Raw genomic sequence first — 144,179 nt, 5'->3', positions numbered from 1 at the left:
CTTCAGATATCTTTGGGGCAAAATGGTGGTTTTATTAAAGCACAGGGACAGGACCTGTAGGAGCAGAAAGAGGTGCTGCCCAGGGGATTGTGAGGAGCAACTGATTATATACTTAACACATATATAATTAAAGATAAGGGAAGTTTCAAAAGGTTCTTCATATGCTAAAAAAGACTCAAAGGACACCAGAGGCCTTGCTATTGTGAAACCAAGGTTGTTTGTTTTTCCCTCTAGCAGGACATTAACATTAAGACAGGAACTTCCTGGAGGAACATTATATTCTGCTGGCCTCAAGTAGTTTTCAATGTGTTGCAGGTTATAAGGACATTTCATTTTATCTACATTTTCTTCAGCCTTTGTTTCCCACATCACACAGCTTCGTGGATTCTTCGTGGAAAGACTTTACCTTCTTTCCTTTGACGGTCCTAAAACAAAATCTATAAATCAAAATTGAAAGCAAAGATATTATTGACAACGTTGCTATGTATCATTCTGTCTGCTTGAGAATGTTTCTGAGTTCTTGTTGATGTTTGGCAGTCTTGCCAGCACATCCTAAATTAAATAAAATAGCTACTTTTTCTAGCACGGCATTGGAATGACTCCAGCAAAGAATTGATCTAGTAACAAACAACTTAATTTATGATGGTTTAAAAAGCCTCTGCCCCAGAATATAATGAGGAAGAACCTGACTGAGATTGAAGTGTGCTAAAAGGAACATTCTCCTCTTCGTTCTTTGCACTATGCACACACATGCACATCCACCTCTTATTTTCATAGATTCTCACAGAATACTCAGTAAGAAATTATTTGGTCTATCATGTGGGCTTTTAGGCTTTTTGAATAAATAAAATACCTGAAACTGTGATAATGTTAAGGAATGAAGATGCCCTCACAGCCATTCAAAGTGTAGAGGAGATCAAGAAAAGAGAAAATAGAATCCTTTATAAAGACTTTCATGGTACTGTTTGCAAAGACAGCTAGGAAATGTCATCTTTATTCTGGTTGACCATGAGGTTAGCTAAAGTCTGGGATTCTATTACTAAGGAATAACTGGAGAATAGATAATAGGAGGACAAATCACTATTTTGAGCCCATCTCTTCATAGGCAACCATTGTTACTGGTTTCTTGTTACTCTACCTTTAAGAGATATTCTATATAATATATAAGCATATGTGCATGTATATATATACACATTCCTGCTTTAAAAAAAAAAACAAAACTAGAAGCCTGCAAATTGTACTTCGTTGTTTCTGGTTTGTTTGTTTTATCTTTTTTTTGTTTGTTTGTTTCTGTATAAAATAGTTTTAGGAGATTGTTCCATATCGGTCATTATAGGTTTGTTTTATCCCTTTTATTTTATTTTATTTTTTTAAAGATTATTTATTTATGAGAGAGAGAGAGAGAGAAAGGCAGAGACACAGGCAGAGGGAGAAGCAGGCTCCATGCAGGGAGCCTGATGTGGAACTTGACCTTGGGTCTCCAGAATCAGGCCCTGAGCTGGAGGTGGCACTAAACCACTGAGCCACCTGGGCTGCCCATATTTTATTCCTTTTAAATGGCTGGAGAGTTTCCCATGCAAGTGATACACTGAGTAAAATCCTACTAGTGGCACTTAATTATGTTTTGGCCTGTTTCTACTATAAATATGCTGCAATGGCTATCGTTCTAAGTTTGTGTAAACAAACCTGTAGGATATATTCCTAGAACTGCTGGGTCTAAATTTGAATAGTTATTATCAAATTCCCTCACATTTCTCCAGAAAAATGTATGATAATGTTGCAGGATTTCTCTGCCTTTAGTGCCTGTCTGTGGTTCTTGGTCACACCACTTTGAAGGATGAAGAGGTAGACCAGATGAAGAGTGGTGGGCAGCAGAGCAAAGTTTATTGAGCAAAAGTGTAAAGCTCCAGGAGGGGGATAGGGTCCCCAAGAGGGTTGCCCTCAGAGTTTCTAAGTTGAGGGGTTTCTATGAGCTCTTTCACAGAACTATCCTATCTTAAGCAACCAGGGTGGGATGAGTCATGCCAATCAGGGCTTTGGTCACATATCTGTCTTCCTATTAGGTTAATGTCAATGTGCTGATGGTCTTTTTTTTTTTTTTTTTTTTTTTTAACTGACATCTGGGGGCTTACATCTGAACTGCCCCTTGCTTATGATAGGGACAAATGTTTTATGGTTAATTGTCTTATTTTAGGATGTTTTGCAGAAGTTACTTCTGTGAAGGCTGCAAAGCAGAATGCTAGTGTGATCCTGTCTGAGCTTCAAAACTGCTATTATATTCTAGCTGTCCTCACCCCACATATTCTTGTTGGAGATCTTGGCCCTGACTCTCTAACTGCCCAACACACTCCTAACACTTCTACACATAAGTTTTCTCTTTTTTCCCAAGTTTTTATCTAAATTACAGTTAGTTAATATACAGTGTAATATTAGTTTCGGGTGTAGAATTTAGTGCTCCATCACTTATATACAATACTACGTGTTCATCACAAGTATAAAGCTCTTAAATTCTTGATCTGATATGATGCTTTTGTGCTTAAGGCTGGATCCCTAAGGACTCTGCCCTAACTCATATCAATATTCTAGGTATCAACATTCTCACCTCCATACTTCTACCAAGCCTACAGTTTTTTCTCTTGTCTATATTGACACCTGTATTATGCCCTCCTGGCTTCACTTCCTTTCCCATTTAGTAAGATTCCATGGGACTTTGTGTTACAACCATAATGTTTTGCCATCTTTTTTATTCCCTTGTTTCTATATTCCATTCATCCTCCAATTTCTAAACTGGATTAGTCTGAACATTTGCCTCCAGGATACTGAGGACTGCTGGAGAAATGATTCAATTTTCTTAATGATGTAGGAATGGAGCTGCTGCTGGTTATGGCATCCAGTCTCAGCAGACTCTCACCACTATTTAACAATGCTATACTGCCTTGACCTATGTTTATTTCCCATTCCCATCACTGTCCCCAACACTCATACCCACATTTTCACCAGATTTCTTTGATCAAAGTTTCACAAAGAAGATGGAAATTATTACATGTTAAATCAGTTTTTTTAAATTTAAAACATTTAATTTTTTAAATTTAAAATAAACTATATCTGAACATGTCTTTAAAGAGCTAAAATGTACAATGTGCTTGCCCAGTGCCAGGAACTGCAGTAAATAGCATGGTAGCTAACATTTTCTGAGCATTTATTATGATTATGTATCATGGTAACTGGCATCTACTAGGCACTCAGTAAATATTGGCTATGGAATGATAGGCCCAAGTGCCGATGTTTCTAGATACGGTGTCAGAAAGTAAAGTGACCAGTCTAACTCTGGAACACATACACTTAATCTCTCTACTTCTCCCCTGGTGTCCTTTTTCTTTTTTCTTTTAAGATCTTATTTATTCATGAGACACAGAGAGAGAGAGAGAGAGGCAGAGACACAGGTAGAGGGAGAAGCAGGCTCCATGCAGAGAGCCCGATGTAGAACTCGATCCCGGAACTAGATCCCGGGACTCCAGGATCATGCCCTAGGCAGGCGCTAAACCACTGAGCGACCCAGGGATCCCCTCCTCTTCTGTACTTTTAATGAGCATTTTGGCCTAGAATACTTACAACATCACCATAAACTTCTTTTTTTTTGGAACTATATAAGCAGATTCCAGATTTTTTCCCCCCCAGGGGAAAGGAGGGAATAAGCAGGTAAAATAGCTAGGAAAATTCTGAAAAAAAAAATGATAAAGGCAAATAAATTAATGCTTATATTGTATATGAAAAAAATAGTATAAATCTACAAGTACTTGCAACAGGTTGATAACAGTGCCTGAATCCATCAACAGAACAGAATGAAGAACCCAGAAATAGGCTGAGATACATATAGAAATTTAGAATAGGATAAAGGTGGCTTTTAAATTCAGTGCATAAATAAATAAATAAATAAATAAATAAATAAATAAATAAATTCAGTGCAGAAGGGACACCTGGGTGGCTCAGTGGTTAAATGTCTGCCTTCGGCTCGGGGTGTGACCCTGGAGTCCTGGGATCGAGTCCCACATTGGGCTCCCTGTATGCAGCCTGGTTTTCCTTCCTTTGCCTATGTCTCTGCCTCTCTCTGTGTCTCTTGTGAATAAATAAACAAAATCTTTTTTTTATTTAATTTTTAATTTTTATTTATTTATGATAGTCACAGAGAGAGAAAGAAAGAGAGGCAGAGACATAGGCAGAGGGAGAAGCAGGCTCCATGCACCGGAAGCCCGACGTGGGATTCGATCCCGGGTCTCCAGGATCGCGCCCTGGGCCAAAGGCAGGCGCTAAACCGCTATGCCACCCAGGGATCCCAAATAAACAAAATCTTTAAAAAAAATTCAGTACAGAAAAGATGGGTTATTCAATAAATAACAATAGTACAATACAACTCATTAACCATATGGGAAAAGTAAAATTGGATTCATTCCTCATTTCTTAAAAGGAAATAAATTCCAGACAGAAAAGAATTAAGCCTTAAAAAATGAAATTGTAAATGCACTAGAAGAAAATGTGAGAGAATGTTTTTATAAGAATAGAATAGGTGCAAACTTACTAAGCAAGAAACAAAATCCAGGAGATACTTAAAAGCCTACTGATATATTTAAAACATAAAAAAATACCATAAAGGAAGTTGAAAGTAACAAACTAGGGAAAATATTTCTGGCATATTAGATAGGAAAGAGGCTAATTTCCTAATACCTAAACAGATCAAATCAATAAGAGAAAAATTCACATTCTGATAGAAAAATGATCAGATAACAGGAAGACAGTTCACAGAACAAAAAACACAAATGGCTTTTAAAACTAATAAAAAGATGAAAATAATGCATAAAATGACATGGCAACATGTTTCACTTATGGGAGGAGGGGCAGATTTAGTACACTGTACATGAAAATGTTAGGGAATAGGCATTATTGTTAGGAATGAGTTGGACAGTTAGAGAGTCAGGGCCAAGATCTCCAACAAGAATATGTGGGGTGAGGACAGCTAGAATTTAATAGCACTAATACCCAGTTTTGAAGCTCAGACAGGATCACACTAGCATTCTGCTTTGCAGCCTTCACAGAAGTAACTTCTGCAAAACATCCTAAAATAAGACAATTAACCATAAAACATTTGTCCCTATCACAAGCAAGGGGCAGTTCAGATGTAAGCCCCCAGATGTCAGTTAAAAAAAAAAAAAAAAAGACCATCAGCACATTGACATTAACCTAATAGGAAGACAGATATGTGACCAAAGCCCTGATTGACATGACTCATCCCACCCTGGTTGCTTAAGATAGGATAGTTCTGTGAAAGAGCTCATAGAAACCCCTCAACTTAGAAACTCTGAGGGCAACCCTCTTGGGGACCCTATCCCCCTCCTGGAGCTTTACACTTTTGCTCAATAAACTTTGCTCTGCTGCCCACCACTCTTCATCTGGTCTACCTCTTCATCCTTCAAAGTGGTGTGACCAAGAACCACAGACAGGCACTAAAGGCAGAGAAATCCTACAACAGGAGCATAAAAAAAAAAAAAAAGAGCTTTAAGAAATTAATCTTTAAAACTCTGTCACTTGCTCTACAGGCACAAAGCCATAATAATGATCAGTCTGGTTTGTTTTGTTCTGGAGGAGTCACTTATATGTTTTAGAAGAAGAGAACAATTCTGTACTCTGAATTCTTAATTATGATATTAAACACACAAAAAGATAAAAGTAACACAGGCACAAAAATATAAAAAATGAATGTCTCCCCTTCTCTACTCCTAATTCCTAGGTGTAACCACTCTTAGAGAAGGTATTGTCCTAGTTTGGATTCCCCCAAAAGCAGAGCCTAAGACAAGGACTTGCTAGACTTTGGTTCAGGCATTCCACATGTGTGGAGAGCAAAACAGAGTTCTCATGTCAAACAGAAGCCTATGTCAAGCCATGATGCAAGCAGTTAAAGGTACTGTAACTAGGAGATATAGCTGGGACCAATGTCAGCTGACACCCCAGAACTGATAATGAGCAGAACCAGAGGAAGTCTACAGGGACCTGAAACCGATGAAATCCCATTAAAAAGGGAACAATTTTGACAGCAAACTGTCAGTCTCTTCAGACATGACCTCTCTGTGTTTGATCACTTAAAAAAGGCAACTGCCCCCCCAAAACTCTGCCCAACTGATCTGTGAACAGAGCTGAGATCCTTAACATAAGAAGCAGTAAGTGCCAAGAGCTGACCTAGACAAGACCGAGGCCTTATCTCCACTGCGTGCCCACAGACTGACTTGGTGTTTGGTTTGTTGGCTTCCTACACCCTTCTGTTATTTTGTTTGTGGTGTGGTTTATGCCCTGCTTTGTGTGCTGTGTAAGAAGCTAAGTTGAATCACATGGTGAATTGTCATCAGGTTTGGAATCCTGAACCTGCTTTGTAATTGTGATTTGACTTTGCTTTATGATTAACTAAAGCTGACATTGTGGAAAGATACAACTCGTGTGTGTGCCTTCATAGCATGCTCATGACAACATGAAGCTCATGGGGAGCAGGAGAGAGAGGCAGGAAAGAAGGAGCAGCCAGTTATCATGACCTAAAAGAAGTATACAATTTAGAGGCCCCTCAAAAAGTTAAACTTAGAATTACTGTATGACCAGCATTTCACTCATAGGTATGTATCCAAAAGAATTAAAAGCAGGGACTCAGATACTTGTACACCATGTTCATAGCAGCATTATTTGCAATAGCTACAAAGTGGAAATAGCATAAATGTCTGTCAATAGGTGAATGGATAGATGAAGTGAGGCTTAGACATAGAATATAATGTTTCAAAGTTGTTAGAGACTAGATCTTCAATGTTCTCACCACGAAAAAGAGATAACAATTATGTGATGTAATGGGGAGGCTTGCTAATGCTGTGGTAGTAATCATACTGCAAAATATAAATGCATCAATCCAACACATTGTGCACCTTAATCTTATGCAAAATTATATGTTAATTATATCTGAAAAAAAAGGCAAAAAGTATTCATTCAAAATTAAGAAAAAAGAAATGAAATTCTTCTATGATGTGGAGGACCTTTGAAAAGATTATGTTAGGTGAATTAAGCCGACAGAAAAGAACAAATATTACAAGTCCACTTATACAAGGTACCTAGAGTGTCTAATTCATCGAGAGGAAAAAATAGAGTTTTCCAGGGACTGAGAGGAGGGGCAAATGGGATTTGGAGGGTTGTGAGTACAAAGTTTAGGGATGATGAAAATGTTCTGGAAATGGTTAAGAGTGACGGTTGTGTGACAGGCTGAAGGTACCTAATGCCACTGAATTGTACACTGAAAAACAGTTAAAATGGTAAATTTATATTATGCGTGTTTTATCCCCACCTCCCCACAAAATACACAGAGTAACTCCCAAACTTGTCCATTCAGAGGCTGTAGTGGGTAGGCCGGAGCATTTATCCATTACCTTTTATTCCCTGTTGATTCAGTATTGCTCCTAGGGGTGTTCACACTTGTCCCTCTGGGTGAGTCTTGTTTGCAAGGCTCGGTGGGCTCCTTTGAGAAGTCTCCAAGGCAAAGTATGAAAAGATCGCAGCCATGCTCTTCTGGTGGGGCCATTATCAGCATGTAGCTGAGCTTGTGTGGAATCATCTACCACAGCTGGGGCTGAAGTCAGGTCTCTGGCACAGGGATGTGCCACTTCACACAATTCTCTCATGCATTTATGAATATACAAATAAGGCCATCCATATCTATACCTACATACAGTTCTATCCACTGATATTATTACTATCACAAATATTAAATCATACTGTTCTTATTGTTTGGTGACTTGCTTTTCTCATCGACGTGCTGCTAACTTAGCACCTTGACCCGTGTAACCATCGTGGAGCAGTCTGTTGGATGGAGGTGCCATCACCGTTTCAATCCACTGCAGCTGTGTTCACACATTCATCAATAACAAAATGACTCTTGTCAAGACCACCAGGATCTTAAATAAGATACTTTTAAATCCAATTTCAAAATCTGGTTTTAGTTCTCTTCACTTTCTGTCATTTTCTTTGATGTGTTTTCTTTGATGTTTGTATTATGATGAGTGTATTTTGTGCTTGAGTCATACCGATATAAGACATGAATTCAAAAGGATTAGCAAATGTGATGATAGATTCAAAGTCAAATCGTGATAGGAGAGAGAATGGAGTTTGTTTTTCTTGCCCCCCCCCCCTTTTTAAACAAAAATGTTTTTCTAAGCTGTTTGCTCCTGATTTTTCTGGAAGCAAGAAAAAACTCTCAAAAATGTTTGACTTGATGTTTGAAGAAGATATCTGCTAATTATAGTTTGCAGGCATGTACAGCAAAATAACACACATGTGGATTACAGCATTTTGTATTCTTTGCTGACACTGAGTGAAATAGGCTATTATTAGTTGAGAATTATGTGGGCAGGATATAGATTGGGGGATTTTAGCAATTAAGTGAAAAGACATTTTCTTTTCTTTTTTCGATGCCAGTACATTTTATTGTCTTTCAAAGCCAGTCTTATTCCATTGAAATTGTTTCAGGAGATTTAGGAGTGCTAACGTTGCATTTTTATTAACTCATTTGCTTTGGGGTTGACACTTGGGACTAAGATTATAAAGAATAATGTTCGTACTAGTTGGAATGCAAAGAGTGTAGAGGTGAAAAGCATGAGCTCATGGGTGTCTTAGTCAGTTCAGGCTGCTATAACAAAATACCATACCCTGGGTGGCTTTCAACAACAAACATTTATTTCTTATAGTTCTGGAGGCCAGGAAGTCTAAGATCAGGGTGCCAGAGTGGTTGAGTTTGGGTGAGGGCCCTCTTTCTTGCTACATGCTTCCTCAGCTCTGGTGTGTCCTCCTCCTCTTACAAGGGCACTAATCCCATCATGGGGGTTATACCCTCATGACTTCATCCAAACCTAACTGCCCCAGAGGCCCACTTCCTAATACCATCACACTGGGAATTAAGACCTCATTATATGAATTTGGGGGGGACACAGATGTGTAGATCATAAAGCTGGGATATTTATGTGTTTTGCCACTTATTACCTGTGTGACCTTGGTCATGACACTTAACTTTAGTTTTCTTATCTGTAAAATAGGAGTAATCATTCATAATCTCATTCTTCTGTAAAGATGGAAAGGGATGATATTCTAAAATGTTTGATGAAGTGCCTTTAATTTAGGTAGTTGTTATTAGGACTCTTTTATAAGTACAAAGTATCAGTCTTTATAACCCTTCAGTACAGTGGAATTCAGTTGTGTTGGAAGAGGAGACTTTTAGTTGGACACAGTGCAGCATGAAATTATTACCTGTGTCAGGAAGAACATCCCTTGGAAAGATGATTCATCAACACTGAATGAATCATCTACACTTGATGGATTTTGATAAGGTCCAGGGATGCACTGGGGATTCCCAGAATTCTAACTGACTTGCAGGTAGACCAAACTCATGGACTTTGTTTCAGCAACACTACCCTCTAACCCCCATAGGGAACTACAGAAGTGCTAGAAGCTGAGATCTGATGCAAGCTTTTAACTTAGGATCCGATGGCATCCAAGATTGGAGGGAATGGACAGGCTTCAGATGTACTTGTATCAATGGGCTTTGTCTGCAGAGAAGCCGAGAGTGTCCTCAGATTCTCAGAAAGATCTCCGATTCAACAAATCATAAGTCTGACCAAAAAGAAACTGTGTTTCACAGCATCTTCCTTAACTAAATTTGCTGTGTCCTATATTTTCAAATGAAAAACTTTTTTTTCCCTCTCCCTAAGAAAAGATTAATTTCTACTGAGATTCTCAAGATCTAAAATTTGATAAATTAATATATGCTTTGGGGGGCAGAAAGGGAGTTTTAAAATAAGGAACAGAAAAAAGCTATCTGTAAATTAAAAAATAATGAAGGAATGAGAAGCTGCATTTTGTTTTTTAATTCTAATATTGCAATGTAACCTGAATGTTTCCAGCTCTCCAATCAGTGGGCATGGATGAAGAACATTAATAAGACCTGAATTTAGCTTCCTCACAGTCTTTTCTGCCATCTGTCAGGACCTCAATTCATCTCCAGTTTTTTGGGGCAATTTTATAAGATTCTTACTTGTACTCAGGAAGAAGGCCACATGTCCTTATTTTGTATCATTACTCGAGTCCATTGCTACTAGCCACCAAATTGCAATTCTTCAGCATAGCCTCTGGGGCCAGGCTTATGGGAATGTTGCTTCCTGGCATTTCTATTCTACAGCTACTTTGAGATTCCTGCCACATGTCACCTTGTGCTGTGCAGAAATTGGGGACCTGCTTTTCTCCTAAGTAGCTGTTTGGCACCTAGTGCTAATGTGTATGCAGTGTGTTTTAGAGTCTTTCGACATAATGCTTTAGCTTTCATTCATAACCTCTGCTTCTCTATAGGGAACCCCTGACAGTTGGGGTGAGTAGCAGGTGCTTTTTATCTTTCTCTTTCGTATCACTTTTTTTCTCTATTTTAGATGAACATAAAAACCCTCCCTGCCTTCTTTTTGTGTGTGTGTTTGAGGGTGGGGTAGGGGTTAAGTCCTGCATACTGAGTGACACATGCAAATAAATCTGTAGGGTTGAGGATTTGAGGGAAGTTATACTCAGCTTAGATATTTCATTCATTTTCACAAATTTGTTTATTTATCCACTTATTTATTTATATAAGTGGACTCTGCACCCAACATGAGGTTTGAACTCATAACCCTGAGGATAAGAGTTGCTTGCTCTACCAACTGAGCTAGGTGTCCCTACTTTTTAAAAAAGATTTATTTTAGACAGAAAGAGAGAGACTGCATGAGTGAGGAGAAGGGCAGAGGGAGAGAAACAGACTCTTTGCTGAGCATGGAGTCTGACTCCGGACTTGATTCCATGACCCTGAGATCATGACCCAAGCTGAAATCAAGAATTGGACCCCAATCAACTGAGCCACCCAGGGGCCCCATCCCCCATTTTTAATATTAGTAATAATAAACCTTCTAGATCACTTAGAATACTTTGGGTTGCAAGTAACAGAAAATTTAATTTACAGTATCTTAAACAATAGTGATACTAATATCTTCTGCTTCATAATATGCTCTGGATGAATATCCAATGTAAGGCTGTCTGTTTTATTTATTAGCATATTCCCAAAGCTTAGAACACCCATCATAGCAAGAGCTCAGTAAATATTCATTGAATGAACAAATGAATGTCTGTGAAGTTCTCCTGTTTTTTCCTCTCACAAGCAAGCACAAGATGGCTGCAGCTGCTCTAAGTATCACGTTGTCACATAGCAATGACCAAAAACAAGAATAAAGGGTGTCAAAAGATGAAAGACTCTATCCACATGTACTTTTCCTAACATCTCCAAGAAAACCTGAGCTGACTTCATATGCTTCAATGCCTAGAAATAGAGTACAAGCACACCCCTGGACCGATTGCTGTAAGAGATATGGGATTGTCATAGTTGACTTAAGCCAGTCTTGATTCATCTGATGAGGCTGAGCACTTTGCAACCTAAGCAGAAAGGACAACCAGAAAGGAGATGATGTCTGTTGGGATGTTAACCAACAGTGTCTGCCACACTCTTCCAATATTCCTAACTCCAGTTTTTGCATTTGTTCCATTTCCTCATTTGCAGCACATGTTTGTCACTGGAATAAAGTGTCAATCATGTCCTCATTTTTAAGCCTTCCATTGGGTAGAAGTGGGTAGAATATCTGGTCTCTGTTTTATTTAAATGGAGAAAAAGCCCAGCAGTCCAGATCCTTATTATCCTTAGAACTAGAATTTGGCAGGCATCTCTAGGTTGGCCTCCATGCCTCCATGCCTCCAGCCTCTTCCTGCTTTAATCCATCTGAGTGATAATAAGCAACTGAGTGATAATTCACATTCCAGAAATGATAGTTTAATTTCTCTGCCTAAAGAATTTCTGCTAGTTCCCATCACGTCTCATACGTCAACTTGTAGTATCACAAACAATGCTCTTCACAGTCTTGACTCATCCTGTCTCTCCAGCATTATTCTCGGGTCCTGTTTCTTATGCACCCCAGCTTCAGTTTGCTGTGACCGGCATTCTCACGCACTTGTGGCTTTACAAGGCCATTCTCTCTCTCTGGAGCATCTTCCCCACTTTGCCTGCCTAGCTGTCTCCATTTTATGAGCTTTCCTTGATGGCTCCAGGAGTCACAGGTGCAGGTATCTGTGGTTGTCAAGTGAATGAATGAGGTAGGGCAGGTATAAGGGGGGAAAAGTGCTATTGATGATTGACCTTAGTATCTTGGAGAGAATAGGAAGCTGTGTAGACTGGTAAATTGGAGAACATGTGCTAAAGGAGAGCATTCACTACTCAGCTTCAGCAAATTATTGCCATGATGGAACATGAGCCCTTCATTGCCAAATATTCTGACTATTCCAGAGAAGCTAGGAATCAGTATTTTATGGGAAATCTCCCAATTTTATGTATTTAGAGTTTTGATATTTCAAAATATTGTAGACTCAAACTAAAAACAAGAAACCCAGATAGATTGGGCAACCAGTTTTTCATTTCTGCCTTTACACGCCCATCTATGAACAACCATAGTATTAGATTTTGAACCACAGGAAGCTGCTGAATGGCAATTTCATAGGTTTCAGTTTGATACTTTGATCCTCCTGTCAGTACAACACCATTTATGTTAGATTCAAATTTCACTTCTTGCTAATAAGTTTCCCTTTTCCACTATACTTTCATTCATGTTAAGCAATGTACTCTTTCAATTATCCATTTTCTAAAGATTATATTTATTTATTCATGAAAGACACGGAGAGAGAGAGAGAGAGAGAGAGAGAGAGAGAGAGGCAGAGACATAGGTAGAGGGAGAAGCAGGTTCCACGCAGGGAGCCCGATGCGGGACTCGATCGCAGAACTCCAGGATCACGCCCTGAGCCAAAGGCAGACGCTCAACCACTGAGCCATTCAGGTGTCCCATATTATTAGTTTTATAGGTGGAATTTAGTGGTCAGTTACATATAACACCCAGTGCTCAATACATCAAGTGCCCTCTTTAATGCCCATTACGCAGTTACCCCATCCCCCCCCTTACTTTCCCTCCTATAAAGTTTGTTACCTATAGTGTAGAGTCTCTTATGATTTGTCTCCCAGTTCTGTGCATTCTAATAGCTCTGAAAACCCTTTTCTAAAGGAAAGTGCTCCCCTGCTATCTTTTAGTGACCTTTTTCTGGAACGAGGCCTTTTACTGACGCCAGTGGTTTTTCATTGTGAGCTCCTGAGACGACTAAGCCTCAGGACACTTAGGACACTCATGACGTCCATGAGAAAGTACATGTGATTATTCCTCTCTCTGAGAAAAAGTGCCTTGTGTCCCTAGAATGCAAAGCTGAATGTTCCAGATGGACAAGAGCCCCTAAGGTCCCACTCTAGGGGACAGTTTGTTCCTTTCTTTTGCACTTCATTTTCAATGCCTCCTGATGTCTCTGAGTCTACAGAACCCCCTTTAAAGGATTGCTTGTTCCAGCTAAGACAACTCTATCTAAAAGTCTCTGATTAGTTTCAGTCCAATAATGGCAGGATTTATTGTCCATAGAACCCAGATTAAGAGGGAATGAGTTGGGGCACCTGGGTGGCTCAGTTGGTCAAGTGTCTGTCTTCAGCTCTGGTCATTACCCCAGAGTCCTGGGATCAAGCCCTGAATTGGGCTCCATGCTACGTGGGGAGCCTGCTTCTGCCTCTCCTTCTGCCGCTTCCCCTGCTTGTGCTCGCTCTCTCTCTCAAATAAATAAATAAAAACTCTTTTAAAAAGAGAAGGAATGATTTGACACTTACTGATGTATTTTTTTTAAAGAGGGAATGATTTGACACATTGCTGATGTATTTTTTTTTTAAAAGAGGGAATGATTTGACACATTACTGATGTATTTTTTTTAAGATTTTATTTATTTATTCATGAGAGACACAGAAAGAGAGGCAGAGACAAACAGAGAGAGAAGTAGACTCCCTGCAGGGAGCATGATGTGGGACTCAATCTCAGGATCCTAGGATCACAACCTGAGCCAAAGGCAGACGCTCAACTGTTGAACCACCTGGGTCCCCGAGGCAATAATTATTATCTTAACTTTTCAGTTGAGTTATAGTGTCTGAGGAGATTAAACAACTGGCCCAGCACAGCTAGTAAGTAACAGAACTTGGACTCAAGCTGAGAAAGGCTAAGTTGCAGACTTACTGTCCAGTTTATACTGAGAGAATTTTTTTTAAATTTTTATTTATTTGTGATAGTCACACACAGAGAGAGAGAGAGAGAGAGGCAAAGACATAGGCAGAGGGAGAAACAGGCTCCATGCACCAGGAGCCCGATGTGGGATTCGATCCTGGGTCTCCAGGATCGCGCCCTGGGCCAAGGGCAGGCGCCAAACCGCTGCGCCACCCAGGGATCCCTATACTGAGAGAATTAAGGGTTGATCTATTCCAATGTTTCTCAAACTTGAGTGATGAAGCTGTCTCTCTGAAGGAAAAAACAACTCACATGGATTCACAATGTTGGCATAAATCATTTGTATTTTACGGATCTTAAATAGACCCAAAATGTTCCTTTTATGACCATATTTGTTATATAAGCATATAGTCAAAATATATTACAAATTAAATAACCAAGCAAATTAAAAAGCCAATCAAGGGAATCCCTGGGTGGCACAGCGGTTTAGTGCCGCCTGCAGCCCGGGGTTTGATCCTGGGGACCTGGGATCGAGTCCCACGTCGGGCTCCCTGCATGGAGCCTGCTTCTCCCTCTGCCTGTGCCTCTGCCTCTCTCTCTGTCTCTCTGTCGCTATGAATAAATAAATAAAATCTTAAAAAAAAAAACCTAAAAAACCCAAAAAATATCAACTAGCAACTACTATAGTTAATCAGTGTGTAGCAAGGGGGTGTTCATATAAACATAATGTTCAGAATATTATAAATAATTTCAAGGCTGTGAGAAATGTCCAGATTCCAATTTTAATGGAGTCGTTTATGACTCTATAAACTGTTTTATTTACTTGAAGATAAGATTAGTAGTCTGCCTCTTTGGAAATCTACATTAAACAGTACCTGTCGAATTATCATTGGAATGTGAAACTAAAATTTTCTCATTATATTAATTGCTTTACAAACCTATACCCCACAAAGCAGATTTCACTGGGCTTCAGCAAGTCTAAACTATTGCTATGTTAAGTAATGGTTCAATTCTCCATCTACTTTTTTCTTTTTCAAAGTTTTGTTAAGGATAGTTTTGCTCCTAGAGCGCATAAGCCTCATTGTGTTTTCAGTGGCTGAACCCAATAAAATTCACTTCTCGCTCATGTCAAAGTCTGATCAGACAGTGTCCACATTTCAGGATTCCTTCCATTTTGTGACTCAACCTACCTGTAGTCCTTAACGGCCTTTCTGTTCAGCTGACAGTTGGGGAAAGACAGCAAAGATTGCATGTGCTGGAGGGGAAGCGGTAGGTTCTTATATGGGCCTCACATGGAAATTGCACACATAACTTCTGCCTACCTTCTAGTGGCCAGAATAGTCCCCTGGCCGCACCCAAATGCAAGAGAGGCTACTAAGTGTAATCTAACTGTGTGTTAAAAAGGAAAAGGAAACAATAAATATATAGGAGAATAGTCCTCATTATGAAAAAAAGTCATCTTTTCAGATGAACCAGAAGTTCTTAATTGAACCAGATCATAAATATAAATACAAAAATTGGTCCTGTAATGATGTAGCAGTGACTAGATTTAAGTGGCCATCCTGATGATCTACATATACTTAATATTTTAGAATATCCCTGAAATGAAAACATTAAATATAAAAATTGTCTTTGAAAACTCAAAGACCTCTGAGAAGACATACACACCCTGAAGGTCCATAAATCCTAATTTTAGGATCCATCACCCTGAAATTTCCATCAGGGGTGTCTGGGTGGCTCAGTAAAGTGCCTGCTGGGGTGAAGTCCTGCATTGGGCTCACTGCAGGGAGCCTGCTTCTCCCTCTGTCTATGTCTCTGCCTCTCTCTATGTGTCTCTCATGAATAAATAAATAAAATCTTAAAAAATAAAGTAATTTCCATCCTAGTTAGGCTGGAGTGCTCCCCCATGCCTATTCATTCACCATAATTATTCCTGGCTTTTTGTTTATGCAGCTTACTGCCTAGAATGCTCTACTCCTTTCTTTTCAGAAATTCATCTAACTTCTACTGACCACATGGCTAATGGCCTCACACTTCTATTAACGAAATCCCCCAGGCTTCCTGTCTTCCAAAATTTCTGATTTTTTAGAACTCTTATCTTATTTTTTTAAAGATTTTATTTATTTATTCATGAGACACACACACACACACACACACACACACACACACACACACACAGAGAGAGAGAGAGAGAGAGAGAGTCAGAGACACCGGCAGAGGGAGAAACAGGCTCCATGCAGGGAGCCTGAGGTGGGACTCGGTCCCAGGTCTCCAAGATCACACCCTGGGCCAAAGGCAGGCGCTAAACCACTGCGCCACCCAGGGATCCCTCAAAGGAAATGTCTTAAACAGTGAAGACAGCCCAGGTGGCTCAGCGGTTTAGCGCTGCCTTCAGCCCAGGGCTGATCCTGGAGACCTGTGATCGAGTCTCATTTCGGGCTCCCTGTGTGGAGCCTGCCTCTCTCTCCCTCTCTCTCTCTGTCTCTCATGAACAAATAAATAAAATCTTTAAAAAAAAAACAACACAGTGAAGACATATATTAAGAAGTTTTGAAGCAAGGCTCCCATGCAGGGTTGAATTTATTCATTGGCTCAACGATGTCATCCAGGACCCAGATTCTTTCTGTGTTCCTGCTGAGCCATTCTCATTTGGGTAACTTTGGTTACTAGGTGGCAGTCATGGTCATAAGCAGACATGACAGTGACAATATGAGAAGAGACGGCTCTCTGTGTTAATCTTTTGTAAAGGTGAGCGGAGGTTATCAGCAGATTTTTCTTCAACTCATTGGCTAAAAACCTATCACCTGCTGAGACCCAAAGCAATCACTGCAACAAATGGGATGGGGTAATCATGATTGGTTAGGATGTATGACTGAGGTGGGTTAAGGTTACCTTCCTCCAGGAGTAGAAAGCAGAACAGAATTGTGTCTAGCAAACACAGAAGAAGGGGGAGGAGGTGATGGTTGTCAATAAACAATCATTGCAGTCCACTATGCCAGACTGCTTTTAGGGGTCTTCCTACTGAACAAAATACTGGTTGAATAAATAGAAGTAAAAATATACTTGTGGGGGAAGGATATTATGAATGTGAATTCAGGCATCGAAATGGAAATTGATTCCTCATTCTTTTCTTTAGAACCATCAAATACTTTTATAATTTATGATAATGTGCACTTGTATGTGCAATATAAAAATTCCTCCTTCATTCTTACTTATGGTGTTATAAAGACAAATGAGCTCTATAAAGTCATGTACCATAAATATACGTTTTTATGTGATTATTTCCAACTCTATTTCTAAAGAGCTGTATAAATTTTATAAAACGAAAAATAAGACTTTAGGAGCTGCAATAGGAAAGACAAACAATTTCGCAGATTTTTAAGGCAGCATTTTCCCCCCAAAATGTCAGAGCAGTATAAATATGTTAAAAAATATTCAGCTTCACTAGTAATCAAAGAAATGCAAATTAGCATGAGAAACATTTTCACTCATCAAAATGACACTTCTTCTTTCCTTAGACTTAGTATTAAAAGTTGGTGCATATGTAAGGAAATAGGTGTTCTTGTATACTGATGGTGGGATTGTAACTTGCTGCTTTTTTTTCTGTTTGCCGTTTTAACAACATGTGACAAAGGATTATTTATTTTCTGCCTTGGTAGACTTTAAGAAAATTGAGTACAGAAACTATATTTACTCTACTGAATATTCCTGTGGTCTAGACTACTACCTAATAATGCAAAAAATATGTATCTAGTATTTATTGGTGGTCGTAAACATCTGTTGCATTAATAAACAGATGTTTTAAAGAGTAAGCTTAGGATTCTTTAAAAGATTATTTATTTGTTCATGAGAGACACAGAGAGAGGGGCAGAGACATAGGCAGAAGGAGAAGCAGGCTCCCGGAGGGGAGCCCAATGCGGGACTCAATCCCAGGACCCTGGGATCACTCCCTGAGCCAAAGGCAGATGCTCAACAACTGAGCCACCCAGGTGCCCCGTGAGCTTAGTTTTTTTTTTTTTTTTTAAGATTTATTTATTTATTTATTCAGAGAGAGCAAGAGAGAGGCAGAGACACAGGCAGAGGGAGAAGCAGGCTCCATGCAGGAAGCCTGACGTGGGACTTGATTCCGGGTCTCCAGGATCACACCCCGGGCTGCAGGCGGCGCTAAACTGCTGCCCTACCGAGGCTGCCCCTTAAGTTTTAACCTGGCATTGAAGTCTCTAGGGATATACTTGAAAGAAATAACAGTTATATAACAAGAATTACCCATAAAGATATTTGCTATAAACTACAATTACTTTATTGTAGTTTATAGCATCAACAAGAAAGAAATGTCAGTAGAGAAATAATGTTCAACAATAAGGGGTTAGCATTCTAAATGTTAGCACGTTCAGATGACAACAGCTAATAAAACAATTGGTGGGGGTGCTTGTGTGGCTCAATTGGTTAAGCATCTGCCTTCAGCTCAGGTCATGATCCCAGGGTCCTGGGATGGAGCCCTGTGTTGTTGGGCTCTCAGCTCAGCAAGGTGTCTGCTCCTCCCTCTCCCTCTACCCACCCTCCCTGCCCCACCCCCCCTCATGCATGCTCTCTCTCTCTCCCTCTCTCAAATAAATTAAACACTTTAAAAAAAATTGCTGGAGATTATTTAAGAACATTGAATATGTTCATAAATGTATATTATCAAACCAAACAAAATTTCAAAATAGCATGATCTCTTTTGTTAAAAACAGATATGTGCAAATGCTTAGAAAAAATGCTGGAAATACATTCAAGAAAATGTGAACAGTGATTATTTCATTATGATGGGAATACAGCTGATTCTTTTTAATGTTTTTTTTTTATACTTAACATGTATTGTTTTGTCATAAGAAAGAGAAGAATAAAGGTTCTTTTGTTCAAGTGAGTGACTTGAAAAAACCATCTCCATTCGATTACTCCCAATCAAATGTCATTATTTTATTTTGGTGATGGTGGCTTGGTAAATATATACATACACTTAATCAGCCAAACGAAGCACAAAGAACAAATTACTAGTATTTTTGTGACAGACTGTGGGATGTTTTCCCACTGTGATTCCTCTAGCAAAGGTATATGTTTTTAAATAATTTAAAGATTACCAAAAAAAGTCACAAATTTCTGTATAAATTGTGGAATCACATCCTTTTGTTCTGACCCTCAAAATTTAATCTATTATCTTTGAAGTGAAGATTCAACCTCTTATATTTCATATGCAAGAACAGCAACTTAATGTTTTAAAAAGCTGTTCGCCTGCTTCTCTCTCTTTGCCAGTACCATTTAAAGAGCAGTACAAGCATACTTATCAATAGGATGGATGAGTCACATCAATAATTACAAGCAACAGCAATACTTTTCTCAAAGATGTGCAGTGTTTTTTTTTAAACTCTAAGCAAAATGGCATCTTTATGCAACTGAATGATATTAGGAGCTCTTTAGAAGTGATAGGGTCTTTTCTTGTTTTCCGTCAGTCTGTATCATTGCTAGTGAGAAATCAAATGACTCAGAGAACCTCAAAAGTGGCATTTTTAACACAACACATTTGACGCACAGAATATTGGGCATAAACTCATTGTTCCTAAGACATGACTCAACTTCCCTAGCAGGTTTTATAAGGTCCACCGTATTTATCCAACAATCTTTGGGTAGCTTCCTGGGTTCTCATGGTGGCTATTTAAGTTTTTTTCTGCTTTTATCAAGTATATGCTTCTACCATCTGCCCCTTCATCCATGATCTCAACATTTCCATCATTCAGAAAAATAGAAAGCACAGACAGAAAATGTCTCTACTTGGCACAAGTAGCATCCTACAAACTTACCTACTGAGCACCTGCCAATCCACTCTCCTTTCTCTGGTTAATTCCTCTACCTGTGTTTTGGATCTCATCTTCCCTGACCTTCCCATAAATTGTACTCTATAAATTAGATCCCTTTTCTATGTCTTCAGCTTCCACAGGCATTTTAATATCCTCTTGAATGGTGTATGAAGAAATTAATAAAATGGCACTTCCCATCTACTAAGCATTTAGTCTGTACGGAGCTCAGAGCTAAAGGCTGTTACATCTATTAACTTCTTTCGACCTCTTTTTAAGGTCAGCATTGTTTTCCATATTATGCAGATGAGGGAACTGAATCTCAGGAAGGTTAGGCACCAGCTAAACTTATGCAACAAGTCTGTGGCAGAGTAGGGGTTCAAACCAATTTCAATCTGATTACAAGATTGTATCTTAACCATTTTGTTATTCTGTGCTTATTCGTTTCTGAAAAACCTAATTTCTATCTCATCATAGAAATTATCTCCACCTCTATCTATCTCTACCTTTCACTCCTCAACCCACATGCAGCTTGGCATGTGCCTGATGTTACTGACACCACTCTGAGCAACATTATAGTTACCTTCTTGTTTGTAAAGCCAAAGAATCTCCTGAGTCCCCTTCAAACTTAACCTGTAGTAGCTTTGGACTCTGTTGACAGCTCTCTCCTTTGTAACGTTCTCTTCTACGGACTTTCATAAAACACTCACTTTGCTAGTTTTTCTTTCATTTAATCAGTCTTTGGGCGTGTGAGTTTCTTCTTTTTTCTCTGTCTATCCCTTAATGTGTTGAAATTCCTCAGATCTGTCTTCTTTTTATTACAAATATAAATACTTTCATTACAAATACCATCCTGGGGATTTCATCCATTCCCATGGCTTTACCTCTAAGTGCTGATAAATCTTCTCTCTGGAGCCCAGGACTCTATCCTTACCTTCAGATCTGAATATCTGCTGTCCATTCACATCTGGTTTACATGTCCCACAGGCCCAGAAGTGGAGTAGTGATTTGTTGAGAGCATCCTATCTAGACTCAGACCCTTGGGCTTGAATCCTAGCAGCACTGCCTAGAACCACATACCTCTGGGCTTTCATCTCTTTGGGCTTCCATTTCCTTACCTGTGCTTAACTGACCACACACACAAACATACACAAATACACAATTTTATCTTTTTAAGAGAAATTATATAAATATAAAAAATGTATAGAAATAAAGACACTATTATACTACTGCAGATAACTTTTCATAATTCTTATACAGGCCACCGGCCACTTCATCTAATGAGAAAATGAGGTTATGTTCTTTATTTTAATATTCCAGTATCCTATTTGTTATGGAAGAAAGACTATAAAGAAGACAGAGAGGGGATCCCTGGGTGGCTCAGCAGTTTAGCGCCTGCCTTTGGCTCAGGACGTGGTCCTGGAATCCCAGGATCAAGTCCCACATCAGGCTTCCTGCATGGAGCCTGCTTCTCCCCCTGCCTGTGTCTCTGCCAATCTCTCTCTCTCTCTCTCTCTCTCTCTCTCTGTGTCGCTAGTGAATAAATAAATAAAATCTTAAAAAAAAAAGACAGAGAAAAATAAAAGAGCAAGGGGGGAGGAATGATGATTGAAATTAAAAAAAAAAGCAAAAAATGTGAATTTTCACAAAATTTTACACATACTACTATTCATTAATGGTATCCCTCAAAGTAATTATAAATTATTCACTAATGGGGACTGGTTGCATTCACCCAGGTCAGTACTCAGGAAATAATAATTGAGTACCCAGGTCAGTACTCAGGAAATAATAATTGAGTAATCTGGTGATTGTCAGAATCACTGCAGAAAATTTAAAATATAGGTATGTGGGTTTTTCCCTAGATGTTCTGAATCAGAATCTCTGGGGATGGAAGCCAGGAATATGTATATTTTAAGGCTCTCAGCTGATTCTGATAATGAGTCTTATTTGCAAATCACTGACAAGCAAGGTTTTTAATCATTTGCTATGCCAATATAATGAAACCAATAGAATAAAATAGTCATGACGTTTCTTAGAACACATGAAAACTATTTTTAGTGCTACCTGATATTTTATATTTCCATCCTGGATAATTTGAGAGAAAGGATTCAAAGGACTCATCTTGAATGATTACATTGACCAATCTTCTTTGCAGGGAGGTGTGACCACGTGACAAGGTTCTACCAGTTGGATGAGAGTGGAAATGAGGTATGCAAATTAGGGTCTTGCCTTTCAAGCAGTGGTTTCTATTGGTTTTTGTTCCACAGACTCTTTTGGTAGCCTGGAGAGGTTTAAGGACTCTTTCTTTTTTTTTTTTTTTTAATTTTTTTAATGATAGTCACAGAGAGAGAGAGAGAGAGAGAGAGAGGCAGAGACATAGGCAGAGGGAGAAGCAGGCTCCATGCACCGGGAGCCCGATGTGGGATTCGATCCCGGGTCTCCAGGATCGCGCCCTGGGCCAAAGGCAGGCGCCAAACCGCTGCGCCACCCAGGGATCCCAGGACTCTTTCTTAAAATAATATCGTTATATGCATAGAATAAAATATTTAGAATTACAAAGGAGACCAATTATATGACATACTGTTATCAAAATATTAAAAGAATCAATTGGTGATATAGTGAAAGAGATGTTTATCAATACATTCATCAAGATTCAGCAGCAGGTTACAGCAGAATTATGAACATTAGGGTTGCTTGTAGTGAAGGTGGGAAACATATTTTAAGATAGGGTAATGTCTTGGATTCAGAGCTCTTAACTTTCTTTGGCTTCTAAGAATGAATGGATTCTGTTTCCTCATATTTCCTAAACCCTAGAAACTTCTAATTTTGTCCCTATCCTACCTCATCAGTTACTTAGAGGAAAATTATATGTATATATTATATATATATATATAATGTAATATAGTATAAATTTATAATTTGATACAATGTATTTTTAAACTTGGTACTTAATTTGTTTATCCATTAATCCATCCATCCATCTATCCATCCATCCAACAAATATTTTTGAGCATCTGCTATACTCCAGTCACTATGCTGAGATATTTAATAAATGTTGGCAATTCGCAAACTTGCCAAATGTTAAGTAGTGGTTATAACCCGTAGTGAGAGGCAAATGGCATCTTGACCTTAAGTCTGGCCAAATCTACTTGCCCAGTTAGAATAAGATAAGAATTAGGTTTACAAGAAACCATAACGGGATACAGAAGAACTGTTTAGTTTTTCTATCCCTATTTCAAGTTTGTTCTAACTATGTGATCTTTTCTGAGACTATTTGTCTCTCTTTGAGCAAACTGCCAGCTTGCATCAGTCAGATAGGTTTAAGGATATCATACAAAGTCAACTCTAGAAAATTTCCCAGAAAAAAAAATTCTCTGTGACCTTAATGATTCAAACTGGCCATCTGCATGGTTCAAAATCATTAGGCAATCTGCCAGATTCCAAATTTCCATGTCTTTATGTTTGACTTAGCCTGATCTTTTTTGAATGGCATGATACTTGTTATATTTAATGGGCTGCTTAACTTGGAGTAAAAAAAATAACCATTTGAACCAGGCTGAATCAAAACCAGTTGTTAAATTTAAATTAATTGATGGGAAAAGAAATATCTTTTATTTTATTTTTTTATTTTTTATTTTTTTTAAGAAATATCTTTTAAAATGAAAAACAGAAAGAAGATACTAAAGTAAATCTTTCCTGCGAGAATCTACCATAGATCTGTAGATATAGTTGTTCTTTACTTTCAGGCTAGAGCTTGAAAATTTGGACATTCTCTCAGGTTATCTGCCTACATTGTCATTGTGGGGATTGAATGAAATGATGTATGAGATTGTGCCTTCCTTGTATCCTCTACTGTTCAATGCCAAAATAAGTTCTTCTTTTTTTAAATTTAAGTTCAATTTGCCAACATATAGTATAACACTCAGTGCTCATCATATCATGTGCCCTCCTTAATGCCCATTATGCAATTACTCTATCCTCCCCCACCTCCCCTTCTGCAACCCTTTGTTTCCCAAAGTCAGGAGTCTCTCATGGTTTGTCTTCCTCTTTAATTTTTCCCCACTCAGTTTCCCCTCCTTCTCTTATGGTTTCTTTCACTGTTTCTTATATTCCACATATGAGTGAAATCATATAATTGTCTTTTTCTGATTGACTTATTTCACCCAGCATAATACCCTCTAGTTCCATTCATGTCGATGTAAGTGGTAGGTATTCATCCTTTCTGATGGCTAATATTCCATTGTATGTATATACCACGTCTTCTTTATCCATTCATCTGTCAAAGGACATCTCAGCTCATTCCACATTTGGCTATTCCACATTGCTGCTATGAACATTGGGGTGCAGGTGTCCCGTCTTTTTACTATATCTGTATCTTTGGGGTAAATAACCAGCAGTGTAATTGCTGGGTCATAGGGTAATTCTATTTCTACCTTCTTGAAGAACCTCCACACTGTTTTCCAGAGTGGCTGTACCACGTTGCATTCCCACCAACAGTGCAAGAGGGTTCCCCTCTCTTCACATCCTCGCCAACATTTGTTGTTTCCTGTCTTGTTAATTTTAGCCATTCTCACTGGTGTGAGGTGGTATCTCATTGTGGTTTTGATTTGTATTTCCCTGATGGCAAGTGATGTGGAGTTTTTTTCATGTGCTTGTTGGCTATATGTATGTCTTCTTTGGAGAAATGTCTGTTCGCATCTTCTGCTCATTTCTTCACTGGATTGTTTGTATTTTTGGGTTTGAGTTGATAAGTTCTTTTTTTCTTTTTTAAAGATTTTATTTATTTATTCATGAGACAGAGAGAGAGAGAGAGAGACAGAGACACAGGCAGAGGGAGAAGCAGGCTCCATGCAGGGAGCCTGATGTGGGACTGGATCCAGGGTCCCCAGGATCACACCCTGGGCTGCAGGCGGCGCTAAACCGCTGCGCCACCGGGGCTGCCCGACAAGTTCTTTAGATCTCGGATACTAGCGCTTTATCTGATATGTCATTTGCAAATATCTTCTCCCATCCTGTAGGTTGTCTTTTAGTTCTGTTGACTATTTCCTTTTCTGAGCAGAAGCTTTTTATCTTGATGAAGTCCCAATAATTCATTATTGCTTTTGTGTCCCTTGCCTTTATAGACATGTCTTGCAAGAAGTTGCTGCCGCCGAGGTTCAAAGGGTTGCTGCCTGTGTTCTTCTCTAGGATTTTGTGGATTCCTGTTTCACATTTAGATCTTTCATCTATTTTGAGTTTATCTTTGTGTATGGTGTAAGAGAATGGTCCAGTTTCATTCTTCTGTGTGGCTGTCCAGTTTTCCCAACACCATTTATCAAAGAGACTGTCTCTTTTTTATTGGATATTCTTTCCTGCTTTGTCAAAGATTAGTTGACCATAAAATTAAGGGTCCATTTTTGGGTTCTCTATTCTGTTCCATTGATCTATGTATTTTTGTACCAGTACCATGCTTTCTTGATGATCACAGCTTTGTAATATAGTTTGAAGTCAGGCATTGTGATGCCTGATGTTTTCTTTTTTCAACATTCCTCTGGCTATTCAGGATCTCTCCTGGATCCATACAAATCTTATGGTTATTTGTTCTAACTCTGTGAAGAAAGTCCATGGTATTTTTATAGAGATTGCATTGAATGTGTAAATTGCTCTGAGTAGCACAAACATTTTCACAATATTTTTCTTCCAGTCCATCTGCATGGAATGTTTTTCCATCTCTTTCTGTCTTCCTCAATTTCTTTCATAAGTGTTCTGTAGATTTTAGAGTACAGATCATTGACCTCTTTGGTTAGGTTTATTCCTAGGTATCTTATAGTTTTTGGTACTATTGTAAATGGGACTGATTCCTTAATTTCTCTTTCTTCAGTCTCATTGTGAGTTTACAGAAATGCAACTGATTTCTGTGCATTGACTTTGTATCCTGCCACATTGCTGAGTTGCTCTATGAGTTCTAGCAATTTTGGGGTGGAGTCTGTTGGTTCTCCGTATACAGTATCATGTCATCTGTGAAGAGTGAGAGTTTGACTTCTTCTTTGCCAATTTGGATGCCTTTTATTTCTTTTTGTCTGATTGCTGAGGCGAGGACTTCTAGTACTGTGTTGAACAACAGTGGTGAGAGTGGGCATCCCTGTCATGTTCCATTCCCACAGAGAATGATATTTGCTGTGGGCTTTTTGTAGGTGCTTTTTATGATCTTGAGGTATGCTCCCTTGATCCTTACAGTCTGAAGACTTTTAATCAAGAAAGTTTGCTGTATTTTGTCAGATGCTTTTCCTGCATCAAATGTGAGAAGCATATGGTTCTTGTCTTTTCTTTTATTAATGTGATCTATCATGTTGATTGATTTACAGATGTTGAACCACCCTTGCATCCTGGAGATAAATCCCACTTGGTTGTAATGAATAATCATCTTAAGGTACTGTTGGAATCTATTAGCTAGTATCTTGGTGAGTATTTTGACATCCATGTTCATCAGGGATATTGGCCTATAATTCTCCTTTTTTGGTGGAGTCTTTATCTGGTTTTGGGATCAAGGTAATGCTGGCCTCATAAAACGAGTTTGGAAGTATTCCTTTCATTTCTTTTGAAACAGCTTCAGTAGAATAGGTATTATTTTTTCTGTAAATGTCTGATAGAATTCCCCTGGAAGTCATCTGGCCCTGACTCTTGTCTTGGGAGGTTTTTGATGACTGCTTCAATTTTCTGCTGGTTATGGGTCTATTCAAGTTTTCTATTTCTTCATGTTTCAGTTTTGGTAATTTATAGGTTTCCAGGAATGCATCCATTTCTTCCTAATTTGTTGGCATATAGTTGCTCATAATACTTTTTTTAAAAGATTTATTTATTTATTTATTCATGATAGAGAGAGAGAGAGAGAGAGAGAGAGGCAGAGACACAGGAGGAGGGAGAAGCAGGCTCCCTGCCGGGAGCCCGGCGTGGAACTCGATCCCGGGACTCCAGGGTCATGCCCTGGGCTGAAGGCAGGCGCCAAACCGCTGAGCCACCCAGGGATCCCCTCATAATATGTTTTTAAGATCATTTGTATTTCCTTGGTGTTGGTTGTGATTTCTCCTCTTTCACTCATGGTTTTGTTAATTTGAGTCTTTTCTCTCTTTTTTTTTAAATAAGTCTGGCTAGGGGTTTATCTATCTCATTAATTCTTTCAAAGAACCAGCTCCTAGTTTCATTGATCTGTTCTACTGCTTTTCTGGTCTCTATTTCATTGAGTTCTCCTCTAATCTTTATTATTTCTCTTCTCCTACTTGGCTTAGGCTTTATTTGCTGTCTTTTCTAGGTCCCTTAGGTGTAAAGTTGGTTTCTGTATTTGAGATTTTTCTAATTTTTGAGAGAGGCTTGTATTGAAATGTACTTCCTTTCAGAACCACCTTTGCTGTATCCCAAAGATTTTGAACTTTCATTTTCATTAGTTTGCAAAAATCTTTTTAATTCTTCTCTAATTTCCTGCTTGATTCATTCATTTTTTAGTGGGATGCTCTTTAACCTCCAAGTGTTTGAGTTCCTTCCAAACTTCTTGTGATTTAGTTCTAGTTTCAAAACATTATGGTCTGGAAATATGCAGGGAATAATCATAATCTTTTGGTATCAGCTGAGATCTGATTTGTGACCCAGTATGTAGTCTACTCTGGAGAAAGTTCCATGTGCAGTTGAGAAAAATGTATGTTCTGTTGCATTAGGATGGAATGTTCTGTGGATATCTGTGAAGTCCATCTAGTGCAGTATAATTTAAAGTCTTGTTTCTTTGTTGATCTTCTGCTTAGACGATCTGTGCTTTGCTGAGAGAGGAATGTTAAAGTCTCCTACTATTAGTGTATTATTATCTATGTGTTTCTTTACTTTGGTTATTAACTGGTTGATATAATTGGCTGCTTCTGCATTAGGGGCATAAATATTCATAATTTTTAGATCTTTTTGTTGGATAGACCCTTTAAGTATGATATAGTGTCCCTCTTCATCTCTTACTACAGTCTTTGGCTTAAAATCTAATTTATTTGATATGAGGATTGCTACCCCAGCTTACTTTTGAAGTCTCTTTGCATGGTAAATGGTTCTCCACCCCCTCATTTTCAGTCTGAAGGTGTCTTTAGGTCTAAAATGAGTCCTAAAGATAGCATATGGATGGGTCTTGCTTTTTTATCCAGTCTGATACCATGTGTCTTTTGACTGGGGCATTTCGCCCATTCACATTCAGAGTAACTATTGAAACATATGCATTTAGTGCTATTATATTACCTGTTTCTGTAGATTGTCTCTGTTTCTTTGGGCTCTCTCCTTTACTTACAGGGTCCCCCTTAATATGTCTTGCAGGGCCAGTTTGGTAGACACATATTCTTTCAGTTTCTGTCTATTCTGGAAGCGCTTTATCTCTCCTTCTATTCTGAATGACAGCGTTGCTGGATAAAGTATTCTTGGCTGAGTGTTTTCTCATTTAGTGCCCTAAATATATCATGCCAGCCCTTTCTGCCCTTTCTGGTCTCTGTGGATAGGTCTGATGTTAATCTAATATTTCTCCCCCTATATGTTAGGAATCTCTGTCTGGAGCTGCTTTGGGGATTTTCTCTTTATCTCTGAAATTTGCAAGCTTCACTATATGTTGATTGTTTTTTTGTTGTTGCTGATTTTGGAAGGGGTCCTCTCTATCTCTTGGATATGAATGCCCATTTCCTTCTCAAATATACCTTCTGGTCCTCTCTCCCTCCACGCACTCAGGAATTAGTAATATGGATGTTATTATTTTTTTTCAAACTATCACTTATTTCTCAGAGCCTCTCCTTGTGGGCTCTTAGTTGGTTTTCCCTCCTTTTTTTCAGCTTCCTTCCTTTCCATAAACTTATCTTCTATGTCACTTATTCTCTCTTCTGCCTCATTTCCCCTGTTTGAGCATCCAGTTTAGACTACATCTCAGAGTGTTTTTAATTTCACCCTGATTAGATCTCATATTTGCACTGAGATGCTCTAAAGTCTTATGCTTTTTTCAAGTCCAACTGGTAACTTTATAATTATAATCCTGAATTCCATCTCTGACATTTTATTTAAATCCATATCCATTAGATCTGTGACAGAGTATTACTTCTGGTTCTTTCTTTTGTGGTGAATTTTTTCCTTCTAGTCATTTTGTCCAGTGCAGAATGGCTGTACAAGTGAGAAGAGTAAAAAATATCAACCAAGACCCAAGCAAAATACATACTAGACAATCCCGAAGAGGTCAGGAATGAGAAAAATAAAAGAAAAAAAGACAAAGAAAAAGAAAAACAAATAATAAAAAAAAAAGTGAAACAAAAAAGCCGGGGGGAATGTGGAGGGAAAGAAAATATAATCTCAGAGTGGACCAAAACAGGGATCCACTTGGTTCTGAGTGCATTTTGGTCTGTATGATAGAAGGTACTAAATTCCAAAAGTATAAAGAAAGCAAAACTTATATATATACAAAAATAAAATTGAATATGGTGAAAGGAAGACAAACATGAAGAATATATCTATGACATGTAATTGTAAAATACAAAAGTTAAAAAAGAAAAAAACTTAAAAATGAAGAGTTGATAAAATATTAAACTAGTTGAGACTGGGGAAAAAAGAAAGAATATTGGACATTTTTAACCGGAAAGATAAATCATAGTAGAGAAACCTTGAGTTCTAGATACTATTTTCTCTTAGTGCTGCGGTCTTCCAGCCCTATTTGGTCAGACAACTTGCTATTCCCCTGTTCTTCCAGCTAGTCTTCTGGGGGACGGGGCCTGCTGCGCTAATTCTCAGGTGTCTGTGCCTGGGTGGAGTTGTCCCACCCTCCCATCAGGTGGCCGGGCTCCTTGTTCCCTGGAGGCCTTCCATGCCTCTCTTAAGGGTAAGAGAAAAAAAAAAATTGCCAAAGGTGCCCTGATCTCAGCCCAGAGGTGAGAGATCCCAAACTCTGCAGACTCCTATAGTGCCCACTCACTCAGATCCTCCTCGAGGGCAGGTGAAGGGACACTGAGTTGTGCAATTTGTAGGGCACCAGCAGGGCGAGGTTTTGCCCGCTTGTGCCCACAGTGCTCTGCCCCTCCCAGAGGAAGTGGAGGGTTGCCCCACTTCTGTCCATTGCAGGGCCCTGGCACATTCCTCCAGTCGAGTGAGTACCCGCTCTGCCTTTCCCAAATGAAAGCAAAGGGTTGCTGTGTTCCAGTCCTTTGTAGGGACCCAGCACTGACACGGCCACCCACCTGTCCATTTGTGGTTTATGGCACAACAAGCTGAGGCTTCTCCTGGCTCACTGACCTAAACCCGTGTTTCTGCTCCAGGGCTTGGGTACTCTGCTGGCTAAGGTGCCCCTAGTTTTTCTGTGTCTCCGGGAATATTGCGACTCCACTGTCCCTCCTGAGAGTCCCCGCTCCTTCCCCACTGAGCACTGTTCAGACAGGCAGGTGTCTCATGGGAACAGATTTCTGAAGGTCCGGACTTTGAGCTCCAGGCTGTATCACTTTCCGCAGCGGGTTACAAAGGCCCCCTCCCCCTACCGTTCATCTTCTGATAATATCCCCTTTATTTCTCTTCTCTGCACTCCTACCTTGCAAGAAGGGATCACTTTTCTGTTTTCAGAGTTCCAGCCATTCTTTCTTTACATCTGAGGTTGAATTCATAGGTGTCTAGGATGGTTGATAGTTATCTAGTTAAATTTCGGGGACCAGATGAAACAAGGACCCCTATTCCTCTGCCATCTTGCCTCCTCCCCGAGCCAAAATAAATTATCATTATCAACTCATCATGACCTATGAAGTCATTTCCTCCAAAAGAGGTTAGATGGTTTCCCCCATTTAGTTTTTATGGATCTGTTTATCTTCGGCTTCTGGCTTGTCTGTTCTTTCTTATCTCTCTGTGACTATAAATCATATATTACCGAGGACTTTGAATCCGATCTCAATTCTGTCAATTACTTTATGTGGTGGTTTCAGCTGAGCCAAAGACTTCTAGATTTTCCTAGTTAGTGGTTTACTGGATTTTTGTCATCAGTTATCCACATCCCCACAGAAAAGGGACTTTTGGAAAATAATTTCATTATCAAGAGATAAATGTAATTGGCATAGAAATGAATAGATACAATAAGTGATGGCTTATGACTACTTCTGTCCCTGCCTATTACCACCATATTATTTTTGATGTATTTACAAGGCTATCTCTCTAACTAAGTGAATGGCAAGTGGCAAATGTGCTCATGCTCATTCACCATTTTATATTCTCTTAGGGCTTTAGATACTGAAGTAGTGGAATGTGGTTGGGTGGGAGTGTGTTAGATGGCTTTCTACCATTTTTCTGAAAAATCTGCTTTACACTGGCAATCTCTTTTCTAATTGTAGTAGTAATAATGATAATAATTTAAAAACAATTACTGTCATTTTTGAGTACTTGCCATGAGCTAGGCATTTTATATCCATTATCTTCGCAACAATGGAAGATATGCACACACACAATGTTGATATGATTAGAGTGGATTGGTTATTTGCATTAGGATTTTGACAACTCTCTGTAGGAGTTCTTTACCAGTTTTCAAGCCAGCTTTAAACCCTCATAGGATTCCTGTGAGACAGGCTGGCAGCCAGCATCTTAATTTAGGCAAAGTTTAAGCCTGATTCAGTTTTTTGCCTAGCACCTAACTTATTTTTAGAATGCAATACATGGTAATAAAAATAAAATAGTGAACAACAATACAATCGCAGCAACACAAAATCACTCCTTAGATTGGGTGAGGTCTCACTGGAGTTTCTTTTAGGGTGTTGGAAGTATGTGGCCTTGACTGGCAATGAGAGATGAAATAAAATTATACCAATTTTAGCTTTCTTTTGATTAAAAAATTATTCAAGCTTTTAAAAGAATGGGCCAGCAGTCTGTCTCCATGAGAAAGCCAGAGAATGAGCCAGGCAAGTCTGGAGTCTTCACTGACTGCTTCGTTCCTGGCATTTTGACCATGGCATACTGAGCTTGTTTTCTTCACTTTACCTCCAGACCCTTGGCTTTTCTCTAGCTGTATCCACAGTCGTCAGGCAGCATTAATCACCCCCTCTTGCTTCTAGATAATGTTAGGACTTATTGGTACATAGGATAAAGTTAGAGAATCACTGAAGAAAAATTACTGGTTGGGACACACTCAGGGCTCATGGCATCTGCTATAGTATATTTTTCATGTTCCATATTCTGGCCCTCAGTCTTACAGCTCCAAATATTGCTAGAGTCCCAGAACTTTCCAGATATAAGGAGACAGATTAATGCTCACTTAGTTCACAACAGACTCCATGTAAAACCCAAAATGCTACGGTTAAATGATGACAATGAGAAATGTTGCTGCCAAAAAGAATCTCTGCTAGTGAAATCTATATGAGAAGCTAAATGTTCATCAGAACATTACTTGGAAAGCATGATGCAGGCCAGCAGAGCTAGTAGAATGAGTTGACTATTCCACTTTTATCAGCCTGCGACTAGGACTTCTGCTACCAAGATAGGAAAAGGCAAATTCCTGAGCCAAGGCTTTCCTCCCCCTGGAAATTCCTTGCCTTGGAGATGACTTGTGCCTGGTGGAAAACATTGGATGACACTAGACATATTGATTTCTGACACTGGAAATATTTTGCCTTCCTATGAGTCTCCCAATGCACTTCACTAAGCAGGTACTAAGAGAAAGATAGTTAAACACCAACTGCTATGGTACATAGGCACAGAATGCCCTTATTCTAATCCTATATTCATATTAGGAACTAAACATTTTTTCTGAAATAAGATGCCAAGTAATTTTCTTTTATTCATCTAGTGAGAGGATAGAGGTGGTATGTTAAAGAAAGCAAAAAAAAAAAAAAAAGGAGTAGGTGGGGTGTAGGGGATGCAGATCCCATATAGATATCTTTCTGTGACATTTAGTGGCTTACTTATATACATAAGAACTGTTTTAAAAAATAGATTCTCCCAAGAGGTTTAAATCTACCTAATATTCACAGCTTAGTGCACTTACATGGATAATTTTTTGGTGAGGTCTAATGCTTGATTTATAGAAAATGGTGATTAAGAACTTTACATAAGAAGAAGTTGACACTTACAAAGCTGAAGACACATAATTGGTTAGAAGCCAAGGCAAAAATCTACTCTTGCTTTCTTAACCCTTGTCCAAAGTTTTTTTACACAGTTAAGTACAGCTTATTTTTCCCCTGTTACCCAGTTGATATGGACAAAATAAAGAAAGGAAATTCTGGTTTGAGAGAGAGGGAGAAGGGAAAGAGATGTTTTTTGTTTTTTGTTTTTTGTTTTTTGAGAATGAGACGTTGGTCGGGGCAAGTGGACCTAAAAGGAATCCCAGGGGGTTAAGGTGCAGGGAGGACGATGATGCATCTCCACTTGCACAATTCTTCTAGAATTGGTTGGCAGCTCTCATGCCAGGCTTTTGGTAGATTTTGTTCTACTACTTCAACTATATCAGCTTTGTAAAGCACAAAACCCTCATCATCAAGTACAGGAAGGGAAAGCAGAGCCATAGGAAGGTAGTGATACTAAGACCTGGAGATTCTGGTTAATGGATAACTTTTGAGAATGGGGCAATCTTGTTTTGTTTTCTTCTACATTTATTGAGCACCTGTGCTGACAAAAGCACTGGGTCTAACCCAGAGGGCAGAGATGAACAGCACATGGTCCCTGCCCTCAAGAAGCCACAGTCCAATAGAAGAGACCTTCTCTGAAGTAATTACAGTACTGCATATTATATCCATTGATCCAAGGGTGTGTAAGGCACTGTGATAATATGGAAATAGAACAGAATTCTATCGAGAGTGGTCAAGGAAGGCTTAAAATTCTCTCTGCACATCGAGTCAAAACTCCTTATTGTGGCATTCTTGAGCTTCTATTTATTATCTAATTCATCATCATTATTGAGCATCTACTATATATGCTAGTTGCTAGAGATAAAACACAAGATAAAGGAGACATTTGCCCTGGAGGAACTCACAGTGTAGTGCAGTTATTCTCAATCCTGGCTGCAGTTTAGAATTGTGGGAGAGCTTTAAAATATGAGTACCCAAGCAAGACTTCCAAATGTACAGATGAGTTGAAAACCACTGGTATAGTGAGACAGATATATATGTAAGCAGATAATTAGGTATGGTTTTATATGACTAAAGGTCTTAAAGGTTTAGAAGAGTAATAAATCAGGCATTCAATCCAGTCTCAGGCTAAGGAAAGAGTCCTTGAAGACTTTGCTGTGCAAATGGTTCTTGCTTGAGTTGAATTGTGAAGGGTCAATAGAGTTTAATTAGGCAAAGGATGTGAGGGAAGCGTTGCAGGCTGATACAAGTACCTGGGTGTTGAAAAGAAACCACAGGCCCCAAATGGAGTCACTTAGGTTAAGCTCTACCAAGTCTTGATACTTAACCTAAGTGTAGTCTCAGCCTCTTCCTTGAGTGGAGTTTCAAGCCAATGAACCTGGAATTTCCTGATCAGTATTACAAAGGAAACCTGCATAATAAGACTCTTGAGAAAGTGAAATAACCTTTTCCTTTGCTGGTAACTTCCTTGTCCCACCCAGTTTCTGCCTTTAAAATCCTTCCCTTTTGTAGGACTCCTTGGAACGCCCTTTTGTTTGTTAGAGGAGAAACTACATGATTCATGAGTTGTTGAATAAAGTCGATTAGAGCTTTAAATTTACTGAGTTGAATTTTTGTTCTTTAATATGGGTAAACACCCAGAGGTTTCCAATTTTTTTTCTGCCGTCCTCACCTCTCATCCCTACTCATAACCATGGCCCTAATGCTGTAACCCCATTCCCACCACACCCCTGCTTCATGAGCTCTGTGCTGTAGTTTTGCTACCCTACTTACCATTCCTAACCATGCCATGCAATTTCCCTTTGCTACAGTGTCCTTCATCTATTACTATAAAAAACCTTACTAGCTCTTCAAGGCCTCACTCTAGTTGTACTCTCTAAATCAGGGGTCAGAACACTATGGTCTGTGAGCCAAATCCAGCCTGCCACCTGTTTTTGTAAATAAAGTTTTATTGGTGGGGGGAACCTTGGTGGTGCAGTCAGTTAAATGCTTGACTCTTGGTTTTGGCTCAGGTCATGATCTCAGGTTCATGAGACAGAGCCCCATGTTGGGCTCTGTACTCAGCACATTCTGCTTGAGATTCTCTCTCCCTCTCCTTCTGCCCTCCTGCATGTGCTCTCTCTCTCTCTCAAATAAATAAATAAATCTTTTTAAAAATAAAATTTTATTGGAACACAGCTACGTTCATTTGTTCAGACATTGTCTATGGCTACTTTTGTGTTACAACAGCAGAATCAAATAGTTGTTTCAAAGATAGAATGGCCTCCAAATCTTTGTCTTTGAAATAATAGTTATTTAACTTTTCTGTGTTTCAATTTCAAGTAACATGACAATAATCATAAAAGCTGAAGTATGTTTTATGTGATTAAATCAGGTGCTGTGTATTTGGTGGATGCTGTGATGTGCCACCCTGATTCCTCTTCAGAATGAGGATTTCTTCTTCCAGTAGCCAAAAGATAGCACTTGGCTGGTAGCTTTTGGCTGTGTTGGAAGAAAAACTTCACCTCAGGTCATGATTCTTCTGGGATAGTCTTCATCTAATGACTCATTTTTCTGGGAAGAATAAAGATCTGGTCCCTTCACCTCCAACTCAGACCTGAGGAGCTGTCTTAGTACCAGAGTTTCTCATGGATGATGGAAATTCAGCCTTTTCCTATGCCTAAGCCTGCTTTTTTCCACAGGTGTTGATCTCAAGAACACTCACTAAGTTCCTTCTCAGGACCTGCATCCTGTGACAATAAGTACCAAGATTGGTTCACAAGCACAACACTGAATTGGGATTATGGAGCTGACTACCATCTCCTGGCTGCCAGTGAGGATGCCATCCCTGATAAGTAGAAATAAGAAGGAAATACTAATCATAAGGGCAGTGAATTATCTGGCTGCTAAGCTCTACTGGTACCCTGAAAAATATAGCAAAAAGCTGAGATAAATCAGCAGTTAAATGCTGAGTGAAAAGGGCAAAGGGCCTCCCTGAAAATACACAAAGAAGTTCTCATCTTTTAAATTGGGAGAAGAAGGGTTCAAAAAGAGGACTAAGGATAGAATCTTATTGTAAGAACAGTTGAAGAAGGTCTGCTATGCCAGGATTGGGCAAATGGGCCCTGACACAAGGGATGGATACATCTGTGTTGATGTCCTTCCAAGAATTTTATTTATTTACTTATTTATCTATTTAAGATTTCATATATTCGTTTGAGAAAGAGAGAGGGTGCACACAAGCTGGGGGAGGGGTAGAGAGGGAAGAAAAAAGAACAAGCACACCCCATGCTCAGCATGGAGCCCAATGTGGGACCATCTGATTGTGACTATGAGACCATGACCTGAGCCAAAATCAGAGTTGGCCACTCAATCAACTGAGCCACCCAGGAGCCCATGTTCCTCCAAGAATTTGAAATTTCCAGATTATACTGAGTCCTCTGAGCCTGCATAAATGGCTCACTTGTCCTCTCTGTTAAGGGAGGACACACACACACACACACACATACACACCATGCTCAAATTTACTACAGAGTCCTCTCCTGCAGTAAAGACAAGTGCAAGACATTATGCACTTTATTCAGGATGCCCCCCTCCCTGCATATCCCCTCTTAACTGCCAGGTCAATTACTGGGTTAAATCACGGAATAACTCTGCCAAGGACCTGCTGGCACTGCTAGAGGGGGAAAGAACTATACCTCCTGGAGTCCAGTTTCAATACCAGCCAATACCAATTAGTCACTGGGATAATATGCCTGAGACTGGACTCTGAGAATACCTGACAAAGGTGGGTGGAAGATAAATTTGGATACAAAGAATTTACCAACATGGGAGCATTCTCCTATGATATAGGTTGTAATAATACCCTTGCAAGGACCTTAGAAAAGGCATAAGCATGTTACAGGATGGCTCCTAGAAACATGGAAAAAGCAATGACCCATACTAAGTGAGGTAGAAGTGATGGAATTGCCATGACAGTGTTACACAATGAAGAAAGGAAAGAAGGTGTTTGGCATCTCTTCTTCCTTGCCCAGTTTGACAGTAAATGAAATGGGCAGCAATCTCATTCTATTTTTATTATTGCTGTATCATTGCTGTAAATCAACCAAGAGGATGCTAATTGGTATCAGGAATAGTACTCCAAGAATGTCCCATTGGGACCCAGCAGGCCAGACACACTAAGAGACTTTCAGGCTATTAATGGTTCTGCTGGACCCAAGTAACTATAGATCCTGGAGTCCCCTCATCTTCCATCACCCCATCCCCAACCAGAACAATATCCCTGTACGTAACCTTGTGGTCCAGATTTATGGCTCTGACTTATGAAACCCCATTATACAGAGCAGCCTTGGATGTTTGCACCTATGAGAGAGGGCCTATCATTTCCAAGGACAAAGTGTAACAAGAGGAAGAAAAATGTGATAATCAATTTCAGAACTATTTTCTGATAACAAGAAGTAATTTTTGCTTAGGAAGCAATCTCTAAACTTATATTTTTCTGGCCTCAATCTATATTACCTATTGATTTGCAGGTTCCAGCATATCAGCTATTTAACACAAATTCTGTTCTATTTTTAAAATCTGCAGTGTGTATAGTTTGGATACAAGTTGGGTGACCCTCATGTATATGAGCATTGTATTTGGGAATGTGGAACTGAGAATGCTTGCTTTTAGATTAGCCAAGTGACCTTAGCCCACATGGAAATTATTTCCTGGTCATTTATTTTTAAACTCTGTGACCTTATATCATTCTGATTTCAAATGGGTATGAGAGACATTGACTCTGGTTAGAATTTAAGGAGAATAAGAAAGCTCCTTCATTTGTCTAATACAAGCTGGCTTCCTAGAAATATTCTTCCAAACAATGCTAGAAATTCCACTATAATCAATCAATCAATCAATCAATCAATCACTGCCATAGTTTATGAATGGGGCCCAAAATAGTCACTATAAAATTCAGTGCCGCTTTAATGCAAGGTAAGCCTGGGAATCCTGCTTTGAGGACTGAAGCCAATCAATCCATTCAGAAATGGGTTACCAGGTTTCGCTCACCATTTAGCAATCTGGTCCTTTGGGCCACGCAGCGAACTCTCCTTGTGTTTCTCATTTATTGCATAGGAACCTGCCAGTTTCTCTCTTTACTCCTTGTCAGGAGTGGATACCATTGGTATAACAGGGAGCAGGAAGACCATGAAAAAGAAAATATGTGGAGAGGAAAGGGAAAGGCCTAGCAGGTAGGGATATATACCAGTTTGGGGCTGAAACAGTTTGCTAAAATGAAAGACCAAAGAGGGTAACAGAAAGAGCCTTGGACTATGCCAAACTGAGAATCTTAGAGAGCCAGTGTTGTGATCTTGGACATGGCACTTGATGTTTGTTTAGCTCAGTTCATTCATCTGAAAAATGCAAAGTAGTGTGAGGCTGAATAAAGGAGGCCAGCAGGGAGAGGTTTTATGCCCTATAATGCCTTGAAGCCCTTTGTGGACCCCAACAGGAAGAGGCACACCTTGCAAGTTCTCGGCAGGAAGCCCACACTTGACTACCCCAGCTAGAGGAAGAAAGATTTCTCCTGTTTGGGCAGTAGCCCAACCAATGAGAGACCATCACAGCTCAGCCAATAAAAAGCCACTATACTTACAGCTCCAAGTTTGCTCCAAGGACCTTTTGTTTCTAAGAGCCCAACCCCATTTTCCTCCATAAAAGGACTTTCCTCTCTGCTCTCCAGACTTGGCCTTTGGTTTTGCCATATCTTGCATGTCTTGAATTGCAGTGCTCTGCTATTCTCAAATAAATCCATTAAAATAACTGACAGTTTTATTGTTAAGGTAAACAGCAATATGCTTGCCCTGCCTACCTCCCTGGCTGATTGTGAGACCCAAATTTATACTTTTGAAGACTCTCAATAAAGCAGACTATGCTCTATGGAAGGTACTTGGTTGTTATTACAGGTTTATAATAAGCATGCATAAGTTGTGCCTCCAAATCTATTGGGAAAGAAATTGAGTCCAAAAAAGGCATGTAGAACTGAATGAATATTTGTGGGAGATATTAAAAAGTAGAGTAGCTTCTGCTTCATGGCTCTGCCTGGTAGCAATCCTGGTGCTGCCATAAAAGAAACAAGGACATCCCAGTTGACCAGGCTCCTTTGTGGGAACTCTGGTTCTGGCAAAGAGGGGGGTGGTCTAGGTTGCATGTCTATGATTTACAGTAAGTTAGGTCTCTTGTTGGTTACTTCCCTGTTGAGCAATACTTCTTTGGAAACACAATATTCTACACTTTAGGGAAGACAGTGTCAGCTAAATACAGAGCTCCTATTCTATTCCTTTTGTTTTTTTCTACATCAGCATCCATAATTAGCTATTCATTGGCAAGATTGACACATTTTTACATTTTCTTTTGAATAAACATATATTTATTCAAGAAAGAATTAAGGTATAGTCCAGGACATCATGACCAACCCTTTTTACTCTGTGTTTTCAATTTTAATCAACACAAGTCATCAAATGATCAAAAAATAAAAATAGCAGTAATATTTGAGCACCTTCTTTATTCCAACTACTCTTCTAAGAACTATATGTATATTATTTCATTAAATTCTAATAGTAAAACTGAGTATTTGTTTCTTTATCTTGAGAAAGTAAAATTTAAGGTGAAACCACCTGCACAAGATTGTATCACCAAAATGGCACATCCAGGATTCAGATCCATCTTCGATTCTTAATTCCAGGAACATAATCAGTTTGCTTTCCTATTTTCACATAAGGGCAACTACTATGAGGAAAGTGTTCTGTGTACAGGGGATGGAAAGATGAATAGAGTAGTATCCCTGTTCTCATCAAGCTCCATGTAATGTTTGGATGAACATTATAAAAGCTATTATCAAGAGGCCCACATGACTGAGATGAATGATTACCATAATAGTTTTTCATAAAAATAAAATGCTTTTACACATTAAGGGGACAATATTCCTTTTTTTCTGCATTAGGAAATATAAATCATACTTTTTAAAAAAGTTTTTAATTTTAATTCCAATAGAGTTAACATACAGCATTATATTTGTTTCAGGTGTACAATATATTGATTCAAAAATTTTATACATTACTTATTGCTCAGTATACTCTTAATCTCCTTCTACTTCACCCATTGCCTCACCCACCTCTGCTCTGGCAACCATCAGTTTATTCTCTATGGTTGAGTCCGTTTCTTGGTTTGTCTCCCTCTCTCTTTTCCCTGCTCCCTTTGTTTGTTTGATTTCTTTCTCAAATTCCACATATGATGAAATCATATGATGTTTGTCTTTTTTCTCTAACTTATTTAACTTAGCATTATATCCATTTTTAAGCAATAAAAGTGATAACAGAATATGTGGTTTACCTTAACTTCAGTAAGGTATCAGGCAATATTTAATAAAATCTTTGAAGGAGAGTTATAGAAATATCATTTAAATGACAGTATAATATAGAGAATTCAGAATTGATCAAGAACCTATATTATTATTATTATTGTTATTATTATTATCTGAGCCCCTATGTTAAAATGTATTGACTAGTGGTCAAGGTCAAGCTGGCATGAGGTTCTAGAGGGGACCCATCGGGCTCTGTCATAGACCTGACCTGTTCATCTTTCTTAATCCCTTAGATCATTGATTTGTTTAGCACACAACACATCTGTGAATGACATAAGATGCTGAGCAATTACTGACACACTGGGTTAAAACTAACAAGATAATCGTCATTAAAGAGAATGTAAAGCCTTGGATTTAGATTCAGGAAGCCAATTACAATTAATACTAACGACACCCTGGAAAAGATTTAAATGTACAGTATACTGAAATAAAATGATATGGCTGCTAATGGTGTAGGTGTAATCTTAGACTGCATTAATGGAAGTGTTCTGTTCAGATCAAGGAAGTTAAGTTTCAGTGTATTCAGCATCAGTTGTTCCTTTAAAAAATGTTGCAACAGTTCCAAGTTCTTCTTTTTAAATGAGGTATTGATCAATCAGTAAGAGGCAGCAGAGACAACATTTATTGAGGACATAATATATACCAGCTAATGTGCTAGGTGTTATCCAAACTCACAATATCCCTGTGGAGTTCGTTAAAGAAAACTGCACTTAACTGAAGCTCAGAGGAGTTAACACATTGTTTGCAGTTAAGCTGAGATTTGATCTCAGATTGATGTAACTCCAAAGCTCATATCCACACTACAACTTCAGACTCTTAGAGGACACTAACTACTGAAGGGAACAACGTGTGAGTGGGAATGAACTGATATGGATGAGTTAGAGAAGTAAATTAACATTTATTAGGCATCTCCTATTTTCTAGACATTTTATATGCATTCCCTTGATTGATAAAATAATTCAGTGAAATAGGTATTATCACATCCCTGCTTTATTTTTTTTATTTTTATTTTTTAGCATATTTTTTTTTTATTTATGATAGTCACAGAGAGAGAGAGAGAGAGAGAGAGAGAGGCAGAGACACAGGCAGAGGGAGAAGCAGGCTCCATGCACCGGGAGCCTGACGTGGGATTCGATCCCGGGTCTCCAGGATCGCGCCCTGGGCCAAAGGCAGGAGCTAAACCGCTGCGCCACCCAGGGATCCCAACATCCCTGTTTTAATATGGAGAAACTGAGGTTCAAAGGGCCAAACAACAACAACAACAACAAAACAACAACAACAAAGGGCCAAACAACTCACCTAAAATCATTTAATGCTTAAGTAGTAGAATCAAAATCAGGCTACTCTCTGTCTGATTCGATGACCATAGCGGGCCCTCATTTCCCCAACTTCAAATACTCTACATGGTGCCCATACTGATTTTGCCCAATTTGTAAATGTGTATTGTAATTTACTTAATTTTTTAAAAAAGTCTCACTTCTTAAAACTTTAGAGAACTGTATACAAAACCATAAATCAGAAACCAGCCAAATATATAAAAGAGAAACCAGCACCCCTTGCCATAAACAAGAAGAAACCATAAACATAAATATATTATGAACAAAATAATGTTGGATTCTGGCTAGGTACTGTTGCCTGTGGAAGCTTCTAACTCTGCAGTCTCCTCTCTGTTTGTTAAAAAAGGGAAATTTTTGAGGTTGCTAAACCTTTTAATGCCACACTGAGAAGGTCTCCTTGACTTAAGGATTGAAAAATTCCAATAGAAGTAATTTTCTCACTGTAATTATATGTAATTCAAGGCTGTCTAATGCACTGTGAGATAGCTAAAATCATTTCACAAACCATCATCTAAAGACACCCTATGTTCCACCAGTTGCTCATATTCAGTATTAAATATACTCTTTATGATTTTTCTTAATTTCCTTAAGTAATAGTGGAATGATGGATATGGTAGGGGAAAAAAGGCTTAGGACAATCACCACCATTTTCAAATCCTGGAGAGCTGACATGTGGGAAGTTAGAACTGAGTTCTTCTTTCTTGCTCAAGAAAGTCAAAGTAGGACAACCTGTGTGACATTTTGAAATGCAGCTTTCAGCTCCATATGATATACACTATGAATATTAAAACTAGCTATAGAAATGGCTATCATTCAAAGAATTGAGTTCTCTGCCCGTGAGAATTGGTAACAGACCATCTTCCAAGATTGATATGAAAGAATTGATTTTATTATTTGGGGGATTGGTATCAACTCTAAGATCCTTTAGAACTTTAAGATCATTTTCAACTCCATCATTCTCTAAGACTCCATGATGCTTCAGGTAGCTTAAAGATCACTAGACATTTAAGATCCTATGGCTGAGGATTTTATTCTAGAGAAAGTTTTTCAACCTCAGAACTACTGACATTTTGGACTGGATAATTCTTTGTTGTAGGGGGCTGTCCTATGTATTGTGAGATGTTTAGCAGCATCCCTGGCCTTTACCCACTAGATGCTAGCAGAACCTCCCACTGTGACAACCAAAAATGTCTTGAGACACTGCTAAATGCCCCCTAGGGAGCAGACCACTGTTGGTTGAGCATCATTGCTCCAGACCCATTTCTCTCTGTGTGTATTTACTCTTCTGAGACAGGAATCAATAAGAAGTTTTCAAAATATTTATATCTCATGCATACTTTTACTATTGTGCTTAATGCACCTAACAAACATCTATTGAGTATCTACAATATGCCAGATGCTGCATTAGGTCCTGTGGCTACAGTGGTAAAGGAGACAGACCTGGTCCTTACAGAGCTCTGTTCTGGGTGGTTGGGGTTCCAGGGGTTGAGGGGAAAAGAGGCAGCCCTGTATATGGTTTATCATAATTAACCTATGTGCCTATATGTTTCTATCATCTTGTGAGCTCCTTAAAGGTGAGAACCATGTTTTTTTAAAAAAATCTTTTGGTTCCCAGAGCCTAGCCGAATGCATAGAATATAGTAAGTGCTCAACAAATGTTTGCTGACTAAATGAATGAGAGGGTAGGGGGTGGGTAAGGGTGGGGAGTGGTAACTTACTCAGCACATTGGACAATGACAAAATCAACCATATTTTATTGAAGGAGGACAATTATATAGTTCAGTTTTTGTTGGATCTTATAAAACATTAATATCATGTCATCTTTCCATGAGTTTCATCATATGTTGTTTTTATGAGCATAGCCCCCTATCCTAACACTGCTACGTATATGAAAAAATATGAACCAGGCATGATCTGCCATTCCTATTTTAGCACTTTTTCTTAAGATTAACAAGTAAAAATTCGAGTCTCAGAAATGATCAAAGCAGGGCTTTTTGTTGTGGCTCACTTGAACCAGGAATTTTGGTGTATTTGGTCAACTGCAATTTTACTAGATTTTATTATCAATTTCAGGATTGCATGAAAAATAAAGACTGTGAAGATTAATAATCAGGTTAACATTGTAATGCTTTGTGTTTGGGGCCACTGATATAACTACATCAGTATATTCCATAACTTGAAATGACTCTGATTTCCATGAGGTACATGGCAAATGGAAAAATTCCTTATGGTATCACAAATGTTAAGTGTCTTTTCTAAGTCATAGTGGCTGAACTCTGAGCCAGATCTATGTGTTCATGTCCTTCTAAGGTAACAGCAGTCTGTAAATAAAAATTAAAAGAGTAATTCCACTATGTACTTTAATTTTAATGTTATGTTTTGTTTTTTAAAATATTTTATTTTTAAGTAATCTCTACACCCAATGTGGAGCTTAAACTTACAACCCCGAGATCAAGAGTTGTGTGCTTTCCAACTGAGTTAGCCAGGTGCCCCTATGCACTTTATTTTTAAAAGGCCCCTTATGCTTGTGATTCTTAGTGTGAGGACAGGGACCATACCACACTTATTTTTATATCCCGCACAACACATAGCACATGATCTTTCCTGTATTAGGCACAAACAAAGTTTGTTGAGGGAAAACAAAAAATGTTATAATTATTTCATGTACATCTTGTAGTCTATTATACTTTATCAATATTTATGCCTGTTACATTTCTAATTATGTCTGCACTTATTCCACTGAGTTAAGTCAATTACTTTGAATAGAGAAACTGGTACTCATTACACCGTAATAAACATCAGCTGTTTTTGCTACCCAACATCCTTTCACCTCCTCCTGGATGCTTTATCTCTGTCTGGATAACTACCCTCTTCCTCACTCTCAGTTCTTGTACTTGGTGGAGCATGGGACTCAAGTCATGATATCACATTTTATATTGGCCTGCTACATTGATTGAGGAAAAAACATTGGTTCAATTAGGGCAAATAAGGCAATGAATTTTTGTTTTTGTTTTTCTGGAATTTGGGTTTTTCTCTCACTTGAATTTCAGAGAGTGTAAAGTCTAGAGTTGTTGTCACCATCTTGTAGTCATTAGGAAAAAGATGCCAGAGAATGGAGGGAGGGAGGGAGAGAGAGGTGGGGGATGTGGGTAACTGGTTGCTGTAGACATTAATTAAACTGCAACTAAGCTGTGCCACAAGGTAATGTGACCATGGATTTTTAGGTTGTGTGAGACACTATATTTTGTCTTAAACTGTTTAAGTTAGTCTTCTACCACTTTCAACTCATAATTTTATACATGCCCCAATCTCAAATTACATTTTCTTTATTTCACAGAATATTATAGTATAAAGTACGCTATAGAAATTTTAATATTCCAGGGGAAAATAAATGAATCTGAATTGGGGTTTAAGTGTATATAATGTAACATTAATTCATCTAATATTTAATGAATCCTTATTATGTGCCATTGCACAAAGAATTCTGTAACAAACCAAATTTATAAAAGCCATAACAGAAATGTATTTTCTTCTCCCATTAGGGCTAGCTTTTTTTTTGGTCACAAATACAATTATTACTGGCTTTTGCATGCCATATGGAAGAGTGTTCCATAAATGATAAGTTTTTTCATTTATGCATAATATTAAAAATCATCTCTTTAGAAATAAGCAGAGAGGAAGGAATTTTTGACATTTATGGTTTCTGAAATATGTTTAATCTTATATATTCAAATAATGCTATAAGAATTCCTCAGACCTCTTTTTTTCACTAAAAACGTCATTTGAGTTTCAGTTAGTCTTTAAGTTCCATATGCGATTGGCGGGGGGCGGGGGGCGCTAATTGTATAGCTCTTCTAAGGATGGTACCATTTGGCTTTCTGCTAGGGTAGAGCTCAAGTTTGGCATGCTTCTAGGAACATGAACCCCACACCCATTCAACGGTTCTTAGTACATCCACTATCATGTTATTAACTGCATCCAGTGTCTTTCCAACCCTGTAACCTTTGCCAGCTTGAGCCTCTTGAGTGTGCATTGATATTTCTTGAGGAAACCCAACCCTTCTCTGTGGTCTCCAGAATTAGCACCTAAGTTCATCTCATCCTCTGGGAGTTACCCATTGATGTGGCAAAAAAATTGACTACTAGTTCTCAAAATACATGTGAAATCATGTCAGTGAGTCTCTACCCTATTTTGGTTTTTATCAACCTACAGTCCCAGGATACTCAGAAGAGTAATTCAACAAATTTAAAACTGTGCTCTTTAGCTATTTTTAAAAGAGATTTTATTTATTTATTTGAGAGACAAATACACAAAACACAGACACACACACTCACAGAGGAGCAGAGGGAGAGGGACAAGGAGACTCTGTGCTGAGCATGGAGCTGTCAGAGGGCTTGATCTCAGGACCATGAAACCATGACCTGGGCTGAAATCAAGAGTCAGATACTTAAAGGTGCCTCTTAAACTATTTTTAGCAATTCACAAAGTGTAATAGAATTTGTCCAACTTAAGATAGATTGTATGGGCTAAATAAAATGTTACATCTTGGGCACATGGGTGGCTCAGTTAAGCATCTCTCTTCAGCTCAGGTCATAATCCTGGGGTCCTGGGATTGAGCCCTGGCAGGTGGCTCCCCACTAAGCGGGGAGTCTGCTTATTCCTTTCCCTCTGCTCCTCTGTGCGTGCACTCTCTCTCAAATACATAAATAAAATCTTTAAAGAAATAAAATAAAATGTTACATCTGTTTTGGTTTTCAATTATGTTAACTCAACGTGATGATATTAGTTCATATTGATTAGAAATTCTTTTTTTTTTAATAATCTTTTTAAAAATTTATTTATGATAGTCACACAGAGAGAGAGAGAGAGAGAGAGAGGCAGAGGGAGAAGCAGGCTCCATGCACCGGGAGCCCGACGTGGGATTCGATCCCGGGTCTCTGGGATGGCGCCCTGGGCCGAAGGCAGGCGCTAAACCGCTGCGCCACCCAGGGATCCCTTGATTAGAAATTCTAATTGGTAGTTGATTTGGTCTTTAATTTGTGAAAAATAGGAAATAATTCATTCAACATCTACTTATAGCAAGTATCTATTTTTGTGTTGATGAATGAAATGTTTTAAAACTTAAGATTTAAGTAGGAGAAATAAAAGAAATGAGTCCTTCAGACTAAAGAAATATGGAGTCAGTGATAGTATGTGACCTTCCATCTTACAGAAGAAGAAACCAAGACCAGAAGAGCATCATTGGCTAGTGGCTGTGCTTGACTGGAACCTAGAGATTGTGACTCTATCCAGTGCTTATCCTTTGATATTAAATATTGAATAATAGAATTCATGTTAGGGCAGAAATGTAGATAAAGTAACACCAGGTGAGTTGTATTTGTTTTGAGCTTGCTGCCATGGTGGGAAAGTACATAAGCTAATCTCTGGTAAGGTGCTACACACAATTTTGAGGATCAGCAGTATGTGATGGAGGAAACTACTTACATGATATTGAAAGCTTTCCATCCAGGAAAAAAATTTTCCTGCACCAATTCATAAGAGAATTGTGTAAGTTGCATATGGGCAGGACTGTATCTGTTTCATACAGTGTCATATCAATGGTGCTTAGCATAATGCCTATTCTAATTTAGATTTTCAAAAAGGTTGAATGGACAAATAGAAAAAATATATAGGGGACTAGTGCAGTATTCTCATAAAAATCAGCTAAACGAGGACTGAGTCATTTCTCTGTTGCCAGGAAATGCAGGAGATGCTCACAGACATAACTACTGCTGCACAGATAAAGTAGTTTTGGGGGGTCAAGAGTGCTCCTTCGATGGGAATGCAAACCTGCATTCTCACTTAAGAACTGGAAAATCGAGATCATTATTATTTGCTCCATCAAGGCTTCCTACTCAGAAGAGCACAGTTTTAAAAGGAATGCATTTATCCCATCTCAGATTTTTGGTGTGCTTTTTTTCTTTCTTCTCTAAAGCATAACAAGCTTGTCAGAGTTTCCATGGTGAACGTGGGGCACCATGGAAACTGATAGATTTAGCTACACAAGAAGAATAAATAAAATAGGCAGGCATTTATTTCACTGTGCAATGACAACTTCTCTCCTGCCTGGAAGAGGAAAGTGGGTTCTCATTTAACCCACCTGTCCTTCATTCTTTGTGCCTCACGAACACATGAATTGTTCACTGCATCATTTTACTGACCCATGGTGATTGGATTGTTCTTCTCCTTGAGTCCATTGGTCCTGCTTTGGCTTCACTTTGGGTTAGATCTGTGTGTCACTGGCAACTGTTGGAAAACCACGTACAATGTGAAAGTGTAAATGACAACTCACAAAGCACTGACAGTCATGGCAAAATGGAATGGAAAATTCTTTGCAGTCTACTGTGATAAGACAATGTGTGAGAACAACTGGAGTCAAGACTCAGGTCCATCCTGTACTAACTAGATAGGCAAGCCAACTCCCCTAAACCTCAGTTTCTCCATCTCTAAAATGGTTAAAATATATCCTCTTCCTACTCTATAAGATTGTTGTGAGGCTCAGAATAAGATAATGGAAGGGAAAAACCTTTTTCAATGATGAAGTTCTGTCTTGCAGGAGAGACTGACTAGCTATGGATATAATTATATGAATAAAGTGACCAAAATATCAAAACTGATCATGCCATGTTCCTGTCCTTTGCTTCAGGGAGTTAGAGGTTCAGAATATACTGGTCCCTCCCAGTAGTTGTGAAGTTTTGAGACTACCTGGCTCCATCTAAAAGTAGGGAGAAATGTGATTTTGAGAAATGTAGCTGCTCAACTTTTCTGTGTGTTTGAAATTTTTCATAATAAAATGTTGGAAAACTAAATAACAAATGAAACTTTTCTTAACTTTTAGTCCTATTGAATTGATAACCATTAGCACACCACCTCTGTAGTTTTTTTTTTTTGTCACTGAAATATGTGCAATAGAGCCATCACTTAAAATTCAACATTTTTTGTATAAGTCTGTTGAGTATATCCTATTAGCAAGGCACTGTATTAAGGGGATACAGAGAAAGAAAGGAAGAAGACATGGTCCTTAACTAGAACACAATCTTCTGGTGGAGATAGATAATAAAGGAACAATTCTAGCACCCCAAAAACTCAGAGAAGGAGCACTTAGCACCTGAGAGAGAGTGAGGAAGTGTAAAGATTTTCTGGAAGGGGTTGGGAATGGGCAATTAAGTTGAAAGATTTAGCCAGGGGAGAGTGGGAAGTAGAATAAGGCAGGCATGGTGTAAGGTGGCATAAGGGCACTGCAGGCAGAGATCGTGAGCAAAGCAGATGCATAGTATGTGGGATAGTGGAGGGAGAAGAGCCTGAAGAAGCAGTGAGGGCTTCGGGAAGCCTCCATACCAAGGAGCATCTCTTTTCTTTGGAAGGAAGTTATATGTGGGGTAGGACTGAAAGTGCATACCATTGTGGATTTCCTTTTGAGAAATTGTGTTGGTGAGGGTTGAAAGGTGCCATTGCTGATGGAATAGTGATACTAGTAAATACCAGGGAAATGCACATTGAATACTATCTTCTCAGGTCTTTCAGCTCTAATATTGCATGAATATAAACATGGGCTATAGAAAAAGCTGAAGAATAGAAGCTGCTATTGGTACATCCTTTGCCTGGTCAGAATAACCATATTAACCAGAAGCTGTCTTGTGATGAGCTTGGGCCATATTTCAAAGATGAATGTTAAAGCTCTTCACTCCCTTCTTCCTCCAGACTTCCATGGCCTTGAGAACATTTCCCTGGAGACACTGCGATGGGAGTTGAAATTCCAGGAGAACCAGCAAAGTAAAGGATGAGGATGGAGAACACATGAGAATAGTTGGAAAGCCAAGATTTCTTGGTCTTTGGCTGAGCTGAGGGTCCCAGGTCCCAGGTGAGGTGCCTACAACTTGGCTGGGTGTTGAAGTGGGAGAGAGTACTGCTTGGAAGAGCTAACTCCCCAGGAGTGCTAACACTACGTCCTCTGGGGGCCCATGACCATTCCTTCTGTTTAAGATTAACTTTATTTGGGATCCCTGGGTGGCGCAGCGGTTTGGCGCCTGCCTTTGGCCCAGGGCGTGATCCTGGAGACCCGGGATTGAATCCCACGTCGGGCTCCCAGTGCATGGAGCCTGCTTCTCCCTCCGCCTGTGTCTCTGCCTCTCTCTCTCTCTCTCTCTCTCTGTGACTATCATAAATAAATTTAAAAAAAAAAAAAAAAAAAAAAAAAAAGATTAACTTTATTTAAAGCTGCACAATAATTACTCATTCCATAAACCAGACATAACAATGTCAACAAACATCAAAACAAAATTCCCTAGCAATTCCATTTGCTCAACAGAACAATACCCATTGTTTGGTATACCATTTAAATTCTAGCCTACATACCTACAGGTTCCTCATGATTTTAACCGCTGCATAAGTGACATTTTAAAAAAACTTACCGTTTTATTATATGTAACTCCCATATGGCTACATAGTTCTCCTATTTTTAACAACTGCATAATACTCTACTGAATAAATAGATTCTATTTTACTAAACCAGTCTCTGTTGTTGGTTGCTCAGATTGCTTTCATTAAAACAAAAACAAAAACAAAAACAAAAACAAAAACAAAAACATTAGCTGTATCTGTTTTAGGGAACCAATATCTCTTTTGGAAACATTTAATTGGCTCCCTTTTAAATACTAAAACCCAGACATTGTCTTCACTTTTATTTCAGAGGTTCATATGTATACGAGCCTAGGTCAAGAGGATGTTTTCTTTTGTGCTAGCTGTTGGAACTGCAAGGAGGGAGTGCGGTCCGCAGAATCAAGAGAAGATGCCAGGAAGAAAGGGCTAATGTGGCAACTTCAGAAGGCAAGTCCAATGCTCTCGGCTTCAGGGCTTCCTATTTCTGAGTCCTTGGTGGGGTGAGCACCACCTTGGTGTGCCCGAGACTGCAGAGTATCCTTAACATGACAAAACCAAGGAGGGAATGAATCATTTATGTAAACTAGCCCTGTGTCATAATAATAATTCAGAGAAAGCCTGCTCATGCATTGAAATGAGAAACCCTTATAGATATTTATATACCTCTCTATCTAATAGATATTTATATAAGGTAGGTAATTTATATTATCTAGAATAGATACCAGAATAGATATTTATCTCAGGTTACTGCTGTGCTCCCCCAACACCATCCATACATTTAGTCAATAAATATGTATGAAACACTAGGCACTGTTCTAGGCATAAGAGCCCCTATCTTGTGGTGCTTCCATTACTCTGTGTGTGTGTGTGTGTGTGTGTGTGTGTGTGTGTGTTGGGGTGAGAGAAGCAGAAATAAATGAAAGCACATGAAATAAATGAGGATGGATATGATAAATCCAATGGCAGACATAAGATGGGTTGATGGGATAGAAATTTGAGGGTTGGGGGTGCTACTAGTTTGGTGGTGGTTGGGTGGGTGGGGGGGTTACCCCAAAGAGCTGCATTTGAGGCATACCAGTGATGAGAAGAGCCAGTCATGTGAAGATCCATAGGAGGCATGAGGGGTCGAAGGAGCAGAATGTGTGAGGGACGAGTGGAGACCAGTTGGTCTTCCTGAAGGAACTCAGTAAATGACTGTGAATGTAGCGCGAGGAAGGAATGCCAATCTGGAAGCGGTCTTAGCAACCAGTCTAAATCCCATTTTCCCAAACGAAGATAAAGATGCTGAGCCCCACTGCCTTGACCACAGCCTCTTGTTCGTAGTCTGGTGCTCTTTCCAGAAAGCCGCACCACACTGCCATTCCCAGTCACTTGGCTTGAGAACTTAATTTTTCCCCCTAGTACACCTGGAGTTAAATCAAATTCATCTATTTTCGGTGTGAGAAAGAGGGGGCTTGGAGTTGTGGATGGACACAAGGGGCAACACACGGGCGCCAAGGTGGAAGACAGGGACTCTGGGGGTACAGATCAGCCTCCCCTGTGCCAGGGCCCCAGGTGGTTCTGTTCAGAGATGCTTTCAGAACACCAGGTTAGGACAAATTCTGCAAGCTGCAGAAACTGAGAAATCTAACTGGTCGGTCAAGCCGGCAGCCCTCACTGACCTCCCACCTGTTCCTGGACGTGTGCCTGTTCAGACGACAGGTGCTACGGGTGGAAAAGGTCTGGTCACCAACAGCCCGAAGTGTAAAGGGCAGAGAAAAGCAGGAAGATGCGACTCTAGGTATGCCAGTAAAGGAAGGTGAGGCGCGGGGGGACAGGTGCGACAGCAAATGGCTGAGGTGCGTCGGCTGCTCCTGCCCCTTCCCTTCCCTCGCTCCCCTCCCCGGGGCCGGGCACTCAGCCCCCCCGGGTTAAAAGAACTGCGCTGTGAGCGGTGATTTTGGAAACTCAAAGAGTTAACCTGCCAAAAACTAACACCGGGGAGGAGAGGAAGACCACACCCCGCGGGAGCGCGGAGCCCGGTGGCAGGGGAGGATCCTATTGGCGTCGGGGAGGCAGGGAGCCCGCCCCTGGGCGCGGCCTGCAGGGGGCAGGCTGCGGCTCGGGAAAGCGGGGGCAGGACGGAGCCCGCCGGGTGGTGCGCTCCGCGGCCGCCCGCAGCAGGACCCTCGCCGACGCCCTCCGGCGCGCCCTCCTGGGCCGGGGCCCGCGCTGCGCTCCGCCGCCGACATGTGTGCCGCCCCGATGCCGCCCCTGGCGCACGTCTTCCGGGGGACCTTCATCCACTCCACCTGGGCCGACCCCATGGAGGTGCTGCGGGACCACCTCCTCGGCGTGAGCGACAGCGGCAAAGTAAGCGGGCGCGGGGTCCGGGCCCCCGCGGGACGCGCCGTCGCGCGGGGCCGAGCCGCCGGGTGCGGGGTGCGCCCGAGCGTCGGCTGCTCAGAGCCCGGGAGCCGGGGCCGGGCCGGGCCGGGAGCTGTGGGGAACTCGCGGCCAGCGGCGGGTGCTTAGACGCCGTCCAGGCTGCTCGGGGAGGCCGAGCGCGGCGCTGCCCTCGCGCACCTTAGGGGACCATTCAGGAACCCGAGCCCGCTTCCTTCATCCTTGCATCCCCTGCGCCTGCCTGCACGGGCGAGGCGCCCCGGGCGCAGGAGCGAACTGATTGTGGGAGCAGTAACAGAGGAGGGGGTCACTTGCTTAATAGTGCTTAGCCCTTTCGCATAGAATTAGCGAAGGACTCATTTACTCACCTGCTCGCTCAGCAATGTACCGATGATCCCAACCAGATGACTTCTAATACTAGAAAGGACCGGCTCAGAGGAATTATCCATGTCCCCCCCAAGCCCCCCTATAGCCATCTGCATCCAAACAAGCAGCCCCGTTTTAAGGCTCAAAATGTCCACTATGAGTGTATCTTCTGTTCTTGTTTCTCCAAACTCGGGATGTCTGCAAACGACCTAGGTGACTTGATGTCTGACACTTCCCGTTCATACACACCGTGCAGGTGGTGGTAACTGCATCAGCAGTGGCTTAGCTAGTTTGGTAAGTGGAAGCCATTCCATTTTTAGCAGGAAAAAAGAAGAAAAAAAAAAAAGACGAGGATGGGATATTTTTGAGCTTTTCCCCAACTACCAGTCTGGTTAGCAAAAGTACACCTATTTGTGAGTTGTCAGCTTGAAGTTACTATTCCTGACTAGAGATGCTTCCGAGTTGGTGACAGTTTTGAATCGTGACTCCTACATTTGGGGATACGTGAACCCTGTTTTCTTATGGTGCTTTAAAAACATTCTCTCTGTGCATATTCAGGGAGCCTGCTGCTGTGGTTCCAAGGTGATGGAACTCTCAGAGCTCCCCAAAATGGGGAGATTCCAATAACCCCGGAGACTGATGAGTTTATTGCATAGTACCCTTGACCATCAAGTTTGGGAGAACCTTTAGGCTTGGGGCAGGTCTAAGGAAGCCACTGAACTGGGGAGAGATGAGAGGAGCTTGCCTAATCACAAGCTGCTGTTCAACTCTTAGGTTTCTGTGTAAAAAGTAATTTCTCATATCTAGAACTTTAATTGGTAAGATAGCAGGCAAGAGGGTGGACTTGAAGACTGTCTTCAACCAGTGGAGAGGAGTCAGAAAAGGAAATAATTTATCTAAAAAAGTTACCTATTCTGGGGGTTGTACAGAAGAAGAAGCAAAATGTTGAGTCGGGGAGTCTATTCCTCATTAAGGAATGTACTGAAGTTATAAATTTAGAAAAATGCCATTCCCTCACAAGATAAAAGTAACTAGGCATTGAATACCAAGGTGAGTTAATCAAGTACCTTGTAAAATATCCTAATCAGTGAATTGGTAACTGTTGATAGCTCTTCTAGCTGCAAGGCTGTTGATTGCTGACTATGTGTAAGGGGAGAATGTGCCATATATACTCCAAGATTTTATTTCTCCCATTTTGTAAGTGGGAATGCTTTGCCTTTATAGTTGGTGGGATAATAGTTATTTAAAAAATGTTAAGGTTCTTACACATTATTATGTCCCCATAAAATAAATACGTCTGTGGAGTCAGCATGATGTTTACATTTTTACTGAGCTCCTAAAGCTGTTCACAAACCCTGGGATGATTGGAAACATCTCAGGCAGGGGGTGGGGGTGGCGGGGCGAGGGGTGGCAGAAGTTTGTTAACGTGTTGGTTCCTTGGGGTCATCCTCAGAGAATGTGAATCTGTAGGCCTGGAGAGGTCCCTAGGAAATGTCATTCCAGCAAAGGTCCCAGGAGATCTGGAGGCAGGTAGTGGATGGATTACATTTTGGGTGACCATAGTGTATATAGGCTGTGTGATGGAACCAGTTGCATGGGGTCTTGGACCTAGTTCTTCATTTCGAGCCGAGGCTTGGGGTAGCATGTGAGAGAGAAGTGGCATGACTTCCTCCTTCCTCTCCCTTCTAAACCTCATCTCTCATTTTGTGTCACTTCATTTAGACCCAGAGTATGAAAATGAGTAACTACTTTAATTTATTAATAAAAGCCCATTCAAAACTAAGTTAATTAAAAAATGCTCTAGTAAATGTTTTAGTCCTGGGCATTCTGAATTCAGAGTTAGTTCTTCTAGTGAAGTGGCATGTAGCTTTTTAAAAGAAAGACTCCAGAGTGTATAATTTATTTGCAGATATTTAATTAAGTCTTGAGACACCATGTGCTCCGATATTACTAAATTATCTGATTCTTCCCACATAGAACAGGATCAGGTTGACTTTAAACTTACCTAAAAGATGCCCTGGGTCTTGTAAAGCACACTTACCTGGAAGCAAGCATGAAGAAGAGAACTCTTTTGGAGGTTAGTACCCTGGGGTAGCAGGAGAAAGTCCTATAAAGAAACCAGGGAACTGAGTTCAAGTTCAGTCTATACCACTTACTTTCTCTGAGACCATGAGTGAGACACATAACCTGTCTGAGCCTCAGTTTCCTCATTAGTAGAATCAGATTTTCTTTTGCTGAGTATTAAATGAGATAATATATGAAAATGCGCGGCACTTAGTGGATATGTAACACATGACATATTCATTCTGTCCCCTTCTTTCCCTCTACTCCTAGTCATGTAGTTTTCGAATGTTGGTATGTTGGTGTTGGTGGGGTCAGGTCTGGACCTGACACCCAAGAAGGAATTCTTGAGTCTTTGGTGCAAAATGGTGGTTTTATTAAAGCACAAGGAAAGGACCTGTGGGCAGGAAGAGCTGCTGCCCCAGGATTGTGAGGAGCAGGTGATTATATACCTTGGGGTTGGGAGAAGTAAAGATAAATGAAGTTCCAGGAGGGGAAAAAAAAAAAGGAAGTTCCAGAAGGACTTTCATATGCTAAAGAAGACTCAGGGTCCTGGAGGAATATTAATGATCTGCCTATCTCAGGTATCTGTCAATGGGCTGCAGGTTATGACATTTAATTTTATCTACATTTCCTTCTGCATTTGTTTCCCATATCACTATCAAACCCTTAACCCCTTCCTCACTGTAGCATTTTTTGCATATTTCCACATGGTGGCATCATACAGACCAACAAGTGGAGAAGAAAGCCATGGCCTGCGACGCACTATGTGGGAAGTGGAGAGGTCACCAGATCTCAGCTGTGCAGCCTCACAGCTCCTGTCATTGGTCCACAGAGGCACAAAGATGCTTCTGGGAAGAAAGATCTGACGAACATTTGTTGCCAGGTCGCTAGCACATCATGTTTAGTATCCCACCGGGTCATTATTCTCACTTACAGATGGGGAAGTTGAGACTTGTCTTCAGCTTGAGTTATGACCCTAGGGTCCTGGGATGGAGCCCCATGTTGGGCTCCCTGTTCAACAGGGAGTCTGCTGCTCCCTCTCCTTCTGCCCACCCCCCCCATTTGTGCTCTCTCTTACTCTCTCCTTCTCCCTCAAATAACTAAAATCTTAAAAAAAAAAAAAAAAAGAAGACGACAGGGGCAGTATAGTGTGTCAATTAAGATATGAACTTTTTTTTTTTTTTTTACTTTTTCCCCCTTGAGTATGGTGGATACACAATGTTACATTAGTTTTAGGTAAGATGAATTCTTTTTTTAAATTTTTTTTATTTATTTATGATAGTCATACAGAGAGAGAGAGAGAGAGGTAGAGACATTGGCAGAGGGAGAGGGAGAAGCAGGCTCCATGCACCAGGTGCCCGATGTGGGATTCAATCCCGGGTCTCCAGGATCGCACCCTGGGCCAAAGGCAGGCGCTAAACCACTGTGCCACCCAGGGTTCCCGGTAAGATGAATTCTTAAGAGCGTTTCTGTCACTACCTATGTGAATTTGAAGTCACTTAACATTTCTATTTCCCGGTTTCCTAATGTATAAAATAATTAGTGTAGTCCATCTCATAGGGTTGTTGGAAGGCTTAAATGAATGAATAATTATGAAGTGCATAGAATAATGCCTTGCACATAGCATATGCCCAATAAACACCAGGAGTTATCAGCAGTGGAGATGGAGAGAGGTGGGTAGGATTTGTAGCGACTGAGATCAAGTCGATTGGATTTGATGAGAGATATGTGTGACTGTATTAAACCAGATGGTGGGATACTTATTTTCCCAGCTTCCTGGTGGTAAAAGGTGGCCACTGATGACCTTGTGACATGCAGGAAGTTGGCTCAGAGGCTTCTTAGAAATATTTTTCTTCTTAATAAACACGGGAAGAGAAGGTCTTCCTTTTTTGGATGCTCTCATGAGAGGAGCTGCTGCTACTGCTGTTTGAGACTATGAGGAAAAAATTAAGATGATCTCAGAGCCACTTGACTAGTCCGTCCTCGAACATCATCAAATACATACATGAATAACATCACTGGATAGTTAACTGTCCCTGGAACTGCCTCCTGCCCACTGTCCTCAGACTTCTGCGTGATAATGAAATGTCTTCTTTGTCTCCATCTCTGTTAATTGCAGCCTAGGACACCTCTGACTTTTGCATTGCTTTTTTCAAAGAATCATATTTTACAAAGGACTACTCACTGTCTTCCCCTTCTCCCATTTCTGTCTTCTCCTTACTGGCCCAAAATGTCAGTGTCTTTTCAGGCACCCATATCAGTAGTCAAACCTGGCCAGTTCTCCTCTGGGGTATCTTTGTACACAATCCTCTCCATTGTCATTGACCTTGTCTTGCTAAAGGAATAGAGGAGCCTTCTAGCTCTTTGCTCCCCTGCATTCTGGTATATCTTCCACATGCCAGACCATTACTTTCTTGGAGCATAATAGAATCATATATCTCCTCTTTGACAACTACCTGTGGCTCTCTGTTGTCTTTAACATCCAATGCCCCTGACACTGTAGGTATGACACTATTTGGCTCCAGCCTGCTTTTATAATACTTCCTCCCACTCCATCCTTCTCTCTGGCAAATGAGAGGAAGATTTCCATGACTGGTTTACACCGCGAGGTATCCATGAGCTGAGGGATGTCTATCCCTGCCAATTTCTCACTGTTTCCTAGCACATCGTGTTCTTTTATGCCTCTTCTGCGGGTGCCAATCTCACAGCCTAGAATAGCCCTCCTTTTTCTACCCCCCTTTTTCCACTTCACCTCTTGAAATAAAAGGCCCCATTCTAATATCGTCTTCTTTTCAAAAGTTTCCCTGACCATCATCCTTCAGGTAGAATAGATTACCCTTTGTTCTCCCATAAATGATGGCATATATATTGAAACCATTGTTTTTCTGGTAGTTAAGAACATGGCTTCTGGAGTCAGACTATGTGGATTCAAATCCCAACCCTGCCTCTTACTTGGATGAATTTTCTAACATATCTGAGCCTTGGCACCCTCATTTATCAAATATGGATGACAATAGTACCCTGAGAGAGTGGTAAGACAGATGAGATAGTGTGTGTAAAGCATTTGGCACATAGTAATTGACAATAAGTATTGGCCACTGTTCTTTTTTTTTTTTTTTTCACTAAGGTAATTATTTCATTCTTACCTTCCATCATGCTTAGCTTTATAGAATGTTCTCACTCATTGAGCTGATGAGAAGTTCTTTGACAAATGGGAGGTGAACTGGAGAGAAGTTAATATTTATTAAGTCATACTATATGTCAGACTCTGACAGATTCTTTGTTCATCAGCAATCCTGAGATGAGATAGCATCACGATCATCTTTTTCTTCTTCATCCTCTCTGCTTTACAGATGAAGAATGGAGGCTCAGAGAGTTGTCTATCTTGGCTGTAGTCACAGCAAGTAAACAGCAGAGCCAAGATTCACACCCATGTCTGTCTGATTTCCAAGATCTCTGCTCTTTCCAGAGTCCCTGCTGCCTCCTGTTATGAGAAAAGCTGAAACTATATTGTCCTAAGGGCTTCTCAACAGTATCCCATTGTTTCAGTACAAGTTAAGTGGTTAGTAAAGTGTGTTGCATGTGATATGTAATACAAAGATGTTTATGTGTGATGTGTAAAAAAAAAAAAAAAAGACGTTTCTAATTCCAGAGATTTTTTTTCCAAATTATAGTTGACACACAATGTTACGTTAATTTCAGAAGTACAACAAGTCTATACATTATGCTATGCTCATCACAAGCATAGCTGCCATCTGTCACCATACAACACTTCTATGATACCATTGACTGTATTCCCAATTCTGTGCCTTTTATCTCCATGAATTGTTCTTTCTATCACTGGAAGCCTGTGTGTCTTACTCCCCTTCACCCATTTTGCCCATCCCCCTTCTTCCTGTCCTCTGGCAACCATTAGTTTTTCTCTGTATTTCTGTGTCTGTTTCTACTTTTGTCTTGTTTATTCATTTGTTTTATTTTTTGGGTTCCACATGCAAGCAAAATCCTATGGTATTTGCTTTCTCTGACTCATTCCACTTACATAATACCCTCTAGGTCCATCCAGGTTGTTGCAAATGGCAAGATCTAATTCTTTTTTTTTAAGACAGAATAAGAGTCCATTGTATATTTATACCACATCTTCTTTATCCATTCATGTATTGGTGGATACTCAGGTTGCTTCCACATCTTGGCTATTGTAAATAATGCTGCAATAAACATTGAGATGCATCTATCTTTTTCAAATTAGTGTTTTCATTTTCTTTCTTTTTCTTTCTTTCTTTCTTTCTTTCTTTCTTTCTTTCTTTCTTTCTTTCTTTCTTTCTTTCTTTCTTTCTTTCTGTTTTGTTTTCATTTTCTTTGGGTAAATACCCAGTAGTAGAATTACTAGATCATATGGTGTTTCTATTTTTAATTTCTTTAGGAACCCCCATAGTGTTTTCCACAGCAACTGCACCAATTTACATTCCTACCAGCAGTACACAAAGATTCCTTTTTCTCTACATCTTTGCCAACACCTGTTATTTCTTTCTCTTTCTTTCTTTCTTTCTTTCTTTCTTTCTTTCTTTCTTTCTTTCTTTTTACTTGTTTACAGAGGAACACCTGTTATTTCTTGTTTTTTTTTTTGACTCTAGCCATTCTGACAGGTATAAGATGATATCCTAGAGAGATTTTTAAAGAGCACAATCGGACTTATTCTTTGAGGCTTTGAAGCAACACTGCTGGGTTTAACGAGTTTGCTACCCCCCTTCTGGTTCTATAACATTTCCTGTTCCTGGAATTTCTCAGCAATAATTTTTCTAAGATTGAGCAATAAATGTTGATCATCTCTCAACAGATCTTATCTCATGCATGATTTTGATGTTGTTTTCCTACTTTCTAAGAAGGCATACTCTTTTCCTTTGTGAAGACATTTTTTAGTTGATTTTATTACACTGATTTGTTAATGCTAAAGGATAAATTGCATTATCTTTAAATTTAACTTCTTTTTTTTTAAAGGTTTTATTTATTCACTTATGAGAAACACAGAGAGAGAGAATTAGAGACACAGGCAGAGGGAGAAGCAGGCTCCATGCAAGGAACCCGATGTAGGACTCGATCCCGGGTCTCCAGGATCACATCCTGGACTGAAGGCGGCGCTAAACCGCTGAGGCATCCGGGCTGCCCAAATTTAACTTCTAATTGAGATCCAGTTTTCAAAACGTTTTGACTGTTGTATTTGATGCTTCTGCTTGTCAAATGCTAATTTTGTCCCATTAATTAATTATTCATACACAATTACCTGAAACCATTTCATAGCAAATACTTCTCAAGTCTTTTCTTCCCCTGTTGGCCTGCACAGGATGGCACCCCTATGATTCCCATTTCTGTAGTCATAGTGCTCTTTCTCTTCTCAGCCTATTACTGGGTTTTTGAAAATTATTTTGACAGGATGAACCTTTCTCAGCAAAAACCCCACCAGAGAACCCAATTGTGTCGATCTCAATTTATCGGCAAGCTATTCACTCATGAGTTAAAAAACATCTTTGAAGGCTAGGGCAATGATACAGTAATTCTAATTAAAAATAAGTTCTTTTAGGCTTACATATAATATTATATAAATTATAAGGGCCTAATGTTCTCCAGTAATTTAAATAGAGAGAAAACATGTATCATATGATCATATGCCCCCTCCATCCACCCATACCCGTATACACACACATGTAGAACGCATTTTCAGAAGGCAATAATAAAATTAAGAACCTAAATAATACTTTTGTAGGGCAGGAGTGCAGAGTTGGAATGTGGAGAATTTTTGTGTTGTACTTTATAACTTTTTGTATTGTTAGGTTTTTTTTGTTTCACTTTTATGAGTTAATGTAAAATTTACCATTTTAGAGTGTATGCTTCAGCATCATTTATAACGGTCACAATGTTGTGTAACCATTACCATTCCCTAGTTCTAGAATATATCTGTCACCCCAAAAAGAAACCCATTAACCATGGAGCAGCACTCCCTTTTCTTCCCCTCCCCCACTCAGCAAACACTAATTTGCTTTCTTTCTCTAAGTTTGCATATTCTAGATGTTTCGTATAAATGGACACATACAGTATGTGACCTTTTGTGTCTGACTTTTTTTACTTAGTTCAACGTTTTCAAGTTTCACCCATGTTGTGGCATTGAGTCAGAGCCCCATTCCTTTTAACAGCTGAATAATTATCCATTGTAGAGATATATTTTGTTTATTTATTCATCAGTTGATGAGTGTTTGAATTGTTTCTATCTTTTTGTTTTGTTTTGTTTCTATCTTTTGCTTACCATCAACAGTTCTGCTACCAACATCCTTGTGGAAATTTTAAAAACCTTTAAAATCTTTTGATGGCTTTTCATTGCTTAACTATGGGATGAACCTTAGCCTGGCCTCCTGAGTATTTGCCCAACTTTCCATATCATTTATGCCTTCATGTTTTTGTTTATACTCCTCTTTCATCTTCCATCTGCTGGATGAATATACCTTTTAAGACTAATTTAAGTGTCATTTCCTCAGTGGTATCATTGTTGTCACTCCAGCCCTCCTGTTCCCAGGCATAGCTAACCTCTCTGTGCTCCACTTTTTGCTTGGCACCTTTTTACAGCTCTTACTTAGTCTCTTGACTCTTCCCCATAACCTCACCTTGAAGGGAGGGGTTATGACTTTATCACTTTCATATCCACAACTCTTAGCATATGGTAGGCACTCAGAAGAATATTTGTTGGGTAAATAAATGGTGTTTGGACTCTCACCATGTGATAACCAAGTTGGAAAAGTTTACTTTAGGAGTCAGCAAAATGTACTAAAAATATCTTCCAGATAACCAACTGTTTGAATAAGAACTCTGGGTTTTTCTAATCTAGATGCTTGATACAATGTATTTGGCCACTGGGAGTTGTAATTAGTTTCATGTCCTAGTGAATAATTAAGAACCTGGAAAAGTAGACTTTAATTGGAACCCTGAGACCTCATAAAATTCTCAAATGTCTTTAACTCGGACTATGTTAAGGATTTGGAATAATGTAGATTATAGAGGACTGCTTATTCCGTTCGGTTTTGTATAGTGGTTTGTTAAGTGTTCACTTCTTTATAAGATGGTGATTTCCTTAAAATATTGCTTGTAAATTGCCACTTACAATTACAGTCCTGGAATATGGTAGGCCCTCCATGAATAATGGTTCTTATTATCCATCTCCCGTCCCTCCTAGTACCTAGTGTGTTGGCACAAATTGGCATTCAGTACGTGCTTCTGAATAAAAGAAAGGACAGAATGGGCTGCTATACTCTGTATGCTATTCCTTTGGGAGCACAGATGAGGCAGCAGAGTTTTTCCTCCATACTATTTACCTAGAAGTTGTTTTCCTCCTGCCATGTCTACGTAGAGCGGTCTCATGTAAACCTTCACCCTCTTTTGAAGTAAAACACAGAGAGAAGCCATTCTAGGTCCCCAGCTCAGTGGGAGTATGTGAACCTTCTCAAGATCCAGCCTGCTGTGGACTCACTAGTCCTGTGGAGCTAGTATGCTTGGAGCTCGTACGAACTGACAACCGATGAGGAAAGAACAAAGACTTCAAGGGGTTGGAATAAAATGATGAGCAAAAGAGATGCAGGTTCTGTCTTATTTGCACTCAGAGTCAAAAATCAAATGATCATGGAAAAGCATATAATTTCTAAAGGAGAAAAATGCAGAGTGCAACAGAGCATGAAACCAGAGGATGTGGATTATTTTGAAGAGGTGCTTCAAGAATGCACCCCTAGGAAAGTGACATTTGAGTTGAGTTTGAAGGTTAAATGGATTTAATTAGGCAGGGAAAGATAGAGGAAATGCCTATGCCAGAGACTCACTGGGGAGAAAGAACTGGAAACTGATGTGATAGAGAGTAGAGAAGGAGAGTTGGTGGAAATAGATGAGGCCAGAGAACTAAGCACCAGACTATTGTAGGCTTTTTCATTTATTCCCAGGACAATACGATGGGAAACCAGTGGAGGATGTTAGATAGAGGAAGATAGATCAGATTTGCATTTAAAAATGTATATATAAACAGTAACTGCAGAATAACAGTAAAAATTACAGGAAAACAAACTGGACCAGTGGTGCAGGGCAAGAGTAGTTGCCAGAGGAGATGAGTTGGAAAGCAATTGCAGTGGACCAGGAAAGAGACACACAGATGGTGGTAGAGTAATGGTAGAGAAATGGGCAGATCTGTGACACAATAGAGAGGCAAAAAAATCAGTGAGATTTGGTGACTGGTTGGGTAGAGAGGGCTAGGGACAAGCTTCTCTGGGTTTCAGGTTTATACAACTGGATGGATGTGTTGGCCATCACTGGTGGAGGGAACAGAATAGATCCACCCAAGGAGGGCAGACTCAGAGGCCTGTTATGATCATGCTGAGTTGAGGTGCCCTTGTGACATCCATATGGAGATATCAGGTAGGTGTTGGCTTGCAGGTCTGAAGCTCAGAGGAGATACCTGAATGGTAGCTATAAAATGTGAAATAAGGGTTGAGAAGAGAATAGGAATATATTACTCCAGTGATTGAGTTTGGATCAAAAGAGAATGACTAGGTTGAGAAAGGCAACCCAAAGGTCAGGGTATAACCATGGGAGGGTAGTGTAATAGAAGGCAAAGGATAGGGCACAACTTTAGGAGGAGAGAGTGGAGCAGATGGTGCACATTACTGAATAGCAGAAGTAAGAGGAATAATACTGGGAAAATGTCCAATGGATTTAGCAAACCAAGGTTATTGCTGGCCTTAAGAAAACTTATTTTGTAAAGAGAGAGGATGGCAATCAGCCTGATTTGGGTTTTGGAATGGGTAGAAGATAAGAAAATGCAGAAAGCAATCATAGACAACTCTTCTGAGATAATAAAGGTGTCATATTTTTGTTTATCATATGAGAAAAATAAAATAGTGCCTTTAATAGTAATAAAATACAAATAAATTACATATGTTTTATTCTCCCAATGCTTAGGTTATTTGAGGACTTTTTATACAAATGTTTCACTTCCATAAGTTATGTAAGCACTGGTATTGCCCACTTGGAAATGTTTGAGTGGATGCCAAGGCCTTGGCAAACATGTTATATGCCACAGCTTAGAAGTAGCTGCAGCCTTCTTAATAATCATTTTACTGTCTTATCTTAGAAATATAATTTATCTTTTATGTGTCACTGAAAATCTTTGTGTTCTGTCAGTGTTTTTGTTTTATAATGCAGGATGCCAGTAGTGAAACTGTTCTCATGTTGTTAAGATCAAACAGGAAAGGCATACTTTTTCCTTAGGTTTGAGATTTTTTTTTTTTTTGAAATTAAAACAAAAATAAATAAATAAAACTGGGAAAGACCATAAAACCAGATGTTTTCTTAATTTCAAAGTGCAGTTTGATTACAGGAAAGCATTTTTGGACTTCTGTTTTCTCTGAGGGAACTGAGAAAAACCTTACCCGTTCCGTCCTTTCTGGTGAATTACTTTGAAAAGAAGATTTAATCCAGCTGAGATAAACAACTTATAAGTGACTCATTAAGAAGGAGAACTGCAATCCTTACATGTATGAACACAGGCTTGTATAATCATTCTGTTTTTATTTCTCTGTCCAGACAATGAAGTAGAAGAAGGAGAAAAGCAGGAAAACCTACGCTAGATTTATGCCAATTGAAATTAGAACAAGGTGAATTATACCTAGAAAACTAGAAAGGACTGGATGCTTCCAAAATGCCAAGTCATTGGGCAGATAGAGTAAGAAGGCACTAAGAGGAGAGGATATGGAAATGCAATCATGTGACAAATGGCAATAAAAACTCAGATCAGTTTACAGTGAGTCATGTCTTTGGCCTTCTCCATCTTTTTGTCCACACCCTGAACACTTTTACCTATCACCCACAACTATGCTCACCTTATCCATCACCTTCTCCAAAAAACAACTGGATTTTTCTAGTCCTCACTGATTTCTCCCTTCCCTGAGTTTTCTCAGCTTGGTCTATAATGCCAACTTGGAATTTACACACATGCCACCATGCACTGTTTTCAGTTTCCTATATGCACATAAATTTTATTTCCTCAGCTAGAATATAAACTCTCGAAAGGTGAGGATTATTTCTTATATATATATCTGAATCCTTAGCAGTCTGATGGGCATACGATGTACATCTCAACAGTATGTGTTGCCTTGGATTGTTATCAGTTGAAGTGCATTATGGAACATGATAAAAGGTAGGCCAAGAAGCATATTTTAAGCAACTTCCTGCCAAATCTTGGGATTTTCCTCCCAAACTCTGTATGCAGTGATTTGATTGGCATGCATCCGGTCACAGGCTCTTGGCATGCACAGGTGTGACTTTCACAGATGAACCCGGAAGATATTTCTGATTTTGTGGAGGTTTATGACTGAATCCCAGAAGGTGCATGTTGGCCTGCTGGTCGCTATCTCTTCACGAGCCCATGAGCCCACGAGCCCACCATTAGCACCAGCGTCTCAGTGCAATTTCTCACCCTTGGTATATATGGAGTAACTCTCATGAAACAGTTGGAAAACAACCCAAACTTGGCATTTCTATAAAATGTTAGAATGTTCTTGAGAAAACTGATGAGCAAAGGAAGATGTACTGCTATCAAAGTAGTTTCTTTTTTACTAGTGGTGCTGCTGCCCAAGGCTATAAGCTAGCTCATCTAGTAAATAGAATGTGCTCAGCAAATATCTGAGGGATGAATAGGTTAAAAGAATGTTTATTTCTAATAAAGGCAAAAGATTGTAGAGCGCTTCTTATATATCAGCCACTGGTCTAAGTCTTTTACATATACTAACTCAATCATTGCAACAACTCTGTCAATTAAGTACCATCATTATCTCCATTTTGCAGATGAGGAAATTGAGTCATCAACAGTTTAAGTGCTTTGTTCAAGGTCACATGGCTGTTAACTAGTGGAGTTAGGATTTAAATCCACATGGTCTAGTTCTAAAGTCTGTACTTTTAGCAGCTCTTGTATGACAGAAGTTAAATGCTGTACTGTTGCTCAACTGTTTGGTGATACATGGAAGCCTTAGGGTATTGTCCTCTGTTTCTGTTATAAAATTTTTTGCTTGTTTTTGGCTTTTTGTCTTGTAAAGAAAACTAAGTGGTTATGAAAATTTTGTCAGCACACCTTCTAAAGCAGTTATGTGTTCTCTCTGAGATCCACAATTTTCTAATTCTTAATCAGATTTTTAACAGCACTGTTGTGTTGTTGTCACATGTTAGAGCTTTAGAACCAGTGAGTAATTTGGCTTTGGGAGCCGTGAGAAGTAAACTAGTATCAGTTCGTAGCTAGCATCCATCTTCACACAGGAGAGGAATTTGTAAGGGCAGGAGTTGGGCTCGTTCTGAGTCTCTTTCATTAGCTTCAGGAGTTGAGTTTGTGGCGTTAAGCAGACAGGTCAGTGAAGCTCACAGTATATCGGTTGTGTGAAACCTAATGTTGAGTGTATTAAGAGCTACTTTAAAGAGAATCCAGGCAAACAAAGAGGGCGAAGAGTCTTAAGTCACATGAAATATTTGTCGGACTTAGATTTTATCTTTTAAAATCTAGTCTTTTGGAAATAGAGTCATGATTTGACTTAATTCAGTTGCTGTGAATGCATGCTGTCTGGAGGGCCACCATGATTTTGTGACTCGTTTATATCACTTCGTAAGTAGGCTTTATAAATCAAACCTTGGAATAACTATCCTGGTGCAACTTATTTGAAGAACTATCCCAAATCACAGGTAGGAAGTCTTGGCAGAAACAACCAACCAGAATTTTGCCTTTGTGCTCTCATCAAACTTTCCACATGCAATCAATCTGATTAACAAATAATAAACAACAACCAAACAGGTTGATGAGCTCACACTAAAATTAGAAATTGAAAAGCAAAAACAAACAAAACTAAACTATACTAAAAAAGCCCAACAACCCTAAAATCAACCAACCAAACAAAAAAGTAATTAAAAAACATTTGGTTTTCCAGGGGAACTGCAAAAAGCTTTGTAATTAATGCAATAAATGAAAAACTGAAATAAAGATGTTTTCAATTTCAGCATTCAATTTCACATGATAGAAAAAAATAGATGTTTAAAAAATGTAGCTCTGAGAGCAGGTTAAGCGTGCCCTACATCTGAACCTTCAGAAAGAGACATTCTTTGTTATTTCATACAACTATGTCCCATCCAGTGAGCAAATGGGATGAGGAGAGAGGAGTTGTAAATTAAACAGAAAAAAATATAAAGCTTATTTTCCCTTTAAACTTAGGGAATATGACATCCAAATACCATTCTAAGGTTGCCATAAAAATACAACAGGAAAGTTGGATCAGTCCCACAGGTTTGACTAATGATTCTGTGTTCATGAAAACACATAATTATCCCTGAGCTCTTGGAATGAACCAGTTGCAGTAGCTCAGAAGGGGGAGGGGATTTGCACATATTAATTTTAAAGATAGAATTCTAGTTAGCAAAAATGGCTCTCCTAGAACTATATAAAGGATACAGCAAGAGGCAAGGAATATAAATAAAACCTGAAAGAAAAATAAAGCTCATTTTTGTCTTCATCCAGTACAGATCTTTTCAAACCCTAATATTGAACTTTTATGGAGCTATATATAAAGGGGATTTTTTAAACTAAATATTATAGGAAAATATTTAGTCCAGAAGTTAAGATACCTGAAGTAGAGAAGGGATTCTATTATTCAAACGATCATGTGATCATGGGCTAGTCAGTATTCTTTGGGTGTCTTATCTGTGAAGTGGGTATAGTGATGTGGTCCTCTAGAAAGGATTTTTATTTTCTTCTTTTGGGAGTGAGGGACCTCTGGGGCTACCATGCATTTTGTCTGAGCTTACTGCTCACTGCTCCTCTTCAGTCTGAAAAAAGGACCTTGAGGCTTTCCCTATATCCTTCAAGTGCTACCTAAAAGCACTACTGAAAAAATCTAATGCAACACACAATTATTTTGTACCTGGAGGGCCCTTTAGAAATATCTCACCCACCGTAATCATGGAAACAGGTATCACTGATATTATTGAATGCTTACTTTATGCTAGGCATTCTTTTGAGCATTTTCCTTGTGTTATCTAATGTTCATGCCACTTTATGGGGAAGGTAGTAGTTTTATTCTCAGTTTATGAGGGAGGAAACAAAGGTCTAGTGAGATTAAGTAATGAGTTGCCAATGTCAAACAGCTGATAAATGTTGGAACTGGGCTTTAAAAAAATAGACCTAAAGAAAAAAATCCACACACCCAGTGGGCAATCTCTAGTGCACAAAAGGAGGTGTAGTGGCTAGGAAGTGCCATTCCTTGTTCCTATAGCCTAGACATGGTATTGTGCCTTCCAACAGGCAACTGATTTCTGTTTGTATTTCTTTGTATTTCTTTTGTATTTTGTATTTGTATTTTTCTAGAGATAGTGTACAAAACATACAAGCTAATATATATATTTTATATATTAAAATAGTTATATGCATTCTTTTTTTTCCCCTTAGCACGTAGTAGTACACTAAATGCACTGTTAAATGCTTTGTCTTGGACATCTTTTCTGCATTCTGGAAATGATGAGGAAATAGAGATATATTTATATATTTGCTTACCTATTCATATTTCTCACTCACTAGATTACTGATTTATTATAAAAGGATACAACTCAAGAAGAGCCATATGGAAGAGATACATAGGGCAAGGCATGGGGAAGGGTCATGGAGTTCTCCCCACATCTCCACCTTTTCATCCATCTTGAAGATCTCTAAACCTCATCCCTGTAGGCTTTTGTGGAAGCTCCATTAAGTAGGCAGGGTTGATTAAATCATTGACCATTGCTGTTTTATTTAACCTTCCGCCCCTCTCCCCTCCTAGAGATCAGGGAATGGTACTGAAAGCTCCAACCCTCCAATCATAAGGTAGAAACATTTTTCAGTAGAGGAGTAACATGTGACCAGAGCTCTATTGTTGAAAGATGGCCCTGGTGGCTGTAGGGAGGAGACTGTAGGTAGAGATGAATCTGGAAGCAAGGAGATTCTTTCTTTAATAATGAACACAAATTCCCACTTCTCCGATTACCATGTGGACAGTGTAAGCTCTTACTTCTTCCACCTATCCAACTCCAGGGGCCTCCATTCTCCTTCCACTGCAGCCACCTGCAGGGTCTCACCTGGAATCTTTGAGCTCTGACTGGGACCTGTTCCTTGTCTTGTTTCAGCCCTAGGGTAAGACTGGGCCCTACCCTACTCCCTTCTGCCTGCCTTTGATAGAAACATAGAAATAAGAAAGCCAGAAAGTCACATTTCTTGAATTCTTATTCCATGCCTGACACTTCTTATTCATCACCTCATTTAATCTTGTGGAGAATTATTAGTTTTATTTCACAGGCTCCTAACTGAGCCTTAGGAAAGTTTAGTAGCTTATCTAAGGATTTTTAGATAGTAAGAAGCAAAGCTTGGATGCAAACCCAGGTCTTCATGGAGCCTGAACCTGCACACTCAGATCTCAGATGATGCTACCTTTGGGTTTTCAGAGGAATCGACATGCTTAGCACCATTGTCCTGGGTTAGGGCAAGGTTTAGAGCTGAGACTGGGGATAGGGTTCACCTTAGGATCTCCTGATCTCTACCCTGGTGTCCTGCCTAGATATGGCCTGCCCCAGTTAGTTTGGGCATTACTGGCTCCTGGTGGGTGGATTGGAGCGCATGAAGTTCAACCCTGCCCAGGTTCTCTGCATTCATATTGTCAGTTTCAAGCTTAAGGATAGGCCTTTGACAACCACTCTCTCTATTTTGAAGCTCCCTCCTTCTCTTTTCTTCTTTCTCGGATTCTCTTTTTCCTTACTTCCAGCCTTTCTCCATATATTTATTTGAGTATCTCCATATGTCTAGTGCACTGTTTGATGCCAGGAATACCAAGGTCCAAGAGCCTCACTGTCTTTTGAGGAGATTATACATTAGTGGGGAGACAGATACCCTCACTTTAAATGATAATGCAGTGAATTAAGTGCTTGTGTTAAATTCCTTCGGCTACTATTACAAATTACTGTAGGCCTGGTAGCCTAAAACAACACATGTTGATTCTCTTACATTTCTGGAGGTCAGAAGTCTGTAATCACTTTCACTGGGCCAAAATCAAGGGCCCTACCCCCCCGAAAGTTCTGGGGAAGAATCTGTTTTCTTGCCCTTCCCAGTTTCTAGAGCTACATTCCTTCCATCCTTGGTTCATGGACCCTTTCTTCATCTTCAAAGCCAGTATCTTCCTTCATTGATCACCATTGATCACCATGGAAATGCTTCTCCATCTGAAGTTTATACCAAACTTTGCTCGATCGACAGCTGAGCTCTGCTAGTGCTTGGGTGTGGCTTCTGTGTCAAATCTTTATCTCCCTTTATTAAGAACACTTGTGATAACTTTTAGGACCCACTCTGATAATCCAGAATAATTTCCCCATATTATGATTTTTAATTTAGCCACATCTGCAAAATCTCCTTTGCCATATAAGATAACATTCACAGGTTACAAGGATTAGGAACTGGATATAACTGGCCATTATTCAGTCCACTGCATTGCTATTGCATGCAAACAGTGCCAAAGGAGCACCTCATTTAGCCTGAGGTGGTAGGTCAAAAAGATTGCCAGAGTAAGTGGTAGACCCTAACACTGAATTGTTAAAGAGTGGGTGGGAATGAGCTTCCATGTCATTACTCCCCAGTCCTGTCTCTCTGACTTTATCTTTATCTTTATCAATTTGTTTCAGGCTCCTCTCTCCCTTCTAGGCTCATTAAAGCAGCTGCAAACCCTAGGCTTCTCCTCTTGGTCCTTTTTGTTCATCTTCTCTTTCCCAGATATGTCAGCCTATGTCAGACATGCATGGGGTTCACATTCACCACCAATGGAGGTGCTTAAAACGACAACTCCAATTTCTGTCTCCAGACCCGGCTACTCCCAGAGCTTCAGTCCTATGTCCGCATCTGCTGTTGGACAACTCTATTTGCAATTCCTACTCCTCCACCTCATCTCTTCTCCCTACCCACAAACCAATATCCCCCCTGGCTTCCATAGTTCTATCCTTCTGTCCTCGTCCTCTCATTCAGAGACTTAGTGTGTGTGTGTGTGTGTGTGTGTGTGTATATCTATATATCTATATAGCTCCTCAACTGTCCCCCCGTAACATCTAGTGTACTACCATGTTATGTGGGTCCTTCCTTAACATTCTTCCCACATCCTGCTACACTCTACACTGGTAATTGCCTTCACCCAAATGAACCATGCAAATGGTTGGCTAAGGCTTTTTCCTATCGCTAAACTCTCCTCCAAGCTTACCTTACAATCATTTTTCCATTAATTTTTACACATGACTCTTATTAAAAAAAAAAAGCCTCTAGAGCATAAAGTCTAAACTCCTTAATGTTACATTTCAAGGTTCTCCAGAGTCTAGACACTACATTACATTCATGCATTTATTCATCTAGTGTTCATCAGACACCTTTCATGTGCTAAGATTGTGGCAGGAAATGGAAGTAGGATAACAAGTAAAAACAGACATCTCCACCCTTATGGAATTTGCCATTTAATGACAAAGACAGATGTAAATAAAACATTAATTATGAATACATGTGAGATTGTGAAATTGCAACTATAATCAAACAGTAGCTCAGACTTATGTGATGTCTCTGATGGGTTGGCCACCTTGCTAAATACTTCACATACATTTTATTTAATTGTTACAAAGTGTTCATACCTGTTTCCCCTACTTTATAGATGCTAAAACAGGCACAGAGAGTTTAAGTAACTTGCTGAAATGCACGCAACGGGAGAGGACTTAAGCCAGACAGCCTGGTTCTAGATTATGTGTATTTAACCTCAATGTTGCATTTCCATAAAGAAGTAGTGCCAAGTGCTTTGAGAATCATTAATTAGGGATAGGGAATTTGAGATAGGAAAAGTGTCCTAAGGAAAGACAACTAAACTGAAATAAGAAAGAAGTATAGAGTTAATTGGGCAAAAGGAAAGGAAATGTGTTTATGCAAAGGGAAGGTTTATGTAAAGACCCATTGGGGGAAAGAATAGGGTGCTGACAAGGTCTGAATGGGATCAATGTGGTGGAGCAGGGAGAGCAAGGGAGGTGTGGAGCAAGGAATGGGATTAGGCTGAAATCGAATTAGGTTAGGGAAGCACATAGGTGCCAAACCACCCAGGGCCTTGTAGATAGACCATGTTATAAACTTTTCTTCATCTTAAATGGAGTGGGAAGCCATTGAAGTTTTAAGCAGAGGGTAAGAAAGAGATGTGACAAAAGTTTCTGCATAGTATCCTGAGTTGATGAGGTCTCATTTGCTAGAACAGGAACCCTGGAAAGGGACTAGATTTGGGAATAAGATAATGGATTCCATTTTGGACATGTTGATTTTGAAGTACCTTGTGAGAAATACTAATGGGATATCAAGGAAGATGTAAATATATGAATCTGAAGTTCATAGACATCTAGGTTGGACCTTTAAGTTTGGGTGAACAGAAGGTGCCATATTGAAAGAGTTCCGTTATGTATGAAGAGTAGAAAAAAAAAAAAGAAGAGTAGAAAGGCTCAGCGCTTGTTTAAATGACTACTTGCAACTGAGAGACGAAATTGTTGAAGGCTTCATTCCTGCTAAAGATAACTTAAAGACCTATTTTTGAGGTCTGTATTAATCTTTTGCAGCAGATTTGAATGTGGGGTAATAATCAGGCAGACTGGGAGGAATTAATTTTAGATTCCTTGTCTACTTTCTACTTTTACAACAGATTACCATTGTATAATCATTTATCCTTCAATGATAGGAACTAATTTTTGGCAATTGTAGTTTGGATTTATTAAAAGAAAAGTGGCAAAAAAAAAAAAAGGCTGTGTGAGCAGGCTTCTCAAGACTGCAACGTACTCTTAGTATTTTAGATCAATCAAAATGGATCATATTGGTTAACTATTGCTGCAGAACGTATTACCTCAAAACGGAGGGGCTTAAAACAACTTATTATTTTTACAGTTCCTTTGGGTCAGGGATTCAGGAGCAGTTACCTGAGAGACTCAGGGTCAGGATCTCTCATGAGGTTTCACTCAAGATGTTGGCTAGAACTGAAGACTTGACTAAAGCTGGAGAATCCACTTCTGCTGTTCAATTTTATTTGTTATTCTAACAGTGTTTGGCAGCAATCCATGGTATTTCCACATAAGAGCTTCTCCTGGGGTTGCTTGAGTAACCTCATGGCATGACTGGAGGCTTCTCCCAGAATAATAATCCAAGAGTAAGAGAACCAGGTGAAAGCTGTTCTTTTTGGAGCTAGCCTTAGAAGCCATATTTTATCATGGGTCCTTCTTTCCTAGCATACTGCTAAGTTTGGCCCACTGTAAGGTTGGAAAGGTCTCTTCCACCTTTTGAAGTGAGGAACACTGAAGGATCTGTGGATGTGTTTTCGAGCCACCACATGGATGTTTGGAATCTGAGTTGTGGAGGGAGCCTCCCCTCTCACCCTGTGTAGAAACTAATTTCTGCAACAACAAACCTAACAGATGGGCAGTAAGCCTCTGCTTGGCACTTCCAGATATGAGAAGTTCACTATGTTGTGAGTCAGTGAATTCCATTTGTACCCACTTTTAATTGTTAGAAGTTTCTTCTATTCATGAAATTGAAAGCTTTGCTGCTGAATATTTCATTATTAAAAGCTGCTTCTGCTGCTCTGGAGTGGCACATTTATGTGATGGTGTTTCCATTATTTGCAACCATGGTAATCTTTCTTCCTTCAGAGACAATAATGTCATTTCCACTTAGAATTTTCTCTCATGTTTTTCCACATTCTGGTCACCTTCCTGAAAACATTCAGTTCATCCCTCCACAGCTGTAAGCCAACAACTAGTTCTGTACTTCAAGCTAAGTTTAAAAGGACATGACAAAAAAAAAAAAAAAGCAGTTCTTATTTGGCACAATAGGGCAGGACTGAAAAAGAATGACCGTGAAAACTGAAATCATGCAAAATAATCTTAGGAATCAACGAAAAGGGACGACTGGGTGGCTTAGTCAGTTAAATGGCTGACTCTTGATCTTGACTCAGTTCCTGACCTCAGGATTGTGAGTGAAGCCCCATTGTTGTGCCCAACAGAGAACCTACTTTGAAGAAGAAGAAGAGGAAGAGGAAGAGGAAGAGGAGGAGGAGGAGGAGGAAGAAGAAGAAGAAGAAGAAGAAGAAGAAGAAGAAGAAGAAGAAAAAGAAGAAGAAGAAGAATTAATGAGAAAATGATGATTATTGACATCTTTAAAAACATTTGTTAAAATGAAAAAAAAATTTCCAATCTAAATACATGGGGAAATGAAAAAAAAGTAAAACTTAGTGTTCATTTACTATAATTTAAAGCATTCAAAATAGGGAATTTTTTGTTTCTTTAATAAAAAATACTTAGCAAAAATAGTTTGTACAGTGCTTACCTTTTCTTCTCATTTTATAATTTATTACAGAGTGAGCATCTTTTGTTTGCCTTGGCAAATTGTCATCTAGTTTTTGGATCAGCTTCCAAGATTTTATCTCTCTAACTCTCAGTGTCATGAAATTTCCCTGAGATGCTTCTCTGAGAGTTCCTTTAATGGGAAGCTTTTACTGGTGTCACTTCTTCCAAGACATCTTCAATAACTATTCTCATTTATGTTGATAAGTCCACCTCTGCTAAGTTCCTCTGGCTGTTGAACTAGAATTTTTTAAGTGATGGCAATGTCAACATTCCCATAGTCAGCTATTTCTTCTGTTACACCATTTATGTTAAATTCAAATTTCACTTCTTGGTAATACCTTTCCCTTCTCCACTATACTTTCATTCATGTTAAGCAATGCACTCTTTCAATTATCCATTTTCTAAAGATTATATTTATTTATTCATGAAAGACATGGAGAGAGAGAGAGAGAGAGAGAGAGAGAGAGAGGCAGAGACATAGGTAGAGGGAGAAGCAGGCTCCACGCAGGGAGCCCGATGTGGGACTGATCGCAGAACTCCAGGATCACACCCTGAGCCAAAGGCAGATGCTCAACCACTGAGCCACCCAGGTGTCCCTCAATTATCCATTTTTATAAAATGCCATATGAGTTTATTGCTGGAAGACAAGGAGGCAACGCAACTACATGCTTTGCTGTCAGTGTTTGAATTGAGTCACAGATGATAGATCATGGTAACTGCTATTTGAAACATGCTGTTGGGGAACTGTTGTTTAAATGATGTTATCTGAAATTTATGTGTATCAGAACCATGCAAAGCAAGGGTTGCCTGTATTTCTACATATTTGACCTTAGTTAGAATCTGTTTTTATGTGCAATTATTCCACACTGTTTATTTTGAGCTTGTGGTCCTTGTGGTTATCAACTCTCATATATCTTAACCATGTGCATTTGACTTTTCTTAAATATAAATGTCAGGTTTTACTTACGTTCTGGTTAAGCTTTCTCCTGTTAGTCTTAGCCTATGGATGTCTTTTTAAATCTTGATTTTGCTATCTAGAGAATAAGCTGTCCTCTCCAAATTGTTATCCTTTTCATATCTAAGCTGTTAATAAAAACATAGTTGGGGTGGAGCTCAGTGATGTTTCTTGAGATCTCCAGACATGCATCCCTCATCATGTTAATCAACCCTTTGAGTAGGAATATATAACCAGACATGAATTCTGCAACTCTCTTGTCAGCCAGTTGCCTTTTTCAGATTTATCCAACAAAGCTAACTGGTGCCATCAGATGCCTTTCTGAAATCAATGCACATTGTGTTAGCAGTTGTCTCCTGAAATACTAGTCTGGTTACCTTATCAAAAATTAAGACTAGGGCATCCCGGGTGGCTCAGAGGTTTAGCACCTGCCTTCAGCCCAGGGTGTGATCCTGGAGACCCAGGATCTAGTCCCATGTCGGGCTCCCTGTATGGAGCCTGCTTCTCCCTCTGCCTGTGTCTCTGCCTCTCTCTCTCTCTCTGTCTCTCATGAATAAATAAATAACTTTTTAAAAAAATTAAGACTAATGGCAATACCTTATGTTTGCAGGGAGTTTTAACACTTCATGGATGGAGTATTTTACACGTCTCCATTTGAAAATATTTTGTCTTTTTGGGGTTGAAAAATGTGGCACACCTTATTACCACATTTTTGAAAATAGTAAGTCAGAAACAATATGGGATTTGCCTGTTTTAACAGAACTCCTAAATAGTAGAATCTGGATTCTTCAGTGAGTTTAGTGTTTTGTTTTGTTTTTTTTTAATATTTATTTATTTATTTTAGAGGGGGGAGGGGCAGAGGGAGAAGGAGAGGGAGAATCTTAAGCAAACTCCCCTCTGGGCATGGAGCCTGACTTGAGGCTCAATCTCATGACCCTGAGATCATGACCTGAGCTGAAATTAAGAGTCAGATGCTTGACTGAGCCACCCAGGTGCCCCTAGTGTTTTTTTTAACCATCTCAAACTTCTCAGATGAGGTGCCTACAGAAAACAAAGAAAGAGTTTCTGTATTTGTTTTTTTTTTCTTTGCTGATTTATTAGATTAGTCTTCCAATCCTTCCTCTGATAGAATCTTTATATCAGTTTGCTAGGAGTACTGGAACAAAGTACTACAAACCAGTTGATTTACCCAACAGAAATTTATTTATTTTTATTTTTTATTTTTTTCAGAAATTTATTGTCTCCCAATCTGGAGCCTAGAAGTCTGAGATCATTGTTATCAGCAGAGTTGGTTCTTCCTGAGAGATGTGAGGGGAGCATCTGTGTTAGGCCTCTCTCCATGCCTTGTTGATAACATCTTATCCCTGTGTTTATTCATATCAACTTCCCACATTTTTCCTTCTTGTAAGGACATAAATCCTATTGGATTCAGATTCATCCTCAAGACCTTCTTTTCACTTGATTAGTGCTGTAAAGACCTTATCCCAAATACAGTCACATTTTGAGGTACTGGGGATTTAGGACTTCAACACATGAATTTTAGGAAGATTCAATCGAACCTATAATAGGTCTCTAAGGCAAATTTCATGTTTTAGAAAAACAAAGTAGTAAGCTTGTATACCCAGTATTTTCTGCATACCTGCATTTTCTTATCAGTATATATGTATTTGCTACAGTCCATTGAAATAAACTTCATGGACTATTGCTATCACCTTTCAGTTTTCAAAAGGAAAAATGAGTACTTTTCCTAAATTCATGCTCAGATGTCCACTTGCTGAATTTCATATCTGAGTATGTCTTTTGTGAAACAGCAACCAAAATTATTGGCTTGTTTAATGATTTAATGATTCAAATGTGTTTTTTAGTGTTGGTTTTGATTTGAGATTTGGGGTGAATTTGACTCAATTTTTGATGATAACTGTATCCATCTTAACAGTTTCCCTATTCTGAAAATTGGCTAAGGCATCAAGGGGTTTTGTATTTATGAAACAAATAATTAGAGCATAACAATGTGTATCCCAAAGCCATTCACAAACTGTCGGGTGCATGTAGAGGTCATTCAGCACATTACTGACTCTGAAAAAAAGGGACATATATTATTTTACTTTTTTATTATTTTTTAAAAAAGATTTATGTATTTATTTTAGAGAGAGAAAAAGCGTGAGTGGGGAGGGGACAGAGTGAGACAGAGAGGGAAAATCCTCAAGCAGACTCCCTGCTGAGCATAGAACCTGATGGAGGGCTTGATCCCAGGACCCTGAGGTCATGACCTCAGCCAATACCAAGAGTCAGACACTTAACCTAGGTGCCCAATATGACCACACTTTAGATTGCTGGTTTAGGGTTCTGTAAATATTAGATCTTTGTCTTTCTGTTTTCCCACTGCCTCCACCCTGCTTGCAGTGTTTCTTTTTGGTCCTTTGGATATTCCACAGATTATCAAAGTGAGCGTTTTATATATGATTTTGGTGTTGAAAAACATTTATTTTGAGCAGATAATTTGTTTTTGTTCATATGTTTGCTCACATAAAAAAGAACAATTATAATGCCTGTGCGTCGGGTATGAATGAAGACACGATGAATGTCGGTTTTCTTCAGAGACTCCCAGATGCTCTTTCCATTCCTTTTCTTTCCCTTCCCCCTCTGAGGGAACTATTATCCTAAATTCTATGTTTGTCATGTCCTTACCTGTCATTATACTTTCCTTTGAATATTTGTAATTCAAATAATATACTATTGGTTTTGTAGTTAAGAGTTTTTATTACTTTTTATTTTTAAAGGGTTTTTTAAAAAAGATTTTATTTATTCATTCATGAGAGACACACAAAGAGAGGGAGAGGCAGAGACACAGGCAGAGGGAGAAGCAGGCTCCACGCAAGAAGCCTGACGTGGGACTCGATCCCGGGACTCCAGGATCACACCTTGGGCGGAAGGCAGGCGCCAAACCGCTGAGCCACCCAGGGATCCCCAAGAGTTTTTTATTTTTAAATCAGTGCAAAATTCTTTTAAAAAGTCACAAGACTACAATGAATAATTCTCATATAGCCTTCACCCAGGTTTCCCACTGTTAACATTGTACCACATTTGCTTCATGGTTCTTCTTCACTCTCTCTAGATACATGTAGGTATATATATGCAAACACACATACACACATTTTTTTCTGAACTAATTGAGAATAATTTACAGACATACTGTGTAAGTCTAAATACTTCAGTGTGTATTAAAAAAACAAGGATGCTGTCTTATATAATCATGTACAATCATTTAGATCAGGAAATAATGTCGATCTAAATCTGCAACATTATCCACAGATCCATTCAAACCTTGTCCACTGACCAACTAATGTCTGTGATAGGTTTTTTTTTCCCCTTCTGGGTCAGGATGCCCATTAGAGTCCAAGTTGCATTTACTTATCATGATTTTTTAGTTGCCTTCCATCTGAAACAGGTCTTTAAGTCTTTCTTGTCTTAGGTAAATTCCAAGAATACAGGACAGTTTGTTTGTTTCTTTTGTTTTGTTTTAGAATGTCTTTCAAGTTAGGTTCACCTGATGTTTCTTCTTGATTAGACTCAGATTATGCATATTTGGGGGGAGGAATACCACAGAAGTGATGCTGTATTCTTCTTGTTGCATCATAGTAGGAGGTACACGATGTTGATTTATCTATCCCATTATTCTTGGTGTAACTTTATTCACTTGGTTAAGGTAGTATTTATCAGGTTTTTCCACCATAAAGTTATTATTTTTCTCTGTAAAATAAATTTTGGGGAGAGATATTTTTAATTTATATAAATATGTTCTTCAACAAAATTTTCACCCACTAGTTTTACATTAATTGATGATTTTTTTCCTGAATCATTTATTACAGTGACGGTTGCCAAATGCTCATTTTCTAATTGTATCATTCTTTCCACACGTGTTAGTTGGTGTTCTACTGTAAGGAATTCTCCCTCCCTCCCTCATTCATTCATTCATTCATTCATTCATTCATTCATTCATTTGTGTGGCCTCAGGGATTCATATTTTATTCATAATAAAAAATTATAAATGAATAATCATAAATTTATTATTATTATTTTATTATATACTCAAACTGGCCTAGATTTTGCTAGCTGAAGCTTCTTCAAGGTGGCTCCTGTGTGCTTTTACCATTCCTTAGCTATTTTTTTAGTGCTTTCTATTTGGTACAAAATTATATTCCAGATTTATCTTGTACTTTGCTCTAGCCCTGGAGTCAATCTGGTTCTTTCTAGTGGAGAATGGTATATAGAAACCAAGATCTGAGCATTATGGGTGCTGATTGCTACAGGGTGTCATTGTTTCTAGGTCCTCTTAGCAGATAGACTTAGGAAGGATCTATATATGCATGCATGTGCATTCATTCATTATTGATCTGTCTAACCCCTGCATTGACACTAGTACCTTCAATTCAAATCCAGTACCACCGTATGCTAGCCCTCCCTTTCCATATTTGTAACTCACCTCTAAGAAGACTATCACTAACCACAGGATGTTTATATACTTGCTGTATATCCTGTGTGTATAATCAGTCTCTTGACCCTAGTGGCTGACTGCCATTGTGGCCCACTTAACCTGCCTCCTTGACTCTGTACTTCTTAACCCCCAGTCCCTGTGGCCCTCTTAGCCTTCTCAGCCTTCGTGACCCCTTTAGCACCAACTGCTTTTGTGTTCCTGGCCCCTCCAGCCTGGGATGTAGTAAGAGAAGAGAAAGGAAAGGAGAGACACCAAAAAAATATTTTATAAAGGAAAGAGAAATTGTAGGGGAGGGCTCTTTTTAAAAATTTTGTATGAAAGATGATTTTATATGGTATAGTATTTAATAGCCCTCAGCCTGGACAACAACTGTAGATTCCTACTAGCTGTGTTATCTTGGGTAAAGTGCTTAACATTATCCATGCCTCGGTTTTCTCATCTGTAAAATAAGGTTAGTAATAGTACCTGCCTCATAGGATTCTTGAGAGGTTAAAATGAGTTAACACATGTAAAGTGTGTTACTTGTACACAGTAAGTACATTTAATAATATTTTTATTATTATCAGATGTCCCATCACTTTAAACATGTTTTATTTTTCTAATAAAAGGTTACTAAATGCCAATGAATCATAAGTGATGTCATTAGATCAGGAGAATTACTAAATTTACTTCTGTATCTGTCCAAAACCACATTTTCTATAGCAAAATAAAATTTTATAAGGCGGCCAGAATCTACACTTTTCCAAGAGTATTTTATCAATCTTATAAGTTAAAGGAATAATTGTTAAAAGTCATTACCAATTGAAAAATGAATCACAAATTCAGATAAAGCTTTTTGGAAATGTTAGTGCAAGCCACTGGGGTGGTTTTCAAATTACACAATTTTAACTTACATAAGTCTTTTTAGGGGTCTGTAGCAGAGGCTGGCAAACTGTGACCCACAGGTCAAATCCAGCCCACTGACTGATTTTATATAGCCAAGGAGCTAATGTAATTTTTATATTTTTTAAATGGTTGAACAAGAAGAATATTTCCTAATAAGTAAAAAGTAAAAAAAAAACCCAAAAAACAAAAAAACAAATTTTGTTTTCTATCCATAAAGTTTCTTTGCAACACAGTCACGCCTATCTGTATTTATTATCCAGGGCTGTTTTTGTGCTCAAATGACAGTTGAATAGTGACAGCAAAGACAGTATGGCCCACAAAGCCTAAAATATTTACTTTATGGCCCTTCATAGGAAGTTTGCTGACCCTTAGTTAATACTATTACAGAAGCAGGGGACGCCTGGGTGGCTCAGCGGTTGAGCGTCTGCCTTTGGCTCAGGGTGTGATCCTGGAGACCCAGGATCTCGAGGAGCCTGCTTCTCCCTCTGCCTGTGTCTCTGCCTCTCTCTGTGTGTCTCTCATGAATAAATAAATAAAAATCTTAAAAAAAATACTATTACAGAGGCAGTCTTAAAGGTCTGGGAGAACCCATGGGAAGATGGGTCAAGTCCAGGAGGTACTCCTGGCTTTCCTTGTGACCTTTGACAAGTCATGTAACCTGGTCTGTTTCCTCATCTGTGACATGAGAATATCAGACCTGAGTATCTAAGTCCCCCATGCCACCCTTTGGTGCCTTTGTAACATGAATTTGTTTGATTGTATCTTTATAGGCTGACAGGTTTTTATGTTTGTTAGTTGTGTGTGTGTGTGTGTGTGTGTGCGTGCGTGTGTGTGTTTTGAGGCAATCTCACTTCATCTTTCTTTCTCATTAATCTGTTTGAGGTGAATTGAACTTATTAATAAGGTGATTTTTTATCTCTGTCCAAAAGATTCAGAAATCTTTGAAACCATCTATTTTTTATCCAAATCTTATTTCTCATTACAGTGCCTAAGTGTGGATTTTATGTAATGGAATGTGATATACACTAGCTTATTTTGTTGGGTGGCCGAGCTATTTTGCAGTGGCCTGAAAAGCAGTTTACTCTGTTCATGGCAACAAACATCTTGCCCAAATTTGCCATCTGCTGTTTGAAGCCTCTGTCTTATAGAGAGTTTTTTCATTAGTTGACAGTCATTACTCATATGCTTTTGGCATTCGTATTGCTGACATTCTCCTTATTGCTCATCCTCAATAGTCCCAGTTACACATGAGAGAGCACTTGGAATGGTTTCCTTAACAGAAAGGATTCAATTTCCTCATCTGGAAAACAAGGAGGTCGGATGAGAAGGTTCCGATCAGCTGGCACCATCTCTGATTTTATGAAACCTGGTTTTTAATGATTTCTGTATGTGCTAGACAGTCCACCTAAACTGTGACTTGTGGAGGAAGGTCATGGGTTATAACAAGCACCCATTAAATGGTGAAGGATTGAAGAGGTGAATGAATGTCCACAGAAGCCCAGAGAGGGGTGCCTGGGTGGCTCAGGTGGTTAAGCATCTGCCTTCGGCTGGGGTCGTGGTCCCAGGGTCCTGGGATCAAGCCCCTATCAGCTCCCTGCTCAGAGGGGAGTCTGCTTCTCCCTCTCCCTCTCCCTTTGCCCATCCCCCCCACCTTGTTCATCCTTGCTCTGTCACTCTCTCAAATAAATAAGTAAAATCTTAAAAAAAAAAAAAAAAGAAGCCCAGAGAAACTCAGGATCAAAGAGCCATGGCCCCATAAAGAGAACATTAGTGATATTTTATAATTTTGCCACATTCATTTTCCAAAATAATTTTAGATATTTCCTAAAAATATATCCCAAGGGGCACTTTGGTGGCTCATTTGGTTAAGTGTCTGCCTTTGGCTAGGATCATGGGGTCCTGGGATCGAGTCCTGTATCAGGCTCCTTGCTCCGTGGGAAGCCTGCTTCTCCCTTTGCCTCCCTCTCTCTCTCTCTGATGAATAAATAAATAAAATCTTGAAAAAAAAAATCTCAACGCCATGGTCTACAAACCCCTTGGCTACCATCTCTATTCTTCTAGTCCTTGTAATGTATCTCTGCTGGCATCCCTGGTGTTTCAAAACTTACCAAGCATCTAATTTAAATTAAATTTAAATATACATGTCAGAGCCTTTCTACTGATTTGTTGCCACTGCCTGGACTACTTCTCCCAGAATATGAAAGTGTTTTTCTCAGAGAGATCCATCATATACCACATTTTATCTCATCCATTTACCTTGCTTTTTTTTCATCACAGCACTCACTAATATATGCAATATATCTCATATTCACCTATCAATGTATTGTTCCTGCTCCCTGGAATAGTGTTTTTCATGCAGGGATCATGGAGGTGGTAATTGTTGAATGAATACATAAGTAAGAGCAAGGAAACAATCTTAGACACTTAACCAAATGAGCCACCAAGGTTCCCCTTGGGATATATTTTTAGGAAATATCTAAAATTATTTTGGAAAACGAATGTGGCAAAATTGTAAAATATCACTGATGTTCTCTTTATGGGGCCATGGTCTTTGATCCTAAGCACTTGATTTGTGGATTAAAGTTCTCTCCAACCCAGTGTTGTAATGGTGTTTAAAAAAGACTCCTGTCTATAATACAGCTTGTAGTTTCTTGCCTCTCTTTTCCTGCTCCTATCATTATTTACCCTTTCTATTCTTTTTTCTCCAACCCTAGACACTTCTGTGAGACTTCTGCCTTTGGACAAAACTGTCTCTCTATCTGAACCTCGAGGCCCACTGCGCTCTTTCATTACCCTTTCCCTTTGTCTCATTTATCATCTGTCTCTGTGTATCTTAATTCCCCAACCACAGACTCCATGAATAGAGATTATTTTTATGTATTATATTTTTTTACTTTACATTTTTTTTTTTTTAAATAAAAACAATCCCACAGCATTTATTGTCCTCTGATAAGAACATAAAGGTAATCAAAACAATACGAACAGGGGTTTTAGAACTATATTCCCAACAAAGGACATCTAAAAAAACAAACTACGTGGCCTTCTCAAGAATTTCTCACTTCACTGATCATTCATTCTAGTTGGAGACACTTTGGAGCAGGGTAATATTATCTCCTTTTAGCATGATCCGACCCAGTTGTTTTCTTGACTTTGTTTTAGAATGAATCTCTTCGGCATCATCTAATACAAGGTTCATGTACTCATCAAAACCAATGATACAGCCCTCTATCCGCATGTTTACTTGCTCATAAAGCCACACCTGAATCCGAGATCTATTTTGCAAGTATCTGAAGATGAGGTTGATGGGCTGAACCATCACCTTCTGCACTTTTTGGCCCTGGCCACGGTACGCCATGGTGGAAGCGGACAAAGACCGCACGCTCTCTCAGAAGGCAACTACTTTACATTTTTATATACAATTAAAATGGAACTAACTTGATGTTTTTGCTACAAGTAAACATTGATTAACAATTTTGAATCTCAAAGATTATAAAAGATAAAAGCAAAAATCAGCCCCAATCCTATTATAAGGAAATGATAACTACCATCAACATTCAGATATGCCAGCACACACACCACATTCTTTTTTTTTTTTTTTTAGATTTTATTTATTTATTCATGAGAGACAGAGAGAGGCAGAGATACAGGCAGAGGGAGAAGCAGTCTCCATGCAGGGAGCCCAATGTGGGACTGGACTCAATCCCGAGACTCCTGAGCCATGCTTTGGGCCAAAGGCAGATGCCAAACCACTGAGCTACCCAGGGATCCCCACATACCACATTCTTATATAAAAAATGTGTGATTATATCATACATGTTATCTAGTATCTTTTAAAAGCACCCTAAGATTGTATCAGGGATAATGTTCCATTCGGTAGATATAAGGCTTCATTGTCACTTTTTAAAAAAGATTTATTTATTTATTTGGGGGAGAGAGAAGGAGAGAGGCATGCAGGTGAGTAGGGGGAGGGGCAGAAGGAGAGAATCTTTCAAGCAGATTCCCTGCTGAAGGCAGAGCCCAACATAGGGCTCAGTCCCATGACCCAGGAGATCATGACCTGAGTGGAAACCAAGAGCTTGATGCTCAACCAACTGAGCCTCCCAGGTGCCCCTTCACTGCCACTTTTAATTGCTGCAGTGTTTAGTTGTACTTAATCAATCTCTTATTGACTGACTTTGAAATTGTTTGCGATTTTTCACTTTTGCACATGTGTGATGTATGCTTTTGGGGGTAAGTGTGGTGAGAGATTTGAATAAAGGATAGATTTCAAACCTTCATGATGCAGGACTGGATGTGAGTTGGCTAGAGAAATGCTCTTCACATTTTTTTAAAACTAACATGTCCCTTAAAGGAATTTTGAAAAACTTTATGTGCTTTTGCACTTTTAAAAGTTGATATGTATAATTTTTAAAGTTTAAATACATTTAAAGCCCATAATTTTTGGCAAATTGTAAATATATACCTTTTAATATTGAACTGTGAATTACTTTTTAAAATGTATCTGATAGAATAAAGATAATAAAGATATGGTGATTTGATATATACCTTAATCTATTTTCTTAAAAACTATGAACTAGCTTTTCATTAATGGTCTAAAATGCTATATAGTCCTTTTTCTTCTTGAGCTAATAATTCTATTCTACTTTCCTTACAGAGCCTACGCTAATGCAATATAGTTTTATATTGGAAAGTCTTTTATTGATCAACCATTGCAGTCAAATTTGCATGCATAAATGTGTTTAAAATTTCCTGGGACCATAAGGTACTTTGTTAAATGTAAAATAAAAAAGCTGGTTAAAAAAAAACAACTGGTTTTTCTCCAACTAGATAACATATGTATGGATGAGTGTTACTTGTTGGTAGAATAAAATAGAAGCAGCATCAATTTTTTTCTTCTTTTCCATTTTTATAGATGTAAGTGCTGAGAAATGTTTTCATGTCAGTCAAGTTGGATGTGATTGGGAGGAGCTTTGCTATAGCAATATCTCTCAATTCTTTGAATTCCTTCTGGGTTATTTGATAAAAATTGCATATTACTCTGTCACTGAAAAAAACGTTTTTAATGATCTTTTGGTGGCTATACAATTAGGTTTTCTGTAAGTTTTACTGAAAGTAAAGACCGCAGTGCTAGAGAAATATCCTAGGGTGCTAGGCACAGGCATTGGAAGGAGCACATTTGACCTAGATAATTATGGATATTCCACCTATCATGTCATGTGTTTTGTTCCAGTGCTGCTTGGCTTTGCAGGTGTAGCCCAGAGAAGGGGAGAGTTGGGTTCAGTTAAGGCTGAACTTCTACCAGATATATATTGACTAAGACAGAAAAAAAGATGAAATAACCGGTGGTGGACTAGAAAAGAGTAGAGAGGAGAAGGTACAGGGAATGCTTTTTCAGGTGGAAGATTGGTTGGAGACATTGAAATGGCAAATGGGAAAGGGAGGTTAATTGTGATCTGATATGTGATTCAGGAGTTTTGGAGGTGGAGCAGTGGTGGGTCATGAACCCACTGTAATGTGAAGTTCATGAACTTCATTAGTTCATGGAAATAGGTGGTCATGGTATCAAAAATCCATGATGATTTTCAAAGGAATGAAGGCAGGGCTTGGAGTGGAGAGAAAGAATGTGCAGCATGCATCACTGAGTCTAGACAATAAGAATAGGGTGCTCTTGAAAGTTGGAAGGGGCAAGTCTTAAAGGACTATGCTAATAGAACGGAGAGACTTGTATTTGTGATGGACATTATAGTTAGTAAAACTTCTTATTGGGGCGCCTGAGTGGCTCAGTCGGTTAAGCAACCAATTACTGATTTCGGCTCAGGTCATGATCTCAGGGTCATGAGACTGAGTCTTGCATCAGGCTCTGTGCTCAGCACAAGTGTGCCTGAGATTCTCTCCCTCACCCTCTCCCTCGGCCCCTCCCCACCTGTTCACATACTCTCTCTCAAAAAGACCAAAAACCAAAAACCAACAACAAAAAACCCTCCTCAGTTTTTTTTAGAGTTACTAGTTCCTTCAGTTCCCCTGTCTCTCCAGAATAAATTTTGATCATTTACATTTTCCTCAAAACCCATTTATTTTAAATATATATTCAAATGTGTGAATATAGTGCTTTACAAATACTTTTATGTAGGTGTGCATGTGTGTACTTATGTCTTTAAGGGCAAATCAGCTCTGAATTATATAAATAAATTGGTTTTGTGTTTTTTAAATTAATTATGGATCTGCTTTCATACTTATTGATTCAAATCTGTTTTTAGAATCATCAAATTACATTTTCTCATTTGTAGGAATTACATTTTCATCTTCTCTTTCTAAGATAAAAAAATCCAAGTTTTAAAAAAAGCATATTGTCAATGAATAGAGAAATCAACATTTTTTTTCCTTTATTTTCAGTCCCACAAACTTTTTTGCAGTCCATTGCCTTGCTTTTAATGAATTAGATACATTTTATCTATCAGTCTTTTTTCAGTATTTAATGTTTCCTGACAATTTTACAATTTATCTTGACAATATTACATTTATAAATGAAATGCAGATTATTTCCTGCATATATATTCAATTGTTCCTTGTTTTTTTCTTTGCAATCCATTTTTATAGAGAAGGAATAATAATGCATTTTAAAAAGAATCAGCAATGGATATAATGTATCTAACATTTATATATTCTAGGGATGTGCCAACCTCTTCACCACAGTTACCATATTTAGTTTTTACAGTAGCCCTGTGAAGTATGTACTGATGTACATCCCCAGTGTGCAGGTGGGGAAACCAGACCAAGAGCTAATAAGAGGCCCATCCAGAGTTTCCTAGCTATTGTGCATGGGCTCATCAGCCTGCATGAGAGATCACTCTGTTAGCATCTCATCCAGAGTACTAGAAAGATATAACAGATCCCTTTATGGCAGATGTCCAGTACCAGAGCATAGACATAATTCATGTGAGATTCAATTGTCAGGTAATTATTATGTACAGTTATATTCAGTGTTAATAACTTGCCTTGTGATATACTACTGCCATACTCTGGACATGACTTTCCTTTAACAGCCCAACAAAAATCTTTTGTTCATCTGCAGTAAGGTACACAGTTGTTTCCTTTAATCATTCTGGGGTGTGGGGAGAAATAGATATCAATTAGCCATTTTTAATACCATGTATCTTCAAATTAGAACTTTTGAAGTCTTACTTGTATCTATAGAAAGGCAAAAAAAGAGAAATTGCAGGCAGTTTGCTTCCTTGGACAAGCAAAGGTGAACCCCTGTCTTTTTGTCCATGAACTATATCCCATTTGGTATTGAACACCTTTGAAAAAGATTTAGATATTTAACAACAAGTGCCAATGGCTCATTGATCTGTGATTCTTCTCTTTCTTTCCTTTAAAGATAATGTTTTTAGAAGAAGCATCTCAACAAGAAGAGCTGGCCAAAGAATGGTGCTTCAAGCCATGTGAAGTAAGAGAACTAAGCAACCAGTAAGTCATAGCCAACTTCTTCCCTTTTGCTGTTAACTAGTGCCCTTAACGAATCTCAAATAATTAGAAGCCTGCCTTGACCAACTGAGGGGTTTTGTTTTGTTTTTTTCCTTGCGGGGTAAGGTGAGAAAGAGAAGGAAATTTGAGAACAGCAAGCTGTGGGATGGAAGCTTTGAGAACAGGAAACTGCCATCATTCATTTATTTCTTCAGCAAATCTTTGTTGAACTTACTATGTGCAACGACCAGGATCTGGAGGAGAGAATGATCTATAAAGTCTTTGCCCTTGCAGGGTTTATAGCCCAAGGGGATCTCAGAGGGTAAGCAGGTGCACACATACAGAAGCATGACAGTGATGAGTTGTGATATGTTCCTCGAAAGTAATAAAGAGGGAGAGAGATAAACTGTTGGGAGGGAGGTGATGGAGGTTTGGGGGGGCAGTAACTGACAGCACAGTTAGGAAAGATTGATCCCCCAAAGTGCATTTGAGCTGTGGTTTTATGTTTTTTTTTTTAATTTTTAAAATTTATTTGAGAGAGAGAGAGAGAGAGAGGAGAGAGAGAGGATGTAAGCAGGAGGAGGAGCAGAGGCAAAGGGAGAAGTAGGCTCCCCACTGAGCAGGGAGCCAGATGTGGGGCTCCATCCCAGGACCCTGAGATCATGCCCTGAGCTGAAGGCACATGCTTAACCTACTGAGCCACCCAGGAGCCCCACGATGTGGATTTTCTTAAATGAAAATTACGACTACAGCACTCTGAGCAGTGCTTTGATAGAAGTGGATCAGATTGTGGCCATGGACCATGGAGAGGTTGGCAGGGCCAGAATTTGGCTAATGCAAGTGGGGCATTCACATTGGGCAAGGAATTTAAGGTGGTGGGGAGACCAAAAAACTCAGTAATCAAGATAAGTAATAGTTTGAGGCAATATTTTAAAACATCAAAATTAATGAAAAAATCAGTGATGAACAAAATATCAAATTTTAAATAAAGACATCATTGATTAATTTTTACTCCTGCATTGTTGTGCAAGGAAACAGTCATTTTCGAAGAGCCTGGGGTTCCTAAGCCCACAAGATCATCACACCTCCTGCAGGGCAGGTTCACAAGGGGTGACAATGGTGTGTAAACAGCTTGGGCAGCTCAGACCCTTCTAGATAGTGATGTGTTTGATCATAGAGATTTTATTAGCATTGTCCTGTCGGTTAAAAGACGAGTAGGGGTTTTGATAAGTGTATATAGGGGTGAACATTGTTCTTTGTGCTCAGATTCTGATACAGACTGGCCAGCACCACAGGTTTGGGATATGAAATTGATGGTTTTTATCTGGGGGGATGTCAGGCTTTTCTGAGGGAATGAAGAGTGAGTGAGATTGAAAAGCCTTCTTTCATCTCTGCTTCCTTAAGAACGTGCTCAACAAACATGATTTTCCCTCTCCCCCTACATTATCATTGTTTCACTATGACTATAGGCTTAACAACATCACCCCTCCCGCAACATGGATTTTTCTCCCACATTCTCTTCACATCATGTCATGTGTTTTTCATATGCTCAAAAACGCTCTTTTGACCTCATTCACCTCCTTTGCTGCCCAGAGCTAATAAAATATCAAGGTTTTCTTTTGGATTCACTTTTTTCCTTTCACCATAATCTTTTTTTTTTTTTTTTAAGATTTTATGTATTTATTCATGAGAGACACAGAGAGAGAAGCAGAGACACGGGCAGAGGGAGAAGCAGGCTCCCTGCAGGGAGCCCCATGTGGGATTCGATCCCGGGTCCCCAGGATCACGCCCTGAGCCAAAGGCAGATGCTCAACCACAGAACCACCCAGGTGCCCCCCATCCCATCACCATAATCTTTATTCAGGAATGTCATGCTTGGGACATGCATGGAAGAAGTCTCCCAGCACATGCCTGCCACAGCCAGATTCATGTCTTAAACCTGAGGTTCAATGTGTCATAGTTCTGCAGCAGAGAAGAAAAAACAAAGTAACAAGTATCTTCTCCCCTCCTTCCTGGCTACAGAATAACCAGTAACACACACACACACACACACACACACACACACACACACACAAAATAACAGTACCACTTAATTCACTAAATTGATTATTCAAGGGCAGCCCAGGTGGTGCAGCAGTTTAGCGCCACCTTCAGTCCAGGGCCTGATCCTGGGGTCCTTGGATGGAGTCCCATGTCGGGCTCCCTGCATGGAGCCTGCTTCTCCCTCTGCCTGTGTCTCTGCCTCTCTCTCTCTCTCTCTCTCTCTCTCATGAATAAATAAATAAAATATTTAAAAAAAATGATTATTCAAGACCCTTTTTTAAGACACTTTTTTTTGGCTGTTTTGAAACATGTTTTATGTATAAAGTGCATGGATCTTAGGTATGTACATTGATAAATTTTAACAAGTCTATATAACTATGTAACCAACATACCAGTGAAGATATAAAACATTCCTATCAGCCTAGAAAGTTCCTTTGTGTCCCTTCCAGTCACTTTCCAGCCCCTCATCCACTGTTTAATTTTTTCTACCCTTGATCTTAGCCATAAGACCAAGAAGTGATTAATTTTTTTCCTACCACATAGATAACTTCTGCCTATTTTTAAATGTGGTGTGACTGGAGTAAATAACTCTTGTGCCTGAGTTCTTTATTCATCATGATATTTTTGAGATTTGTCCATATTGTTGTTTATATCAGTAGTTGTTTTTCTTTTTTATTGCCAAATAGTATTCTATTGTGTCCATATACCAGAGTTTATCTCTTTCCCTGTGATTTTTGGATTGTTTCCAGTTTGAGGCTCCTATGCATAAGGCTGCTATAAATATTTTTGTACAATGGTGTTTTTGTTAAGCATGTGTTTTGTTTCAGTTGGGTAAATAGCAGGAGTTAAAGTGCTCACTAAGATCCTTCTATTTTAACCAGATCTACTTCTCTCTTCCTCCTCAGCCCCCATTCTCTCTCTCTCTCTCTCTCTCTCTCTCTCTCTCTCTTTCTCTGTCTTTCACACACACACAGAGATATCCTCATTCACCCCTAATCTGCTCAACTACATTATAATCTCTTTGAAGACAAGAAAATGTCTTATTTCTCTTTGGACCTCCCGCAAGGCTTAGGAGCATTTTTAAAACTAATCAGATTCTTGGGAGATATTATTTGATTGAACAATTCAACTACATGAAGAAATCACACTGCCATTTCATTTCATGGTGGTAGAGACAGTAAAAGCCCCAAGGACTGAGGTATCCTGAGAGGTCAGCAACTAATGCCTGAAAGGAATCCATAGTTCGTCCTCCCTCTCTGTGTGCCCCCTGCATTGTAGGCTCATTTAATGCTACCTTCTTGCCATACTAACTTGTCACTGCTCATCATTGCCAAAGTGAAGTAAGAATTCTGTCCTGCGGAGCACCTGGCTGGCTCAGCGGTTGAGCATCTGCCTTAGGCTCAGGTTGTGATCCTGGGGTCCTGGGATCAAGTCCCACATTGGGCTCCCTGCATGGAGCCTGCTTCTCCATCTGCCTGTGTCTCTGCCTCTCTCTCTCTTTGTGTCTCTCATGAATAAATACATAAAATCTTAAACAAAAAAATCCTGTCCTACTAAGGGTAGTGACCAAGAGTACTGAGGCCTGCAGATGAACTGCCTGGATTTGAATTTAGACTCCAAAGCTAACTGAATGATAACTTTTGTTCAAGCTATTTACATTTCCTAATTTTGAGTTTCTCCTATGTAAATGAATATAACAATACTACTTCATAAGTCTGCTGTGAGCACTGCATCATCATAACTACTATTTTTTGGAGTGCTTTTTATTATCCAGGCACTGCTTTTACACATGCTAACAATCCTTACAACACCCCTATGGTGCTACTACTGTCTCCATTTTATACATAAGGGAAAACTGACTCACAAAGAAGTTAAATAACACATCGATTATCCCACTGCTCCTTTATGATGGGATCTGAATTCAAAATCAGATAGTTTGAGTCAAGAAGTATATACTTAACTCCTGTAATAAACTGCCTGGGGCAGCCCGGGTGGCTCAGTGGTTTAGCGCCGCCTGCAGCCCAGGGTGTGGAGACCCAGGACCCAGTCCCACATCGGGCTCCCAGTATGGAGCCTGCTTCTCCCTCTGCCTGTGTCTCTGCCTCTCTCTCTCTCTGTAAAGAGATTTATTTATTCATTCTCATGAATAAATAAATAAAATCTTTAATAAAAATAAAAAATAAACAAAAAACTGCCTCCCACAAGTAAGCTGATGCATGTGAATGCTGTGCCCTGTACATGCATCTCTTCAGGAAACATCGCTGTCACCACCATCAACATTTTTGTCACCATTCCCAGTTCCCATTTCTTTAAAAATAAAGCACTTTATAGATACCCCTGGCTTTGTCTTTCAGTTAGGTGGTATACATTTGAACTGGCAGCATAAGGGATTTTTTGTTACATCAAGTTTTGAGCTCAAGTTCTTTATATTAAAATATAATTAATATTTTCTCAGTGTGATGGTGGCGGTGGTACTTATTGTCTTCTAACAAATACCTGTTTGTGTCTGTTAGTTTGGGGCTGCCTCGATTCTGTGGGTAGTGCCTTTAAAAACTCTTTTTTAAAAAAGATTTTATTTATTTATTTGAGAGAGAGAGAATGCATGCATGTTACATGGAAGAGAAAGGGAGAGAGAGAGAGGGAGAGAGAGAGAGAACAGGAACATCAACAGAGAGAGAAGCAGAGGGAAAGGGAGAAGCAGGCTCCCTATAACAGGTGGCCCAACTCAGGGCTCGATCCCAGGACCCTGGGATCATGGACCTGAGCTGAAGGTGGACACCTAACCAACTGAGCCACCCAGGTGCCCCTGAAAACTCTTAAAAATGTCTTTCCAGGACTTTCTGTTATGAGAATCAGTGGAAATATGAAAGTTAGTTGGTTAGCCAGAGTAACAGCAGGAGTGACCAGCAGCACCTGGAGAAGGCCATCATAGCACTGCAACTGTGTCTTCACTTACACCACTTACCCCCTGATAGTCTCATCTCTAAGATTGTCTGTCCCTAACCAGCCTCAGTTTGCTCTTGCTGCTTCATTCCAGAACTCAGCCCCTATGTCCCATGGGAAAGGACTAGATTTCTTGTAGTCAGCCAAGGGCAAGACGACCACTGAGTCTGGCATTGTGGCCACTCTGCGATCAGCAGTCATCCTTAGTGACCTAGGAGTAATTCCTCAGTATGCCTCTAGAAGTTTAAATCTCTTCTTTCTCATCTTTGCTCTTCATCCTACAACCTCCAATTATGAGAACGAAGTCATGAGATGTCTTGTTCCATGACTGCTATGCTTCTACTCAGTGGATCACCTTGGGTTAACCTCATACCAGCCATTCCAATGTAGGAGCTGTATCTTTCCCAGCAGAGCTTCACTTCTATTTCTTGATCTCTACATAACAAGAGAATTTACAATTGCCTGATTGCTTTGGCTCTAAGCCTGTGTGAGGTGAGCAATTAAATCACTATGGAGAGAAAATGTCATATAAAGATATGGAAAATGATTGAAGATGTTATTAAATTCTTTTCCTCTTGTATTGATTTCCAGTGAGTTCTTCATGCCTGGGCTGGTTGATACACATATCCATGCCCCTCAGTACTCTTTTGCTGGGAGTAATGTAGACCTGCCACTTTTGGACTGGCTGACCAAGTACACGTTTCCCACAGAGCTCAAATTCCAGAACATCGACTTTGCTGAAGAAGTATATACTAGAGTTGTTGTAAGTATCTTGCTTGTGAGTGGCGGTGAGTTATGACCAAATCACCTATAGATATATCCATTTTGGGGGGGCATATTTGAATTATAAAACACAGGCAGTTAAGGCTGGAATGGACCATGGAGACTTTTTTAGTCTTTTCACAGCCCAGGGAGTGTGTGATCATCTACCTCAACTACATAAATAAGCTAACCCCTAGCAGAGAGAGAACTTGAATCCAAATCCCCAAGCCCCCAATCTGGTGGGTTCTCTTTACTCTCTGTCTGTTACTTTTTATGTTTTGAGTTACTAAATTTGAGTTTAATGCACGTGTGTGTTCCCTTGCTCCTGCCAATCCACAGTGCTGTTCTGGGGACCATATGGAATAGCTGTGTAACCTTTGGAAAGTTCTGTGACTCATTTTCCCCATCTGTAAAATAAAGTAGAGATAATGATAGTAACTACTTCTTGGGGTTGTTGTGATAAGTTAATATTTGCGAGGTTCTTAGAATAGTGCCTGACACATGGTAGGCGCTCTATATGTTTGGTTTTAAAAAATAGCCAAGGAAATTTAAAATTTAAATTTAAAATTACAGTTAGAAGGATATCACATTATTTTAGTAGGTTCCCAAGAAGGGAAAATAGGATGCTCCCCATAGCAGGGTATGTGGGACGGTGATGGGCATTAACACCACTAGAGGGAACTATGGAGCTAGTCTGGTCATTGAACAGTGACCATTGTGTATGCCAACCACAGATGGAAGGCTCTGAAAATGACCTTCCACTCTCTCAAGGAAATCAGTCCCCTTCTTTCAACTCCATCCCTATGCCAAATCCACTCAGCAACCAGAAACAGCTTCTGCAGTTGAGAATACCCTCTACAAATACCTCCTTATCTGACCACTACCTCTTGTCATGCAGCACACTTAGTCCGAATATTTCAGTATTGCTGTTGGACCCATTGATAGTTTTCCTTCTGAAGTGATGGCTATCTTCTATAGTGTCACTTCTAAAGGGACAGTATCATAGCCTACAGTTACCTAGCCATTCTGCTATTTCCCCTGGTCTTGCATGATTCAAGCCTTGAGGAGTAAAAGTAAGTGCTGTCCTTTAAATGCTTAAATTATTATGTATTAATTCAGTGTAATTGTGGATCTTACTTATTTAGCATGCATCCACATGACACCAGAAAAATTGAGAAGGACTCACACGGTGCATGAAGTTGCTGGGCCATTGTGTTAATGAATTGCATTAACCGCACCAAATCTTTTTATTCTCAAAATTATTTATACCTCTCATTGTTCTAAAAAGAGCTTGAGATATCTTCAAATAACATAGTATACAATGGAAGCAAATGAGTCACCAAAGCATGGCAAAGGAAAAAAGAGAGGAAAGAAAAAATAAAACTGAGAGATAAATGTTTGCAATGGGAGTCCATGCGCTTGTTAGAATTTGTCACAAATACAGCATAAAGCTGTATTTCTAGTAGCTGACCCAGAGAGGGAAATAAATTTTGTAATTTACACTGTGTATATGATAAAGAATAAAATATTTGTTAAGGTAAAGCATTTTCATTCCTTATACTGATTTTCTTAAAAATTAGTTTCAATAATATTTTATCTAGATATATGCTCTGTTGTCAAAATGTATATTGTTAAGGTGCTATAATATTTTTTAAAAGCCTAAACATATCTTTGTTTTATGTTTAGACATTTAGAATATCTAGAAACATATATCCTCAGGCAGTACTCCATAAAGGCTGTTTCTTATATCAGAGAGCTAAGTATTTAATGTCAGTGGTACAAAATAGATTTTATTCTTACAAATATTTGCGTTGCATATGTCTGTTTCTGATTATGAGCAGATAAGCCTGCACACTTTAACAGTTGGATGTGCTGATGCTATGGTAAATCTGTATGCGTTGAGATTTGTTAACTAGAACCTGTCCCTAGGCTGACGACTGCTCATGGCAATGCAAAGGGATGCTAAAACGACAGTACATATAATGAGAACCAAGCCATTATTGTTTGTTTGTTTTTTTACTTTCTCCCTCAGGAAACAGTCCTAGATCTATACTTCAGCAAATCAAGATCTCAGAGTTTTGCACCATAGATGATAGTGATCATTTAATCTGCAAATAATTTTAAAGTATACATTAACAAACATCTCCTGAGATTATTTAGAAAAAAAAAAATCCCAGTAAAGCAAGCCTGGATGATCTGCCTTTAAACATTGCAAACTGGGTGAGAGATTACAGTTTCAAATTGGATTGGAATGAACTAAAAAGACTGGAAGGTTCAGGAATCTATATTAATTATATAGCTTGTAGTCAAGGGATTGAAGAGTGGTAAATGTACCAAGATAAACGCGTTGCAGATATTCTGGGAAATAGAATGAATATGCTTACTCTGTGGGGTTGTCAAAGATTCAGCTGATGAATCCAACTAATTCCAAAGAGGTTTCAAATCACTAAAGTACAAGGCGAAGAGAAAGGGAACAGACCACTCTTCCTCCACTATGGCAGCCCACTGGAAATGCAAATCATCTACTCTGTGAAGAGGCCATTGCTACTGGCCTTGAAGTTTGTAGTCACCCTATGTTTGATGTCTATTTTGAGCTCAAAAAGCTTAGTCTGAAAACTCTTCTTGTCAAGAATTGAAGGTTGAGGAACAATTGAGAAACACACCTACAGTCTGATGTTGGTCTTATTAGATTCTGATAAATGGGAAAAATACAAACCTGTCACTAATGGATGAGTCCTCTTGAAAGCTTTTTATGAAGAATTAGGGTGGAATTGAGTCCAGGATGCCCAAATATAGAACAAATGAAGAAGGAAAGTGACTGCATTCCTCTTCAGTAAGGTTTTATAGCCAGATTCATTTCTTTCAGTTATATTAGTCGCACACATGTAGCTGATGTGTTAAATGGGCTGAACTCAGTGGGAACCAGTAAGAGTAGCTCAGGGGTTCTTTCCTTTCTTCGATCTCTCCTTCCTTTTCCTTTTTTTCTCTGTGGTTTCTCTCTGTCCTGTTCTTTAACTATAACTTGGGCCAATCCTTGAACTTTCTAGTTCCTTCTAGTCCAATTTCAAAGTGCAGTTTCTCAACTAGTGAAAGCTTCTCCCCTCCCTCCCCCTACCCCCATCAGAGGGAGGACTTACTGTGAGTGTCTCTGTGGCACTTCCATTATCCTTCTTGCTAAAGGGCTGACACTTTCCATTTTGAGTTTATCTTCAAGCCAAGATTTTAGAACGTTATGTAATATTTTGAGAACTTAGAAAATGTTAGATTATACTTCCATTTTAATTTTGAGTTCATTTTATTCTGGTATGTGTAGGCAACTTGCGTGATTATTTTTCTTGGGATTTTGTTCGCTTTATTTTATGACCTGATCAAAAGGTCAATTTTTATGATTTTTCTGCCCAGTTTCTAAAAGATTGTGTGTTCCCTGTCAATATGACATTTTAATGTCTCTATTAGATTGTTAAGAGTGTTAGACAAGTCTTCTACCATTTTTCAATATATCCTCCAACAAGACAAGAACCTTATGTATATTCCCTTCTTCATCCATACCTCTTACCACATCATATGTTCTATCATCTGAGGTTTGGTTCTAGTTTATTTTTTTCACCATCTACACTTAATTTAAAATAAGCTTTAGGAGTCCCTAGGGGCACAGTTAGTTAGGTGTCTGACTCATGCTTTTGGCTCAGGCCATGATCTCAGGTCGTGAGAGCAAACCCCAGGTCAGGCTCTGTGCTCAGCAGGGAGTCTGCTGAAGAGTCCCTGTCTCTGTGCTGCTCCCTCCCACTCTCCCTTTCTCTTTCACTCAATCAAATAAATAAATAAATCTTTTAAAAAAGATTTTATTTATTCATGAGAGACACAGGCAGAGAGAGAAGCAGGCTCCATGCAGGGAGCCAGATGCTGTACTCTATCCCTGGACTCCAGGATCACACCCTGGGCTAAAGACAGGTGCTAAACCACTGAGCCACCCAGGGATCCCCTAAATAAATCTTTATAATAGAATAAGCTTTAACTTTAAATTTTAATTCCACTTTATTTTTCAACATCTGTATTTAATTTAACAATGAGCTTTTTCTTTTGCTACTTGGATCCCTGTCTTCTTTTGTATTCATTGTCTTAAAATATTAGCCTCTGATAATCATTTCCAATAAGGTAGGTAATAAACCTTCTAAATCCTTGAATTACTGAAAATGGTTTTACTTTGTTCCCTCAAATGATGTGCTTTAGCAGTAGAGAGAATTCCATTTGAAATTATTTGTTCATCAGCATCCAATGTGCTGGTGTCACTCTTACTCTCATTCCTTTCTGGCTACTTTGCTGGCCTTCAAGGTTTTCTCTTCATTCTTCACATTCTGTGATTTCATTATAGACTTTTTTTTCAGTTCATTCTTTTAAATATGTAGTTCTTTCAATATGAGAACTCCTGTCTTCCATCTGAGAAATTTCTCTCTCTCTCTTTCCTCCTCCATTCCCATATATTCTTCCCTCCAGTCTACATTTTTCTCTTGATAACTCTTGTTAGAAAAATATGGAAACATCTGTATATACTTTAGTGTCTCTTTCATGCTACATTAGTAGAGAATGCTGTGGCCTAATTTTACAAATCATTAATTCACTCTTAACTGTTGCAATAGCCTGTTTCTCTTTCAAGGGTACAATGTCCTGTTCTCTTCATCTAAGGCTGCTAATTTTAGTTCATTTTATGTCTCTTGTTGCTTTGTAATTCTGCTTCCTCAGGGGTTCATTCAACAATTATTTCCTCGGCACACCGTGGAATTTAGGCATTTTTCTGGTTGCTGGAGATGGAATTCAATATCTCTGTCATGATACTAGTAGCCTTTTTCCTGAATTTGTGATTCTGATGGAGGGTTTATCCTTATCTGTAACTGTCAGGCTCTAAACAACTCCAGCAGCCAGACATGTGTTATTTCATGTACAAAGTATCTTAAACAATCTTAAAAGATTGACATAAAGTCCAGATTTCCCAGTTCTCCCAACCTTTAGGACTAACTAATGTCACTGGGCTCTCACTTGTTTTTTTCAACAATTGGTTTAAGCTGAGTAGTGGCTGTTAAACTAGGGCATGTTCTTCCCTATTATCTTAAATGTGAAGTATTTTTTCCCCTGAAAGATTCTTTTTAAATTTGTCCTACAATCCTTTTATTGACTTTTAAATTTCATTTATAAAAAGCTTTACTGTCAGCTCTTCTCTGATTTTCATAGCATTCTGTTCTTGTTTTGTGAATGCAGTATATTCTTTTATTTAATTGAGAATGTTAATCATAATTTTTAAAAGATATTTATTTCTTTTTATTTTTTTAAAAGATTTTATTTATTTATTCATGACAGAGAGAGAGAGAGAGAGAGAGAGAGAGAGACAGACAGACAGGCAGAGGGAGAAGCAGGCTTCATGCAGGGAGTCTGACCTGGGACTCGATTCCAGGTCTCCAGGATCACACCCTGGCTGAAGGTGGCACCAAACTGCTGGGCCACTGGGGCTGCCCTCTTTTTATTTTATTGAAAGTGTACATGTGAGTTGGGGAAGGACAGAGGGAGAAGGATATGGAGAGAAGTAGACTACCCACTGAGCACAGAGTCTGACTCAGGGCTCAATCCCACAACACTGAGCTCATAACATGAACTGAAATCAAGAGTCTGATGCTTAACCAACTGAGCCACCCAGGTGCCCCCATAGATTTATTTTTAATCAAGCACCCTTCTTGCCTTATGGATTGCCTCTTTCCTCTGAGATATTTTTCCAGATTCTTTTTTCCTCCTTCTCTTTTTTATACGAACTTTCCTCCAATGTCTGTTGAACCTTAAACATATTTTTTGTACTTAAGTGTGATGCTCTAAAATGCTGATTGGAAGTCTAGATGGGAGTATCACTTACTGACTAGTGAACTTCATTATAGGATGAAAAGTGAAGGCAATAAACAGCCTTTTCAACTATGGGCCCCAAATGCTATTTGAGGATATCTTCCTTCTACAGCCATTCTTCTCTAGGAAAGAGTTCCTCAGTCCTGCTAGGAGTGGTGGGAGTTGCATATGTGGCATTTTGAGGAAAGTGACCAAGGATTCAGAGGGTCAACCAGATTATCCACTTAAAATTCTTTTCAGTCTCTGCTGTACCTTGCCATATTGGGTGCCTAGTTTCCAATACTACTCCTTTTCTGCAAGAGCGGACCTCTCCTGCAAGAATCAGGTTGGGGTGGTTGGCTGATTTCAACAAAGACGAGGAGGATCCTGCCAGGGTTTAATCATCTGTATACAGACTGTCAGCCAATTTTCTGTTAACAGCTCTTTGCTTCTTTTTCCCCTTATAAAGTCACTTCCGGATTCTCATCCATGTCTTTTTTGTCTTCTAAGAACATGTAGAAATGTTTTCTCTGCTCATGTCTCTTTCTTGTGGGTTAATACGTTTTATCCTCCTTTACTGTTAGTTTACTGGAAATTTGCTAAGGAAGGGAGATAAATACATGTGACTAATCTGCCAGGTTGAACTAGAAATCTGGCTGAATAATTTTGCCCTCTTCTATCTAGATGGAAAAATATCATTATTCATCTCTTGATGCAATAAAGTTTGGATATCCTTAAATAATTCTAAAAAGCAAGGAATTAATTAGTATTACATTTTGTGAATTCTGCAACACAGAACGGTGTGAAATCTAGGAAATCAGAAGTACCAGCTTCTTCTCCAGCTCACACTTTCGGAATATAAATACTTTTGCCATTTACCTTAACTGTTTTTCTTTTTTTTTTTTTTTTTCCTTAACTGTTTTTCATATCAAGATGGCATCCCTTTAAGTAAAAACATTTTAAAATTAAAAACTAGAATTCTATTTTCATCTTTATTTGCCATGTGACTTTTCTGGGCACACGCGATTCATGGTTTTTGTGATTTATTTTTAGAGGAGAACACTAAAGAATGGAACAACCACAGCTTGTTACTTTGGAACAATTCACACTGACTCATCTCTGCTCCTTGCAGAAATCGCAGGTGAGGAAATGAAACCATGATTTATGGACACATCAAGCCAAGACAGTCAGACCATGCCCAGCAATGACTGATACATGTGGGCTGTACTGCCTTTTAATTGCTAGATTTTGAGTGCTGCACTTCTTGCAAGTAATTAGGTGTTTGTATATAGCCTTTGAATGTTTTTTATTGTGTAAGTAATATGATTATTTACTTATGGTTTTGATTCCAGAATGATGTGTATGGGTCTGAATTTTGTAGATTAATTTAGGGCGTTTACTAATTCTCACGGTGGCAACAGTTTAATGTATTATAATCTGCAGGCATGTCTTGGCTGTTGGCTAGACTTAGAACACTGTGCTAGATGATGGGAACACAATGAAATAGAACATAGTCTCTGCCCTTGAGGAGCCAGACAGGATTAACCAATTAATAACCACATGCCTTGATTAATAACTGTACTAACCGCTGCTTTGCTCTTGCTAGATGCCTGGCTTTGCACAAAGCATTCTATATGGATTATCTCAGCTCAGTTGCAAACAGTCTTTAGAAGTAGTTGTTAATGTCCTCGCGTTATAGATGGATAAACTGATACCCAGAGGCCATAACATGCCCAAGTCACACAGCTAGTAAGCAGATATGAGATTGGCTTTAGATTAGTAATTCCAGGGGGCACCTGGGTGGCTCAGGTTGTGATAGATCCCAGGGTCCTGGGATTGAGTCTCACATCAGGCTCCCCACAGGGAGCCTGCTTCTCCCTCTTCCTATGTCTCTGCCTCTGTGTGTCTCTCATGAAGAAAAAAATAAAATCTTAAAAAAAAAGATGAGTAATTCCAAAATTTGTATCTTGCACAGTGCCCAGAACATAGCAGATGATCAGTAAGTACCATTGGCTGATGTGCTGGTACTTCTGCTTTTTAGCCAAAGTAGTTTCAGCCAGAGGCTTAAAGGGGAGCACTGAAAATATATATTGCTATTTTTGGGTGAGATAGAGGAAACTCAGAATTGGATCAACTGGAAAGAATTCATAGAGGAGGACTTTAAACGGCGCATTACAGGGACATCAAATGGGGATAGAGGAGAGTATCTTCCCAACAGGGGAAATGACATGGACAAAGGTGTGGTGACAGGGAAATCCATAGTGATACAATTGTGGACAGGTTCAAATATGCATCAGATACTCAAAGATTTTGAGCCAGATGAGGTATGTGATAAAGGTGGTGTTTCAGGGAGGAGTAACTAATGGCTAGGTATTACAACGAATTACAGGGGAAAGAGAGAGGCAAAAAGACTACTGCAAGACTCCTAGGACAGAGGCAGAGACATTGTACACAAAATTAATATCGCCCCACGTAGCTTCAACTTTCTAGCTGAAATAAAACTTCTGTAGCATCTCTAATGAGGAATAGGTTCCGGAAGTGCTGAGCGCTACTAGTAGTTCTAAATCAGATTCCCCACTGATGGCAATAATTGGCATTGCTACAGATAAGACGAGCAGCAGTATCTTTTCTAAGCTCTGCGTGCCAGACCCTTTATATACATTATTGAGTGTATTCCTCATAACCCTACACGTAACAGAAGACATTGGGCACATACAAGTTTAGACCGTAATCAGATATTATCACTGAGTCCTTAGTAATCCAAGGAATAATGAGTCAATAAAAGACCTTTATATCTTACAGAATTTAGTGTGGTTTTGTTGCCATTGTTATTGTTCTTAAATGGTGTGATGATCTCACTTGACATTCTCACTTGTGTCTTCATAATGATTTAGCGAAGCAGGCTCCATGCACCGGGAGCGAAGCAGGCTCCATGCACCGGGAGCGAAGCAGGCTCCATGCACCGGGAGCGAAGCAGGCTCCATGCACCGGGAGCGAAGCAGGCTCCATGCACCGGGAGCGAAGCAGGCTCCATGCACCGGGAGCGAAGCAGGCTCCATGCACCGGGAGCGAAGCAGGCTCCATGCACCGGGAGCGAAGCAGGCTCCATGCACCGGGAGCGAAGCAGGCTCCATGCACCGGGAGCGAAGCAGGCTCCATGCACCGGGAGCGAAGCAGGCTCCATGCACCGGGAGCGAAGCAGGCTCCATGCACCGGGAGCGAAGCAGGCTCCATGCACCGGGAGCGAAGCAGGCTCCATGCACCGGGAGCGAAGCAGGCTCCATGCACCGGGAGCGAAGCAGGCTCCATGCACCGGGAGCGAAGCAGGCTCCATGCACCGGGAGCGAAGCAGGCTCCATGCACCGGGAGCGAAGCAGGCTCCATGCACCGGGAATGATTTACCACTTCCTTCTCTTTTATAGATGGGAGGCTTCTCCTATCCATTGAATTGCTTTAAGTGTATGTGGTCTGCGCATCAGATTACTTTTGGTTGTGGGGTCATCCTCTCATCTGAGGTCATGAGCTTTTGTTAATGCTCTTTTTAGATTACATTGGGATAAAATAGTGAAAGGGATTATAGGGAAAAGGAGAGAAAATGGGAAAAATCAGAGAAGGTGACAAAACATGAGAGACTCCTAACTCTGGGAAACGAACGAGGGGGAGTGGAAGGGGAGGTGGGTGGGGGGATGGGGTGACTGGGTGACAGGCATTGAGGGGGGCACTTGATGGGATGGGCACTGGGGGTTATATTATATGTTGGCAAATCGAACTCCAATAAAAATATACATAAAAAATAAATAAAATAATATTACATTGAGATAGTCTATGAATCCCAAAAGTACTTTATCGACATTTCTTTAATGGCTTTTCCATAGTCCCTTGAGGATTTTGATTTGACTAGGAATTGTGTTGTATGGCATTCAACATTCCAAGAGATGTAGAAGAGCATTCTTCCATTGTAAATCTTCCCCAGGACCTAACCTATCCTGATGCAAGTTTTAGAAGCCCAACTTTTTTTTTTTTTTTTTTTTAAATTTTTTTATTTATTTATGATAGTCACAGAGAGAGAGAGAGAGAGAGGCAGAGACACAGGCAGAGGGATAACATTATTGAGTGTATTCCTCATAACCCTACACGTAACAGAAGACATTGGGCACATACAAGTTTAGACCGTAATCAGATATTATCACTGAGTCCTTAGTAATCCAAGGAATAATGAGTCAATAAAAGACCTTTATATCTTACAGAATTTAGTGTGGTTTTGTTGCCATTGTTATTGTTCTTAAATGGTGTGATGATCTCACTTGACATTCTCACTTGTGTCTTCATAATGATTTTAATTTAAATGTGTTTCCTATTTCCAAAAGACAAATAGTCTTTTGGGGAGAAGACAACCTGACTTCGGATTCTGTTTGTGTGTGCCTCACAGATAAATTTGGGCAGCGGGCATTTGTGGGCAAAGTCTGCATGGATATGAATGCCACTGTTCCAGAATACAAGGAAACCACTGAGGCATCAATCAAGGAAACAGAGAGGTACATTTGTCCTGATTTATCTGGTGGGAGATCCCTCTGAGGCACTGATGGAGTTAGAGATGGGGAGCAGTAACCTCTGTGGACCAGGAAGATATGCACATATGTCACTGTGTGGGTCTGCCTTCGTTTATGCAGTTGGTCTGCTCCTAAAGAGTCGCGTGTCAATACTATTTTGAAGCCTCTGGGAATTTGCTATAGGAGTTTTAGGGCCAATCCCCTTGTGAAATGAACTATTCTTTTTAAAAGTTAATGATTTACCACTTCCCTCTTCTCTTTTATAGATGGGAGGCTTCTCCTATCCATTGAATTGCTTTAAGTGTATGTGGTCTGCGCATCAGATTACTTTTGGTTGTGGGGTCATCCTCTCATCTGAGGTCATGAGCTTTTGTTAATGCTCTTTTTAGATTACATTGGGATAAAATAGTGAAAGGGATTATAGGGAGAGAAAGAAATCAGAGAAGGTGACAAAACATGAGAGACTCCTAACTCTGGGAAACGAACGAGGGGGAGTGGAAGGGGAGGTGGGTGGGGGGATGGGGTGACTGGGTGACAGGCATTGAGGGGAGGCACTTGATGGGATGGGCACTGGGGGTTATATTATATGTTGGCAAATCGAACTCCAATAAAAATATACATAAAAAATAAATAAAATAATATTACATTGAGATAGTCTATGAATCCCAAAAGTACTTTATCGACATTTCTTTAATGGCTTTTCCATAGTCCCTTGAGGATTTTGATTTGACTAGGAATTGTGTTGTATGGCATTCAACATTCCAAGAGATGTAGAAGAGCATTCTTCCATTGTAAATCTTCCCCAGGACCCATGCACCGGGAGCGAAGCAGGCTCCATGCACCGGGAGCCCGACGTGGGATTCGATCCCGGGTCTCCAGGATCGCGCCCCGGGGCAAAGGCAGGCGCCAAACCGCTGCGCCACCCAGGGATCCCGAAGCCCAACTTTTCTACAGTTCCAAACATCCTCCACCTTAAATGTGTCCTCTGAAAAAGGGTGGCTTAGGAACTGCCACCAGCTCACAGAAAGGGCAAAGTGAGCACCTTCGTCTTATCATTGGCCACATGCTGAACTTTTTTACGGGTGTCGGTGTGTGGTCATACTAAACCTTAATCTGCATTTTATTCTGAAACAAAGGAGTACCAGAAGGCAGAAAGGTAGCTAGTAAAATTTTTCAGTCAGGGTACAAATAGCTGTTTCATGGACCCTACAGAAACTACCATCACTGATTGCCACCCCTGTCCTGTCTAGCCCCATTTCCTCCACCCTTTCCATTTTACAGCACCTCGGGCTTATTCTGTGTCTGTCTTACCCCAACATCTGTGCCCAGGAGGACTCAGCCTTTGAAAATAAATGATGAGGGATACCTAGGTGGCTCAGTTGGTTAAGCATCTGCCTTTGGACCATGTCATGGTCCTGGGGTCCTGGGATCAAGCCCTGCGTTGGGCTCTCTGCTGGGCAGGGAGTCTGCTTCTCCCTCTCCCTCTGCGTGCCAGTCTGCTTGCTTCTGCTCTCTCTCTGTCAAATAAATAAAATTTTTAAAAAAGAAAAGAAAGGAAATGATGATACTGTGTGAGAAGTAGCTCTCACTCTGTAAAGGAGGAGAGAGCCCTGTGGCTTCTAAATGTCTCCAGGTGCATAGGATTCCAAGACTCTAAATATGCCTGGAGCATGACACCCTGAAATGTTCCCCCAAATAGAGCTTAAGCCAGTAGAATGGCTTGAGTGCTATGGGAATACTCATGAACAGCTCAGCTGATGTTAGATGATAAAATTGCATCTCCCTGTGATTTTGCACTCTGTCTCTCTGGATGCAAATGAGAAAGCAGAGTAATTACTACTTGTTAATCCTTAATTAGTGGTGGTGAAACACGTATAGCGTCAGAAGGGTTTGCATGGATATGAAGACATGTAGGTATCACATTTTCCTCCTTTTAAAAAAACTACTTAAAATCCAAAATTTTATATCTTCCCATTTGTTGCTTTATTTCAGATTTGTGTCAAGAATGCTCCAAAAGAACGTAAGTAAGCTTGTTCCCCACTTGGTTTTGGATTGCTATTGTGTTATTTGTAAGATTTGTTATTAAGTTGTTTGGTAAAGATTAGTCTGTGTACATTTGGCTTACTCCATGCAGGCAGAAATGTTTTCCCAGAGCTTTTAGATTGTTTTTACAGTGGACCCTCAACTCAGTTCTGTGAGGTCAGCCTTTTTTTGTCTTCTCGATGGCTTTCCCTTCCTCTCTTCTGGAACCTTCTAAATACACAGGACTGGCCCAGGGGGAGGTGGGAGAGGGCTTCAGGGATATGGACAGATTGATAGCAACTGGAAGTTGGTTATATCAACATTGACTCTGGCCTCTTGGATTCCCTGATCTGGTCTGAAGCATGGGTAGTGTCCTGATGCCCCAGTCATTGGCCACCTTGGACCCTAATGTTTGGTATGTCACATGGCCTGCAGACCCTCAGCCACACACTCCTCTTTGCAGTGTCCTGGCATTGGTGAGCCTGTGGAGGCAGTGCTGTTTCCTGCCTCTGCCGCCAGCAGACTGGACCGTAGCTCCATTGTGCAATCTCTTAGACGGGCAAGCCAGACTCTCCCCTTACCAACTTTTGAGGGCTGATTGGAAACCATAAAAACCCCATTACTTTCAATCTCATCTTGGGAGATCAGATGGAGCTTTGTGGTTCCACATCCTCACCACTCCCCTTGGAGCCCTTCCCACCTGTTCAGCCTTCACCCTGGGTGACATCAGAGCCAGTGCTGCCACTAAACGTCCTGAGGGAGGCCATGGCCAGCACGCCTCCCCAAGATGTAGTTGGGGAAGGGGCCACCGCTTAACTTTTAGTTTCCCATAGCAGTCTCCTTTAGAAGTTCTTCTGCTTCCCATTTTTCTTCTTGGAGGCCACCAAGTCAAGGCCTCATCTGAGCCTTCATGTGGATGTAGGACTGGGGGTATCTGTCATTTGAGACAAGATCTTCTGTTGAACTTGGTGCTAGTCTCTCTGTTGTCCTTAGCCATGAGCTGTTTCCATGAAACCCACTACTTCCACCCACTCTTAGAATGAGGGACTATCACCCAAAATGAAGACATAAAATTATCACGTTGTATGATATGCATGTTGAGGTATGCCATGCATTCATGATATCCATAGTTTCCTTACCAATTTTTTAAATTATTATTTTCAGTATTCTAGAGTGAAGCCCATAGTGACACCACGTTTTTCTCTTTCCTGCACTGACACCTTATTGAATAAACTAGGAAGCATCGCGAAGATCCATAATTTGCATATTCAGGTGGGTGTTTTTCTCCTATACATGCCTCTGTCAACACCGGCAAGACTTCTCAGTACCCTAAATTCTGTTGGTAATCTCCAGTTCTTCTCCTGAGATCTTCTAGAGAAATAGCATCAAACGACAGGAAGGGCTCTTACAGACATCACCTAAATCTGCATCTTTAATTTCCCAGATAAGAAACTTCAACTTCCTTTTACCCTCGATTTTCTTTGATCAAGCATGGAGAGACAAGGACATCATATGTAACCAAGCCAGATCAATGAGACACTGCTTACCTGTTCTCTGTAGGATAAATTTAATTCATTTCTTTCCCACTTTTCTCTTTTATTTGATCCTTTTCTCAGTATTCTAGGCCTTCATTTTTGGAGGAACCACCTATTATTTGAGAAGCAAAAAGAACCTAATTTCTACCTTACAAAAATGCATTTAACAGCCCTTTTGTTCTGAGTTTCTTAATTTAAAATCAGGAACAAAAAAGTGTATCTTACTTTGTCACTAAATGGTTGCAATTTAGGAATAAAGCACTTTTTTGAAGCTTTCAGCTGGGTTAAAATTGGGATTTGCAAGCTCCCCTTCCCCCGTCCAAGCTTCATTACAGACTGCACTAAAATTTTCCCCCTTAAGAGTTGACTATCTTATAACAAAGGGCAAGTTAGGGAAAAGGCAACACATTGATTCTTTATCAGGGTGGAGGGTGTTTTTTTTGTTTGTTTGTTTCTTTTGTTTTAATAAGATTTATTTTGTTGAGGCTCATTAACTATTCTCATTACCCTTCTCCCTTTTCGGAGGACTGTGGTATTTGTATTTTTTATTCAATCCCATACAATTGTAGGGGAGCAAAAAGTCTTCCTTGACCTTCTTAGAGTCCCTGGCTGGGTCTGGAGACTAAATTGACAAAGGAGAAAAGCATACAGATGTATTTAATATAAATTTTACATGATATAGGAGCCTTCATAAGGAAATGAAGACGCAAAGTAAGAAACAGGAGCATTTCTAGGCTAGATTTGGTGACAAGTGAGCAGTCATGGAGGAATATGATCGTTGTTTGGATTCTTCTGGGCACCCCTTTGTCTTCAGAGATAAGGTTGCTCCTTTCCTCCAAGTATAGGATGGGCACCCTCACATAAAAGTTTTTTGATCTGTTACAGGGATGATGGATAGGGGAAGGTCATTCTGATCTTCAGCTATTTTCCTTCAGCTTAAAATGTACAATATACTACAGTGCCACATTTGGAGGTAGTGTGTCCTGAACTCCATGAACACAAAACAAAATCAAGTATATCTTTGCTGGAGGTGTATGCATGTGTGCATGTTCATTCAGCATTTACTCAACCTTATCAAAGTGAAAAGAATCATCGGCTTGACCTTTCTTCCCTTCAGATGCCCATGTATTTCCTTAGTGGTCTAGATTTCCTCAAGGCCAGGATAGAGCTCACCCTCTAGGTAGAACACTCTATTTTAGACTATTGCTCTTTTTTCTCTTATTTGGTTCACACTCTACCTCATGGAGAAAGGGAAATGGCTTTGCTATTCTTGGAAGTGACAACTTGCTCATGAGTTTTTCCCCCATAATATGTACTCATCACCAGTTGATCTGGAATGATTTTTGTTTTAGGCAAGGGGATGGAGTGGTTACACTTAAATGTTGCGTCTCAAAAGTACTTACTGCCCTCTCAGGGTTTATGGTGCCCTGGAGTAAGGTTGGTGTGTGGGCCAGGACTCATTTGTTTCTATTGGATGTGGATTTTTATGGGCTCTTTTTTGGTGACTTCAGAATTGTCAAACTCAGTTATTCGCAAACTGTCTTCTGTACAAGAACTTATTTTGGAAACTGGCAAAGTGCGCAAAATGAGGACAGTGTTCTTAAGTCCCAATCCTGCTTCTTCCTGAGACGCAACTTGTTTATGCCTTTTACATATTGGATTTCTATGAATTTTTATATGAATAACATATTCAAAACTGGAAGAGTTTAGAATTTAGAAAATCACTCATTTAGCCCAACCCTAATATTTGAGAGATGAGAATGTAGAGACCCAAAGGAAAGAACTGATTCACCCTAAGACAAATGACTAGGCTCAGAACTTGGGCTAACATTCATCTCTCCTTGTTCAAGTTCCAGTTTTCTTATGAAAGAACCATGCTGTCTGTCCTTTTATGGCCAATAAACTCTTTTCTTAATGGCCAGTACCAGAAGAGGCAAGTTGCCACAAAAAGCTAGGTTCTTGACTCTCTTCAAGTACTTTTTATTTTTATTCATTCTTGCTATAGAAAGAACATAATATGGATTAAGGTTAGGGCTAGAACATTACATATTGATGTAATTATCATGCTCACATTCATAGTTTATTTTTCTTATAGATGTTATGTATAATATGAATAATTGTTTTCAATAAAGCACATGTAGAATCTTTGTTGTCTTATATAGGCAAGTAGAAACCATCCTTATCATTGTTGGGGTAGGAAGTATAATTTCTAATGGTATTTCACATTAGAAAATTGAAAATATTATTTCTTTTCTTGTAGAGCCACATAAGTGAAAATATCAGTGAAGTTGAAGCTGTGAAGAGCCTGTTTTACGATTATAAAAATTACACAGATGTGTATGATAGAAACAATCTTCTGACAGATAAGGTACATTGCATATCATGACATAATCTGTGTAAAGTATGGCATATTTATCTACATTTTAAGATCTCAGGAATGGAGGGCAGTGGGGAAAAAATGAAATAATAAAATAAAATCTCAATAGTAATCTTCAGACTTCAACATGTGCGCATTTCCCAAACTAGAGTAAAGCTTATACACCACGCGTGCATGGATGTATAGTTAAAAATCGGCCTGAAGTTTCATGCCAGTAAATAAATCTAAAGACTTTGGGGGTAAGAATGTCATTTGGCCCAAGGATATTTTGTCAGTATCCATCAGAATGTAAATGTGCATTCCCTTGAGTTAGCAGATGCATTTCTAAGGATCCATTCTGTAAGGAATATAAATAGGAATGTTAATTAATGTGAAAGTCAGGAAATGTCTATCAGTGGGGGATTGTCTAGATTATAGAACATCCATAATTAAAATTTTATCCAGCATTCGCAAGAATGATGTATACAGGCTCACAAGGAAGAATGTTTATAAGGGTTGTTTGTTTTTGATGTGTGTATGTGTGGGTGCATGCTCACTTAAAAACAATGATTTGGAGGGGCATCTGGGTGGCTCTGTGGTTAAGCACCTGACTCTTGATTTGGGCTCAGGTCATCAACCCCATATTGGGGTTGATGCTGCGTATGGAGCCTGCTTGAGAATCTCTCTTTCCTTTTCCCTCTGCCCCTCCCCACTATGTACTCTTCCTCGCTCTCTCTCTCTTCCTGTCTCTTAAAAAAAAGTATAAGGGAGTACAAACATTGAATGTTAAAAAACGGTCTTCCTGAGGGAGAAAACAGAAGGACTTTTTACTCTATTTTTAAACACTGTGGTATTGCTTTAAAAAATTAGTATATAATACTTTCATAACTAAATAATTTTACATTAATTAAAATTAATATAGTGAGGTGACACCTCATTACAACCATATACCCCTTGGCCTCCAATGAATTGTACAGACTGCATGAAGAGTTGAACCTACTGCAGCAAATAAATTCTACTGCAGTGAATAAATTCTTTGGGATGATGAACAGAGGGCTGAATATGACTACTTTGAAAGGTTAATATTCTACATAGATCTTGTAAATGCTACACTGTGATTTTCATCCTCCTTTACATATATTTCCATATGATTAATAAATTAACCTCCTATTTGCATGTTAATTTTATTTGCACAGAGTGTGAGAAATTTTTATTTTATTAATAATTCTGTGGTCATTGAGCTGTGTCTCCCAAAGGAGAAAGCTATTAGAAACAGGTTTTGTACTGAAAGAAAAAGAATTTTGAAAGAGTAAAGCCTTTTTATTTTATTTTATTATTATTTTTTCTTTTGAGTAAAGTTGATGCAGAGCATTACATAATGATTCAACTTTTCTCTGTTATGCTGTGCTCACCACAAGTGTGGCTACCACCTGTCACCATACAACATATTACCATTGACTATATTCCCTATTACCATTGATTATATTGCCTTTTATTCCCAAGACTTATTCATCCCATAACTGGAATCCTGTGTCTCCCATTCCTCTTCCTTCATTTTGCCCATCCTCCTGCCCCTTCTCTTCTGGCAACCATCACTTTGTTTTCTTTGTTTATAGGTCTGATTCTGCTTCTGTTTCTTTACTTATTAATTTTTCTTTGTTTTAGTTTCCACATATGAGTGAAGTCATATGGTATTTGTCTTTCTCTGTCTGATTTATTTCACTTAGCATAATGCCCATCAAGGTTGTTGGAAATGGAAATATCTCATCTTTTTTATAGCTGAGTAATATTACATGATATATATATATATATATTGCAAGAAAGGCTTAAGTCTTATTCAGGAAACCCACAAATCTTACCAGGACTAAATAGAGAAGTGTTGTATGTGTTCAGTGCCTGCCTTCATGGATAATATTGTCTTCCAAATTAATAAATATATTTCCTAATTTTGTGAAAATGTAAATATAGGTGATAAAACAGTTTGGGTTTATTTTAAAGATTTTTTTATACTTATTCATGAGAGACACAGAGCGAGAGAGAGAGCCAGAGACACAGGCAGAGGGAGAAGCAGGCTCCCAGCGGGAAGCCTGATGCAGGACTTGATCCCAGGACCAGGATCAAGCCCTGAGCCAAAGGCAGATGCTCAACCACTGAGCCACCAGGTGCCTCTTAAACGGTTAATTTGGTTGTGTCAATTATACTCCAATTTTAAAAAGACTTAAAAGATAGATAAATAAAGATTATTTGGTTATATGTGTTGAGAGCATCAGTGCCTGTATTTAACTAGGAGCAGAAATAAAAGCCTAACTCTTTCCAGGATTATGCTTACAGCTTCCATGTCTGACAAAGGAAAACTTACTTATAGTAAATTCTGATTAAGATAGGAATAAGCACAGCCCCACTGGTTGCTCACCATGTAGAATTAGAAAATAAAGTAACTTGGTTGTTTTCTAAAGCGGAGATGAAGACATCATAGTATCTTTGAGCTGGGTGGATATCCTTTGCTGTAGATCACCTGGACCCTCATTATTTTATGGATTAAAAAAAGAAAAAAAGTAAGATCCACATATTTGCTGAGAATTGTGTAATCCAGTGTTTTTACAGGCCTTTTTTGAAGAGTAACTTGTACATGGATTTTATACATACAAGTAATCATAAATGGTCTTATGAAGATGTTTACAGACAAGTCACAGCTTCTGTCTGTGCCTGTAACATCTTGCTGTCAGTGAAGACTATTGGAAACATTTTTAAGTGGTAAACTCCACACAGGATACTCTTCTCTCCAGACAGTGATGGCACATGGCTGCTACCTTACTGCAGAAGAACTGCAGGTATTCAAGGAACGAGGAGCAGCTATCTCACATTGCCCCAATTCTAACTTATCGTAAGTATGCAATAATTAGTTGGTAGAGTATGATCATTTGGGTTGCAAATTAGCAGCTTAAATACCTTTGTTTTCTCAGTCATGCCTCCAAATGTCCTTCTCCTAGTGTTCTGTTTGATTGGGACAGGAACCAGATAGACGCACAGAGGCTCACCTGTGTGTTGATAGGGAGAAAAAGCACTCAAAAAAGGATATTTTTGCCTTTGAAGAACACAACATCTCTTAAAATTTTTGTGCAAAAAATGGGACATTAGTATAAATAACAGAAAGAGTTCAAAACCTACAGCATATGCCAGCCAGGTGTTCTCAAGATTGGGGACTGACTTCCCATTACTTTGCATGCTTTGTAGTCAGAAAGGTCAGTGCTACGAGAAGCACTCCATGGTATATGTCATGCTGCTGGATCCAATGGAATGTCAGTTCACACAGGAGAGACCATGTCCTATTGTAATTTCCTAGAATTCAAAGCTTCATTCATAATTAGTTTTTAACCCTTTCAAAGGTCTTAAATCTTATAAGGGAGTCAGATGAAAATTATGACCTGTATCTTCAGAAAAAAGCTCATAGAGATAGAGATGTCACATCTAATTTCAGGAAATTAATAGATCCCATGATACCCATGGATGCTAGATTAAGAATCCATGTTCTAGGATTCATTACAGAAAGGATCTCATTTCTAGTGCTAGTTGATCCAGACTATAATTCCTCCCACTTAGAGGCAGGTTGAGATGGATCATTCATATATTCATTCAAGGAATTTATTTAGCTTCTACTGGATTTTAGTTTTTTTGAGGGTTACTTTGTGTCCTCTTGTTTTGAGTTCCTGGAGAAGCAGACCATGATACAATCCATGTACGAGTAGTTTATTTGGGAGGTGATCTGAGGAAACACTTTTGGGGATTGATTGGTAAGACAGAGAAGGGAAAGAAGTCAGTAAGAATGTATCATCAAGCATGTGACCACTGTAGGCTCCTGAAGTTTGATTCTTCCAGAAAACTCAGGGAACCAATGTACAAAACAGACCTCAAAGTCATTCTGCCCAAGGGGTGAGGAAGCAGGGATAGTTATCCTCACAGACCTGTCAGTTATTGTGGAGGGCTGCTGGGTGAAGTGAAGAAGCATTAATTCCCTGGAACTCCTGACCTTCCTGAAACAAGGGCAGAGTAGGTTGTGTCATGGGGGAAGAGCCCCTTGGTAGAGTTGGGAGGTACTGGTGATTGGAAGTCTAGGGAGTCGGCCAGCAAAAAGGATGCATGTCAGATGTGGTATAGGAAAGGCATGAAGGCCACAGAGCTATATTTCTGGTGTGTATTGAAAGGTTCCAGAGTCCTCTGGTTTTCAGACATGATGGGGCATGACAGGGAATCTTGTCCATGTATGGCGAGGGACCATAATTATGGTCGAGCAACTGACCAGATAGGGAAAGGATTTAACATCCCATGGGTTAGTTATACACTATCTAAATTAAAAGATGATCCAGTTTTGCAAATTGAGGTTGGAAGTTAAATTTCTTTATGGATAAATTTCTGTTAGATGGTCACTGCTGTTCTTTCTCCAACAACTTTAAAAGATTTATTGCCTGTGCATTGGGGCTTTGACAATGGTAGTTAGGTGTATCTTCAAGCAAGACCACTTTGACCTTTGCATCTTCTCAGACTTCTAAGGAACACTTTAGTTTTCCTTTGTTTTTATAGAAAGGTGGCACATCTAGTAAGCTCAAGGTCATAATGTCCAGAATTCAGCCTGGAACCTTCTCTCCTAGCTGCTACGGTCCTCAGCAGCAGCCTGTGAACTCTCAGGCCCTGACTCATTAACCTGCACCTCCCTTCCTAGTAGTACCCTCTTTGATTTTGCATGTCATTACTGACTCAGGGTAACAAAGGATCCCAGACACAGAGGAAAGATAATGCTTTATAACTTCTACTTCTTAACATAGAAGCATTGATAAGTTGGTTTAAAAAAAAAAAAAAACACTGAAGACCAATAGACTTTTGCACTACCTGAAAGATCGACTTTCTTCATTTATTTTTCCTTATAAATGATCCCATTTTCCTTCTGTTTCTTGCTGTTCTGTACCTTCCTGAGATTAACCTCGACCCAAGGACTAAAGCTCCTTTATGATCACCTTTTACTCTGGGACGTGCGATTGGATTTGGCTGATATGATGGGAAACATAATTTTAGTGAAATCGCCATCATTATTGCATTGGTATCCTCTTTTTTGGTTGGAAACACATGGGTCCCCTTGTTCTGACTATCTCCTCTCTCTACAGGCTCAGCAGTGGCTTTCTCAATGTGCTAGAAGTCCTGAAACATGAAGTGAAAATAGGGCTGGGTACAGGTCAGTAATTTGCTATTTGGATGTGGGCAAAGTGGTCGAGTAGGTGCATAATTTTATGATGTGACTAATTTTCTTTTTTTTTTTTTGATGTGACTAATTTTCAAGCAACAGTTTTATGTTTAAAAATTTAGTTTTATTATTTGGTAAAACTCTTGAGCTAATAAAATAGGTTGGAAGCAGGAAGAAAATGTATAAAGAGGGAGGAGTGTTGATGACACTAAATTCCTGAAGGCCATTATCCTTGCTTACTGTTCAGAGATTGGGTAAAAAAGGGTAGGTCCTCCTAAGTTGTGTTAGGGAGTTTTTGTTGTTTTTTTGTTTTTTTAATAAAAAAACCTCTTGATTTTTTTTCTTCCTCTTTTGTTTTGTCCTTCTGGCTAGATTTTGATGGTTTGGATTTGTATGGTTTTCGTTTTCAGTAACTGTCATCACAAATACTGTCTTGGAAGAAAATTATTTGATCTTGCCATAGTGAGCACAGATTCAGTCTATGCCAGTATTGAGAACTTTGAGATATATGAAGAACTTGCTTTGGTTTTGAGCAGTGTTTAACAAAATGAGATTCCAATTCCCACAGGCAGTCTGTTGTTTGCTGACTTGAAGGACATTCTAGGTGTCTGATGAGTTAGTGATGTCTCTATTTTTTACATTATATTTCAATTGTTTTTCCTGACTGTGGGCAGTGCAGCTCACTTAGAAAGTATGAGACAGGCCCAAATGCCTTGGCATATCCTCTGTGAATCTATTATTACTGTGTGTGAATGAACTAAAAATTTTTTAAATGGGTGTGGGACACAAGGATTTATTTTTTGTTCTTGATGCAGTTGTCTTCCTGATACTTAAAAGTGTTGGGATGTTTGCATATTGATGATGATGGTTGTCATCATTTTCTGCAATAACTCACATCTCAGTTAATTTTATACCAGCAATATTAGTAAGAAATACAATAAAACAAAATGAATTATTCATATTTTTAAAGATATATGCTAGATTAGATATTCTCCCCAATTTTATATGAGTCAAAAGAACTACGATTTAAAAAAAAAAATTCTCATTTAAGTCTTCAATCACTGAGACTGTGGTAATATGTGGATATAGTCACAGGTATTAAGGTAGTTATTTTAACTTCACAGAAAAGCTTTAACAAATAAGAAAAACATGGCCAAGAATTTTTGTTACATACTAGTCTGTTAATGAAAAATTTTGTAGACAGCTAAAAATCAGGTAGGTATTGCTTTCCAGTTTTCTAGAATTTTGGTCTCCATGATTTAAGCTCATCACATGACTTCCCGTTCTTGACTTTAAGTTGTATAGTGATGGAAAATATTTATGTAAAGTTTTGTCACTTACTAGCTATAAGAGTTTGAGCAAATTTCCTAAGACTTCATTTCCTTAATTTCTATAACAATAACATGAGTAATAACTATGTCTATCTTACAAGCTTGTTTTGAAGCTTAAATGAGAAAAAAAGTCCATGCAAAATGGTTAGCATATACTTGACAGATTGTACTAGTCAATAAATATTGGTTTAAAGGGAAAGAACAATGTTGGTGTATTGACCAAAGGTTTGATTAAATGTGATATATTGACTTATGAATTGGGAGAGTACTGTTGCATTTTACACAATCTCTGTTGTAATAGCCCTATTTTGTTCCACTCTTTCTGAAACACAACCTTTATATACCAACCTGCCCGTTCCATGTGGCCTTCAGAAGATCATTTAACCTCACACTGTGGGCAGAGAGCAGGTCCAAAAGTGGTTTGTTCACCCTGTCTATAAGAAGTAGAGGCAGATCTGGACTTTCTCAACTATTAGATAGGAGAAACCCACATGAAGTTTAACAAAAATATTGCAAAACAAGAGAAAGTCATATCAAAAAGAATGAGGGGAAAAAAAAAAAAAAGAATGAGGGGCACCTGGGTAGCTCAGTTGGTTAATTGTCTGACTCTTGATTTCAGCTCAGGTCATGATCTCAGGGTCCTGTGATCAAGCCCCACATTGGGATCCACAGTGGGCATTGAGGCTGTTTAAGATTCTCTCTTTCCTTTGGCCCCCTCCCCGCTCATGTGCAATGTGTGTGCTTTCCTCTCTCAAAACAAAAATCAAATAAAAACAATGAGAAGATGAGCTTATCTCTGAAAATGCTCTACTTCAGGATCTAGAAGAAACTTTCAGAAAATTGCCATCATCCATGGAATACAAGAAGACATGGTACTATGAAAAGACCGCAAGTTGTGATGGAAAAAGGATTTTTTAAATGAAAGAAGAAAACTGAGGGAAAAAAAAGAATGAGAAGCATGTAGACAATCCTACATGACAGGAGGGAGGGTAAATTTTACAACCACTTTGGAAAACTGTTTGGCAGTTTCTTATAAAGTTAAATATACCTCTACATATGACCCAGTAATTCCATTTTGGGGTATTTACCCTAGAGAAATGAGCACATATGTTTTCAGAAAGAGTTGTACATGAATGTTTATACCAGCTGCATTCATAATAGCCCCACAATGGAAACAATCCAAAATCTTGCCGACAGGGCAATGGATAAGCAAACTGTGGCGTATTTATACAGTGGAGTGCCACTTAACATTCAAGAAAGTAGGAGCCACTGATATATGTGAAACAAAGGTAAATTGAAAAATATTTTGTTAATTGAAAAAAGCCAGGCACAAAAGAGCACATGCTATATGTCTCCATATGCATGAAACCTAGGGACCAGTAGAGCTAGCATTATGTTGATAGAAATCAGAAAGTGGTTGCCAAGGGTGGGGTATGGGGGCAGGGAAGGAAAATGCCATGAGAGAGCTTGCTGGAGGGATGGAAATGTTTAATATCTTTCTGGAGGTAGTTAAATGACTGTGTACAATTGTTAGCATTGGTCAAACTGGGCACCTGCGTTCTGTGCATTTTATGTTATCTCAATTATATTTCAATTTAAAAATAACAAGCCATGTAGGAACCTATGAGGAGTAGAACGATTGCAGAAAATTAAATCAGTGATGTGGAAAACATGGTTGATCAAAGACCAAAGGGGTGTTTGAGAATGATCTACATGGAGCATAGAAAGCATAACACTAACACAGGGGGTTTTCCTGACCCACGATTCAGAATAAATGGAATAGAATTTTTGAAGAATAAATCTTTTCTGAGCTTAAGAAAGAACTGCATCATATTCAAAGAGAGCTTACTCTGCCTAGGCTAAGTCATAACTGAACACATTGTGGCAAAATATTGGAATTGCAAAGAAAAAGCGAAAAAAGCCCTAAAACATTGAGGCAGGGAAAAAAATATCAGTTATCAATAAAGCAATTAAAAACCAGTTTGGTTTCAGATATTTTTGCTGGCATGAAAAATACCAAGAACAAGAAGGAGTTTGGAGCCAAATAGTTGTTACTTAAGAATATTATATTGGACGAGATTTCTCCCTCATGTGTGAAGGCAACAAAATTCTCAGATGTACAAAGTTTTGGAAAATATTCTCCCCATGAATTCTTGGAAAAAATTACTTGAAAATCTACAGCATTCAATGAGTTTTGAGACAAAAACGACCAAGGTCTGGGGAAGTGATGGTAAATAGTCTATCATGGAAAGCTAAGTCAGTTAAAATAGAAATAAGATTTTTAAAAATGTAAAAGTTTAAAAAAAGAAAGCAAAATCAAAAATTTATCTTAAGAGGGAGTATGTACAATGTTAGAAGTAACATTTAAAAAATATTATCAGGCTGTAAACCTTAAACTGTTCTCAAAAAAAAAAAGTCAATAAACAACAACTACAGACATATAAAAAAATTAAAATGGCAACATCAGTCAAGAAGGGCTTCCCTCAGGTTGGAAGAGGTTCCCAGGAGCTGAGTACCTGATAGTTATTTTTGAAATCAAGTGCCAGGTCCTTGAGTTTGAGTGTTATATATTCCTTATACCATTTGAACATCTTCAATCTTTGATCATAAATTTTAAAAATAATACATACTCTCCAAGAAAGAACATTCCAGATATTAAAATTCTTCTATTTTCTGATTTTGTTAACAGAAACTGAGAAATTGTGGTTTATGTGTAAGGTTGAGAGGATGAAGATGTATTTGGCAAGTGGGAGCAAAACTATAAGTGTATAAAATTTCTCATCTCAGAATCATGAGACATAGTAAAAAACAGTAATCTGAAGAGAAAAAAAATGGAACAAGTTTACATCAACAAGACCTATGAATTCGTTAAAACAAACGACATATACATGGAGCCAGAATCCCACTTTTTTCCCCCAAAGATTTATCCATTTATTTCAGAGAAAGAGAAAGAGAGAGAATGCGTGCATGCATGTACGGGTGAGTATGGGGGAGGGAGAGAGGGAGAGAATCTCAAGCAGACTTCCTGCTGAGTGTGGAGCCCCACTCAGGGCTTGATACCTGACCCTGAAATCATGACCTGAGCCAAACCAAGAGTCAAATGCTCAACCGATTGAGCCACCAAGGTGCCCCCAGAATTCCACTTTCCAACAACTGTTTCCCATCCATCTTACTTGTTCTATTACTGCCAAAGTAACAGTTCTTTGATCAGTCTACAGACTCTAAGCCACTGATTCCACGCTTTCTCAAATTCATTGTTCCACTCTTGATTAACCCATCTTAAATGCCAGAGTTCATTACCATAATCATTCCCTTGGAAACTTCCTTGCTTCTCCTGTCCTCGCTTTCTTTGTACTCACTTTGTACTCACTCAAAAGCCCAACCTCCTTGGTTATCCCAACTATTCCCCTTCTCAGTGTGTACAGCTGAGCAGCTAGAAGTTGCTGGAAAAAAAATTCTCCAGTGGGCTTTCATTTTAAATTTTGCTCTCAAATCCCAGATGGCCCTCAGCACTACACAAATAGACAATTATGTTTCTCTAATAAGCATGTGTCCCCATATTCCAAGGCAGCCTTTTCTTATTTTTCCTAAAATTTCTACCCTGAGGGGTGTTCTGTTTCTGCATTGTACCAACCTATGACTCCTTAATATCTCCTGAGTCCAGCCCCTTTTCCCAGACAGCCGCCACCACCTGATGCAGGTTGCCATGGTTTCTTGCCTGCACTCCGCACTAGCCTCCTAATTGGTTTCATATTCGTCTTGGGCCTTTTGAATCCTTCCCTTTTCATTTTTTTTTTGAATCCTTCCCTTTTCAAAAGAATTACAACAAAAATCAGACCATTTCACACCCCCTCCAGCTTATACCCTTCAATGGGGTTTTGAATACACAACCCTCATTCCCAGGCACACAAAGCTCTGCACAGTTAGAGGCCCATCCACCTCCCAGCCTTGTGTCCCACCACTCCCTCTTTCCTACACTGGTTATTTTTCAACCCGCCCTAGGAGTCACACTCCTTTCTACCAAAAGACCTTTGTGTATTCTGTTCCTCGGCCTGGAATGCCCTTTATGACACTCTTTACATGGCTGACCTCTTCTCATTCCTTAGTTTATGTCATTGCCTTAAAGAAGGCTTCTCCCTGTAGAAATGGGCTTTCCACGTCCATTTTCTCTGCCATTAGCTGAATACAATCTAGAGTTAACATCTGTTGTGTGTGTGTCTCTTTTCTTTCCCCTTCACTAGATAGTTGGCCCACATGGAGCCGGTAACTTTTATTTATGAGCCTTAAATAGATGAAGCACATAGAAGATGCTCAATAAATAAATGACTGTTGATGAATGAATGAATGAATGAATGAATGTATGAATATGAAATGAATACACACATTTCCAATCATGTCGTTTTATGTGTCCATTGCTCTTTGACTCAAGTTTTTACTTTCATATGGTTTCTTTAGAGTCTTCTTGTAAGTAACAGTGTCCTTATTGTTGACTCTGGCAAAAAGTGATGGTGGTGTTCTTCATCATGGTAGTAGCCGGGCATGGGGGACCAGGAATGCATTTTCTGCAAAATTCATTCTTTTTGGTCCCTCTACATACCCCATCTAGTTTCCATCTCTTGGTCCTTATTCCTCTGCACTTATGTTATTTAATTGGATTTTCTCAGCAGCTGTTAAGATAGGTGATGTAATTTCTATTTTCTGAGAAACCTGAGGTTCAGAGTTACTAAGTAACTGATAAAAGGTCAACAAAGCAATAAAGTTCCAGATCCACAGTTTAAAACCAGGTCAGTAAAATGTGAAGCTCATTATTTCTCTTTCCACCCCATCACACTGTCTCTTGTGATATGATAAAGTGGGGATTATACCTGCATAAAATGTGCTGCAGAGGGAGGAGGAAGCCATTGAATTCACTGGATAGCACAGGGATCAGGAAGTTACTCTCCATGGAAATTTCTGGAACAAAAGCTTGACTCATCCTGACTAAATACCACACTCTGTGTGATCCAGGGTTCATCAATTCATCTGCCCAGTATTGTTCCTATTGTTATTTTATTAACATAACCAAAGAGTATAAGAAGATAAGCAACATAATAAGACCAGTCTCAAAATTATCTCAATAAATTGCATTGCATTGTTTTCTAATCTGTCCTTATTCTTTCTATATTGATGATTTTGATTAGATATTGAAGAAAAGACTTCTTTCTGCCATATTTCATAAAACTTGTTTTTATAACTGCAAATATTTAAGTCTTCCATGTTAATACCATCCTAACAGCATTGCTTTTGCTTTTGTTTCCTTCCAGTCTTTGTCCTCGTACAGCTGACCCTTGAACAATGTAGGGGTGAGGGACGATGACCCCTGCACATTCAAAAATCCATATATAACTTTGACTCTCCCCAAACTTAATTATTAACAATCTACTGTTGACTGGAAGCCTCACCCAAAATATAAACAGTGAATTAGTTCATGTTTTGTATGTTATATGTATTATATATTGTCTTCTTACAATAAAGTAAGCTAAAGAATAGAAATTGTTACTGAGAAAATCATAAGGAGAAGACCTGGTACGGATCCTTCAGTTAAGTGTCCAACTTTTGATTTTTGGCTCAGGCCATGAGCATAGGGTCCTGAGCTCAGCAGGGAGTCTGCTTCTCCCTCTGCCTTTCCCCTCCATACACACACTCAAATAAATAAATAATCCTAAAAAAATCATTAAGAATAGAAAATGCCTTTATAATACTATGCTGTATTTATTTTAAAAATCTGCATATAAATAGATGGACCCTCACACATTGTTCAAAGGTCAAATATATTTTGAAATATGAATTCAGTCTTCACATGTTTCCATATCCCATAGTGATAGCATTTTTGTTCTGCCTTTACATCTTAACATTTTCATTGTTCTAGCAATAAAGAATTAGTAGACAACATACTTCAAAATTTAATGTAAATTATTCCCAAATCTTATTTGTTTCCTTAGTTTAAGCTATGGCAGAATTAAAGTTTAATGGATTGTTACTAAAATGGATTAATAACTTTTTAAAAATTGTAAGTTTTATTTTAATTCCAGTTAGTTAAATACAGTGTTACATTAGTTTCAGGTGTACAATACAGCAATTCAACATTTCCATAGATCACCCTGTGCTCATTATGACAAGTACCCCCCTTAATCCCCATCACCTATTTCACACATTCCCCTACCCACCTCCCCTTTGGTAACCATCAGTTTTTTCTCTATAGTTCTGTTTCTTGGTTTGTCTTTCTCTCTCTTATTTTTCCCTCTGTTTTTTTTTGTTTCTTAAATTCCACACGAGTGAAATCATGTGGTATTTGTCTTTCTCTATGTGACTTATTCTGCTTATATTATACTCTTTAGCTCCATCCATATAATTGAAATGGCAAGATTTCATTCTTTTTCATGGCTGATTAATATTTCATTGCATATATATTTGTATATATATTTATATATATCACATCTTATTTATTCATTAAAATGGACTAATAACTTAAATAGATATAATAAGACTTATCAAGGAAGTGGGTGATCTTCTGACAGTACTCTTGAGATAAAAGAAAAAAATTTCTATACAGGGGTATCTAAGGACATAGAAGACGGTTGAACATAGAAGTGAACTGCAGTCTAGGGATTATTACTTAATAGGCTGTTGCTTTTAATCTTTGAAGTGCAGGTAGACATTGAGAATTATATATATCTACCTAGGAATGCAGAAAGAATCCTGGAAATATAAAGTGTATTTTATTAGTTATAGATATATTTTTCCTATAATAAAACATACTAATTTACTTGACACTTATTATGCAACCTCATTTAGTAACTTTGGCATTTAGACTTGTCAAACATAGTATTTCAATTTAATTATGATTAGGGAATTTTTAAAAAACAAAATCACTAAAAATCAGGGGTGCCTGGGTGGTTAAATGTCTGATTCTTGGTTTCAGCTCAGGTCATGATCTTGGGGCCGTGAGATCAAGCCCTGCCTTGGGTTCCATGCTCAGCTCAGTGTTTGCTTAAGATTTTCTCTCTCTTCCTTCTCCTTCTGCCCCTCCACCTATTCATGCTCTCTCTCTCTCTCTCAAAAAAAAAAAAAGAATAAATGAATGAATAAATAAATATCAAATAAATAAATAGTTGCCGGTTTTAAATTCTTTTCAATGTTACTCTGTAACATTGATCTAAAGATCTTTAGATAAAGATCTTTTCTTTGAAGTATACTACAGACTGAATATTGGTCACTAAAAACAAAAGCCTAACCTCATCTGCCTAATATTACATTTATCTCATAAGTTTTGCCTTTATTTTGTCTGCCATAGATGTGGCTGGTGGTTATTCATCTTCCATGCTTGATGCAATCAGAAGAGCAGTGATGGTTTCCAATATCCTCTTAATTAATAAGATAAATGAGAAGAGTCTCACCCTCAAAGAGGTCTTCCGACTAGCTACTCTTGGAGGCAGCCAAGGTAATGGCCATTATTTTATTTGTCTCTCAAACAGTATTTATCTATGCCAATCTGTGTTCTCGGAAGCCATATGAAGACACTCAAGAGTAGCATTAGCAGGCATCTCATATTCATGGCTGTTGCATCTCATTTAACACACTCCAAAATTAATGAGTAATGTTCAGACATGTGGTAGAGGTATCATTTCTCCAGCAAGTCCCCTGGCTTTGGCAGAAGACATGTTCGACACACAATGATATTAATTGCTTTAATGGATATTTGCAATGGTCACATGTACATGAGTTCTCTAAAATAATAAATTATTTTCCACTGAGTCAAGTAACACACTCTCTATTGGCCTGATGATGATGGCATAATATTATTAGTAATAGTAAAAATAATAGCCAAGGCTTACTGAACTCTTACCAGGTAAGAGGCACTATGTATCATGCTTTCTGTGTTCTTACTCCATCCTTCCAACCACTGCCAATAATTCTATCTTACCAGCGAGGTACCTGAGTGAGGTGGACCCAACTGTCAAGCTATGGAGTACCATGGTTGGAATCCAGAAAATCTGATGCCGGAATGCTGGTTCCTATGCTTACACTGTGTTATTTTCCCACTGTGAATCCCAGCTCAAATGATGGATTTTGTTGATGTATTATTACCCAAAGCTATTTAAAAGGAAAAAGAGTAAAAGGATAGTTGGTTAATATGTAAATACTCTTCCTCAGGTTTTTCTGGTTCTCACCTGTATAATCATTTTTTTTTACTGAAAAAAAATAGAGATTGGTCATTGTATTACTTTCAATCACTTCAGTGTTTTGGGGAATCTGAATGTATGACGGTGAAAATAGCATAATACCTCAGGGAGCTAGTGAGAAATGAAAACATTCAAGTAGAGACAGACATAGAGAGAGAGATTTCTGAGCTACCCTGGGTCTCAGAAATGGAGGATGATAGAGGCTGAGAGTATCCTCTGAAGAGAAACCTTTCTGGCTCTTTGAATGTTCTGGGCTGTGATGAATGCCATACAAAACATTTCAAGGAAAACAAGCCAAGGTCATGCTCTTTGCATTCTCCTGCATCTTATGATGATGTCATTTTCTAAAGTTCCAATTATTCAGTCACCCCTGTTTTAAATAAGTGTGGCACTCCCCCTGTTTGTGCATCTGAGTTTGTGTCGATGGCCTACTACCTGATCTTCCTGGTGCAAACGGATTGTACTTCAGTGCCTTTTTAATTCTAGGCTGTCTGTGAGATGCTTCATCAGGATCCTGTATGTCATCAAGCTGGCATGGGGTGCTTACCAAATCATTTTTATCTTGCTGTGTAGCTTTTAAATCCATTTTCTGGGCCTCTGAGCTTACTGTGATGAGATTTCTTCTCCTTAGCCTGTGCCCCTGTGAGACTACGAGTGGAATGAGATGAATGGATCGCTGTTTAAATTGTGGCATCTCCCCAGCTTATCACACAGCCTTTCCATTCATTCTCAAGATCAAGATGAGCCTAAATCACCTTCACAGGACATCTGCTCCAAAGGCAGCAAAACTGCATTTCCTGAAATGCATCTGAATTGCTCACCAGCCCTGCTGGGCCTCTTTGCAATAATCTTAATTTAAACAATTTACAAATTTGTGAGAGTGATGGTGTCCTTTTTTTTTTTTTTTTTTGATTAGCACATGCCTGACTTTCCAGATTCTAATGATTAGCTCAGTTAGTGTGTGTATATATATATATATATATATATATATATATATATCCCATCAAACTCTGGCAAATTAACATGGTTATCTGGCCTATTAAACACACAACAATTTTATGTTGAAAGCAGTCATTAAAAACTCATATTTTGTTATGCTTCATTGTCAAAGGCAAAATGAAGTATAATTGGCAAAGGAGGAGAGAATTTCTTGTGATTTTCTATTACATTTAGTCTTCCCACACAATTAGTAGGAGTCACCTAACTGCCTTTAACATTTTCTAATTACTTTTGCACCCCTGTCTTCCTTAAAGAATTCTTTAACTAAAAAATCTTGTTCTTTTCTGAGAATAAAAGAGTTGCCCTTTTAACAATCTTTTAAGAACAAGTAAGATTTCTTAATCAGTGCTTGGAGAATTGCCAAAAGGCTGATGGATATCCATACAGAGATATATAACATACCAGATATTGTCTAACGGAGATACCTGATCCAGTATTTTCACATCAGACTGTATCTTGATGGTAACGGAATTCAACCAAGACATGTAAAAATGCAGATGCACTCCAGCTGGCCTTCCTTTTATGCATGCTTCCATTGGTAGCTCAGTGTACATTTAGATCGTAGGCTTTAAGGAGCTTTAGATTTAATGCTTTTATTGACTAGGAAAGCCAACCACTCCCATCTTCTGAAACTAAATCCTAAAAATGACATATGTTCTTCCTTGACATCCAATATTCATGGGACATGAATTCTTGCTATTAAGTGTATCAAGTCAATAGATAGTATTGACCTATGCCTATTTTAGAAAACCATTCTTCTCTGGCAACCAATAAGTCTGAGGTTACAGAGAAATTGGTCTGCTTTCTAAAGCATTGGCACTCTTGAGTTATAAGGATCTATTTACTTTCAGAAGTGAATTTTCTCCATTTGGAGGATTTAAACTAAGGAACTTATGATGGATATGCCTGCATTGGCAAATATGCAAAAGGATACTTATTTCTTATTTATTCGAGGTTCATTTCACTGCCAAGAAAATAGATCCTGTCAGCTGTTTCATAGAACAAAAAGGGCAAGGAAAAGAGTTGGCGTGTTGGGGGAAGAACAGGAGGGAAAAAGAAGAAAGATATTATGTCAATCGTCACGTTTTTTAGAGGGATGAATGGAAATCTTAGACCAGCTGGACTGTGAAGTGCGCTGATAGAGCTGAAATAGACGGCATCTGAATTATAGATCATGGTGATGAGGGGACCTGTTTTTATTCTCAGATTTTGCTTTCTCTGTGCTTATTCTGCTTTCTGTGTGTCAACGTTTTAGGATCTCTTAGAATGAGAGAGTTTCTCTGCTTCACATTAAGATACTAATTTTTTCTAGTGATATGTTAACTGACTCTGTCCTTTCTAAATGAGGACATTTTCACCATCTGATAATTCAAAATGCTGACTGTTTATTCCTTTATTCCACCCTGTAGCCCTGGGGCTGGATAAAGAGATTGGAAACTTTGAAGTGGGCAAGGAATTTGATGCCCTCCTGATCAACCCAAAAGCATCTGACTCTCCCATTGACTTGTTTTCTGGGGATTTGGTTGGTGAAACCTCTGAAGTAAGTGAAATAAATTTCATCAAAAGTCATCTTTTTCATGAAGTAGTCACATTATCTCTCCTGGAGGAAATAAAAAACAAAAACAGAAATGGAACCATTTAAAGGGATGCAGGAGGATCTTAAAAGGGAAGCTAGAGCCTTTTCAAATTATTATAATTTGTCAATATAATGTTAAGAATAATGGTAGTGACAAAAACTTATACTTTGAACATATTTGTATATTTGAATGTATTTGACTACAAGAAGCCCATATCTGTTTCATTAATGGAAGTAGATTGTGCCATTGAGAAATAAATTTATAAGTCTGCACTTTGCCAACCCCTAAGGGCTATAAATTTACTCTTCTAAATGCACACAATATATCTTTTTCTTATTACTTTATTTTGCATTTTAGGCTGTAATCCAGAAGTTCCTCTACCTAGGTAAGTGGATATATGTCTCTGTACTAAAGAAAACCTTTCCTTGTCTCTTTCTTGCGTACGGCTTCCTGTATGTATGGCATCAGAAGTTAAACTCTATGTGTGACCATTTTATTTGATTTATTATTTTATTTTAACATTCCTCAGCATTAAGCCCATTTATGGCACACTATTTAAAGGCAATATTTGAAATGCCCAGGCTCCTTTGGAAGATAAATCCAAAGCTGAGGAATGGCAGGCCCAGGAGAAGAGGCCATGATGTCCCTTCCTCCTCCGTTCACTCTGTACCCCCCACCCCAGACTGCCCTACCATGTTGTATTTGTTATAAGTTTGTGATGGAGTCTCTTCATCCATATTTGGTGTGGTTTTTTAAAAAACATGTACTTACATTCGGTTCTGTTCACTGAGAGAAAAAAATGGTACTGAAGATTTTACTTTGCCTCCCACTTGGTCCAGGGAGCTCTGAGTCCTGGGTGAACTAGAGATGGGAGAGATGCAGGTGCCATTTCCAGGGCCCCTTCCTGTAGGCCCTCCATCTTCCCATGCTGAGTATGATTCTGGGATGTAAAGATGAGTGTTTCCTTTATACTTGGGGCTGGTGATGCAAACCACTCCAACTGAAAGGGCAGTCCATGGAAAGTCAACTCAACTTTCTGTGATTTCTGCCTTTGGTGCAGAATTCAGACCCTGATATTCCAATTCAATGCAGCACCCTTCTTGGTCATGTCGCCTTGTTCAGATTATAAACAGTCTGAGAGAAAAGAGGCAGCCTTTTGTATTTTCCCTCTCACAAGTGGTATTTATTTTTAAATCCTTTCTAGTGGCAATTAAAATATTTACTTACATAGGGGCGCCCGGGTGGCTTAGTCAGTTGGATGTGGGGACTCTTCATTTCAGCTCAAGTCATGATCTTAGGGTCATGGGATGGAGTCCCCATAGGGCTCCATGCTCAGCAGGGAGTCTGATTCTTTCTCTCTCTCCCTCTGCCCCTCCTCTCAGTCACACTCTCTTTCTCTCTCTCTAATGAATACATAAATCTTTTAAAAAAATACTGACATAGAAACATTTTATGAATGATTCCTTCATTTTTCTTTCAGGAGATGACCGAAATATTGAGGAGGTTTATGTGGGTGGAAAGCAGGTGGTCCCCTTCTCAAGCTCAGTGTAAGATCCTTGGCCTCTACCGGTTCTCCTGGGATCATGTGGTTCTGCATCTCCCTTGTGCCCAGGCAGAGTTAGGAAGTCAAAAAATAGTATCTTGTTCTTGGGATGACTATCTCTTTCTGTGTCTAGTTAAAATATTCACTTGACAAATCGTTCGAAGGAAGTTGCGCTAATCCTCAACTCTCTGGTTGGGAGGATTCGAAATGTCTCCCTTTTGAGCTGTTCAGATTGACTTTAAGCTCAAACATAAGGGAATGTTATTCCTGGTGGTGTTCTTATTATGAGATTTAAGTAAAATCGATTTCATATTTGGAAATGTGGAGAGCAAAGATATTCCTATATGGCTAGATATTTTGAGCTAATCAATGTGACAATCAGAAAATGGAAAATGAACCCATGGATATATTTTTATGAGGGAGAAGAAGTTAGACTATGAACAAACATTGGAAAATTACTTCAGATTATATTTGAAAATTATATACTGAGCATATTAATTTTAGGAGAGAACTTGTTGAATTTTAAAATGTGTTTCTAGATTGACCTTGTGTTCTGGAAATTTGCACTTAATGGAATTTGCATTTCAGAGATGTGTTATTGTTGTGCTTTGCCTTCTTTGGGGATGAAATGTCAGAAATTGAATGCCACATGCTTTCTTAATATAGTTGCGTGCTTCAAAGTGTTTGACAGAGGTTGGGTGTTAAAGATTTAAAGTCTCTTAGGAATATTATTCATATAACTACATGGCACAAATAGTGGTATTTTTGTGTATTTCAAAATCACCTTAATGTATAACTATGCGATGCTATTATTGCTTCAGTGTTATTAGAAAAGAAACAAATTCCATACTCCACTGTTGTGTAGACTGGAGTCTTCATGAACTGGGGCCAGTGCTGAGCAGCAAAGAGCTGTCAATACTAAAAGGAAGGGCTTCATTGCAATGATGTGTTCTCCCTAAGCATTATGTCATGATTGCTGGACATTGCATACTCTGATACCATTCTGGTAGAACTTTAAAATGAGGGACAAATTCAATTAAAAATATGAAAAATCTTTAAACCCTGTTTACTGAAAGTACTGTATTTTTCAATTTATCCTGTTCTTTTAATTCCCAATGATTTTTAGGCCATTAGGATTTTAGGAAAATGAAAACTATGTACATGTCCCACTTAATGTTTATATGAATGGGACTTAATCTCTCAACTAGGCATCTAGGAACATTAAACAAAGCAAAGAGTATTTTTATGCCTCCTAATATAGTGTATATTCCCATCACCCACAATAAAAAGCAAATTGACTTCTTGATAAACCCTGAAGAAGTATTGATGTGAGTTTCTCATTTAATTCCATTAATACTTTAAACTGACATGGAAAAGGAATAAATCTTCTTAATATATCATAACACTGATACCTAGGGGTTAAGTGTAACTCCTTATAATTTACCTTAGAGTAAAGAACTTTATGTGATATAATAGAGTTAACTCCATATTGACAGAACAAAATTCCCCCACTTGTACTAGAAATTTTATCTTCACAGAAGTTATGCTGAATCAGCAGTAATTTGCCCACATTTTTTTGTTTTTCCTGGTGGAAACACTTTTAGATTTGATTGTGTATACACACCACCCAATGACAGAACAGATTTTTGGTCTTATTTTTATTTTTTTAAAGACTTTTCTTATTTGAATATAGTTGATACCCAATTTGGGCTTATTGAAAACACACAAGCAAACAGAGTTTGTGTTGTGGGATATAAAGTAACTCCGTAAATTTAGTTTCCAGCGTCCCATTCCTGTATTTCCAGAATTCCCACTTTCTGAGCTATGTCAGAAAATGCTCCACTAGTCCCCTTACCCCTCCCCTCCCCTCCCATTCTCTGTAGTGCTGGTGAGTGTCTCCTGCTCTGTCCCCTGATCCCTGCTAAAGGAACATGGTTACCTGATGTCTAACCCACATGAGTGGGCTTAAGAATTTGGAGAAGATGTGCAAGATCCCCTAATAGGCAGCAGCTATATGCCCAGCCTTTGCAAGTTCCTACACCTTTATCTTCCTTAAGGATGTACATTTTGATGATGAGCATCAGTGTTCATTTGGATGAAGGTTTCACATGCAGTGTATATAAACAAGCACGGCAGCAGCAGCAGGAAGAGTGACCATCTACAACCAGTCTGTCAAGCATTACATTTATCCCTGGGAGTATGTTAAGACCTGAGTAACTTTCCTAGTAAAAATAGAATGTGTTGACATGTTTATGTGTAGTTCAATCTCCCTGCATCTCTTATAACTTGTGTTTGGTTTCATCAAGGGCAGTGTTTCTGAGTGTTACATTTGCTTTTTTCAGTATGACTGGCATTGGCCGTACATGTGGCTAGATGCTCTACACTTGGAAATGTTGGCTTTGCCTACTGTGGTTTGACTTTCTGAATCGTGGCAAGGTGGTATTTCAAGCCCAACTCTATTTGTCACTTTATGTCCGGATATTTTGCTCTCTGACAGGAAAGAAAGAATTAAGACTTATCAGTCTCCTGACCTCACTTTGCACTATTTTCCTCCGCTCTCATGGTATTTTTAATGGAATACTCTTTAATGGGTAAAAATGGATTTAATAGTGCTGATAGTCATACATTTAAAAGATATTTTCTACCACAGAACACAAAAACAGGCTAATCAGCTAAGGTGAATTTAATTTCCAAAAGGGAATGAAACATGGGATTAGAACCTGAGAGGTTGTCCTGGTCATTGTAACCTGAGGCTGAGACTGCTCCCTTCATCGGCTCCTTTTCTGATTTAATTGTCAAAGGTTCTGGAATCCAAGGGAATATTTTAGAACTAGCTCCCTTCAAGCCAGGAGGAGGTCTCTCTAAGCTACTATTGTGAGCATTGAACCCGACTGAATCTCTTTTTCACATCCCTGAGAAGTGGCTGGAAAGTGGTTGGAAATATTCCTGTTATGCTTAGCTGATTTTGGACTGTGCCCTTGAACATCCCTGTTGGCAACTACAGCTGAGATGTCAGAGAGGTGACATAATGGATGTGAGATCCAGCGATGTATTTTGAATCTTCACTCCCTTCCAGATTCTTCCTATTTTTAATTTTTTCACCTCAGAACTAGACATATGGAAAGCTTTCAAGGCAAGCTGGAAGGCACATTATATTGATTCTACCTTGTGCTATACATGGAAGATATCCAGAACTGGATGCTTCTGTAGCCTAGTGGACATCTTTACATTGTTGTCCATTTTTTTAAGTTGATAATATTGTTGGACACATTCACATGTCTAAAAGGAGCATTCTGAGTTTTTAAAAGGTAGGCTAAAAAATGTATCATGGCAGTGTCTTGAAATAATTTTCAAATTACATGGATTGTTATGAGCTTCTGAGATTTTTTTTTTTAAGGCTCAGAAGAGATATTTGCAATTTCAGAACAATCTAGCCCCTTTAGGTATGATTTTGGACCCTAGCCCTTTTCAGTGTCTCCAAAGAAAAAGTGTGGAAAGAATTGCACTGATGAACAGATGCTATCAGAAAGCCCTCACATTGGACCCCCTGTGTGTTTTCTTGCTCAGCCTCTCCCATTCCCTCCCACAGCCTCAGGGGTGAGAGATCTAAGAGCTGAGGGGTTAGTTTGTATCTCTGATCCAAATTTACTGAAATGCAAAAGTTTAACAGGCCAGTAATGGAACTCAGTGTAAATTCCAAGACGGATTTCAGAGTCCATGCAGAGCAAGTGACTTGAACAGATGTCATGTGGCATTGACTTACCTATTCATTTCCTATTCAAAAGCCTGTCAGAAAGCATTCTGTATCAAAAACCACCTTACATTGTATGTTAAACTCCTGATAGCTGCTCTTAAGAATATATATGTGTGTATTCATGGGGACATTTTTACCTAATATTTGTATGATTTGCTTATTGTTCACGTGCTGAGTGAGCTCCTTTGTGCTTCAGACAAAAATAAATGAGATTTTGTGTTTACATCTTTTGTTGTTGTGAGTTCTATCACTCTGACAGAAGGGAGATTAATCATACAGTGTTTTTCTCCTTTTAACATGAATTTTTAAAAATAGAATAGAATATTTAGCTATGGGCCAACATGTATCTTCCCTTTTGTGATAGACAATATACATTACTTAAAAATTAAGCTATAATGCCAGCCCTTAAAATAGGATTGCTATTGCTTTTGATTTCAGCATAGTTAAATTTCATATTTTCTAAAGTCACAATCCAGAGTAATTAATGCACTTAAACATCAAGAATCAGTTCACACATGCATATATATGTGCATGTGGATTTAAAACAAAAGTCTCATAAAATAATACTTTCCCTATCTGTGATGCCCTGGGCTATTTTCTGTCTCTTGCTCTATTCTATTCCTTTCTGTTCTGTGCTATTTAAGTTTTTTTTTTTTTTTAATGCGGGTAGTTATTTCCCAAATTGGTTTCTTGAACCCAGTGGGTTGTCACCTGCAGTGAAGAAGCAAGGTATCCAGTGTCTTTTGAGCTGTGCACTGTAAGTCTCCATGACTGCATTCTGTGATCTGGGCATGACCTAAGTACCTGCCTTAGAGTAATGAGGATGACTAAATGGAATAATACATAGCCAGCACTTAGGAGAGCATGTGGGACAAAGTGAGTGCTCACCATCTGGTAGTTTTTTTTTTTTTTTTTAATGAATACAGACTGAACAGAAATAAAAATAATTTAAGCTGTATTTTTATCAGTTTATTTTTTAGAATCTAAATCCAGTGATTTAGGATCTCTCTGTGCATAAAAATATTCTGTAAGGATTAAATCTGATTTTCTTCAGCACTATTATGTTCATTTTTTATTTATAACATGAAGCATGAGAAAGTAGTAGAAGATTTGGTCTATAAATTCACCCTCAATGTTCTGAGCAACCCACTATGCATCTTTTTTCCTTCCTGAAGAACAACTTAGTCAAAATACCCAGAAGAGAACTCTCAGGTGCGTAATCTAGTAATAATATGTGCCTAATTTGTAACTGTGGGTACAGAGTTCTGTAATAGTTAATTAACAGACATGTGCAAATTATTGCATGGTACTAAATTAGGCATTTAAATAAAATAAGGTGTAGATGCAAAAATTCTTGCCAGTGGCAAAATAGGACCTGTAGTAGGATGTTTTAAGACTCCATTCTGAGGCCACTCAGTTAAAGGAACGGGATCCATAAGTATTGTCACCAGTTGGAGCAGGCTTTGGATTCTGGGGTTTTAATTCTATTTTAAAATGAGACTAGAGGGAAAAATTTTTTTTGAATTAAATGGGTTAAGGGAAATATTCTCTGTTCTTTAAAGGGATAAACATTATTTTAGACTATAATTAATTTTTTTCACAAATCAAACTCATCCCCTTTTACCATCAAGCCTGCCTACACCATCATTGTAAAATTACATTAGATTTGTCACACTTGGGGATCCCTGGGTGGCTCAGCGGTTTAGTGCCTGCCTTTGGCCCAGAGCACGATCCTGGAGTCCCGGGATCGAGTCCCACGTCGGGCTCCCGCCCACGTCGGGCTCCCGGCAAGGAGCCTGCTTCTCCCTCCTCCTGTGTCTCTGCCTCTCTCTGTCCCTCTCTGTCTCTCTCTGTCTCTCATGAATAAATAAATAAATAAACCTTAAAAAAAAAGATTTGTCATACTTTTTGTGCTTTCCATGCTTCTATATTGATTGAGTCTATATTTTGGGGTAGGAAGAGAGCTAGGTTGCTAAAAAAAGCATGGGAAAAACTTTAGTGAGAAATTTTTCCGTAGTAACTCAGAACAAAATGAAACATTTTTACCTAAACATAAGAAGTGATAAAGAAAATATGAACAGTTGACATGGAATTTTGCAGGCTCCTTGAGCCCTCCTCAATTGCCTGGACTCTTCCCACCCCTATAGGGAATTAAACAAATGTTTTTTCCCCATCTGTAGAAAGAGAGTTCAAAGTCATAGCAGAAAAATCTAACACACAAGAAATAAAATCCCTAGAAAGATTATCATTCAGTCTGATGACAAAAGGTTCTCATATTCGCTTGAAAACTGAAACTTGTAGCTTCACTGTGAAATTAAATCCCGTCCTAATCTTGGACGGCCTCCAAATCAGACTTTTGTTTTACTTGTCAAACAAAGCCACAACACATACGTGAATAGTCCAAGGATGAGTTTTAGTTTTTTAATTGATAAATTTGCTTCCTGGAGCATTTGAGAGACTTTAAGCAGCTTTGCTGGGGTTTTGTGTTTTGTTTTGTTTTGTTTTCCTACAAGAATTGATTCCTTTGCCATCTGAGCTTGAGAACAAATCCAGGGATGGCTTTATGCTTGGAAAGCACTTTGAAAATCTCCATTGAAGCACCTAAACCACATTGATAGGTAAGGAAATAAGAGGCTTTTGTTATTTCAAAGGAGAATTTAAGAGGTTCAGGAAAGGCATTGCCCACACCTCTTTCAATTCATGAACAGTATGCTCCTGGCAGAACTGTGAAGATGAATCAGCCTTGGCCAATTACATATTCTGGATTAATTTATATAAGTACCACCAACCCTTCAGCATCATAAACCTGCCCTGGCACCATGCAGTGGCGTGCTCTGCACCCAGTCAAACCACATGGCAATGACTCAGGTGTATGGTGTAAAAGAGAAACTGGCATTTAGGGCATTTGTGATTGTTGTGTTAAGCTCAGTGATAGATTTTTTTTTAATGTCCAGGACAATTGTGCCCTCTTTTGCAAGTAGGTTCTTTATTTCAACATATAGGGGAGAAAACCCACTATGTAGAACGTGTACAAAATCTTTATGTTCCTTGTAAAATTACTGCCCACATAAAATGAGAAAGAAGTCAACATAAATGTGCAAAGAGTCTTCATTAAATATTGTTTGCAGTACTGTGGACCATTTAACATGGCAGGACTGCTCCTAACAGAAATTGCACTTAATCAGTCAGATTGCCCTGAAATGTACATAGCCTTTCATGTGTGGATAAAACTGAATACTTAAGATGAATGAATTGCTTCTTGTAAAAAAAAAAAAAAAGATAGAAATCCGTCCCTGCAGGAAGCAGAAATAACAGCCTCTTAAGTAATGTTTAATTTGCTGATCATGAAGTTGGTAAGTTTTAGACCATATTCACTCAAGTGATATTTTAGTAAATGCTCACCAGATACCAGGCACACGGCCCAGTTTTGAGGGTTCAAAACAATGTTTATCTCTTTGAAGAACTCCATCTGGGACAGTTGGTGAGAGGAATATGTACAGAAGCCAATATATTAAGATCATGACGGATGTGTGGAGTGCTCAGAGGGGCAAACTAGTGTGTGTTGGGTATATGGTCAGCAGAGAAATCAAGGGGCACAATCTGTGGTGGAGGTATCACTGAGGAAGTGATATCCAAGTTGTGAAGAATAGGAACTAATTTTTCATGTGAAGATTCTCAAAAGGGTATTCCAAAAGGAGCATCCAGCATGAGCAATAGTAGTCATCATAAAGAACTTGACCTCTAGGGGGACCTGGTGGCTCAGCGGTTGAGCATCTGTCTTTGGCTCAGGGTGTGATCCCGGGGTCCTGGGATAGAGTCCTGCATTGGGCTCCCCACAGGGAACCTGCTTCTCCCTCTGCCTGTGTCTCTGCCTCTCTCTCTCTGTGGCTCTCATGAATAAATAAAAATCTTTTTTTTAAAAAAAAGAACTTGACCTCTAAAAGAAGTAAGATAAGGTTGAGGTGGGCTAATCCAGTGACCATAAAGGTCACAGAAAGGTGTTGATTCAAAAGGAAGGTTTCCAGGCCCTTCTTCTAGAGACTGTGATTTGGTGGATCTGGACCAGGATGTTGGTGAGGGCAGGAATCCGGTGTAGCGAGGAAGGCCATCGCTGTGAAGACAAGGACCAGGTGGGATCAGAGGCATGAAAAGTGAAGAGAGAAGACATGTCACCCACTGAGTCCAGTACTATGATCTTCATGTGCAACAAAGGCCCTTTACCAGTTCATTAGGCCAATATGTTATGAGCACACAGTGTACAGAGATGCCGGTAGCCACGTTCCTGCCATAGGGAGAAACCTGAGAGGGTGAGTCCTGCCCATCAAAATCCAGAGGCCTTTTCCTGACTCTGAGACCAGAGACAGAGGAGCTCCTGTGCTCCCAGAGCCAACTGGAGACCCCCAGGGCTGCTGCAGCTCCACTGCTCTGCCATTCTGTGGGCTACCTCAGTATCCTTTGGTGGCTTAAACACCTGCCAGCTTTGTTTCTGTCACTTGCAAATCAAAGAGCTGAAACTAAAATCCCTCTAATCTACACTCCCCCCCTCCCCCGCCCCACTGTGGCTGAATTCTTTAGAAACAGGTTATAAACTTTTTTCTTAAATAAAGGAATGAGTGATAAGAAACTATCACTTCACCAGGAATTTGGCTGCCTCCACACCCCATGTGGCCTGAACCTGCACCCTCTAGGACCCCAGACCAGCCTCCACTCACGGTTCCTTAGTTTCCTCCAATAAATGTACGAGGGGTAGAGGTGTAGAATCCCAGGTGGGATAACTGGGAGAGTCAGATGCTGTTCGAAGAAGTAAATGGTGGTGAGTTTAGCCAAAACACGAATCTGTTCCCTCTGCAGAGACAACCACACTTCTGTGAGTTCATGGGGTGGGAAAAATTGTGGGACAACCTTGGGAGCCATGAGCTAAGAGATGGTCCAGGTACAAGACAGAAGTAGCCTGACTCACCAGGTCACCAGTGGAGCAGAGTCTCCTCGGTCCAGAAATACACAATTGAAGGTGGAAGCCTGGTCCCACTGAAAATTCACGAACTGTTAAAACACTGCCATTCTGATACTGAAATCCAGGGCTGTTGGTTAATACCTTTGTTGAGGGCTTTCAGGGCTCTGCCCTTACCTGCCTGGACTAACCAAACAAAACCCAGGTTGGGAGCTTCCAGGGGAGGGACATCCCTGTGACCTTTGTAGGCAGGATCAGGCTTCCTTGCTGCTAATGAAATCTTGAGCTCAGGAGAATGAGCCTCACCCAAGGGGTGTGGGTATAGGAGTCTCTACCGCAGCGTGCCCTGTCATCATGCCCTGACCCTCTTGTGGGCAGAGCATGGGTAATGGCATGACACTGCTTTGACCTCCCAGGCTTCCTGCAGTGCTTGGTCAGCTCAAGAGTTCTCAGAGCTCACGGCTGGTCTCCTCTGGCTGCAATCAGCGTTTTCCACTTGTGCAAACCCAGTGGACAAAGACTACCACGTTCTGTTTTTACAGTAAGCAGACTCAACTTAGAGAGTTTAGTAGGACCTGATCTCCAGCCCACTGATGGCCTCTCCTGGGTGCGTGGGGCGGGGGAGCGGGGAGGCGGGCTGGCTGCTGCTTGTGGTCAGTTGTGGCCTACAAGATACTGGCAACCAGAGACAGAGCAGCAGTTCCTTGGGAGTCATGCAGGGCCTGACAAAGGCCACGTGACATCTCCCCAGCCAGTCCTGGGGCACTGCTCAGTGCCCTGGTGGTGGTGCAGGAATGCTTGAGCCAGGCCTGTGTCCTTGGGTCTCTCTGGCAATCCTGGTATGAGCTGCCCTGATTGTCATTCTAGAAAAGAACCAAGGCACTTTCGGAGAGAAAAGAGCCAGTAAATGATTCTCTGCTCTGTTTGAAGAATCCTGACAAGTGCATGAGAGGCTGCTGGAGCCCTAGAGTCATCTGCGGAGGAGGCTAGTCCTCTGAATCACACACACTGAGTTTGGCAGTAAATATCCCAACAGGTTAGCATCTTCACTTGAGGATAAGGCGGACCTTGTCCAAAAAGAACAGAACAGCATGCCCCCTCAGCTTCCATTTCATGCAGTGCCCATCGCTGGACTTCAAGGACAGACATTAACACCACTTGAAAATGCATCAACATCTTGTCACTCCCTAGTGACCGATGCCAACAATATCTCTCACAAGCATCTCAGAAGAATGTAGAACAACTTCTGAGGAAAATTATGGATGCTCTGGCTGAAAACAGTCATTTTCAGGGCAGCCCGGAACTGCTTTCCCGAGTAGGGAAGCTCCTAGAAGGGGCACTGAAGGAACTTAAGAGACAGAAACAGATGTTTGAGGAGGAAGCAAGGGGTAAATGATGAGAAACTGTCGAATACTCAAAACAGCACTAAAGATTAGGCAACTTTGCCTGTTCTTTCCAGAAAACGCTACACGACCCGGCAGTAGACAGAAAGTGGAGGTCACCTGGTCTGCGAATCTGAAGTTGATGTGAAGAAACTCATGGATGCTGTTTAGTCAAAAGGCCTGAAAGAGAAAAACTAGGACATATTGAAGAATTACCTGAAGAAAGCCAACGGAATAGAGGGCAGAGAGATCAGAGTCAGCAGCCTGCTCCAGCATGTTTACAGGGTAAACATTCACAGCTCAGAAGTGAGATTCAAGAGCTTCCGCTAAAACTTGAAATACAGCCTGAACTACCGCAAGAGTGGAACGCAGCTTGGCAGAAAAGCGAAGGATGAGGGAGTAGCCAACGGGAGAGGAGAAGCGAAGGATGAGGGAGTAGCCAATGGGAGAGGAGAAACTTTCCACGTTGTGCGAGAACATGGATGGCCCCCTCGGAAGTGCGCCCCCTACTGGCAGATACGGCCGGCGCCTTGGAGAAAGGATCGGAAAGAACCATGACTGGCCATCAAAGATGGACTATCCATCCCGAGAAAAAAGAGCACAAGGTGGTTGGGGGGCAGCTCTGGCGACTGAGAGAAAGCTCAATGAGCTGAGCAAAGAAAATGGTCACAAAAGACAAAACCTGGCCGAAGCCGAGTTTGGAGTCCAGCTCTTTCCCTCGTGGCTCCCAGCTGCTCCACATCAGCAGGTCCACAGGCCCCAGGGTCAGGGAATCTCCTGGATCATCAGGCCCCCGACAAAGGAAGAGAGCTAAGCAGGGAGGGCCAGGGATCTGTGTCACCTGCAGGTTTCATTCAGGTGTGTAGCAGGTGACCTCAAACATCTACAGTCACGTGCCTGTGATTTCTATCCTCTGGAATAATTTTGCTTCATCTCTTTTTAGTTTGACTGCTGTTGCTTGATTAATGTTACATTTGTTCTTACTGCCAAGGGCAGTGGCTTTCAAATATAGATGGTTTTAGGAGTACCTGGGTGGCTCGGTTGGTGTCTGACTCTTGATTTCATCTTGGGTCATGATCTTGGGGTCATGGGGTTGGCCAAGGCATAGGGCCTGCTTGGGATTCTCCCTCTTGCTCTACCCCTCCCCCCCTCAGCTTTCGTGCTCTCTCTCTCTCTCCCCCTTTCTTTTGCTCAAAAAAACCCACCACCACCACCAAAACCAAATATAGATTTTTCTAGATGGTTTTAATATCATTCTTATGAATACATTATTTCCACTTCAATTCTGTTTCCTCTAAGACAGTAGAAGTACTTTATTTTGACTAAAACAAAAAGTCCACCATACTAACCCACAATTGAGAGAGGTTTGACATGACTGGGATGAAGATGTTTAAAAATAATAAAGATAATCTCTCTATGCTGTGAGTTTTTATCAGAAACCTAAAAAGTTACTTAATTTTTATAGCAATAAGTTTTTTTTAAAGATTTATTTATTTATTTATTTATTTATTTATTTATTTATTTATGATAGACATAGAGAAAGAGAGAGAGAGAGAGAGGCAGAGTCACAGACGGAGGGAGAAGCAGGCTCCATGCAGGGAGCCCGACGTGGGACTCGATCCCGGGACCCCAGGATCACGCCGTGGGCCAAAGGCAGGCGCTGAACCACTGAGCCACCCAGGGATCCCCTATAGCAATAAGTTTTAAAAGCTTCTCAACCACACTCCCAGCTAAATTTAGGAATATTTTTATTGGTTTGATCCTAAATTCACGTTATTTTAGAGGAGTTGACATTTTGAAAATATTTGTTACTTTTGTAATGTTTCTTAGCCCTAATCATTCTGTTTTTGATATTCTTTGCTGTCTAAACATCTTGAGTTTTATGCAGTGAAAAAAGGTTGCATTTATGGGAAAAAATTGCCAGTAGGTAGCCATTGTTGAACTGTCCATTCTAAAAGGGAACAGTCATTTTCTCCAAAGAGGATGCTGTACTAGGACACCCCAACTCCACCATCACAAATGATTGACCAGGTATTTGTACTTGACAACCTAGGCCAACCTAATGATGTTTTCCTCGAATTAGGATTCAAGCGCCAAATAAACCCACTGCTTTTACTGTTTACTGCAGGATCCTTAAGGACACTTGTATTCAGAGGCCAAGTGTCTGTTTCCATTTGGGTGTGGCTCTTAGGAGCCATGGGTAGGACAGCTGAGTAAGCAGATGCAACCTGCAGAGAGAAGTAGGACCACGGGCCAGGCCTGTGCTGAGAAACAGAGAAGAACCCATGTGCTCCCAGAGAAGGAGACAAGCTGTGTTGGACCTTTTATGGTTTTTTTTCCCTCAATTAAGACTCTCAAGGGGCTCAGTCCATTAAGCATCTGCCTTGGGCTCTGGTCATGATCCTGGGATCCTAGGATTGAGCCTCACATAGGGCTCCCTGCTCAGTGGGGAGCCTGCTTCTCCCTCTGCCTCTGCTTGCTGCTCCCTTGCTCATGCTCTCTCTCTGTCTCAAATAAATAAATAAAATCTTAAAAAAAAAAAAAAGACTCCTGATAGGTCTGTGTGCTTCCTTGTTGAGGATCCCATAAGATTTATTGTATTAAATCCTCTATAGCCTTCTTTTTTTCTTTTTGTAATCATATAACTCTTATTTAAAGATCTACCTGGGGGCACCTGGCTGGCTCAGGGATCGAACATCTGCCTTCGGCTCAGGTCATGATCCTGGGGTCCTGGGATTGAGTCCTGCACCGGGCTCCCCATAGGGAGCCTGCTTCTCCTTCTGCCCATGTCTCCGCCTCTGTGTCTCTCACGAATAAATAAATAAAATCTTTTTTAAAAATAAAATAAAGACTTACCTGCTATTAAAATGGAAGGTTGTTATTCCTTCTCGGGCAGCTATTCCCCTGGCAAACAGGCAGCTGGATTTGAGTGGGACAAGGGTTAAAGTCTAGGCAGGGAGAGGCAGGAGGCCTCTGTCTAGGATCTGAGGGGGGCGTGTCAGGTATGCAGATGCGAAGACAAAGGAAAAAATGAGAAAGAACGAGGCCACCCTGACCCAACTGCTAGGGTTAAAGTGTTTTTCTAATAATTACATTGTGACCACAGGAAAAAAAAATTGACTAGGCCTCAAAGGAGAGGTTAACCATTAAAAGATGTTGTGAATCCTTACTCAACAAAAATAACACATAACAATATATAACAATATATAGGAATAACAATTCATAGGAATTGTAAGGCCACAGGTTTCCGAACCAATTCTAAATAAAAAAGTGCTAATGATAAACCCTCATTGGCAACTGGGAGGGCCCCTTTCTCACCCCTGAGAGTGTTCGCTGTATCCTTGCTTAATAAAACTCCCTCCATTGCCTTGCTCACTCTCCAGGGTCTGAGAGATTCATTCTTTGACTTTGTGAGACAAGAACCTCGTTCTCCTGCTTCCATTTCTTGAGGCAGAGGTGGGGAGGGAGGTGTGGGGGTATCTTCTGCCCTTTTCACAACACAAATTAGAATTAGCCTTCCTTGGCGAGGTGAAACAAGCCCCTGCTGCCACACACCATCAGTTGGTCTGACTCCCTGATTAAATTCTTTAGGTTTGCACTTAATACTTATGAAATAATTCTCTGCATTGGAATAGCTGCCACCTCCTGCGGGCTTCTCAGCTACACACCAGAGAGTAGCCAAATGTCTCTCAGCTTCTAAGAGGGGAGGACCTGGGAGGTATGCAGAACTCTGCAGTCCTTGGCCCCAGAGGGAGGACACCCCAACCAGATGCACCCCTCATTCTATGAAAAGGAGCAGAATTTCCTGACTTTTCCTACTTCTCTTTAGAGGATGAAAAACTAACTTAGAAAAATAGAAACTTAGAAAATTAACTAAGATTGATGTGATAAGAGTAGTTAATACTTAGTGAGTACTTATTTTAATGCCAAACCTCATTCCAAGACATTTATGGCATCCACATAATCTTCACAAGAACCTAACGGGAAGGGATCATCATCATCTTAACTTCACAAAGGAGACTGAGGCCCATGGAAATGAAATAACAGGATTGGATTCGAGGCCTGGTAAAGGACGTTGGAAGGATAATTGGCAAGATATGAATAACATTTGCAGATTAGATCAGGGGTCTGCAGACTCTTTGTGAAGGCCCAGGGGGTGTATGTTTGGGGATCTGTGGACCAGCAGTGAGAGCACTTCGGAAGTCTCTGTCATAATCACTCAACTCTGTCTTTGTAGTGCAAAAGCAGCCCATATGCAGTGGACACTAAAATATGAATTTCATGGAATTTTCACTTGTTAACTAGTTCTCAATTATTTAAAAACATCCGTAGCTACAACAGGCTCCACAATGTGGTGGAAATGATCTGACCCTCAGGTCACGGTTTGCAGATTGCTGCGTTAGACAACAGTGTTTGGTCATTGTACTTTGGTTATCCAAGAGGATGCCCTTGTTTCTAGAAAACACACCTGGAAGTATTTAGAGATAATGCAATATCTTGTTTCCAACTTGTCTCCACCAAATGGCTCTCCTGCCTTTGCTCGCATACCTCCACTGACAGAGAGCTTGTTTTAAGCAGCTCGTTTCATTTTATGACCACGTAAATGAATGAGGAGATGACGTATCAGATTGAAAGAAAATGTAGTTCAATGTGATTTACATGCTAAGATAAATATAATTATTCCATAGTGAATGAACCTGGCCCTTGGGTACAAGATCTAAAACAGACATTTTGAGAGCGCAGGGTGAGATTGCAAGCAGGCCAGGGAGGTGGAAAAAATGTTTAACAAGTG

General features: G+C 39.4%; 2 protein-coding genes and 1 long non-coding RNA gene across 4 annotated transcripts; 1 reads left to right on the top strand and 2 right to left on the bottom strand.

The window, feature by feature from the left end:
• Nucleotides 1-52,307: 52,307 nt before the first annotated feature.
• GDA (guanine deaminase) lies at nucleotides 52,308-133,277 on the top strand. The gene is made up of 14 exons (XM_041744090.1): nucleotides 52,308-52,590; nucleotides 88,237-88,325; nucleotides 93,900-94,071; nucleotides 100,986-101,073; nucleotides 104,362-104,467; nucleotides 106,475-106,502; nucleotides 107,669-107,776; nucleotides 110,300-110,407; nucleotides 113,182-113,279; nucleotides 115,552-115,619; nucleotides 124,293-124,439; nucleotides 127,590-127,720; nucleotides 128,115-128,142; nucleotides 129,238-133,277. The coding sequence occupies exons 1-14, from the start codon at nucleotides 52,468-52,470 to the stop codon at nucleotides 129,306-129,308; spliced, it is 1,365 nt and encodes a 454-aa protein (XP_041600024.1). The 5' UTR covers nucleotides 52,308-52,467; the 3' UTR covers nucleotides 129,309-133,277.
• LOC121484632 lies at nucleotides 78,387-142,561 on the bottom strand. 2 transcript variants are annotated; one of them, XR_005986085.1, is made up of 4 exons: nucleotides 142,244-142,561; nucleotides 113,345-113,433; nucleotides 108,052-108,151; nucleotides 78,387-79,228 (listed from the first exon to the last, which is right to left on the bottom strand). It is a non-coding gene; the product is annotated as an uncharacterized LOC121484632 (long non-coding RNA). The 2 variants fall into 2 exon arrangements; XR_005986084.1 differs by lacking the exon at nucleotides 108,052-108,151.
• LOC121484631 (small nuclear ribonucleoprotein E) lies at nucleotides 83,816-84,259 on the bottom strand. The gene has a single exon (XM_041744092.1). It carries the CDS (start codon nucleotides 84,211-84,213, stop codon nucleotides 83,935-83,937), a length of 279 nt encoding a protein of 92 aa, XP_041600026.1. The 5' UTR covers nucleotides 84,214-84,259; the 3' UTR covers nucleotides 83,816-83,934.
• Nucleotides 142,562-144,179: the final 1,618 nt, after the last annotated feature.

This window comes from Vulpes lagopus, chromosome 2, assembly GCF_018345385.1.
Source record: "Vulpes lagopus strain Blue_001 chromosome 2, ASM1834538v1, whole genome shotgun sequence".
Lineage (NCBI taxonomy): Eukaryota > Metazoa > Chordata > Mammalia > Carnivora > Canidae > Vulpes > Vulpes lagopus.
The sequence above is the reverse complement of the archived record's forward strand: the minus strand, read 5'-3'. Positions and strand labels throughout refer to the sequence as shown.

Coding starts and splice junctions, on each gene's coding strand:
- GDA (XM_041744090.1), top strand. CDS start 52,468: ATGTGTGCCGCCCCGATGCCGCCCCTGGCGCACGTCTTCCGGGGGACC. Junction 94,072..100,985: donor AAGTATATACTAGAGTTGTT/GTAAGTATCTTG, acceptor ATTTATTTTTAG/AGGAGAACACTAAAGAATGG. Junction 115,620..124,292: donor GAAAATAGGGCTGGGTACAG/GTCAGTAATTTG, acceptor TGTCTGCCATAG/ATGTGGCTGGTGGTTATTCA.
- LOC121484631 (XM_041744092.1), bottom strand. CDS start 84,213: ATGGCGTACCGTGGCCAGGGCCAAAAAGTGCAGAAGGTGATGGTTCAG.